This window comes from Crinia signifera, chromosome 1 (genome assembly GCF_055691185.1).
Source record: "Crinia signifera chromosome 1, ASM5569118v1, whole genome shotgun sequence".
Classification (NCBI taxonomy): domain Eukaryota; kingdom Metazoa; phylum Chordata; class Amphibia; order Anura; family Myobatrachidae; genus Crinia; species Crinia signifera.
The window spans coordinates 347,122,350-347,266,528 of NC_139217.1; the positions used below are offsets into that span (position 1 = coordinate 347,122,350).

Here is a 144,179-nt window from a genome sequence, read left to right on the forward strand (position 1 = left end):
CCGTGATCTTGAGAATCCAAGTCCGTTCTCAGAAAAATTAGCCTGACTGCTTTTAAAGTCAGGTCCGTTCTGCTGAGATGCCTCTTTAATGCTGTCAGGAAAGACAGCACTGAATAAGTGCCCGCCGCTATTTCCCCATCATCGGAAATAGTGGCGTGGGATTAAATACCCTCCATAGTCTCATTTAGGGCCAAATTCAGACCCATTTGGCCCAGTTCCGATGGTGGGGGTCTGTGCATGTTTAGAGAAGTCATTCGATGGTTGGTGACCATCGAATGATTTTAGTCCCCTTAGGCCATATGCGAGGGGATATGTTTTTGGAAACATCCCCTTGCATGTTACAGAGGGAATGCAGGCAGCACTGACTATGGAGGGGGCATTCGGGCGGGGTGGTGGGCGGCATTGACCTATTTGAACGCAGCATAGAGAACAGGTCTGAATTAGGCCCTAAATACTTTACAATGCCGCTGCCCTCTCTCTCTCACCTCCTTGCAGTGTGTTTATTTCTATGTGTGCATGTAGGGGTCACAAGCACAGAGCATCACATTCTAGCCACAACTTACTCTAGATAAACACAAACAGGTTTCAGGTGTCACTATGACTCCATAGATAAGCAGTGAGGAATAGATGACTCAATGGATAAGGAATAGACTAGGATTCAGGTATAAAGACGTAATGGCACAGCAGATCAGAGGATGGCATGCAACCAAACAGAAATACACTAAATGACAATACACCTTAATGCAGAATCGCAATTAGCTGAACAGTAAGTAAACAGCTCAATAAAGAGACAGAAATCCAGTTCATATAAAGTGAAAGTTTTCAATTGGAACAGTAGATAATAGTGGTATATTGTGGCAGATAATAGTGGTATATTGTCGTAGGCAGTCGTGTATCCCCCCACCACTGATGTCCCCCTCATTGTAGATAACACAGCGTCCATGTAATCACCCACACTCACCCTGCTGGGTATTACATTGCAGCATGGGGACAGCACTGGCAACATTGGAAATTTGAGGCCTTCCGCTAACCAGTTACAGTTTGCAGATCGACAGCCAACCAGGAGTAGCCAGAGTGGCAGCTCCTGATTGGCTGCCAGGCAGAGAGGCACAGGTGCTACTTTTGAAATAATGTCAGTGATGAGAGAGCTGACAGGCACACATTTGGGGGGAGAGGAGAGAGTGAGACACAATCAGCACATGGTTTGTTAATTTTGAGATCAAACTTGTCCTGCGATCAAGTCTGAATTAGGCCATTAGTGTATGGGAATTGTCTTTGCTAATTACACCTTTGTTATTGCTGTGATGTGAAGAGCTGTGTGACATATGGCATATCCCACTACTTGTTTTTATCATGATTTATTATATTTTGAAAATTATTGAAATTTGTACAGTGTTATACAGACATTCTAATGTGAACAGATAATTTGATATATTGCACAGAAAAAAAATAAACTGATGTGTAAACCACTGTAAATTTTTGTTTTAATATTGTATTGGCAAACAAACAGTAATTCAATATTAGTGGGGCAATTAAGAAGGAGAAAGGACAGAGGGGGGAAACAAAAGAAAGAAACAGAGAGGGGAGGAGGGGGAGGTCCCACAATCATGCGGGTAAAATATTTATCTTTTCTAAAGAGTTAATAACAGAGCAATGAGCAAGAACCAGTGATCACACTCTACCAGGGAGTTGCCTTTGAAAATGTACGTACCAGGGAGTCCAAATTGACACAAATTTCCCTACCGAGTCATGTAACATATAGGGCCTTATTTTGGTTCATTCTTTCTGACAAAATCCTTCTTAGATGGACAAAACCATGTGCACTGCAGGGGGGGCAGATGTAACATGTGCAGAGAGAATTAGATTTGGGTGAGTAATTTTGTTTCTGTGCAGGGAAAATACTGACTGCTTTATTTTTACACTGCAATATAGATCTCACTTTGAAGTAAAACCCCACCCAAATCTAGTTCTCTCTGCACATGTTACATCTGCCCCACCTGCAGTGCACATGGTTTTGCCCATCTAAGAAGGATTTTGTCAGAAAGAATGAACCAAAATAAGGCCCATAGTCCTTGGATGCTGCAAACCAGACTGTGTTGATTACAGACTGAATGGAAGGGGCAGCAGTTTGTTTCCAGTTTTTTGCAATCGACAGTCTGGCGGAGTTAAGTATATCACCACATAGTTTGCTTTTGGGGTTTATGGTCCCTTCCACTGGTCTGCAAAGTAGAGCCGTCAGGGGGCATTTGGGGGTCGGGGAGTCAAATATCTTTCCCAAGAGAGAGAAAATGTCATCCCAGTAGGAGCTAACTTGGGAGCAATCCCAACATGTATGTATGAATGTACCCCGTGATCCACAATTCCGCCAGCTCTGATTAGAGCTAGAAGCAATATAGATGTACCAGCGCAGGCTGTAAAAAAACTAGGTAGAACGGTATCTTTTACAATATATTTATTAATAATAAAGATAAAAATAGCTGTATTTTAAATTCATGGAATTCCATATAAATAAAAACACAAGTTAAAAATGGATGGACATTCATTAACTCAATTTGTGGACATCACTTACATAGATATATATTATATAGGCATATTACCAATTGGACATCAATGCAATGGTCTCCCAATATAGCAGCAGATTCTCAGGTGGCCAATAAGTCCCAACACAGAGTCCATAGATTGAATTAGGATTCCTCTGACAGGGTGATGGTAAACCTGGATGACTGGTATGAGTCCTTAGCTGCATAGTTTTGGGGGGAAAATTCCCCTGATATATGTGAAAGTCGAGTAATAACTGCCGTAATCCATGGTGGTGAGTATGGAAAACTATTTAAATTTTGTTGGCTTGTCTGTGTTCTGCACATTGATCTAGACAAGGAGGAATTTTCCTGTGCTCCTCCACAAATCTGTCCTCCACAATGGGTGGCCCAAACCATGTGACAGAAGATGTCCTCTCTTGCCTCATTTTTTAGATAACTGTTGATGCGTAATAACATCTTGAAGCTCTGGTACATTATCCTGTGTAATTTAATATTTGCCATTTAAATGTGTATTCACAAAGGGAAACTTGAAACATATATATACAAGTAGTAGACGTAGGGAGCCCCTGCATTGAAAACACCAGGGACTCCTTCCACAGGTGGGTTTTTCTAGTAGTCTTAGCAACCTGGATCCATAGCATGCATGCCATAGCATTGTATGCAATCTATGGTCAGCTGTGCTAATCAGCGTGCACTCATATATATGTAGGGTTTATAAATTACTATCTGAGCAACACCAGTAAGCTGGTATTAACTATTGCAAGTCTAATATAACTCTTGGCCTATAGAACTGTTCAAATACACCATGTACTATAAACTATTGCTCTGCTTCGCTCTCCATGGTTTTCTCTCAAAATCAGTCTCTTCTCTCTCTCTCCCTGAAGCTCAGCCCTCTATACACATTTCTGCCTCCATTATCCACACCCCTCTTATTAACACTCATGAGATTTTTACATATCTCTCTACATTGACAATAACATCCACAAACTGTCGCCAGAAACAACATTCACAAACCACCTGACGCTACACCTATCTCTCTCTACTGCTTCTATTAGCTGGTGACATTTCACTTAATCCAGGCCCCAGCTGCTTGCCCTGCTCGCAGGCACCTAACTCTCAGGAACATAGTAATCCAGCTAACCTCATAAACATCAAATGCCTCCCTTCATCCCCCAAATCACTAAAATGTGCATTATGGAATGCACGCTCTGTTGGCAACAAATTAACATCCATCAACGACCTCTTCATTTCAAACAACTTCAACCTGCTGGCTATAACAGAAACATGGCTCTCACAATCAGACACAGCCTCCCCTGCAGCCCTGTCACACGGTGCTCTCCACTTCACACACACACCCAGGCCTGGTGACAGCAGAGGAGGTGGGGTTGGAATATTACTATCCCAGTCCTTCACATACACAGTTATACCACAGGTTCCATCACTCACATTCACATCATTTGAAGTACATTCCATCAGAACTTACACTCCTTTCTCGCTGCGTGTTGCAGCTATCTATCGCCCACCTGGGCAGCCAACACGATTTCTGGAAGATTTTTCTGCCTGGCTCCCTCACTTCCTTTCTGCTGACATCTCAACCATCATTATGGGTGACTTCAACATTGCTATTGATAGCCCAAAATCTGCTGCTCATGCCTCCAAACTACTCTCTCTAACCTCCTCTCTCGGCCTCTCCCAATGGACTGACTCCTCTACTCATCGGGATGGCCACTGTCTTGATCTGATATTCACTAAGCTGTGCTCAGTGTCGGAATTCACCAATTCTCCTTTCCCTCTCTCAGATCACAACCTTATCACCTGCATGCTGTCCTCTAGTACTTCTAACTCAAAAACACAGAAATCCTTTAATCCACCTCAAGCCCGCAGAAATATTAATGATATTAATTTTCAAGTACTCTCCTCCTCACTGCAACAACAGCTTGCTCCTATTTCTGCATTCACTACTCCTGAGATGGCGGTATCACACCTAAACCTAACCCTCAAAACAGCCCTGGATGAAGTGGCTCCAGTTACCCACCACACTCCACGTAGGCCTAGACGCCAACCGTGGCACTCTAAATTAACGAGACACCTACAAAATATCTCACGCAAAGCTGAGCGTAAATGGCGTAAATCTCACAGTCCAATGGATTTCTTTACATATAAGAATATCTACCAGTACTATAGTTATGCCCTGGAAACTGCCAAACAAACATATTTCCAAACTCTCATTTCTGCTCAAGCTTCTAACCCAAAACGACTTTTTAATACATTTAAATCCCTTCTCAACCCTCCCTCACCCAAGCCACCAACCACTATCCATGCACAAGATCTTGCTTCCTACTTCAGGGATAAGATTGACAAGATCAGAGATGAATTGGTATGCTCCAACTCGGTTGGTGATATGCTCAATTCCATACCTGAGCCCTCTGAAGCATTTGCTTCATTTGATCCCACAAATGAAGATGAAGTATCTGCACTTTTCTCTGCCTCCCACTCTACTACCTCTCCTCTTGACCCTATACCCTCGCAAATAAGTAAATCTCTGTCTCCTGTGCTCATTCTAATCTTAACTAAAATCTGTAACCTCTTTTTCTCTACTGGTGTCTTTCCTTCATTGTTCAAACAAGCAGTTATTACTCCGATTCTGAAAAAACAGAATTCTGATCCAAGCTCTCTCTCAAACTACCGTCCCATTTCTTAACTTCCATGCACCTTCAAACTACTTGAAAGACTTGCTTATACTCGCCTCACACACTTTCTTAACTCGCACAACTTAATGGACCCGCATCAGTCAGGCTTTCGTGCCCAACACTCCACAGAGACAGCACTGACTAAAGTTGTGAATGATCTGGTCACTGCTAAGTCTAAAGGCCACTACTCACTACTAATTCTTCTAGATCTCTCTGCTGCTTTTGACACTGTTGACCACACACTTCTCATACAAACACTACAATCCATAGGTCTTAAAGACACAGCCCTCTCTTGGTTCTCATCCTACCTCTCTAACCGCTCCTTTAGTGTTCGTTTCTCTGATTCTACCTCCTCTTCGCTACCTCTTTCAGTTGTACCTCAGGGTTCAGTTTTAGGTCCCCTGCTTTTCTCAATCTATACCTCATCTCTTGGCAAACTAATCAGCTCCTTTGGATTTCAGTATCATCTGTATGCGGATGATACTCAGCTCTACCTATCCTCCCCGGACCTGTCCCCATCTGTATTGAGCCGTGTCTCTGAATGCCTTTCTGCTGTTTCATCCTGGATGTCATCTCGCCACCTCAAACTTAATATCTCAAAAACAGAATTAATTATATTTCCGCCAATAAATAGTAGTTACCAACCTGATATCTCTATCGCTGTTGAGAAGATGACAATCACTCCTACCTCTCAAGCTCGCTGCCTAGGTGTTATCCTTGACTCAGAACTTTCCTTTGTACCCCACATTCAATCTGTCTCAAAATCATGCCACATGCACCTAAAAAACATATTTAAAATTCGCCCTTACCTTACACAAGACACTGCAAAAACTCTAATCCATGCTCTCATCATCTCACGCATTGATTATTGCAATAGTCTCCTTATTGGCCTTCCCCAATACAGACTCTCACCACTACAGTCCATTATGAATGCAGCTGCAAGGCTAATCTTCCTAGCCAGACGTTCATCGTCTGCAAAGCTACTCTGTCAGTCACTTCATTGGTTACCTGTATTCTACCGTATTCAATACAAAATTCTTTTACTTACACACAAAGCCATAAACCAAACTACACCAACATACATATCCTCTCTTATCTCAAAATATCATCCAACACGACCTCTACGCTCCTCCCAAGATCTGCGTCTCTCATCCACACTCATTACCCGCTCCCATTCCCGACTGCAGGACTTTCTTCGGGCTGCACCCACTCTGTGGAATGCCCTCCCAAGCACAATAAGACTCTCCTCCAGTCTCCAAACCTATAAGCGTTCCCTGAAGACTCATCTCTTCAGGCAAGCTTATCAAATTCCAGAACCAGTCATAGAACCTTGCGTTCTGGTGGAATCGATGCAATAAAGAATACAGTATCTATCCTTATATATCAATGCCTATTTCCCTATAGATTGTAAGCTTGCGAGCAGGGCCCTCCTACATTTTGACTGTCTGTAAATACCCTGTTTTGTTTCACTGTCTGCTATTGTAAAGCGCAACGGAATATGCTGCGCTATATAAGAAACTGTTAATAAATAAATAAATCTAATCATGGTAGAGTATAATGCTACCCATTAGGAAACAGAGTGTCATTTTGTCCAGTTTCTTGCCAAACTGACCCCACGTCTGTACACCTCCCTCATCAAACTCATCCATTCATGCTTATGTTCTTTCTGTGGCTGTCTATTCTTCCCCTCTCCACTCTCACCCTTTATCCTCTCCCTCTCCTTGCCCACTTCAAATAACACAACACTTGGAAGATAAAAGATAAAACTGAAGACAAACAACAATGACACCCAGAAAGCAATCGCATACAAAAAATAAGACAAAAACATAATTTAAAAAAGACAAAAAACAACAATAGAAACAAAGAACAAATAGAAAAAACTATCACTCTTAGTAAACGCAAATGTATGTTTTGCCAAAACAACTCAAGCATGCTCTTTAATGAAGAAGCGAGTGGCCTTTTATGGGGCTTCTGTGACTGTCACAGCTATGGAATGATGGGCTTTTTCAGAGTCAGTTTTGGTCAGAATTCCAGTAGTTTAAGAGTTTAGATATCACACAGCATCAGAAATGTTTTATTCTCTCTCCAAAGAGCTAAATATACTTTGTAAATCAGATCAATGCTCATTTTATTGCCAATCATATTAGAGTGAATGTGTGGTCATTTTGTGGCACTGATTCCTAAACATTGGATTTGCAAGATTGACTATAAAAACACAATAGTCAAAGCAAATTGCTCAGCTGTCAACTGACATTGGCTGATCATTTATCTCAACCTCGGTCCTCACGACCCCCCAACAGTTCATGTTTTCCAGGTCACCCATCAGGTGCACTCATTATTCCCTAACAAATTTTAAAAGATCCACAGGTGGGGCTAATTACATCTCTTGTGATTCTGTGTGGAGACCTGGAAAACATGAACTGTTGGCGGGTCCTGAGGACCGAGGTTGGGAACCGCTGCTCTACATTGATCATCGAGTGAACATTGAAAATAGTAGTGTGTCTCATCTTTCAGAATGTTATTGAAGATTCTCATATGCATGAATTATGGCTACGTTTACTTTTATTTGAGAGCAACCATTATCTCAAGAAGTAGTGCCAATCTGAACAAACTTCGGTACTTATGTATTATATGGGCTCCCATGTTAAATGCACCCCATTTTTTCATACCCCTACTATCCAACTACGCATGAAGTTGATTTTATATAGTGTGGCGAGCGCAGCGAGCCACCGTGCCCGAAGCGTGGCGAGGGGACGCGGTCTCATAAGAAAAACGGGAGCCCAGATATTACATAAGTACCCAAACTTCTTCTATTTTTGAACACAGAAACCTCAAAATACACTAAATTTGTTCAAATATCACAATTGCGTTGGACTGTGTAATCTGGTGAATATCAGGTCTAAGCTGATGGCAATGTCTACCCAAACATTGTCTACCCAAACATTGTAGTTTCTACTCACATGAAATGCACTAAAGTGTGACCAGAATTGAGCCACATGATAAAGTGTCTGTTAAATGTTAGCTAATAAGCAGTTGACATATACAGTATTGCAGTCCTTGTAGTAACAACTGCAGTTATACGTTACAATGGATGCAAGTCAAGATAAATTAAATGTTCTAAATGGAAATTTGTAAAGATGAGTAATTACAAATATCCCTGCATACACAACAAGAAGCTGCATTACACACAATATATTACTGTGATGGACTAACATTAGGGATTTATAGGTTTTGTTTCCTGTAAACATAAAAACATATAGCAAAAAGCTTCCATTTAAAAGCCTAGTTGATTTATACAGGTGATAATCAATTCCTTGTCAGACAGTATGAGTTAGTGTATTTAGCCCCACTTGGAACCAGTGTTATATGTGCTATCAGCATTGTTTTCTGTCTTCACATTTTGTTCAGTACAATGATTGATAGCGATGTTAGATGTTGACACTAATCTACTTCGGTAATAAAGTTTCAGTTCCCCACATATTTTTGAATGACACAAGAAAATCACAGCGCATTTGAAAAATTCTTGAGCGAAAACTGTTATTTCTGATATACTGTATAGTATATTATTAGTATTTTATATATATATATATATATATATATATAAAATTATAAAGAGGCGGTTGCGCCTTGAAACGTCGGAGCATGTAGTATTAATTGTTTTGCATGTAAAGAGAATTATTTAGGACCTTGGAGTGCCACTAATTTTGTCAGGACATATATATATATATATAAGGTTCAATAAATATGAAAACAAGATTTCTCTGTATGTAAATTTATTGAACTCATTCATATATGTGTAATCAATAGTATGGTCTTGGTACAGATTAATTTTCAACAGAGACCCCATTATTGTTCCAACTGCACACCATAGTATCTATCTCGGCATAGAGAATCAGTGTCAAGGATATGATGGTTTGCTGAAACACCGTTGGTTGCGTAGAGATGGAAGTCATTCGTTACCAGGTCAGGGCTGTAGGGAGGATTGCCCAGTACCTCCCAGTGGTAGTGCTTTAGCAACTTACATGTGCAATTGGCTGAGTATTGCCTAGAATTATCAATATGAAACATGATGCCTGTTTGCAATAACCTGGGTAATTTTTTACAAATTGCCTTTATAACCTGCTCAGTTTGTAACAATAGAAATCTGTATTCACAGTATCTTTCTTGGTGAGGAAATCAACAAGAGGCACACCTTTGTGGTAAAAAAAACCCAGTCACCATGACTTTCTTTGCTGATAGAGTAGTTTTGAATTCCTGTGTAGGAAGGAATGAGGTGTGTTTCCATGTCATGGATGCTTGCCTGGTCTCCATTGTCACATGATGCATACACATTTCATTGCCTGATACCATATGCTGCAGAAACTGCACTCCCTCCTTATGGCACTATGGGCTGGATTCAGCTAATTTACAGCCCTGGTGATTATCATGGTCCACAGTGTACATGCATGATTCCTCCATGCAGCCACAGCCAGCGAAGACCTGTGATTACAGCTGGATGGCATTTATGGGTGGCATCCCATAGCTTTCTGGGAGTGGCACACAAAAACACAAGTGGGCCTGTCCATTGGGAGCGCCATTGCAGTGCCAAGTATTGACTTCCATGGTGCTAAACACTGGGGGGGGGGAGTTTATGGGGGGAATTCATTCAATGGTGAGTGTATTTCCCCCACTTCGCACAACTGAAAATGTTCCACAGAAAATTCAAAATATTTGGTGTAGCCAATCATCAACCACGCCCCAAATGGGTAGGCAGCGTGTCCAATCAATGAACATGAATTTCTATTAAATCAAATTTTAGTGTTTAGTAGAGGTCGAACAAGTATGTTCATGTGCTTTGCGAATTATATGTATACTAAGTATATATAGTCATCTAGTCGCTGCTCTCAAATGAAGAGATGAACTGGTGAAATCTCTAGCAATGTCTGTATCACTTTTCACACTATGTGCAAGTTATAGAGCTCACCACTCCATTCAACCTTGACGTTGAACATTATTCACTTGTCTACCACCGCACCACAATGCCTAATACCCCAGCCAGTGCAATGGGTTTTCTCCAGCAGGTCATCTGATTAATAAGTGCTGGGGATGACATTGATCAACTTGAGGCAGAGGTAAACCTGAATATTAAGGAAACGCTGGAAAAGAGAAATGCTCTCCTGCAGCACCAATAATGGCTTTGAGTATTACCCCTTTCCACCAAAAACTGAAGCCTTCTCTTTCTGAAATGACACCGTCCAGCTGCATCATTCTCATGGTAAACTGCAAAACAATTCTGTTAACCAGGAGCCCCAGGCTACTCAGTAGTAACTCATCGGCCATGTTTACAACAATGCAGTGCCCACCCAACAGCACCCAATTTTTATGAACTCATATTTGTGACCCAAAAAAAGGATAAACAACATACAGGTAGGTCCTGGGCAGCCACAATAGTGCAACTCACAGTCCAGAAAGTTTGGCATTTAGACCACACAATATGTGGGGGGGGGGGGTTTATCCAATTAGATGATATCCATTTTCAACTGACAAAAAAACCTTGATATCATGTCTTACCTGGGATCAGCAGCTGCTGCTGCTACACAGGAAACAGGCTTACAGCGCTCAGGATGTCGTCAATAAGCCCTCCCCCCAAATTCTTTGAAACGGGAGTGGGGCAGGCTTATTGATGATAGATTGGTTGAGTGCTGAAATCCTATGTCCTGTGCTACAGTGGCAGCTGCTGATCCCATGTATTTTAAAAACTTTACATGTATGTTGATATGTGCTGGCTGGCTGCCCCCCTGCAGTCTTTGGTCGGTGCTGCAGCTCAGGGGCAGCAATTGCTGCTGGATCCAGGATAAACTCCCGTTCCTATGTGTCACCGCGACTCCAATGACTGCTTATTGTGGATTATGCTTCAGTGCCTGATAAGTGCCAGCATCGAGTAGAAAAGCAGAGGAGCTATTAGCAGTGGTGTGAGTGACAAAGAGTGAACAATGCTCCTGCCAGAAAGAGAAGCTTAAAGGTGAGATATTTATCACTACAAAAAAAAAAAAAACATTAAGACACTGGTAACAGGCAGCACGGATGGTGTAACGGTTAGCATTACTGACTCACAGCTCTGAGGTCATGGGTTCGACACCCACCATAGCTCTAACTGTGTGGACTTTGTATATTCTCCCCGAACTTGTGTGGGTTTCCTCCAGGTACTCCGGCTAATTGGCTCTCAAGAAATTAACCCTAGAATGTGTGTGTGCGTGTGCGTGTACATTTGGTAGGGAATTTAGAATGTAAGCTCCACTGGGGCAGGTACTGATGTGAATGTTCAAATATTCTCTGTAAAGCGTTGCGGAATATGTGTGCGCTGTAAGATTGCCTATAGGAGCAGGGCCCGCCTACATTTTGACTGTCTGTAAATACCCTGTTTGTTGTATCACTGTCTCCTTTGTAAAGCGCAACGGAATATGAAACTGTTAATAAATAAATAGGTACTTGTGTAATATCTGGGCGCCCGATGGTTTTATCGGAAAAATCGGTCGCATGGCATGCGACCAAATTGCATGCGATGCTATGCGATGCGACCGACCCAATTTTTACATTGGACCCAATGTTAAATGGCCCCTCAGACCCGATTTTACATTGGGTCCAATGTTAAATGCCCCCCAGACCCCATTTTTTATTGTATACCCACCCTGATGTTAAATTATTATGTCAAATCCCCCCCCCATTGTTAACACCACGCCACGATCAATGCCAACCCAAAGCGTGGCGAGCGCAGTGAGCCCGCGAGGGGCGGCGGTACGCGTCCTCCAACCTTTTAATACCCCTACTATCCACGTCGGTGTGGAGTTGATTTTATATAGTGTGGCGAGCGTAGCGAGCCACCGAGCCCAAAGCGTGGTGAGCGCAGCGAGCCCCGCGCTGGGACGCGGAATACGAGCCCAAAGCATGGCGAGCGCAGCGGATTACATAACATGTATTCCGTGTCCGCTCGCCACGCTTTGGGTTCGTATTCCGCGCTGCGCTCGCCACACTATATAAAATCAACTCCATGCCGACGTGGATAGCGGGGGTATGAAAAGGTCGGAGGACGCGTACCGCCACGCTTCGGGTTGGCGTTGATCGTGGCATGTCGTTAACAATGGGGGGGCATTTCACATAGTAATTCCCCATCAGGGTGGGTACACAATTAAAAATGGGGTCTGGGGGGCATTTAACATTGGGTCCAATGTAAAATCGGGTCTCAGGGACCAATTAACATTGGATCCAATGTAAAAATCGGGTCGGTCGCATCACATCGCATGCAATTTGGTCGCATGCGATGCGATGCAACCGATTTTTCCGACCCGATGAAAAAAATCGGGTGCCCAGTTATTACACAAGTACCAATAAATAAATAAATAAACTGTTAATAAAAATAACAGCATTATCAGTATGGATATTAGAAAGCTATCATTTCTACAGTGCCTTACTGTATGTATATCGGTTTATGCCAGTTTAGATGGAATTCAACAACTGAGGCCATTGTTTGTTTTATTGTATCCTCATTTTTATTGTTTATATATATATATATATATATATATATATATTAAACAAATCGATTGATTGATGACCACTGTGTTAGCAGAGGGGTCCGAACAGACAGAGGGGTACATTAAATAAAGCTTAAAAAGTCAAAAGAGGGACCGTTGTCCTAGTCCCCACTCAGATTCTATCATTTCTTTATTGTATCACAGAAAATGATAGACAGAATTTGATTGGTTGCTATGGGCAACATCACTTCATTTTTTTCTAAGTCTCTTTTCTCGGTCTCTCCTAAGGGTCTAGGCGAGATCAAAATGCTTATCCAGGCCTGAGAATAAAGCCAAAAAAGAAACGTTTGTCTGATATTTGCTTTTGACTTTTATTATGTTTTGTAGTATTTGTGTTGACCTCGTAAAGTTAATTTTATAGCATTTATTTTCCTATCCAAGTTTTTCCTCTACATCTGTTCCTTGATTCTTATACAAGGATTGCAGCACAAACAGCTTATCCTCTGTATTATTTACCTTCATCTAAATTGCTCCAATCAAAGTAATACCTGATGATTTTAAAAGATGGTTAACCAGCAGTGCGTAGAAGTACATCTGAAGTTAAAGAGCTTGCAACAGTCTGGCCTTAATGCAAGTTATTTTTGGTTTAACAAGTAACAATTGCTTCCTATACCTGAGTGCTGAACAGGAAACCAAGGTCACACTGCTTTTCCATTCAAAACAATCTGGATTGCATCTCCATAAAACCGTTGCCACAGTCTGACAGCTGTTGGGAAAGTACTTCATTACGGAGTTATGCAATCAACAGCCATGTGATTTGAGTCAGTAAAAAAGTTGTATATAGTATATAGCACATTGTACAATAATTAGCTACATGGCTGGACTCAGCGTATGCCACACTGCAATGCCTTGAACACTTGTACACATCTATATTTCAGCTGCCAGTATGTTTATCTTAATATCACATGACTTAAGGCATTTGTGTGTTCTTCAATTGTTTGTGTTCCAGTAAATAAAGCATGAGAAACACGGCTGTCTGGGGGATTTGGGGTAGCGTAGGTGAAATTCCATCTTGTTGCTCCTCAACAGAAAACAAATAATAATCATTTTACATAAACACTAAAACAAACAAGTGCATATATATCTAAATAAAATCAGCACAGCAGCAAATACTTTCATGTTCTGGTGAAGCCGCGGAAGGCCATGAGATCAGTCACTCACAGGTTCTATAAGGTGTCCCTGTATGGTTATTATTAGTATTAGTAGGAGGCATACTCATCCATAATGGCCCTGCAGGGAAGCATGGCAAGGGGGTTAAAACACAGACAGACGGGTTCCCAACGGCCACCGGCTATTCTCCCTCGTGGGAGTCCATGACCCCCATAGAGAGAGAATAGAATAGGTGGCGAGCGTAGCGAGCACCGTGCCCGCAGCGTGGCGAGCACAGTGAGCCCGCAAGGGGCTTTGTTGCGCTCGTCATGCTGTCTGAGACCGGCCAGTCGGGATCCCGACGTCGGGCTAATGACTGTCCGGATCCCGACTGTCTGAACCCTATACCACACCCTGGCAAGGTGAGTATGTATGTTTTTGTGTGTGAATGTGTATGCATGAATAATATTAAAGTTTTACTGTTCTGGGTGTGTGTGTATTTATTTTAACATTGGTGTTAGGATTACAAGGTTCTCCAAGTCCCTGCATGCAGGGGAGGCTGTTCGACAGCACAAGCCACTGTTATTTTTTTATTATTATTATTGTTATATGTACACAAAAATATCAGCCCGGAACCCACAGCCCAGCCCTGGATGGGTGAAGCCTTGGGGGACCACTTTATTGGGTGGTCCCCACTACCCCTGGGACCCTGTCCAGGGCTGACCAGCCACGGTGATAATTTTTCAGCTGTAGGACCTTGTATAAAAAGTGTCCCCTGGCTGTGGCATTACACCACCAGCTGTTGGAGCTCGGTGCTGGTTCCAAAATATGGGGGAAACTTAGTCTTTTTGTCCCTTGTATTATTGGAACCAGGTCCAGCCCAAGAGCCCGGTGCTGGTTTCTTAAATACGAGGGAAACCAACTATTTTTTCCGCATATTTGGGAAAGCAGCCCAGGGAAAAGACCCCACGCCATATTTTTTAAAAAAATTTACCCCAAAAAATGCATGCTCCATTCCTAAAAATTGTCAGAAATTGCAAGTGATTGTCTAAAAATTTGCACTCTATTACATGTGTGATTTTTGGCTGAAAATCGCACGTGACATGTGTGATATGGTGCGATTTTTTTATGTTACTAAAAAATGAGCACCCTAATTACACTTCACCCTAAATGCTAATTTTAATACACAGTATTCCTGCACTTGTTTAAAGTGGTTGCCATCAGATCACTGGTATAATTTGTACTCATTGATTTTTCTCATATTAGAGGCCAGATGCAATGACTCCCATGTTGACCGGAGGTGCGGGTTCCCGACCGAAATCGGATTTTTTTTAAAGTAGCAATCATTTACATGGCAAAACCATGCATTGTAAATATTTGCCCCTGAGTCTGAGTTCGGCCGGGAACCCACACCTCCGTCCAAATTAAGAATCATTACATCCAGCCCTATATTATGAAAGTTTTCCAAACATTAAGCATTCTATTTGGCAATAAATAATTAAATAAAGCAAATTCAGTCCTTCAGTGGGGGAGATATATCAGTAGTGAAAATAATGGAAAAGTGGACCAGTTGAGAATTTGCCCATAGCTCTACATACATCTACCAAGTCTGTCAGCTTCTTACTACAGGTGATAGTATTGAGTTGAGTATTGGAGTTTTTATAATAGCCTGTGACTTGCAAGCGTTGGTGAGTTCTTGACAAGTCTGGCTAATGTTTTAAATCATAGGTCTTCAACCTGTGGCCCTCCAGATGTTGTGGAACTACATGTCCCAGCATGCCCTGACAGTTTTGGCATGGCCTTATAGGAAAAAATGTGGCAATGCATGTTGGAACATGTAGTTTCACAACATCTGGAGGGCCACAGGTTGAAGACCCATGTAAATGGTAATCATTTAAAAGGAGAAACCAAGTTTAATTATAAGAATAGGTACTTGTGTAGTATCACGGCGCCCATCGCATCGCAGACCATAAGGCATGCGATGGTATGCGATGCGATATCGCGCGATGTTCCCCAATGTCATACAATTTTAACATTGTATGGCATTGTATATGGCATACAATGCCATACAATGCGATGGGATACGATTATAACTTGTATAAGCACCCTAATGTGTGCTTACAATGTTAAATGCACCCCCATGCCACCCCCCAGTATAAACGTGAACCCGAAGCGTGGCGAGTGCAGCGAGCCCGCGTGGGGCTGCGGTACACATCCTACGACCTTTTGAGACCCCAATATCCACGTCAGCGTGGAGTTGATTTTATAAAGTGTGGGAGCGCAGCGAGCCACCGAGCCCGAAGCGTGGCGAGCGGACGCGCATAACTTCACAGGTATACGCATCCGCTCGCAACGCTTTGGGCTCGGTGGCTCGCTGCGCTCGCCACACTTTATAAAATCAACTCCACGCCGACGTGGATAGTGGGGGTATGAAAAGGTCGGAGGACGCGTACCGCCGCCCCTCACAGGCTCGCTGCGCTACCCACGCTTCGGGTTCACATTTATACTGGGGGGTGGCGTGGGGGTGCATTTAACATTGTAAGCACCCATTAGGGTGCTTATACAATTTATCATGGCATAGGGGGCTAAAATCGCATCGCATCGCAGTGCATCGGGTGTATGGCATGCGATGCGATGAAAAATCGTGCGATCACATATCGGGGGCGCCAAGATAATACACAAGTACCTAAGAATATATACAGTATAATAGTACTGGCTTTTGTGCCCAGTATCAACTGGGGAATGGTTTGCTGGGAGAAACATTTTACCCCCTTTTACCCCCTTTTACCCCCTTAAGAGTAAATGGGGGCAGATGTATTAAGCCCTAAAAAGAGATAAACAAGAAGGTGATAAAAGTCCAGCCAATCAGCTCATAACTGACACTTTTCAAACACAACCTATAACATGGCAGTTAGGATCTGATTGGCTAGATGGTTAGCACTCTTTATCACCCTTGTGTTTATCTCGTCATTAAGCATAATACATCTGCCCCAATACCCCATAATACCACTGCTTAGTGGGTGGCTGCACATAACTGTACAGGGAAAGTTCACCAGCTGTCACATTTTGAAAGAGCATGATGGTGATGCATTATGATTAGCTGTGGGTTGTTCTGCCACATAACTCTAAAGGGCCCCATACACTGGACTGATTGTGGACGTTTCCGACGGATTGGGCCATGAAATCGGCCTAAATCAGATGCATGTGATATGCCGTCAGGTGCGATGCGCGGTCCCGCGTGCATTGGACCCGGAACCTGTGGTCGCACCGACAGGACATAAGATGTCTCGCAATTGGGCACATCAATGGCACATTGCGGGTGCTTTTTAGCACCCGCAATGTGTCTGGTCTCATCCGTAGGAGTGTGCCAGCAGTGAAGCAGTGCTGGCACACACCTGTGTGCAGCAGCAGGATCCAGGCAGCGGGGTCAGAGCAGTGGCTGGGGACTGGTAGCGGCTGCTGCAGCAGCTCCCTGGGAGACGTGTCATGCAATAAATCGCATGTGATTTATTGCATGTAAAAATGGCATATCAAGTGCCAAATCGTAAGCGAGCCTCCGGGGAGTTGCCGGTGCAGTCTCAAGGACAAATTGACCTAGGGGGACTTAAGCATCTCTGACCCATGATGTGTATATGATGTGCCCTGCTCAGGCAAAAGCATCCAAGTAATAAATAACTCAAAAAAATTGCCCTTACGCCATTATTTATTATTTATTTACAGTATTTACAGTTTCTTATATAGCGCAGCAAATCCCATTGAGCTTTACAACAGGAAACAGTGATAACAAAAACTGGGTAGTAACAAACCAACACAGAGGTAGGAGTGCCCTGCTCGCAAAATATATAGATGTAAAAATATCTATAATATAGCAATTAAAGTTTATTAAATACAGCATCAGCAGTAATGGATATTTGTGTCTACAGATAGGGACATAGGTGGAAAGAATAGTAATCCAACAGTAGTGAAATAAGAAAAAGATAGAATTGCCCAAAGGAGAGTTTTCATCAGGAATGAAAATCAGTAAATATATTCAAGGATGCTTGTGCTACTAGAAAACATCAATTCATTCATGTACAGGTCGCTAGATGATAGTACAACTTACTGCCGTTCTGGAAAATAGAATAAATATTTTTTTGATATATCTAAAATAGTTTTTAGTGAGTTTCTGTTTCTTCAGATAAACAGAGCGGAGAAATGGGGAAGGTTATTGTAATTTTCCAGCACATATTGTTTACACACATTCCTTGTTTAATCTATTAATAAACGATGAATTATTGAATCAGTCTCATCTGGTGGTTTAAACCAGTAACAAACCATGAACCCTATCACTCGGATTATAGCGCAGTTCATCATAACACCAAAATGAAGTGTTTCTATCATTCCACTTTGACTACAGCGTTCCATTATTTAATCTTGATGATGGGATTAACAACAGCTCCATGTCTTGCCAGATCGACTTTAGGGCAAAGGGAATAACTGAACTGTAGCCATCTCGCTGAGTAGTTGGTTATGAGTGTACTGACATGTAAAATGTTAATCGCTCCCTTGAGTGTGGTGAAAGAAAGATTTACTGTGCAAGACTGGACGCCTGCTTGCTAAGAGCTGCTGCAGTTTGTGCTGTTGCTATGGGAAGAAAAATAAAGGGCCTGTTAGTTACCACACCCCCATAACATACTGAGCACAGAGGTCTGCTGAGCTTAGTAGTATTTCTTGTAGGAATCCTGAGTTTCCAAGCTCTGTCCAACAGTTAAAACATTAGTAACGATAACATTAAATTGCTATTATGGCCATGACTGAAACAGATAGTGTGTAACTAAATATTATTAAGCTGAATTTTTTTTTAACATGTTAGGGGAAATTTACTAAGATTGTGTATTCTACTTCACATGTGACATTGCTATGGGTAACCAATCAGAATCTACTTCTTATTTATTTAGCACCCTCTAGAAGATATCTGATTGGTTTCCCATAGCAACATCACATGTGAAGTAGAATTCACATGTTAGTAAATTTCCCCCCTTATATCTTATGCTGTGCACACACAGACAGATAAAATGCCTGCCAGATCAACAAGCATTGTATCTGTCACTGCAGATATCACTGGCATACAGTGTGAGATTTCTCACTGTCTATGGTCTGTGATAATTGAGCTCCACCCCTGGAAGGAGACCTTTTCCTGTACCCAGGGGTGCCAAGAGGGGGGGGAGCAGGTATAGTTTACCCGGGCCTGTCAGGGGGCCCTGGTCTGGACACACAGTTTTTTTTTTCTTTTTATTTGGTGGTGAGTGCTCCGGGTCTGAGTGCTGTTCAGCAGCGGCATCGGGAGTGCGGATGTGGGCGGACGTGGGCCGGCGTGGGGGGAGCAGCATCACAGAGGTCCTTCTGAGTGTCGTTCCACTCTCCGACTCCAGGGCGTAACTTGGGAGTTTACTGTGGCTCAGCGACAGGAGGATACTTAGGGTAGGTAGTTCCTTGGTGCCGTGAGGAACTGGGTCAGAGAGAGGCCACCTCCCATGGGAGTACCACCCACTCCGCAGAATCCAGCCCGCCCCGCTCCCCACATTCCGGACAAGCTACGTCCGTGGGGGCCCCAGGAAGTTGTTGTACCGGGGCCCAGGATTTCTCTTGGCAGCCGTGCCTGTACCTTCCCAGGTGAAGGAACTCTGAAAATGTCCGCCGATCCACAGTGGCAAGGCATACACTGCCCGATGTGACCAGTATTATAATTATAATTAATCGGACAGACGTGCTAGATACACATTGCAGTTATCTCGCTTGTCTACCAATATCAGCCAGATAATTGTAGCTTGCATGTCCAGTAATAGATAGATAGATAGATAGATAGATAGATAGATAGATAGATAGATAGATAGATAGATAGATAGATAGATAGAAAGATAGATAGATAGATAGATAGATAGATCAACGGACACAATGGTCATATGGAGAGGATTAGAGATACACCAGTTTTTATAGGATAACATTTTTATTTTTTTATACAGCGCATGTACAGAAATGGACTGAAATCAGATGTGTGCAAGATGCAGCTATTCCAATTTGGAAATGTTTTACCCTTATGTTAAGGGGGGCAAAGGGGAGCGGTATTCTAACGCAGTAAAAGCATGATCACACTACTGCATAATGTACTGTACTTGCCTACACTCCCAGAATGGCTGTTAGGCTCCCCAAAATTCAGATGCTTCCTGTCACCCATAAAAGTTGGCAAGCCTCCCAAGCTGGCCACCATACCTAACCCCCCCCCCTACAGCTACCCACTTAAAGTGAGCAATCTGATCAGTAGATGATGTGATTTATGTTGTTTTTTTATAATTGTGCCCCTACGCTTCACAATGCTTATAATAATGGCATTGTGTAGGTGGGATGGTGGCAATGATGACAAAACTTTCCAGAGATGCGCTCCTCCTTAGCCGACATGATGGGACAGCCAGGAGTCGATAAGTATGTAGTACTATGATCATTTCCTGCCCCCTTACTCCATTAAGGTTACTTGACCAATGGTGTTACTACTTGTGAGTAGAGATATGCGGGGTCCGTTTTTAACCCAGAAATACTAGGATCTCAAAGCAGGATCTCATTGGCTATCCAAAACATGTGACAGCTGATAGCCAATTGGAAATATAAGAACTTGCCATAATTTGGTGAAAAGAACTCAGTAAATCCGAACCTGCACATCTCTACTTGTGAGGACATGATAATCAATGGTTATAGTTTCTCACTTTTGTTATAATGGCTACTTGCCATGTACATGAAGTATATTGCTAATACCTAACCTACCTTTCTGCTACCACCACAGGGCACTTTTCTCATGGCTGTTGGTTATTTAAACAAACTAAGAAGCCGTTTCTTTGTTCATTCATTTGTTCTTCACAAAATTGTGTTGTTTGCACATTATTAGTGTATACTATGCGTCTATCCGTAGGTACTTTCGCATGGTGTTTTTGTCCTGTATGTGTACAATTGTCTATGAGGCTGCTGTCATCTAGATACTCTGGCCTGATGGCAGAATCATTGTTTTCCTCCTTTTCATTCTAATCCACTGATTTGCGTGAGTTTTCCCATAGAGATGACATGCCTATTTTGTGCCCTATACTTGTGTGCCATATTTATCAAAGAATATGGCTGAAGAAGCGCTCATTTAGCATGCAGATTTTTTACTCAAATCCTGCATTCGCTTACCTGCACGTCTCTGAATCACAGTCCCAAGAGCATAAATTGTGAATTGAACGATTCAAAACTGATTCATCTCTTTAGAATTCTATTTGGGGATAACTCTCTATTTTATTATCCTTTTCTTCACAGGGGGCGCTTTTCCTCAAGTCGCTGAATGTTGTTTTACATGAAAGAATGTTTGAGCTTTTATTTAACTTGAAAGTATAGCACATTCTTGGCCATGTGTTGTAAACTCCTGAGAGAAGTATGTAATGGCAATTACAGAGGTTCACTGATCACTGATGAATTGGATCAGAAGTTGTATATTTTTAGTAGAACCATCAACAAAACGTTTCACATGAATATTTCTCCAAAATTGAAAGCTGGTGGGGATTGTACACTGAAACACGAGATCAGGATGAAAAAGGGGAAATGAAAGACAATTTCTATTTATTTGAGTAGCTAAGTAAGCCTGCATATTGCACAGCTTTTTAGGAACATGATTATTTAATTAGTACACAAGTGTTACTTGAGACCTCACAAGTCTTTCTGTTCATCATGACTTATCCAGACAATTATTTAGATCTACTTCCCACTCCCATATACCGAGAACTGAAAAGAAATCGCAGGTGGACCACTTGTGCAATTCATTAGCGCACTCTGGATACCTACGGTGGTGTACATTACATTTGTGTCGTGTGCCAATAAAGGAAGACTACATGGGAAAATAAACAAGCTCTTGCAAATATTGCAGAATTACCCACAGGACCTGCTGTATTTGATGTAGCTTAGTGTTGCCTAACATCTTTGGTGGGCCCGATGATGTAAACACAGAGATTCATGTTTCCCATGTGTGTCTGAATGTAACGTGCCTCCAGCTAGGTTAGGGCTATAGGCAATAATTTCAGTATGACTAAATGCTTGCAAATGGATTTGGGGGATATTTCAACCTCTTGTACTAACATAGGTGAAAATGATGGAACCTGGAGTTAAATGCTATAAAATAGTTATACACTATATATATTTTATAAGCATGTGAATAAGATATCCTGATTTCTACCAAAATTACAAACAGCTGTTCATTTTGACAAAACCTGATCCTATAGGATCCGTAACTAGATCATAAACATATCTCATTTGCCAAGGGCCAGATGTATCAAGCTTCAAAAAGTGGGAGTGATAAACAAGTCAATCAGCTCCTATCTGTCATTTTTCCCATGTCTGTGACATGGCAGCTAGGAGCTGATTGGCTGGCTGTTTATCACTCTCAATTTCATTAATTTTTGAACTTGGTACATCTGGCCCTGGCACTTTCAGAGTGAAAAGATATATGGGGTAGATGTACTTGGTTGTGAGAAGAATAAGGTGTGGGAGTTTGTCCAAGGAAGAGGCTTCTCGCACCTTATTAAATTTACCCATTGAGTTGTATATAAATTCATTTCATTGTAAAGATGTGTAGTGCAGTCCAATGGCTTGATCATTTTTGTGTAATGTCTATGCAAGTTGTTCACAAACTTTTTTTTAACGACACCCACAGGCCAAATGTTTTTAATTGTGAAATTCAGAAAAGCATATTAAATTACGTAGCTTGTGTTTATGTCATCCTGAGATTAGTTATTTATTTGGGAACAGGACTTGCTTATTTGTTCCCCATATTTTATGATGGGAAGCCACAAGCACTTGTGCTGTTGTCTTTTACACTGACTATAAATAATATGAATTGACCAAGGACCACCAACCCAGGACACCACTGCAAGTGCCCTGAGGCAGTGGCGTTCCTGCCTTTGGTGGAACCTGGTTTGGGTGTAGAACTTTTGATGTGCGCCATTGACAAGGGAAGTGGCATCACTTGTTGGGAGAGTGGCCATTTGGGTGGGGGGGGGCTTATGGCCCAAACCCACATTTTCTTAACCTTGATAAAGCTGGCGCTGAGTCCAGTGAAATGCGTTGGTCCTTCTCTCAGAGCCAGTACTGTTAGACCCCCTATTGTTATTGGACTTACCTGCGGATTTCGCTGACCACCTGGTCCCCCAAAGTTTGGACGTCTTTGGCTGAATCAAACCTGGTACTATTTGGATACAACTTGCTCAGAGGTCGTAGTCCCATTCAAGTCATCTAATTGGGACTCCCTCATACAGCTCCCAGGATAAAACGCTGTGTGGACTCCATCATAAAGTGGGACTGCTGCTATTGTGGACAATGCAGGTCATATACCTACCCCATTTTGGGTCACTATACCAATTCTAACAGTCTGGTACAAACTGATGCTGTTTTTTTTTACTTTTATTCATTGGGCTATATAATATGCTTTATTAAAATAGTTTTATAATATAATTGATTCACCCGTTTTTAATCATTTAAGCACTGCTTCCTGTTTTGTGTTCCACATTTTCTTAATGCTGGTGGAATGCCCTTGGGGGCCACTATGTGTGCAGTGCTGGCTCCTATATTGCGATTGAAGCAGGTGTTGCCTGTAATATTACAGTGTTGTATGTGCTATATGTCCATAACTAGCTATGGGTTTGGCATGTAAATTTAGGCAGCTTGCTAAATCTCAGCATTCCTCTGCATTGTCCAATCAGGTGTGGAAAAAGTGATTGGAATTCCTCTCCGAACAGGATGGCCGCAAATTGACTTCCATCTATGCCTTTAGTAGCTCCCCCTCTGCATACTGATTTCTTGAGCAAACAGGATATCTCTCCAAGTAAATAAAGGATTAAGGAGCAGTGACCACAGCAACTGAACTGGTGATGCTCCACTTACAATCAAATCACTGCCCTCTGACAGCTGCCTGTCCATCCAACTGTTCCCTATTCAGGTGCTCATTTTACCACCCAAATGCTTCCTTTTATGTTTGCAGCCTCCTGTGATGCTGTGTAACAAAGACCATTGCAATCCCTAAGATGATCATGTTTATAGAATTACTTTACTGACACTTTCCAACTCTTTCTAAAAGAAACTTATGATATTTGACATGTAACAATGGTGGTTAGCATGTACTATAATGTATCTCTATTAGGAGAAATTGAGCAGATTAGAAAGTGTGTTAATTCCCTGTTAATCAGCTATTAATATTTTTAATACCTGCCACCCAACAAACCAATATTGTTATAGGGTGACAGAGGTGATTGACCAAATACTACTGGAATATCAGAAGTTCCTTATTTGCCCTGAAAATATTGAGAAGTTGATGAACCTGCTGTCATGTTTCTCTATTGCCCCTCGTATATCCTGTCATGGTAACTGAGCAATACAGAACAATACTTCAATCAGCATGCACGTTCGCTGCCAATTACCTCTATACCTGTTTATATATCACTCTTTCCTTTAAATAGAAATAATTCAAACTAATGTATTTTATTACTATTACATTTTCCTTACTCTCACTATGGGCCTAGTTCACCTGGTCGAAGGGCAAATTTGTTCTCAAAATGGGCATAATGTATATTGCAGATGTTACATGTGCAGAGAGAGATAAGTGGCATATACATGGGGTGACTGAAACCAAAGCGATGTAGACAATCCATGTTTAACTTCTAAGCTATTAAGATCACGTAGAATTAGCCTTGGATTCACTTAGCAATAGCGCTGCACGTGTAGGAGGCTTGCTGGGTTTCACAGCACAACCTGATGTTCATTTTGTATTCTAATTTTTACCATGAAATAATCGGCCCAGCACCCACCACCCAGGGGTTCCGGGGACAGCCCCAGGTTTTGGGGGTTCCCCATAGTCCCAGGTACCCTGTCCAGGGCTGACCAGCCAAAGTGCTCATGTTTCAGCCAGGGGACCTTGCATAAAAAAAAGTGTTTCTTAAATACAGGAGATCCCCATTCTTCCCAATTACTAACTCCAATTATTATCAGTCAATTATACATTTTTTTAACCATTTTTATATTTTTCATTTCCCTTTCTTTTTGTGTATTGGCTTGTACATATTATATTGATTCATCAATTTGTTGATACTCTCTTTGTATTTTTGTTTTTATGTATGTATTTAATTGTCTGTTTTTATTTATTAAATGTATTGGTATTAATTATTCTTGATTGGTTTATAATTGTGTCATTCCCAGCGCTGTCCTCACTGTGTTTTATCTAACTGCAACTGGCCACTCACATGTCGGATTATTATTATATGGCTACATAATAGTAATAGCGGTAGTATTAGGGGCAGTGATGGGGTCAGTGCTGAGGGCAGTGATAGCAGCATTGATGGGGCACTCATAGAAGCAGTCATAGGGGACAATAATGGTAGGTGATAAGTGTAGTGATGTAGCAGTGATGGTAGCAGTTATAGGTGTAGGATAAGGACAGTGAGAATAAATGTGATTATGCACATTTATTTATATTACCATAATGCTGCTATGCTGATCCATTTAGAAAATGTAAAAAAAAATGTGTTTTATTTGAAACAAGAAATCAGAAAGAGGGAGATCAAGACTTTGATCAGAGTTGCCGTGCTGGGCTGGTGGCCCAGCAGTGCACTTACAGAGATGGAAGTGCTATGGAGGTGATGCCACTTCTTCTGCAGATTCCGTCAGTGTAGCTGCACTTGAAGTGGCGGCGCTGGTGCATCACTTCCCTCCATATAAGTGCACTTGCAGGCCCTGAACCCCAGCACTGATTACAAATAAAAAAAATTAAGAAAATATTGTGGGATTGGCTTGGGCCCCCCAAGCCGCCAGGCCCCATAGCAGCTGCACCCCCTGCACCCTCTAAAGTTACACCACTGTCCTCTTCAGTATTGGTAATTATGTACTGTGTGCGCTAGGTTGTATGTCTGTATGAGTATGTGCGAGTCTGTGAGAGGGAATGTGTGCATGAGTGTGTGTGTGTGACCCACCCTGTCTGTGACCCCCTGCCAACTATCTAGTCTACCCTACCCCTCCATCTGTTCCCATCAATTCCTACTTATCCTATTGTTTTTCGTTTGTCCACCCACCTCCTTTTAGTCTGTTAACTCTTATGAGTAGGGCCCTCCTTCCTCACGTACTCACCCTACCTCTTTACCTCACCTGTGCTCTTGTCCTGTACTTCCTTTCCTCTACTTCATCTTCAGTCTCCTCGACAATTTCGACACCTACTTCAGAACTGATGCTGATTTAAGTTCTACCAGTTATACCCCTATTTATACAGTATTTTATCAACACAACCTGTACATTACCTTCTCATTTGTTTTTTGTTTGCTATGTACGGCGCTGCGGACACTTTGTGGCAACTTATAAATAAACAAAGTACTACTACTACTACTACTAGTATCATATCCCCCCTGGAGCCAGCCACTGGGAGTCGTACATCTCCCAGCCTCCCCTGTGCTTCCCAGCAGCCTCCTCCCAAGTGGCAAGATGGAGGGGAGACCACTCATGAAGCAGGTTTTCAGCATTGAATCCTGCTTAAACTTTTTTTTTAACTGGACACCTCAAGTATCGGGAGCGCGCACAGTAATCCAAAGTTTGGTAACCAAGGTTTTTTTTTCCTCATTAACCTTGTGCTCAATTGAATTCCATCTTAATGTATGTCTGGAAAGTAGAAGGAAAACCTTCAAAAAGTTGAGTGACTGAAGCCATGAAAGTTAAGATGATATGGAGGAGAGGAAGTTACTAGGGTCCAAAACTGCTAAAAAGTCTTATCGTATTAATGCTTGGTATATGTTGCAGTTGGATTTAGGAGTGAAGAAGTCATTCATTTATTGTAGTTTGGGCAGTTTCAGTGGAGTGTGTTAGAATGCAGATTGCATGGGGCAATCAGAAAGAAAATTAGTGAGATGGGTCTGGGGAGATTTTCTTTAGAGTTTGGGTGATTACAACATGTTTGAGGAAGGAATGAAATATTTATAGAACATATTTTATATATCTTACAAATATATTGGAACACTATGCTCATTTTATGGAAAATGCATTTTTCCATAACATTCAATTAAAGATGGTTTTCAGTCACAAACAAGCAAGAATTTTCTTCAGCTAAACAATATAGTGCATACTATTGATTGTATTACACATAAACAAGAATTCCTTTGTAATTGAATGCAATGGATGTAAATGTGCTGGAAAAATAAACTAAATACTGCACAAATACAAAGGCATTCCTTTAAATAGTATGTTTATTTTGTATTTAGTTTTTGAGTCCTTGCAACAGTCTTCTATTTATCCCATCTCATGAATTTGTATTTGTATATCTTTGTTGTGGGAGTGCTTACAGCATATGCTCGTCATCAGTCTACCATCCTTTCTGTTAAAACATGTTTCCTTCTGTTACCTTTCTCCATGAACTGTAAAATTCAGATTTTTTTTCCAGCAGACATTTTGATAATACTTACTTGCTTAATTGTATTACTTTTGATATTCCATTATGTATACTATCAAGGGGTCTTGTTTTACCTCTAAACTCTACATGATAAATAGCAACTAAACACCCAAATGTCCAATTCCAAAAACAGGAAGGTGAAATTGTTCAGTGTGACCCTGACATTCTACTGCAGCTCTATTCCACAGTGAAGTAATACCATATATTGCATTGTGGACAACTGAAGACCACCTGATTGGTCCTGCAATCACATCGCTGTATTTCCAGGAAGAGGCATTTGTGGGGAGGGATGGAGGTGGAGGCAGAGGTGTTCAGGAAAACAGGAGTGTCAAGCCCCTTTTTCTGGGCATGGTGAGGCCAAGTACTGTGTCTGCAATGCAGTTTTACTTGGCCTCATATAACTACCTGTAACTACAAGCCGGAGTAAGTTCAGACTTACTCAGGCAGCAGTTGGCAGATAAACATTGCAACTGATGGTCGTGAAGTTCATCCAAAACTGCGATCTCATCTCAGTTTTATCAATTGCAAGTGCAGGAAGAAGGTGGTATGCATCTCCTCCTGCATTTTCTTTGCTAATGATCGCATATGCTAAGCTCCTGTGAGCAGCTAAGCATATACGATACAACCTGTTTTAGTTTTGGATAGATTAAAAATTGATTTAACAATAATCAATGATAAAAATCACTAAAACATTGTGCAATTTTTACCATCTAAATCACCTAAATACGTACTAAAGTCCAAATTCTGAACAGCAGGCAGCACCGAACTCAGACTCGGTTCACTTGGATCACTTCAGGAGATCCTGACCAGGTTTTGTTTGGTCTGGATCAACACAATTTGGGTTATCAATTTGTAGGAAGGTGTGTTCACTTGAATACTGAAGGAGACTTAGGGAAGAGCCTTTCGGAACTTCTACTGAAAGTGAGAGTGGAAGATATACCACTGTGTCAGACACTACATTTATGCTTGGAAAAAGTTAAGCCATGAAAATAAAGATGTATATTATGGAGAGGTTACTAGGGTCCAACAAAAAGTTATAGGTATTAACGTTTAGTGTATTTTGCAATTGCTTTGCAAGGAGTGTAGGAAATGAAATTAGTGAGATGGTTCATGAAAGATTTTCTTTAGAATGAGGGACCCACCAGATGAGTTCACCTGGTCACTGTTGGCGGGCCCATATTTTTGCCCAAAATTATGCCAAGCCAGTGGCGGCACAAGCTGGGTGCAGGACACACACCTCTGAGGGGGTGACAATAAAAGTGCCAGCTCTATTGCAGTGACAGGAGCCAGGTCCTGCCGTGTGATAATATTCTGCAGAACTCAGCTGCTGTCACAGAGGGAAGAGCTGGTACTTCAGACAGTATCTGTACGCTGGTCATGCCAGTGATGGAACTTGTTGGTGTGAGCCCAGGTGCAAAATATCCTTTGGGTTCCCACTCCAACCCAAGTTTACAATATGCAACAAGGCAGTGGATGACAGGGAGAGGCATAGGGTGACAGGGAAAAACAGTGGGTGACAGGAAGAGGGTGACAGGAGCAGCAATGGTAGCTCCACCTCTGGGTCACGCCCACAGAGTGACAGAACTGAGATCCCGTGAAGCAACAGCCTAGTGTCACATCTGTGTTCAGTTTTACTTTATATTATATTATATTATATTGAAGAGTTTATTATAACTATTTTGATTTAAAGAGTCTAGCACTTGGAGAGTATAGCTGCAAAAATATAATAAGTCTCTTTAAGCAAATTTCTAACTTGAAAATATAAGACGATTAATAAATCATTATTTTGTATTATTTTTACATAAAGCTCCAAAAATTACAAATGAGAACATTGAGATAAGTAAGGTTACACCCACATTGCCCAAATGACTCTGCATATCGTCCATGCCAGACCTCGTCTCAGCATGACCAAATACATATTTCTGCAGATCACCCCTATTTTAACTACAAAAATATAAGAAAACCAGGATATGCTTACAATATAATAGATATGCTTACAATGTAATACAGTAGAATGCTTCTTTTTGTAAACAATTAAGATTACTGGTACTTTGGATTAATTAGTAACAACAGTTATTTATACACCAACATGGCACCAAATATGTCAATTCGATGTCCTGACTTTTTATGCTCTGAAAAAATAAACAGCCGGAGTATATTTTTAATTGATCCAACCTATGGATATGGTGTTTATATTTATTTTGACTAGAAAAACCCTATACTATTTATCTGAATTAGTCAATACATAGTGCATTAAACAAAATCACTTTCAGAATTTTCCTCCTTGTCCGTCATCATACATGAAGTCAAATTGGTCAAAAACATATGACTCACAATAATCTGAGCACATAGTCACATAGTGTAATGTGTGTTAGGCTACTCCTCAATAAATCATTATTTAAGCACCAGTCTGTCAAAACCTAACATCCACAAGGGAATGTATAAATGAATGAAGCTGGAAAATTCCAGATCCAAGAAAAATGTAAGTCCAATTCACATATTCAGATTTTGGAAAAATACAAACACTGTTTTTCCCAGGATAAAATTAATGACATAAAGTCATACTATAATATTCAGAGTAATGTAAAATATGTATTAGATTAATAACAGATAAAGTGAGTTTATTTCTTTTTAGTACACAGATACCAGTTGAATAAAATGTGATTTGACTAAAAAAAAAAATATTTTCTTATTCAGTATAAACATCCTTATGCAGAGTAAAAAAATGTTTACACCAGTATGCTTAATACATCATTTACTGGGTCTCTGGTTATTGTATCACCATATTGTCTTATCCCCTCTGTGCATCTCAAGCCCCATCCTTCATTGTTTTTTACAGCCTCAAGCCCCCTGAGTCTTTCCAACTTCATGCACCATCTGTGTCTCCAGGTTCATATCCAATCTGTGTCTCTCCAGCCTCATGCCCTATCTGTGTCTCTCCAGCCTCATGCCTCCCCCTTTGTCTCCCCAGCCTCACGCCACCTCTGTGCAACTCCTCAGACTCACACCAACACTGTATCTCAACAGTTTCATGACACTAACTGTGTCTCTCCAGCCTCATGTTCCCTCCTGTGTCTCATCAGCCTAAGGTTCCACCCATGTCTCTCCAGCTATATTTCCCAACTGCATTTATTTAATTTCAAACCTTGTTTCATGCACAAATAAAACATATTTTTTGTGTATTTCATGTGTTTGATGTGTTTGTACAAAATAAATGCAAGATACCTCAAAATACATTATTGAAATATAAGAATATTTTGAAATACGGAATAAACCGTTATCCAAAATCCCTCTGGTCCCGAGTATTTTGGATAAGGGATACTCAACCTGTATGATAGATATGGGAAATGTACCTAACTTTACTATATAAATTACAAGAACGTTAACAGTCACCAAGTCTTTTCAGGACTATGTAAAGGCATCAGACAACAGCTCAACTACAGGTACTTGTATACAGGTCACTGAAAGTCAAGGTAACTTTGAATATAATAATTGACAATAGGGTGGGTACAATTAAATAGATCTTTAGAGTTTATACACATTACTGTGTATGTTTAATATGAGATTGCTATTTTAACACATAGCATACGAACAGTATACCTAATTAATGATTTATTTACCTATTTGATGTTTTTACTCAATAAATGCATTCTAACCCTAACCACGCCCTTTTAAAGACTCCGCCTTCATTATAACCACAGAAACATTTAGTAGATGCTCTGATTCTCACATTGTAGCAATGTTTAAAACCATATAGTGCCTGCAGTAAGATTTGCTAGGGCCCAATTCAGACCCAATTGCTGCTGTGCAAATTCACACAGCGGATGACTATTGATACCCTGCGCATGTATACAGTCTGTTTTACACATGCGCGACACCTGCTAGCAAAGAAATCCTGCTACCTGCAGTAGCTGCTCACAAAGTGATTGACAGGAAGTAGGCGCTGGGAGCGGTAACCAGCCATTTTGTGGGAGTGCTAAGAAAAACAATGGCATGGCAGAAAAATTGCTAGGCCTGGCTAGGAAAACGCAGGTGTGCCCAAACATTTTAGGGGAGGGTGTGTGACTTCAGCTCCAAGTCGCATATGCCTGTATTCATCGCAGCTGCCCAGCAAGTCTCTGGCTTTTCCTAGCTTAGAATTTTGGACATTTTTACTCGACTGCAAATTCTACACTAGGCGTACACATCCAATCGCACCGCGTGCACATCAATTCACAAGGCGGGATTTCACTCTATCGGCGCGGCGTCACAGCAACTAAATCTAAGGGGGTAATTCAGCTGAGTGAATTAGCAGCCTCCAGCGATCTGGTTTGAATTACCCCCTTGGACTAATTAGTTGCTGCGTTTATCTCTGCTACCCCATCTCTGGGCCACTGCATTACAAGTAAAAATGAAATATTGAATTAATCCATTTTAATAATTAATCGTTTACAACTACATTTTAACAACCTAAAAATGTTTTATGCATAATATAGATAAGCATGGATTAATGCATTACCGTTATTTAAGCGTTATGTTATGCCTTTTGACTGAGAGGCGTAACATTCTGGTAGTGGCTAATGAGGGTGAGAAAAAAATGGATGAATATTGTGGAAAGAAAGCATGCAAAAGGTCAAAGCAGATTTTTGAATGGGAACCCTAATGGTTAAGCCTGTTCCTGCTGAGCATTCTTTGCCCACCCAGCTTCTCCCATCTCAAAAGATGCTATCATTTAAACATATGCATTGTGTGTGCAAAGCCCACATCTGCCTGCGAGACTCACTAACAGCTGACTCACATTCTTATCTATATAGAAAAGAATTATCTTACACTGTAATAAAATAAAGTGTCACGCTTCAGTTTGGGGGAAACTGTTTACAAACACTGATACATTTTCAATTGTTGTTAAATTACATTTTCAGTCTGGTTATTTCAAAGCACAGTACATCAATCCAACTGAAAATAAGTATTTAGAAAAATGATGGACTGAAATGTCTGTTTAACGATACGTTGTGGTTAAATTAACACTTTTTCACCGAGTTAGGTTCAAGTTTTCCATAAAGTTTTTTTTTTTTCTTTGCATAAGCATGAAATCAGAAATGTCATTGAAGCTGGGCATTATCAGTCAAAGAGAAGCTTTAGGAGGCCATCGGGGAAGCCAGTGGGAAACTGTATTGCATTTGATACGCATTAGCCAATCAAAAACAAACAGCCTTTAAGTGCTGAAAGACTGAGGCAGCCACTATTATGTTCTGTGTAATAGGCCCTCTGTGGTCTCACTGGGAACATTCCATGCCTGCTATACTCGACCCTGCCTAAGTCTCCTGGCCAGGTCCTAATTCCATAAATCACAGAAAAAGGATACTTCTTAACACCTCAAATTGAGATAAAATACCTTAATTATCTGGTCTATCACTACTTGTCCTGTCCTCAGGCCATATATTATTTGTAAAGGGACTAGACCTAAGTATAGGCATGCTTTATTGCTCGATGACAGTGAACCACATGAGAGAAATCGTCCTAAAAAAAATCTTAAGAAAGGTGACTTTCACTAAGCTGTCAATCAGATTGTTTGTGTAAAGAGAATGTTAACTGCAGGCCTGCTAAGGTCACAAATCAAGAATGAGGAGTTCTCCTCCCCTCCTGCCTTGGCCCAGTGCTTAAGACATACTGATTAGGCCAATTATCATTACTTAATGACTTTTCAAATACCCTCCTTTTCAAGCTGAGAACAAAAAGGCTATGATTTACCACAATGACACCAGCAGCAACTGGTATTCACTCAATTTCCATTAAACTAAGGGAAGCTAACACTGAGATCTTGATTGAACTTTGCATGCATTGGTCACAAAGAAGCCACATAGGCATTTGAATGTTGTTAAATAAGATACTGTATGGATACATTTTTCCCTGGCATGTGCTTCTCACTGCTACTGTATCTGCTCATTTGAAAAGGTTAAAATTTTAGTTTCTGACATTTTATCAATTAGGACTTTTATATTGGTTTTGGTGAACAGTTGACTCTTGTGAGTAGAGACAGAAGGTGGTAGGAAGGGTCCTCACACTAATCCACAAATTTAATCCTGTGTATAATCCTTTTGGCGGCACCCCTGCTGTCTGAGCTGCACCACAACACCTGAGCCTACTCATCCACCAAGATTCATGACCTTTGGCTCTTTATAGGTATTCTAACAAATGAACAAGTCTTTTAGAATGGTGAACTTGTAACCAGGATAAGAACTCACCACCGCATAATAACTAAGCATAATGATTTTTACTATAACAGGTTGATTTAAATGTATTTTTGTGATCCAGTAATGATTACAAAAATATATATACATATAAAAAAAATTTTTTTTAGAATTTTTGCTCAATTATGTTTTTGCTCATTTAAGTTGTTGTTAGGTGCTGTGGAACCCTTGTGGCGCCATATAAACTATTATATATATATATATATATATATATATATATATATATATATATATATATATATATATATATAGGTCGTTGAGGAAGGCACTCCAATAGCAGAAGTATGGTACTTGCCGGGGTGCTTCAGCCTTGATAACGGAATAAACTCCGAAACGTCGGCATTGTACTTTGTGTACTGAGTCTATCTTTGAAAGTCCGAGAGAGTGCCACGATTCCACTGCCTATATATATATATATATATATATATATATATATATATATATATATATATATATATAGTGACAAGTACCACAAACACGGGGACTCAGATAAAGACTTTTGATGTTTATTTTTGTACAGCAAGACACAGCATAGCAAGTTCACTCCATATGCAATTGTAATTACAGGCAGTAGCATACAGGTACTCTCAGCATAGCAGACTCTTGAAAGCCCTCCACCCCTTTCCAAAGGTTGCCCACCTTTACCAAAGAGTTGCTTGGAGGATCAGGACCTACAAACCTCCTGGAAAGGGCATCGGCATTGAGGTGCTGTTTACCTGGACTATGCCTCACCTCAAACTTAAATGGCTGCAAGGCGAAAAACCAACGGGTCACACGAGCATTCACTTCTTTGTTTGTATGCATCCACTGTAAGGGTGCATGGACTGTGACCAACAAAAATGCTAATACATTAATGACTCAACTGCCCACTTAATGGTCAAGCACTTCTGCTCTACAGTTGAGTACTTGCGCTTTCTGGGCAATAAATTACGGCTAAGGTAGAGGATGGGCTTCTCCTCTCCATCTAACTCTTGGAAAATTACTGCTCCTAATCCTGTCCCAGAAGCAGCTGCCTGTAACACAAATTGTTTCTTAAAATCAGGAGCTTGCAAGACCGGCTCGGTACACAAAGCTCATTTTAAATCCTGCCAAGCAGTTTTTTTTACACTGGTTTAGACCATGTTATCTTGTCTGGGGACTGTTTTTAAGACACTAGGTTAGGTTAGGTTAGCCGCCCTAGCAGCGAAATCTAGAATGAACCTGCGATAATTTCCGACCAGATCGAGAAATGTCCTAAGTTGTGTATTACATTTAGGTTTAGACCAGGTGAGTACTGCTTCTACCTTACTAGGCTGAGGTTTAACCTGTATCCCAAATACTTGGCCTCAATCATGAGAATGGCACATTTCTCAGGGTTGGCGGTAAACCCGTGTGCCCGCAGAGACTGTAAAACTGTTTCTACCCTTGGTAGGTGTGCCTCCCAGTCAGAGCTGAAAATAACAATGTCATCTTAATATGCAGCTGCATATTCCCTGTGGGGCCGCAGCAACTTATTCATAGCTCTCCGGAAGGTTGCTGGGGCACCATGTAAACCAAATGGGAGCACTTTATACTGGAATAAGCCTTCTGGGGTAGAGAAGGCTGTTTTTGTCTTAGCAGCTTCTGTTAATGGAATCTGCAAAAAAAACCTTTGTCAAACAAGTGTAGTGAGATACTGACTATTGGCAAAATTTTCTACCAACTTATCAACCAGGGACATAGGGTAAGAATCGCACCAACACTTGATTTAGTTTATGGAAGTCATTGCAGAACCTTAAAGCACTTGAAGGCTTAGGTACTAAGACAATTGGATTATTCCACTCACTGGTGGATTCCTGTATAACCCCTATGCATAACATCTCTTCCACCTCCTGCTTTAACGCTGCCTGCTTTGCTTCGGGTATGCAATATGGCCTTTGTTTAGTGACCTCATCATGTTGGACGATCTGTGTCTTTCCCGGAATGGCAGAAAACACATCTTGGCAGCACTTCACCAAGTTCACCACCATTTCTGTTCAGGAGTAAGCGTGACTTTATGGGCACCTGGAATTCTGGAACCTTTTTAGCTACCAAAGAGACTGTCAGTCTCCTTCCAGGGTTTTAACAGGTTTACATTGTAGATTAGTACCTCCCTCCTTCTACCCTCCTGTTGGACCTTGTAATTCACCAGTCCTACCGCCTCTATGATCTAATTAGGCCGCCGTCATTGTGTATGCATCTTATTTCTGTGGTGGGTACCAGCACTAACACTCTGGACCAATGTTCCCTCTAATTTTACGAAGGCTGTGTGCGGCAAAAGATTTTGGCTGTGCAACTTTGGAAGGAAATTAAAATTTTTGTGCGTCACTTATATATAACTGGAAAATGACGTTCAGCATTTGTGTTAACTTTACTTCAAAATTATATTAAACATTTAAACATTCAAAACACAGCAGACAATGTACTTAATGGGTGAAACATACATTAATTGAGTCCACAACTGCAAAAAAGGGACCACTGCTGCTTTGTGCGCTCTGTTGTAATGTCTGTGCGCACGCTCCTTGAGTTGTGTGCGCGCGCACGTGCGCACAGCTTAGAGGGAACAGTGCTCTGGACCTTATTCAGGTCCATACACTCACATGCAAATTTGATGTTTTGCGTACACATGTTACTTCTGGTTAGACAGTGCCACACATATTTTTTAGTTTTACACACTTCTATACTCCTTCCTAGAGTGTGTAAAGGTTTGGGGAGACTTAGGCCATGGTTCAGCACATTATATTTCAGTACACAGTGCTTATATTCGGTTTATATTCAGTGTTTAAGGAAGCTGCACGCGATTGGCTTGCAAGTACCCCATGTAACCCACAGCCCTATATATACCTGGTCCTGAGGCCATTTAAGCTATGGTGCTTGGTGTGGAGGGATCATCTGCCATCTAGCTACTGTTTTGACAAAGATCCACATGAGGATCGAAACGTTAAGCATGTAAAATATCTTGAATTAATTCTTTCTTCGTTTCTTCAAATTAATTGGTGCCCCCGGCTTTATATATATATATATATATATATATATATATATATATATATATAGTCCCAGGGTAGCCAGGCACTTCCTCCTAAATCAGCTGCTATCTGGGTGCTCGCACCAAAGTAATGCATGTACAGTCCCAGCGGAATATATATATATTCAGACTGATGGGACACACTATACCTTTTTACTGAATGTTAATTTGGTGAAGATATCAGTTGGACATTTCTGTTTATCTCGCTAAGCTGAGGATACCCAGAGAGTCAACACCCCTTCTAGGGTGCTGACCCTTTTTGGTCCATCTACCATTTAGGATCGAACACACTTTTGATCGATACCTTGTTACCCCTGAAGAAGTCCCTCCGGGACGAAACGCATAGGTTCTTTCAGGAAAAACACTTGTCAAAAGTGGTATCAAACTTCGGATTAGATGTGATGCGATTATTTATGTGAATACCAATTATTTTTATATTATTGTACAAAATTAATTTTTATATATTGTTCTATCAATGTGTACATAATTTGGGTGAAACCTATACCAGCGCACCTCTATACTTCTTCTTTCCCTATATATATATATATATATTTATATATATATATATATATATATATATATAGAGATAGAGAGAGAGATAGATAGATAGATAGATAGATAGATAGATAGATAGATAGATAGATAGATAGATAGATAGAGATATAAAATTATATACACACAAATTACTTAAATACATGTACCAAAATCCCCCATGAACATCCAGGGTGACATGTAATAGGATGAGAGATTCAGAAAGTGAGAGATTTGGTAAGAAATCTCCAGTTTTTTAAAGCGCCAATTATTTACACTTCAAAATCAAACTGGTTTTTGCAGTGTAAACCTTTGTCGCTTTAAAAAAAACTGGAGATTTCTTACCAAATCTCTCACATTTCACCCCCAGTGTTTGCCCCGATACTACATAATGGGCCTTATTCTAGTTCACTCTTTCTGACAAAATCCTTCTTAGATGGACAAAACCATGTGCACAGCAGGGGGGCAGATGTAAAATGTGCAGAGAGAATTAGATTTGGGTCAGTTACTTTGTTTCTGTGCAGGGTAAATACTGACTGCTTTATTTTTACACTGCAATATAGATCTCACTTTGAAGTAAAACCCCCACCCAAATCTAATTCTCTCTGCACAAGTAACATCTGCCCCACCTGCAGTGCACATGGTTTTGTCCATCTAAGAAGGATTTTATCAGAAAGAGTGAACTAGAATAACCCCCAATGTAAGCCTCGCCCTTCTTAATCAAAAATTCCCCATCCCCCTAATGGTTTACTAAATCTCAATGGCAGAGTCCCCACTCCCAGTGTCAATGAGGCCTGTCTTCATTGGCACATAAGGGGTTAAATAAGCTGTCTTACTTTATTTAAGAATGCCTCATATACATTGCTGAAAATGAATTGTAATAAAATGTATCATTGACTAATGATTGCAGTATAATAATAATAATAGTAAAACTAAGCTGGCAATTTTGTTGACCAAACCTTTTATCAGCACCAGACATTAATTAAAGGTTGTAGTGTTTCCCGCTCTATTTTCCCAGTCTGTTCTTTTCAGACAGATAATAATAGTAAAGTAGGGGATCACAGCAGTGTACACTTTCACTGAATAAATGTAGAGCTTACATTTGTTAGTATAAATTCAATAGCACAATGTTATAAGAAAATGATTTTTGCTGGGTAAGGTTCCTATTTTATCACATTTATTGGTAAATACTTGATAAAAAAAACAAATCATAAAACATTGATAAACTGCTTAGACTTTCTGAAACCTAACGGGGCCTGCACACGTAGAGATTTGCTGATCGATGCCAGATCAAGGAAGATAGCTCAGCACACAGCGATGTGTCAGCGATGTGTGCTGAGAGATCTGTCAGAACACTAGCCTTGACCGATTAATATCCAGCCTTGATCGGATATTAATCGCCAGTTGATAGCGACGCTTAAGTCCATGTATCACTGTCGCTATGGCCCCTACACACAGAGCAATGTGAATACATGTGTAGGTATGTAGGCCCCATAAGATAAAGAAAAGAGTAAAATAACTAGGTTATCTGAATAGAGTGCCTTCTTCCGAGCTGGTTTGCCAAGCAGCAAACAAAAAAGAAATGGACGTCACTCCCTTAGTATCACAAATAAACACAGAGGGGATACAGTCACTAGGTCGACAAGCATTAGGTCGACACCACTAGGTCGACATGACTGAAGTTCGACATGACTGAATGTCGACAGGGTCATTAAGCCGACACAAGATTTAGGCAGACATGGGGAAGGTAGAAGTGAGTTTTTCACTTTTTTCTGAGCTGACGTGCCGAAAGGCAGTATTTCATGCCCTACCATCCACTTGGGAGTCGTGGGATAAGAAAATAGTGTGCCGAGCGTAGCAAGGCACCGGGCCTGAAGCATGGTGAGCGGACGCGTTACTACAATTCAGTGTCCATGTCGAATGTGTCGACATTCGGGTCAAAAAAAGTGAAAAACCCCATGTCAACCTTTTGACTGTCAACTTTCCCCATGTATACCTAATGCTTATGTCGACCTAATGGCCCTGTCGACCTAACCCATGTCAACCTTCCTGCATGTCAACCTTCAGTCATGTTGACCTTCATGTATGTCGACCTAAAACTTGTTGACCTAGTTGGTGTCTATTCAATGATCCATACCCACACAGAGGGTAGGTTGCGCTACTAAAGTTTAGGTGTGCAAACAATATTAAAAGAGCATTAATTAAAGTCATAAAAAAGTTATAGCTAAAATAATAGCAAAGATTTAAAATATAGCATAAAGATGGTGCTGTGTATATTCCAATTTTAGCAACAGTCACCCATACAGTCAGGTGACTGTTACTCTTCCAGTGTCCTTATCATATATAGCCCAATGAGGAAGGTATCCAAGGAAGGAAAGGCAGATGATGTACAGTAATCCTGGCTGAATTAGAAACGTGGCGTTAACCGTGGTCAAATAAGGAAACCTGATGGATACCTAGGGCAATTTCAGGCCCAAAGGTGTTCCAAGCAAGGGCTGGTAGGGTCACTAGGAAGAAAGTTGCTTTTGTGGTCAGCTTGAAAAAGCTGAAGGAGCAGTGACATGAAATGGTTTCTGGCACCTGGAGAGCTGATGCTGTGACATCATTCACCCACAAAAGCAACTTTCTTCCTAGTGACCCTACATTTCAGTGCGCCATGTGCGCAGCACATATAGGTCCCTAAGTCCCAGGGGTGCCCAAACTACACACACTGCACCCCACAATGAAGGTCACAGTGCTACTGGAATCGCCAATAAATGGCAGCGGTGGCCATTTCTTTAGAGTTTTGCACATGCGCGGTAAAGTCTGAGCCCTGTAGTGCTCAGACTGTACTGCGCTGTGCACTAGAGCATAGGGATGGCCATCGGTGCAGTTGCCAATTGCCTAAAACCATGGATGATTTCAAACCATCGATGGTCAATGGATATCCCTACTAGAGCAGCACCAACCAGGAGAGGAGGGGGCCCGAACAGAGGCTTCCTCCCAGGGGAGTAACTAGAAGTTTGTGGGCCCCATAGCAAGGTTTAAAAAGGTCCCCCACCAACATTATCACTAATATGCACCTTAGGGGGGCAGAAGAATGAATGATAAGATTTAGAGACAAAGGCACAAATGTATTAAAATAGAAATGCAGTAAAAATTTCAGGGACGAAGAGAGAGAGTGTCATGGAGAGAAAAGAGGAGACCGTGGGAGATAGAGAATGAGAGAAAGTGGTGTCAGGGAGAAAAGGGGGTGTCAGTGAAAGAGAGACAGGTTGCCAGGTAGAGAAAGGGGAAAAGACAGAATAGGGGGTGCCGGAGAAAGAGAGAGAAAGGGTATCATGGAGAAAAAGGGGGAAAGACCAGAAGAGAGGGGTATCAGGGAGAGAGAGGGGGGAATAACCCCGTTAAGCAGGGTTTTTACTGCATTTATGTATGAAGCAACCCCCTCAGCAGTGTCAACCCTGTGGAGGGAATCGCCAGCAAAATGGCGATTTCCTGCAGAAGCCTGCAGCACTGTGTAAGGGATCCATCACGGATCCCTCCCAGCATGCCCTGCGGATGGCTCCAGCGCTCCTTACATGCGCAGACGGACTCCTGGGTCTCAGACCCAGAAGTCCAGCACCGGAGCCGCATCGCAAGGGATAGCTCTCCCTTGCGTTAATAATCACATGTTAGAGCAAATGCGATCATTAACAATGCGGTAGCCGGGGGAGGGGCGGCAATATTTCTTAGAGCATCCCGCCCATAGTATGAATAACTGTTATATATTCACTAACAAAAGTGCAGGCATATTTTTCAATGAATGGGTTGAATACTAACTGCTTTCATTGATCTATGTACTTGTAATACAGGGGTGTATATATATACAGTGTGTGTATATATATATATATATATATATATATATATATATATACATATATATATATATATTATTGACTTAACATTATCCTTCTCCCTTAAGGTTTTTATTATTTGTAATTGTAGCCATGATAAAATATTTAAACACATCAAGGCAGCTCCAGTCTCTCAGGTGAACCTACTGCTTTTTCAAGTAAGTGGTGCAGCTGAAGCAGGAAAGCTGATAATAGCATATCAGGTTTAAAAGTCAAGAGCACATAAGGGAAATACATTATTCACAAATATTTACTTTTTATCTGTTGATTTCTACATACTACTGCTGGGGTAGCCAACCCTACTCCTCGAGAGCTACCAACAGTGCATGTTTTGCAGGTCTCCTCACAGAATCACAAGTGAGCTAATTAGCTCCATCTGTGTATCTTTTAAAATGTGTCAGTGATTAATGAGTGCAGCTGTGCGGCAGCTAGGTTGTCTGGAAAATGTGAACTGTTGGTAGCTCTCGAGGGCTAGGGTTGGCTACCACTGTGGAGGGGGTTATTCTGGTTGATACGCTCCCATGCGAATTTGCACGTAAGGCAGAATTTAGCTCATTGTGCATGCTCAATGGGCACATTGCGCATTCCCAACTTTGATCATCCGTGCTGACTCGCAGCCTTCCGAACAAAAATACACTTATGAGCGAGGCCCAAAATGAAGGTGTGGGTATATCTCTGGGTGCAGCCTCACAAGAGGGCAAAAATGGGAATAAACCAGGGCATATACAAGTGGAGTTGACCACAACTGCTGAGTGTTGGCTTCGCAACACTGCACGTACACTCGCAGTGGTGGGAATGAAAATCATTTGCAAGACTAATGCTGTGTACACACGGGGGCGATAGGGGCTGAAATCGCTGGAAATATGGTCGCAGGCGACCATATTGCCAGTGATTGGAGTGTGCACCAGCGATAAATCACCGGGTGTGCGCTCCCGTTATTAGCCCCCTTATGATCGCTGGTCGCAGGAGCTTGCTCCTGCGACCAGCTGATTACCTCTGCTGCTCCCCCGGCAGAGGTTCTCTTTCATCAGCGACCATCTCTGGTCGCTGATGAAAAGGAGAAACTGAGCAATATATTTATATGGCTGAGCAATATATCTCCCCCGTGTGTACGGGGCTTTAGTGACTCTCAGGTCTCACAGGGCTCCAGCTTCACAGATCATAGTTCCCAACACTAATCACCACACTTAATAGCTAAAATGTAAAAAAGAGAGATTAGGTGGGGTTCCTGTTGCGCAATTTAGCAGCAGGTAATGGTAAGGGCTTGGAGGAGACACCACACCTCCACTGGGAAGCAAGAGAAAAGGGTAAAGATGCCCTCCACCAGAAAGTAGCGCTAAATATGGAAAGATATAACTCCCTTGTTTATGGGCTTATGTCTGAGTCGCCATCTGTTGTGGATCTGGTAGTTGAATATGGTAGTCAGTAATGAGTGCACCTGTGTACCTGTGAGGGAGTCTTGGCTTCATTTCCCAGAAAAGAACATCTGATACGCTTCTTTCAAGCCAAAAGAGAGTGAGTAACCTGAAAGGGGGAATCCCCGATTCTATCGAACATCGGTACTTATGTAGTAACTGGGCTGCCGATTTAAAAATCAGGTCCATCGCATGCGACCAAAATCGCATGCGATGCGATCGATGCGATGGACCCGATTTTTCGATAGGATTCAATGTTAAAATGGACTGAGTCCATTTTAACAAGGAATTCAATGGGAAAAAGGGGTCCTTTTCATACCCCTACTATCCAAGTGGGCATGGAGTAGGATATAAACCTGTGGCGAGTGTAGCGAGCCACCGTGCCCGAAGCGTGGCGAGCGGACACAGAATACCATCCCCTCGCGGGGCTCGATTCAATCGCCACGCTTGGGGTTCGGTGGCTCGCTACGCTCGCCACAGGTTTGTATCCAGCTCCATGCCCACTTGGATAGTAGGGGTATGAAAAGGACCCCTTTTTCCCATTGAATTCCATGTTAAAATGGACTCAGTCCATTTTAACATTGAATCCTATGGAAAAATCGGGTCCATCGCATCGCATGCGATTTTGGTCGCATGCGATGGACCCGATTTCAAAATCGGCAGCCCAGATACTACATAAGTACCCGAACATCTATACAGTAAGAGGGTCGCAAGATCTTCCAGTGATATGCTGCATTAACATCTCAACAGTGTGAGTGCTTTGAAAGGGGGAACCCCCCGACCATATCATATATCTCATATGAATTATTGAGTATCTGTTGACGTATATAGCGGCTGTAAAAATGACAGTATTACACGAGGGCGAAGCTCTCTGTTTTTTTCTTGTCTTTCATATTCAACTACCAGATCCACAACAGATGGCGACTCAGACATAAGCCCATAAACAAGGGAGTTATATCTTTCCATATTTAGCGCTACTTTCTGGTGGAGGGCATCTTTACTCTTTTTAATAGCTAAAATACATGCACATGCACACACTACTCACTCGTGCACCATACAAGTATTTCTCATTAACCAATTAACTCACCACATTTACTGAATGCAGGGCCACGGTAAGGACATTTTAGTAGCTCACATATTTATCCCTTTCATGCTCTATACTGTATCTAATACATGGTTGCCTACCTGACCCTCTCCTTCAGGGAGACAATGCTCTGCTCCTGGACTTCCCTGGTAATGTACGATTACCATCACCTGTGGGGAGCTAGGTAAAGGTGTTTCACCACAGATGATGGCGATCATACATTACCAGGGACAGAGCAAATTTGCTTCACAAATAGTTGTTGTGTGCATGTAGACACTTTCATGTGGAAATCAATTGCATATTATACTAAATTGACATAGCACATAAATTCATTATCAAGGGCATGCATGATTTAAGGGTTTATATTTAATTTAGCAACATTGAAAATGCATAACCATTAAAACATGTGACTATACATTAAAAAGCACACTTATTTACATATATATTCACACATTTAATATAATAAAGGCACTGATATGTTTTTGACATTTGTAGGATACATATATTTAAATGTAGTGGAAGTAATACATAAAAAAACACATCCATCTACTAAACACTTCCTTGCTAATTGATAATGGCCACTCATTTAGAAAATGACCTGCTATAAACACAATGAAGTGAGTGAATTGATGTAATTAACTATAGTGTTGAAGATGCTTTGGCTGTGTGTGTATGGTCCAAGTTGCAAATGGAAAAACCACAAAGAGTGTTCGCACGCACGCACAGTGCATGATCCTGCGCTGACACGAATGTTCTTACAAGCATTCAGGTGTGCGGGTAGTTGGAGTGCTCTCCCCTTTGTGTACCATTGCGAACACAGCCATTCACATGCGGTATAGGTGTTGCTTCGAATTACTGCGTGCGTGTGACTGCAATTCGCACGGGTGCATGCGAATGTGCGAATCAATCAGAATAGGGCCCTGAATATGCATCTGAGATGTCCAGTTTTCCCTGCTATAACGCTTTTTTTTAGGTCGATTCAGTTTTCTACAAATGTTTCATTATAGGTATGTACATACTGATAAAGAGTTGGAAGAAACATGTTGCTTTCAAATTACAGGTACTGTATGGAAAATGATGTGCTTGAGGCTTGTGGCGCCCTGAAAAACTCCAATGGTGGGTCTTCTATTTCATCTCTATAAACCCTTTTGTCTTGCATGGAAGGGGGAAGTATAGAACAAACCTGTAATGTTATAGTTAAAATCTGTGATAGGTGTCTGACCCCTGGATTGGCAGTGCTGTGTTTCACAGCTGTAGCTGCACTCAAGGCACAGCACTTAGCTTAGCTTCTGGCGATTCTATCGCTAGCCCCCAGCTGGATGAGCTGCACTACAACTGTACATGTATTCAGTGAACATTTTGGGTGACATTTATTAGAGATCGATGTTTGGTTTTTGGCGATTTATATCGCAAAAGCAGCCGTTTTTTCATTTTTTTTCCCAAATCGACTACTTAATGGGTGGCGATTTGCGGCATAAATCGCACTTTTTGCCGCGAAATCGCACTTTCTGAAAGTGCGATTTTTTTTAACTCCGGAATTCACATCCAGATGTTTTCCCCATTGAAAAATATACAATTCGCATTTTTAATGAGATGCGAATTTGGAAATCACAAAAAAAAAATGGTCTAAAGTTCAAAAAAAAAATAGACCTGATCCTGACTGGCGATTTTGTCAGAAACATGGCGATTTTGTCAGAACCATGCACAGATCATTGTGATCTGTGTATGGTTCTTTGGTAAAATATGTTTAAAAGTAAAAAAAAAAAAAAAAAAATGGCGTGAGGTCCCCCCTCCTGGACATAACCAGCCCCGGGCTCATTGAGCCGGACCTGGTTCCAAAAAATACGGGGGACAAAAAATCTGGGGGTCCCCCATGTTTTGAAGCCAGCACCGGGCTCCAACAGCCCGCAGTGTCATGCCACAGCCGGGGGACACTTTTTACACAAGGTCCCCCGGCCGTACCATGAGCACCGTGGCTGGTCAGCCTTGGACGGGGTACCTGGAGGAGTGGGGACCCCCCCAATAAAGGGGTCCCCCCCCAGGCTTCAACCGTCCAGGGCTGAAGCCCGGGGCTGTCACCGGCGTCCCTGGCTATTGGACGCCGGCCTGATATGGTTAAATTCACATTCCTAACATTGCTTAATACAGGAGAACTACAAGTGCCAGCAGACCTCCCCCGCATGCTGGGACTTGGAGAACCACAAGTCCCAGCATGCGGGGCATTAATGGGCCCGCTGGGACTTGTAGTCCACCTGTAAAAAGAATGTTAAAATAATACACACACAGAAAAGTAAAACTTTATTACATACACACATCCACACACCTCACTTTTACACCGCTATACATACCGATCCAGGATCCAGCGCTGGTCTCTCTGCAGCAGAGCCGGACAGCCCGCACTGACAGCGGGCTGACCGGCTTCCTCCGATGCAGCTAACAGCTTCTGTCGCGCTGTCCCAGGAGCGTGATTGGGCGATGCGTCTCCATGGAGACGCATAGCTCAGCCCTGATTGGCTGAGCTATGCGTCTCCATGGAGACACATAAGCCGGAGACGCTCTCAGCCAGTGTCGCGCTGGGACAGCGCGTCAGAAGCTGTTAGCTGCATCGGAGAATGCCGGTCAGCCCGCTGTCAGTGCGGGCTGTCCGGCTCTGCTGCAGAGAGACCAGCGCTGGATCCTGGATCGGTATGTATAGCGGTGTAAAAGTGAGGTGTGTGGATGTGTGTATGTAGTAAAGTTTTACTTTTCTGTGTGTGTGTTTTATTTTAACATTCTTTTTACAGGTGGACTACAAGTCCCAGCGGGCCCATTAATGCCCCGCATGCTGGGACTTGTGGTTCTCCAAGTCCCAGCATGCGGGGGAGGTCTGCTGGCACTTGTAGTTCTCCTGTATTAAGCAATGTTAGGAATGTGAATTTAACCATATCAGGCCGGCGTCCAATGGCCAGGGACGCCGGTGACAGCCCCAGGCTTCAGCCCTGGATGGGTGAAGCCTGGGGGGGGGACACCCCTTTATTGGGGGGGTCCCCACTCCTCCAGGTACCCCGTCCAAGGCTGACCAGCCACGGTGCTCATGGTACGGCCGGGGGACCTTGTGTAAAAAGTGTCCCCCTGTTGTGGCATGACACTGCTGGCTGTTGGAGCCCGGTGCTGGTTTAAAAATACGGGGGACCCCCAGATTTTTTGTCCCCCGTATTTTTGGAACCTCGACCGGTCCAAGAGTCCGGGGCTGGTTTCAGAAATACGGGGGACCCCTACTCTTTTTGTCCCCCGTATTTTTGGAACCAGGTCCGGCTCAATGAGCCCGGGGCTGGTTATGTACAGGAGGGGGGACCTCACGCCAATTATTATTTATTTTTTTTAATCACAAAATCGCACATTTTAAAAAAATCGCACCTTTTCGTGACTAAAAAATCGCACTTTTCATCCCGAAAATCGCCCTACATCGCACTTTCTCGCACTTTTCATGCCGGAATACACACCTCATTAAATATTTGATTTCTGGGAAAAAATGCGATTTAAAAAAACGGGGATACAGGGCGATTTGAGCAAAAATCGCATTTTCGGAAAAACGGTCAACACAATAAATCTCGCCCTTTGTCTGTCCTGGAATGGGTCATGTTGGGAGATATGCTATTCCTCTTGCAGGTCAATAGTGGTAGCCAGGGCCAGATTTACAATGGGCCAGATGGAGCTTCAGCTCCAGGCCTCCCATTAAAATAGGCCCACAGAATTGCAGTGTTGCAGGCAGGAATTTTTTTTCCTGCTACAGGATGCATCCTGCGGGTGGCCGTCCTGTCCATATACCTTCCCCCTCCTGACCAGGATTTATTTCCCTCCCACACTCACAGCTGCTGCCTGTAGCTAGGAAACAGGCTGGTCCTGCTCATGTAGCTGCTGCTGAGCTGCCGGAGCTAACAAAAATGGCTGCCCCATGTAGGCGACAAAAAGATGGCCGCCGTCCACCAATCAAGTGCCAAAGTATCCTTTCATAGAAGCACTAGAGTAGAGAGAGGAAAAGGGGGCGGGGCTTAATAGAGGAGTGTGCTCTGTGCTGGGAAGAGAAGCTGAATAAAATTGCACCCACAGGGAGGAGACACAGAGAGGACAGGGGATAGTCCAGATAGCAGAAGACCCTGCTTCATGCCTACTCCACCTTTTTATTAATCAGGTTAATCAAACTCCCATCTTAGTAAATTTCCACAATATAAACTTTGTGGGTGTGGGGGTCATTTTGCTTAGAATATGTGTAGATGTATGGGCGGAATTCAGGATACATACAGATGACCGGCGGTTGGGATGCCGGCAGTCAGAATACCGATGCCAGCATCTCAAACGAGGAAATCCTGACAGGGGTCCGGTAAGTATATTACTCTCCTCATGCCCCCCCCCTAACCCCCCCCAACAGGTCATTATAAACTCACTTGGCACTCAAAGGATTAAGCAGCCGAATGTGGGATTGGTTACAGATCGTAAAGTGACAGCTGAAAGCAATGCAATGTGCGGTTACGCTGGGTACTGTGTTGTTGAGAAATAATGTCATGTGACTTAATGTATCCAATCATGTGACAGAATTTTCTGTCATTTATGTATATAAAACTTTAATGAATACAATTGCAAGGTGTTGCAAAGGGAGAGAAAATTAAGTTGTATGTTGTGGTAGCTATGTCCCTCATGGTGCTAGCCAAATCCCATGGCACAGACCACACCCACTGTGCAAACCAAATCCTCATCATGCTGACCACACCCCCTGTGGCAGCACATAATAGGTCCTTCATAAATTTCAGCTCCAGGCCCATGTGGACCTTAATCTGGCACTGGTGGTAGCAGAAGACTTATGCTGTAAAATGGGTAGGAAAAAAACTGAGAACAGGTACAGGGTAGCAGGATAGCATGTAAAGGTGCCCATACACTAGTAAGATTTATCTTCAGATCTGGCTGGTTGGAACAAAAACATGGTTATGGATGAGTGACAGTTTGTCAGTTTTCCAGCATTTCCAAGCAAATGGTCAACTGTCATTTGCTCTCATCCATAACCATGTTTTTGTTCCAACCAGCCAGATCTGAAGATAAATCTGTGTGTGTATGGCCACCTTAACTGTAATAGCCCTAGCGTTAGTAGCAGACCCAATGGTGAGCCACTTCAAAAATAAGAACATTAATATCGTTCAACATTTAAATCAGACTGTTTGAATTGCAGAAAAAAAATTGGATTGAAAAGGGTAAAGAGATCTTGGAGCAGATTGTGGGGTCTATGTACTTAAGCCCCATATACATTAGAGGACTATATGCACCATCAATATAGCAAAATATATTGGCGGTGTTGCTAGTCAAACAATATTGTACACACTGAATGATATTGGTAAACTATATTATTCAGTGACGTCTCACCGGGACCCGCTGAATATGTGAGTCCTTGCCTATATAGCCAAAGTTGACCTGAATGTTTACTAGATGGGGGTCATTAACATTGCATAGCAGCCCAAATATCATTAAAGATAGTGCATTGTGTTTGTCTGCTTGCCTCTGTCCTATTATCTCTTCCAGATGCTCTCCTATCAATATTATTGTATGTTGCACCCAAGGGCGGATCTAGGGATGGCGATCAGGGCGATCCCCCCCTCCCCTCACCCCCCATAGCATTGTGTGGCTGGGATCACTTTCACCTTTTGTATGTATTCCCTGTATGGCATCTTTACCAGGTTCAAATACCTTACATTGATTGTGCTGTCTGCTACAGTCTAGATTCATTGAGTGCCTTGGTGCTGACGAACCTGTGTGCTCTGAGACCCCTGGGCAGTGGCTGCTGGTCTGTGAGTCAGGGTTAATTGTTTGCCCACCCCCACAACCTAAAAGAAAAGTATAGATCTGACCCTGGTTGTACCAGTCATGGAATGGGTATGATAACACCATGAAAGGTGGTGCAGCTTTATTTGGGGCATGTGAAAGCAAGCAGGCATGCACTGAATATCATATAGTCAGGGCCGCTGCCACCACTAGGCAGCTTTAGGCATTTGCTTGGGGTGCCGGTCACTGGAGGGTGGCACTTTGTAGCCTGGAAGCGGTGGCCGTGGCAGCCTGCACCCCCCGTGGAGCCAGGTGAGCATTGCCCGCACCCCCATCTCCCCCCCTCCAGACCTCGTCAGAGGCGACCGCCCCCTAACCATGGGGATGCACTTAGATGTTTGTGCTGCAGGGAGGAGGGGGGGATGTTGGGAGTAGCTGCTCAGTGGCAACACCCCGACACCCCCCCCCCCATGCCATGGAGCAGGTTGGCGGCGGCCGCATCCAAACCCCGATTGGGTCAGAGCGGAGGGGAGCGGGTCGTCTGACAGGGCTTGCTCCAGACCTGCATATAGTAACATTATATCTAGCATATGTATATCCCTGCACAAAGAAATGTTTAGCACTGAAAATGTTTGCATTTACAGTGTAAACAAAAACATTTTCCTTTTAAACATCTGCATATTTTTATTTATGAAAATTATTTAAACGTCTGGCCAATTAATATGGCAAGCAATAAATGTATATTAAACTCATGTGTTAATCAGTTTTCATTTTGAATCTTTTCAGCGATTCAGTTCCAGAGCAGCCTAGGATTCCTGCACATGTGTTATCTTGGGATTTGGCACTGTAGCTGATTCTGTGCTTGTCTTCAATAGCTCAAGCTGCACAGGACAAGCCACAACATATTTACGGCCTTAAAAAGAAGAAGTTTATGCCTTTAGGCAAATCCAGACTTAAATGTGATATTGAACATCTTGAGTACTAGAGCAGAATACATATTGGAGTGGTATGTATAAAGGTTGTTACATATGAAAACGCTATTTTACAGACAGCATGGAGTGAAAGTGCTTGCGTGGGTTTCCTCCGGGTACTCCGGTTTCCTCCCACAATCCAAAAATATACTGGTAGATTAATTGGCTCCTAACAAAAATTAACCCTAGAATGTCTGCGTGTACATGTGGTAGGGAATATAGATTGTAAGCTCCTCTGGGGCAGGGACTAATGTGAATATTCGAATATTCTCTGTGCAGAGCTGCGGGAATATGTGTGCTCTATATAAGAAACTGTTAATTAATTAATTAATAAGTAAATGAAAGCCAACTTGCACCTAATGAATTGACCCCCTTGATAATGCTAGTTACTGGTCTTAAGGTGCATACACGCTGGCCTTTTTTGCCCATGATGAAATATGTGATGAAAATCGCTGGCCGATAAATCTCACTGCATAAACACTGGGTAGTTTTCACCTGGCCCTAATGTGTATTGGCCTTTAGGGGTAAATGTACGGTACTCTTTACCTAGAAGGGCGCCCGTCGCGGGCATCGCGGGTACATTTATGTATGGCCGCGACGCGACCGACGCGATGCCCGCGATTTCCCATTGCAACCAATGTTAAACATGGAAATCGTGTCGGTCGCGTCGCGGCCGGCCATAAATGTACCCGCGATGCCCGCGACGCGATGCTCACGATTTCCCATAGGAATCAATGTTAAAAGGCGCGATGGACCCGATTTTACTGTTAAATGGGTCAATCCACCCGATTTGGCCATAGGAATCAATGTTAAATGGGCCACAGAGCCCATTAACCCTTAAATGTGCCCCCAAATTTTTTACGCCACCCCACGATCCACGCCAACCCGAAGCGTGGCGAGCGCAGCGAGCCCGCGAGGGGCGGCGGTACGCGTCCTCCGACCTTTTCATGCCCTACTATCCACTAGGGCGTGGTGTGAGAATATAATAGTGTGGCGAGAGCAGCGAGCCACCGAGCCCGAAGCGTGGCGAGCGCAGCGAGCCCCGCGAGGGGACGCGGATACCTTCACAGTTATGCGCGTCCCCTCGCGGGCTTCACAGGTGTCCGTGGCGACGCGGACACCTGTGAAGCCCGCGAGGGGACGCGTCTACCTGTGAAGGTATCCGCGTCCGCTCGCCACGCTTCGGGCTCGGTGGCTCGCTGCGCTCGCCACACTATTATATTCTCACACCACGCCCTAGTGGATAGTAGGGCATGAAAAGGTAGGAGGACGCGTACCGCCGCCCCTCGCGGGCTTGCTGCGCTCGCCACGCTTCGGGTTGGCGTGGATCGTGGGGTGGCGTTAAAAATGTGGGGGGACATTTAAGGGTTAATTTGGCCTATTTGGCCCCAAATCGGGTCCATTGAGGCATTTAACAGTAAAATCGCGGTCAATCTGCCGTTTTAACATTGTTCCCTATGGGAAAATCGCGGTGATCGCGGTCATCGCGGGCATCGCGGCCATCCCGATTTACCCGCGATGCCCGCGATGACCGCGATCACCGCGATTTTTACCCCCGATCACCGCGATTTCAATCGCTGGCGCCCTTCTAGGTAAAGAGTACCAAATGTACAAGAGATTTTAGAAGTGTGAGACTTTGCCCTAATCAGATTCACTTATCTAGAACATTCTAGAGCAGGGCAGGCCAAACCGGTCCTCAAGATCTACCAACGGTCCACGTTTTCCAGGTTAACTAGCTGGTGAACAGCTGTAGTCATTACTAACTGTCACATTGTCAAACATGCTGCATTCATTCCTACTACAGATCCACAGGTTGTCTGAAAAACACAAACTGTTGGTTGATCTTGAGGACAGGTTTGGCCACCCCTGTTCTAGAGGATAATCACTAGAAACTGATCGGTCGCTATTGGCAACATCTCAAATTTCTAAAAGCTCTCACCTCAGTAAATTTACCCCTTAGAATGATTTACCAAGATACTACTATAAAATATAATCTACTGTATTATTATAATAATAATAATAATAATAATAAAGCTTCAACAAATAAACATAGCACAAATGGCCGCTGACTGTCATGGATCTTTCGTTACCTAATAGAGGTTTCAAGAAGTACTTTCAGATAAACAAAATAATAAAGATATTTAAGTGATAGACCACATGTGATAGTGGGCAGGACTGCAAATAAAGGTTTTTGTTTTAGCAAAACCTGCAAAATCCAACAGTAAATAAATGAAATGAGTCAGAGGTGGTGTAACAGAGGAGGGGGCCCATGCAGAGACTTTGCGCGCTCTGCATTAAAACCCCACACCACCCACCATGCCGGAAACACATCTATACAAAAAGAGGGCATAGTCTAATTTTCTTCACTGCATGGGTGAGTCCGGCATCCCCAAAGTTGCTGGCTGCCTCCTGGACCTAGCTGCCTGCCAGCTCTTTATCTGTGACAGAATTACACTGCAGCATCCGGCTTCTGTCACTGTAGAAGAGCCAGCTCTTTGGTGTCACCACTTTTGAAGGTAACACCCAGATACAAGCCTGCCCCCTCACACCCAGCTAGTGATGCCACTGTGCCGATGTGCAGACACCAGTAATGCCAGAGGCGGATTAAGCATGGGGCGACAGGGGCGGTCTCCCCGGCAACCCCACACAAAAGGGGCCCCCACACCGGCTGTGGGGCTCCTGTCACCCTGTGCTTGGGCAGCGGGGTCGGGCGGCGCACCGCAGGTGGTCCCTGCAGCGGGCTGGGCAGTCAGTGCCGGGGTCCCTGCCGCAGATGGGAACTCAGCGATGGGGTCCCTGTGGCGTATGGGAACTTGTAGCCAATACCTCTACTAATTCCCATCTGCTGAAGGGACCCCGCTGCTTACTTCTCATGCACTGCAGGGACCCCAGCGCTGACTGCCGAGACTGCTGCAGGGACCCCCTGCGCTGCCCAGGTACCAGTCTCCCCAGGGAGGGGGGCGGCTGTCTGGGGGGGGGGTCTGTGGGGGCCCCACAAGTTTGTTGTCCACAGGCCTTAATCCGCCCCTGATTAGGGCCCTCTTCTGTCTACGAGGCAGTAGACTCTCAAAATCTTCAAGTGTGTATGGCCAGGCAATCAGCGGTGAGAGGTAATGGGTGCTCCTGAATCATCACTGGATGCCACCAGCCATTGGCATGTCCTACCGGCTGTATTAACCATTTTCCACAGTCTCCTACTGTGGAAAGTGGTTCACCCCCCATGAAAATCACTGGACCTGGTGAAAATCATTCAGTGTGTATGCACACTGTGTGTAGCTCCAACTAGGGACTCTGGAATGGCAAGTCATTAAACATGGATGCAGTGTATGCAATGTAGGTCCCCTGGTTCCAGGGATCCATGTGCAGCACACACGCTGCACAGATTTTAGATATGCCATTGCGCAGAAAGCCTGGGTCATGATGGCTTCATAAATGGAAATTGTAATCTTTAGCTTATTTTCTTTAAAACACTGCTTAAACCTATATTCATATTTTCCTGATAGTTTTCCTTGATGAACAGGTTTTTAATGTAATTCAAGGCTCCTTTAAATTATGTCACCAAGGAGATAACAGACAATGAAACAAACATTGAGAAACACTAGTATATAAACACAAGACAAGTGTCTTCAACCAGGAAACTAAGAACTTTTCTTGGCAAATGAAGAATAATGATTAAACAGACCTCCAGCGTGATTCTTCTAACTGTTTGCATCTACTTTTAGTCCAACCAAATTGATAACGTGTGCACTTTTCTAACGTTTCCAAATTTCTATATTTTTCTTAACTTCAGTTTACAGACAAATTCTTTTTGGATTGAGTAAGCATTATTTTGTCTTATTAAAGAAAAAAAAAAACACTCCTGGAAAAATAAACCCATGAAGTGTACTGCTTTAACCTTTCCCAGAAAGGCATGTTTTCACTGGCTCTGAATGAAACTTTAGATTCGTCTGAGTTTCTATAGACAATCAATTGATCCCAAGTAATTTCTGCAAGCAAATAATGCACATGTTTCTTGCAGACTGAGAAACATTCAAGAGCTCGTCAAGCAGTTGCTATGTTTTCTATACTCTTTAAAAAGCTTTAGACAGTTTGCTCATTTTCTATAAGTCAGCCAGTAATATAAACATCTAGATCCATCTGGAGCAAATGCTCCAGACTTTCCCACATAATTTACTGTTGCAGTCTACTGTAATATGTAAATTCATTTATATGAAAGGTCTTTTTTTAAAAACATGACTTAATAGTTTCAGCCCGGCAACTGCAACATCTAGGCAGATAAGAAGAAGTTCCCTTTGTCACGTTGGGAGGAGTCATGTTGGATGAGCTTAATATATAAATATATATTTCACCTTTTCCTTACAGCAGATGCAACTTCCCTCTACAGGCAAATTACTGTAAGTAGGTTTAGATTAAGTAGATTTAGGAAAAGACATACCGTCAAGCAAAGTATTCACATTGTTCCACAAGTACCTTAGAACTTCGGGAAAATAACATTGTTTGTTTAAAACAGACTACTTAATATCAGCATCGGGCAGCAGCATATCACATCCCTGGGCTACCACCATTCTGAGATGGCGGTAGCCCATTGTAGCATATGGGCTACACACTACACTGCTGCCGGGGCAATGCGGTCAGCGTGATCGCCGGGGGGGTCAGCTCTAACCACTCATGCGCAAACCTCTCGGTGCCCCGGCACAGCATATTGCAGGGATGGGCTCCTTTCAAAGCCCTGTCCCTGCATGTCAGTGATGATAAATGCTGCCATCCTGGGCAGTAGAATTCCGCCCAGATCGCATTGTAAATGCGATCCATGATAATGGCCCCTAAGTCTAGATGAAACTCTTAGGAGTCTATATACTAAGTCCTGGAAAGTGATAAAGTAGATGGAGACAAAGTACAGTCCAATCTGATCTCAACTGTCACATTATAGGTGGTGTTTGAAAAATGACAGTTATGAGCTGTTTGGTTATCTCTCTAATGCTCAGTACATAGGTTCTCAAACTCGTTTTTCTGAACCTCAATCTTTTCCGCATTAATCTCATACCCGAGAGAGCTCCATATTCTTCAATTTCCCAAAAGAGGTGCGGAGGATTGTGGGCCTTGTCTGATATCGTGAGGAGCACGTCATCTGCATATAGGGCAATTTTGTGTTTGGAGGAGCCAATTGTAACACCTTTATTATTCGAATTGGAGTGAATACGCGCTGCGAGAGGTTGTCACCCATGGATTTTTATATATAGCAGTTGGTGATACACAGTGCCGGGGGACCTGGAAAACATGAACTGTGAGGATTCCTGAGGACTGAATTTGGGGCATACTGCCATTTATAGAAATACAAGAGTTAACATTGTAGAGTTTAGTTTGACAGTGTGGAATTTGAAATGTTGAATTATTTGGCCTATTAGAGGCTGCCATGAGGATGGTCTTAGGTGTTTATATAGAGCAATGTCATTTTCAAATCTTGATCATTCTTTTTTTCCAGAAGATCCATCCACTTGTGATGTCATTCAACATTTTGGTTGAATGTTGTGTTGCATTTTTGTTTGCAGTTGATGCCCACGGAGATAGAAAGAATTGCCTCTCAGAGGCCTAGCAAGGTGCAAGTGTTAACTGGCGCTTAAGTAGCTAAGGTTGTGTCTTAGGTATGAGTAAGCTTCACTTGTTAAGGGGCCCATACATCTATTCCCTATTCTCCAGATGCCTTGGTTTGGCGATAAATGAAATATAACATGAATCGGTGTCGATTTGCTGATTCTAACCAAAAAGTAAGCGGAACAGGTGTCAGGGATTTTTAACATGCTGGACTTTATTGATGTCCACTGGTCTGTGTTTGTGTGTTTGTGTGTTTTTTCCTAACCAATTTAAATATGAATTATTTTAAATAAACTTTCTTACCCTTTAACTCCATTTACTGTGTCTGAGTTGGTATATTATTGGTAAGCTGCTCAACATATAAGCAGATTGCCTTCAATATATACAGTTAAAGGTAGGAGTGTGAATGGAAACGTCTACAGCATCTAGGTTGACACCAAAAGGTCAGCAGGCACTAGGCCAACACTGACAAATGGTCGACATGCACTAGGGCAACATGGCCAAAAGGTCCACATGCACTTGCTAGATATTAACAAAATCAACACAAACAAAAGGTTTACGTGTAAAAGGTCGACACATGAAAAGGCCGATCTGAGTTTCTCATGGGTATTTGTGTTAATGATGACATCTGTCGACATGGGCTCCCATATAGTGTAGTGCACACATTTGCATGGTGAGCGATCATGATGGCTCTCTCCGCTACTGCTGTGCTTGGCACTCTACCATTCCCATTTGTAGCCCACATGGATTGTAAAGCATGAAAAAGCCCATAACAATACTATAGATTTATAATCCTGGACCAAAAAGGAAGTTAGAACAAGCTGAAAAGAGAAAAGAGAAAGTGATCGCTTTTATTATCTTCATCAAATACAGACTCGCCATAGCCCTCCCGCTAGTGCGTAACCCTATCTCCTACCCCTGTACTTACCTCCCGGATGTGTCAGGATTTGTGCTGTTTGAATCCCACTGTTAGTTTTCTGATTGATGGTATTTTGACCACATCTCTGCAAAAGCATCGATACATGCAACTGGATGGAAATTCAGAACTATATTTATATGTTGTATAGTTACTTGTTTCTAATCTAAACTCATGACCATGTAGCGGTACTTACACCATCGGCACCCAAACTGTGTGCTGTGACTCCCTAGGGTGCCTTGTAGCACTTGCAGGGGTGCCCTGGGTTAGTGGTCCAGGACCAATTCCAATTATTTATGGTCAATATAAAGGGCAATACCAGTGCTTGTGGCTTCCAATTATGAAATATGTGGATAGACAGTAAGTAAAACACATTCCTCATCCATAACTGGACCTAAGATTGACATATAACAACAACTTACTTAAATTAATATATCTAAAAGACAGCCTGCCGATACCCTGGGCAATGTATGAACAGTCAGCCTTGCTGACCATTCTTTGGGGCTCATACCACCTTGTTTGACATCTGCCTGGATAGCCTGCTACCCTCAAAGGATGGCCGTCTTCCCTCTGCTTCAGCCCTACATCGCTGACAGGTCCCCACCTGCTTACGTTTGGAAGCCGCGAATGGAGAACCTGCAATACCACCACAGGTTAGTGCGGGTCACTCCCTGCTGAATCATCATTGGCGGCTAGCCGGCTGCAGCCGACCACCGTGCGGGTTGAAGTTAGAGCCGCACTGGGAACATCCTCCTTTGGCTACCGCAGGTTTTGTAGTCTGGAAAGACTAGAGGTATTGCCGCAATTTACATTTCAGGGTCGGAATATATCCACCTAATGACTGTGGAAAGTTTAAATATTGGATGAACAGTGGCCTCTGACATTTGTTTTCCCATGACTATGAGACCACAAAGAACTGATTCAATCTAATTATTCTATGCCACTATCCTAAAGACATTCTGTCATATAAATTAACCCACAGGCACTTCATCTTTCCAGATTTGGTTCAGCTCAAAATTAATAATGACCTTCTTTTTAATGTTTATGAGGAGCTAAGTATGTTGTATTGTTATAAATGATATTTTTATGCTTATTGATTTTTAAATAATTTAATTAAATAATTTATTAATCAAATTCCTCCAGGTGTGTGACGCTCTCTTTTCATTCACACATATATATATATATATATATATATATATATATATATATATATATATATTTGTAATAAACTGATACTGGTTTTAAATATAAAAAGTTTCTTTGCTGACCATACTGACTACTGCAGCTATCGATTTTGACAGATGCAGGGACAGCACTGGTGCAGCGTAAATAGTATATTGGACATACCTCCAATCCTACCTGATTTTCGCAGTACATTCGAGTTTTTGTGGGCCTGTCCCACTGTCTCATCAATGGGCTGCAGTATTCCACAGTATAAGGTTGAAGTTACGAGGACCCAGTCACTTACTGCAGAGCAACAATGAATAGATGCTGTGCGCATTTGCACAGCATCTATTCACGAAATAGAGGAACAGAAGGCACACTGGACATCCAAAAATCTTGAGAAGCACAAAACTTATTATTATTTTTTTAAATTTAAATGCACCATAGTTCAAAAGGAAAATTATGTGAATCTTCTCATCTTATGTCAATGAAATTGTGAGGGATTCCCAGATCTTTCCCCTCCAGAAGGTGGGAATATTTCTGCTCTATAAAAAACACAATCCCACCCTTCTCTCCTCGTTCTCTCTCTCTCTTTTTATAAATCTGGAATGCTTCCAGACGGGGCTCTGAGTTTGTGAAGAAAAAAAAAACTACTGTGTAAATTTGTCCTTTGTGTTGGGAAACCTTTGTTTAAACATCATTGTAAGTTTGCTGTGAAAGGAAAAAGGGGGGAGGGAGGAGACATAGCAGGAATTTGAAAAGCCTTGACCTCGGATGAATAAAATCAACCACATTAACACATTCTTCAATAAATTCAAAATTTCAGATAAGGTGGAAGTCCATGTGGTTGGACTTTTCATTAACCCCCTGCTGACTAACCCAAACATATTGGAGTGTTTAGTTATTTCATGAGGACAAGCAGAGGCCTTCCCACATTGGAAAACAGGCTTTCACACAGAAAAATAATGTCAGCAAGAGACCGGGTCCTAAATAGAAATTCCTGCCTTATTTAATGTTTCATGTTCTAGAAATTAGATGCACCACAGGGGTCATTTTCATGGAATTATAGCGTCCTTGACAATCTTCTTAGTAAAAAGTTACACAGACCATTCAGAAACCAGTTTAGTAGATTTACGTATAATTAAAATAAAAACAATCGTAAACTAATCTGTGCACTTAATTTTCAAAAACATTAAGCACTAATTAATGTTTACCAATGTGACTTCATAGAGTATATCAAATGTATTTCTTGGAAATTGTTACTCATTTTATTTCTCTTTGCTAAGCATATCTTGATCTATATGTTAATCAACTGTCATGTGATTGTTCCTTAACTTTGTGTCAGTAATTACAGTAATTATACAGTTAAATGTGACTTGCAGTCCTTTTTACCTACCATTAGCATATGAATAATACCTCTAGGTAATGGAAATGAAGTTTTGATGGTATTGTGCTATGCTAATTTTTAAATGTAATTATCAAACTTTTAATAATGAAACATTACTACATCATTGTACTGATTATTGAACAAAACAAAAGAAAACTCTTCTATAGTGTGCAAGTGTACTACTTTTTAGATCCTCTATTTTAATATAATGTTAATACAGTAACTTGTTTAAGGTTATCTTCATTTAATAACATGGGGCATATTAACCATTAAACAGGGTTTGGTCCTGATATTTATAATGTCATACTGTAGTAGTTTGCAACAATAAGAAATGACCAATTATCAGAATGTACCAGTAATCACATGCAGAGACAAAGGGTGACATTTAATAGGATGAGAGTTTCAGAAAGTGAGAGATTTGGAAAGAAATCTCCAAAATCAAACTGGTATTGCAGTGTAAATGATTGCCGCTTTAAAAAAACTGGAGATTTCTTCCCAAATCTCTCACTTTCTGAAACTCTCATCCTAATAAATGTCCTACAGGGGATTTTGATGTGTAAGAATTAGTGATAGTAACCACATTATTCTCCTGGTTTATATCCTAATACAGATACTATAGAGAGATCCAAGAATGGAGAAGTGCCCTGTAATTTAGCAAGATAAAACCATAGTGTTATCTCTCGGGTCGAGGACTTGCACATTTAGCAGCCCCCAAGGAAGCCGATATACAGTAGGCTGCCTTCGCGAATGAAAATAATATATGCTGTGGTCCCCCAATGTGCACACGTACAAGGGTTTGATCATGAGTGGGGCACAGCAGCGAAGTCAGATGCAGTGGGGATCTGTGCATGTTCCTATTATGCACATATGCAGCCCCCCTTTGCGAATGGCTTTGGCGACTTGCATAGGCGGCGAGCTATTCGCAAGCATCGGGCGGGCCAGAGGCGGATTGGGGCAGGCGAATGGGGACAGAATTTCCTGGGTGTACCCACAAAAACTGTGGGTATGACCATTAAAACGCTGGGCATTCCCATGTGAACACAGGTGTGCTGATGCCTGCCGGGGGCGGCCATCTTCATCCAAGGGCACGCAAATAAAAGTCAGTTTTGACTGACTTCTATTTGCGAAGGCAGGAGAAATCATTCGATGGTCAGCAAACAATGATTTCTCCTGCAGCAGAGACATGGATATTAAACCTTTTGGCACCATGGCAGAGGTAAGGGAGAACCCAGGAGAACCAATGGCAGAGGTGTTCTGGTTATACATCCCTTTGCATGTTCCCGAGGGGAATCGATGGTGGCAGGGGGTGGTCATTTGGGCGGGCAGTGTCCCAGGTGCTCGGTAAGCTGCAATGTACCGAGCCAACCTGCATTGGGCTTTATGTCCCTTCGGTGCTTGTGTACTTTCACGGCGCCAGCATGGCGCCGTGCATCTGTGTCCCCTTGCGGGGCTCGCTGCGCTCGGCCACACTATAGGCTCGCCACGCTGGCGCCGTAAAACTACAAAAGTACCGTCCCTTCAAACGACTTTTGCTTATAAACATGGTTTTGATTAGCTTCAATTTTATAATCTGAAGTGTTATCAAGTATCTTCCAAGGTTGTGTGCATGGTAGTTTACTTTTATATCTATACAGTACTTTTGGGGGTTAGTTATCAAACCTGCACATTGGATGGACCTGCTGCACCACAAGTAATCCCACCATTGAATAGATGTAAATGCCCCTCAGGACAATACATGATTATATCACCGTTGCAGTATAATGTCACAGTGGTTTTAAAACTAGCCATCTGTGACTGGGTTCTCCCTCACCTCTGTCATGAAGCCAAAGGTTTAATATCCAGTGTCTGAAAAGGTTAAATCCAGACACTGGGGGAGATTCTCTAAGCTAAAAATGAGGTAAAACCCCCGTTATCGGGTTTTTACCACATTTTGGGATGCTGTAAGCATCCCCCGCCGGGTTACCTTGGCGGGGGGCATCGCCGTAAAAATCTGGCGATGCCCCATAGAAGCCTATGGGCTTCTACCGCAACCCTCCGCCGCCCCGCACCGACCCACTGCCGCCCCGCATCGCCCCCCTCACCTGTGTCTGGGCAGCACATAGGTGTGCTGCCCAGACCTGTGACCTCCTCCTCCCTGCACTGATCCTCTTCCGGGTGCAGGGAGGAGGAGAGCCCGGCGCAGCAGCAGCAGCGCCGGTTAAGAGAGGGAGGGGAGAACCGCCGGGTCCCCATGGGGCCCTCTGACTCTCACCACAAAGGACAGCTCTTAACGCAAGAAAAACAGCAGAGGCCAGCACACCCTATAATAACATTGATCCATTTATTGAATATGTACAGTATCCATACTTATCAATTTAGCAGCATCTAGGCAGCAAGGACTGAGTATAACAGCTCAAGGAAAAATTCCATCGATAAGCCCTGACGGCCGTTTCAGTACCTCAGTACCTTTCTCAAAGGGCATGCACATATTCAATAAATGGATCAATGTATATTATAGGGTGTGCTGGTCTATATATATATATATATATATATATATATATAAAGATAGTGAGGTTCTCAAGGTGGGGAAAAAGTAGACTTTCAGTAGGAGTTCCTTGTCCTATGTAGTTGGATCTGACATCATACATTTTTTTGTAGGGGAAATCTCTAAAGAGGACTCCAAACAGATGTCCAATGGATGGCAGCGCAAAACCATTCAAAATATTTTGTTGTGGAACCATCTTTTTTATGGATAAGGAGGCTAATTCATAAGTGATCCAGTCCATATTGTGCCCAATATTTGTATTCTGTGCGTGTGCAGGACCGATTCTTTGCATGCAAAGATGAGTCCTGTGATCACAGTGCAGAACAGCAAATACATCTGTCTGATAGAAAATGAAGAGACATTCGCAGGGAGGGCCAGGGGCAACCGGTATATTCAGGGGTGTGTCGTTTTCCTTTTCCGGGAGTGGCCAGGACAGTTCCTGCGTTATGATGCACATTTTCCTTAGCCTTGCAAGCCAGACTGACACAGGCAGAATGAATGAAGGGTAGACTGAATGAATGAAGGGTAGACTTCCTCAAGTAGCAGAGGGACACTGTGACAGATGATTGTAATGTTCCGTTAAACTGCGATCGAATTGCAATTAGATGCGATCTCAAATGCAGGCAGCGGGTGGAATATACCTCCTTCTGTGTTTGCAGTGTTTAAGAATTCCATATGGTAAACTGCATTGAGCAGCTTATTATCATATGCGAGCCAAGCTGGATCAGGCCCAAGGTTAACTCCCAACTGATGGTGCTTAAATAGGGATTAACATCAGCAAGAACCAATAAAAACAATGAGGGTTTTTCTGGTTGATTCACAAGGCTGCGAATTTGCAGCCTTGTAAGTCCATCAAACCCCACCCAGAATGCTGGGCCAACCGCCCCCTTGTAGCCTGTGTTTCCAAGCACAGGCCGCAAATTGATGTTTAATATAAACATCCATTCCCATGCTGCGGGGAACACCCACATGTTTCGATGGTCGTCGACCATCGAAAGATGTGGAAAGTGCATGCATATAAAAGTGACTTTCAAATCACTTACATATGTCAGCTGCCCGTCCCCCGCCACTGCGTCACAGCTGCATTACCATGAGAACGCCCAGCGTTCTCATGGGAAAACCCATGAAACACTGGGCATTCCCATATGGTAATGGGGCAGCCTGCCACCTCATGCCCCTCTCCATCCCACGCCCACTATATTGGATGTGTGCACTTGGTGAACAGATCGTTTGCGGACCAGAATAAGGGCCAATATGTGTGCTAATTAAACGGCTGAATCCCCCTGAAGACTAAATAGTCAATTTTACAGGGGATGTGTCTGTGCATGGTTTTTTTTGGGGGGGAGGGGGGGGATATTTTTAAGATTTTGTATTTTAAGCATTTAGTATTTTTAATGATTATTCTTTTTGAATATAACGCCAACATATCTCATGCACTATGCAGACACAAAAACACCATTAACATCATATTTATTGTTATTTAGTTGTTTGGTAAAACATATACAGATATATACAATATGCATGAATACAGAAGACTGCACTTTACAGATTTTCTTTAAAAAAAAAAAAAGAAAAAGAAAAATAACACTCTGGTTTTATGAGCTATTGTCACAGTCTTCCAAACAAGCATTTAAAAATGAATTTAACAATAGTCAATAAAAGATTACAGATTGCTTAACACACAGCAGAGTAACATTTCCATATTTTACATGTGCAATAACATTTTAAGAAGACTTTGCTATGCAGTACTGATTACCAGTGTTTTTTTCTCTATTCCATTAACCAAATCCTATGAAAGATGAATTGCTCTGACATACGTTTTAAAGCTGTACTTATTTGAGGAGCAGAACTTACTTGCACTAAGACTATTACAATGAATGGTCCTGTTCTGGTCTAATAAAATGAATTGTCAAAGAGTTCCCAAATTATTCATTATATCAAAAATAACAATCCAAATATTTGCACCGTAAAAATATGTTTCATGAAAAGTTGAGATGCAGTTACTAAAAGAGGAAAACAACAGCTGTTGCTCTTGGGGAATTATGACAACCTGCACCCTTGTTTTTTACATTTAAAACAACATTTTTTCATCAAATAATAATTTTAGGTTGAGTATGTTGTATAATAAAGTATTTAATGTATTTCTGTGACTTTTAATGCCTGGTGTGGATCAACGGTGTTCCAGTAACTTATCAAAACCAAAGTTATTTGCAATGAGGTTATGATGGTGGTACTGTATGTATGGTATGTATAGTGTTCTCTGCACTGTAGGGTCCTTGTCCAGTGTCCTAATTAAAGGGCACTGCACGTGTGGGAATTCTCAAGTTAAATATAGGTATGGGACCTTTTACACATATTTGTGAACTTTATTACCAAATTTTCTGGATGAGCTGTATTTTAGGCGTTGTGGTTCCTATCATAAAGCAAATGTCACAGCATGCACATACATTTGGAATATACCAAAAATATGTTTACCATTATACTTCCCCAAAAATGTGTCTTCAGACTGCCAAGTAGTTGAGGCAATAACCACACTTTAAATGATTGTAACTTTACTTTCAGTTCTTAGAAATATCTCTCCATCTGAGACAATGGGGAGTATTCAATCTTGGCCGAGTTTTTTAATCAGGTGAAAACAACGGCAAAGATACGCTCTTTTACCTGTTTTTGAGTACATTTTCGCCTATGCCATTTCACATTTTTTTGGGGGGACGAATTGGTATAGGTGAAAATGGCCGTAAAAATGGGAGAAAACGGCCACGAATTTAACAAAACCACATGAATTTGTAGCAATTTCGCCAATACATGTGGTTTTCGCCGAGGTTGGCTTTTTCTCCCAGGTGAAAAATCAGCACTGGGATTGAATAGGATGAATCGAATTTTCCCAAAACGGGTGAAAACTGACATTTTTTCAGCTGGCGAACATTTTGGCCGAGATTGAATATGAGCCAATGTCTGCAATATATTTGTTTTTGATTCTAAGTGCATCATAACTGTAATGTTACCCAACGTTACAGTGGAACAAAAGCCTGCGTAATACAAACTCCAATGCTAAACAGATTAGTTTAAATATGTAGTAACGAAAATCAGTGTTTGCTGCACAGAACAACTTTTATTCTAAATAAAATGATGTGTATAATAATATATGGGAAGATAGCCCAAATGCATGTAATACTATGTTAGCTGTAAAATATATCAGTTCATACTTATACCAAACATTGTTCTACAGTATCAGTTTTGTGAGAGCTATTACAGTATATTAATGTGGGTGGTAGTATGCTGTATATGTTACAATGGTAATGATTATTTTGATTGTCTATTTTGTTGTTTTAACATTAGATGTTAAGGACCAAAATAGAAAAAAACTATACCAATTATTATTATTAGTATTTATTTGCTATTCATGTTAGTGACTTGGAATGTGGGATGGAGCTTTACAGAATATGGCAGTGTGCAAAAAAAAATGTTCTTGCTTTAATTGACATGTAAACTAACAATCCACCACAACTAATTAAAAAAATTAGTTCCACCGTAGGCTTCTGTTAAATGGCAAGTTATTTATTAAATAAACTAATTTAAACATAATTAACTGTACTCTCAAAAACTTGTTTTTGCCAATGACAAGAAATGTATATTTCTATTTGTATACTGTATTTCCTATCCATTTCAAAACTGCTACATAACTGAAACAGATTGTAGGGACCATTGATATTGGTAATGATGACTACGAAACCTTTGTAAATCCATGATAAAGAATATAATCGAAACTTTGGTGTGCCTTATATATATTTTCTAACTTGAAGATTTATTTTCATGTGCAAAGATCATAATAGACATTTTGGAAAACCCAAGCCGGCAAAAAGAAAAAATATATAAATTTGTTTTGGTAACATCATTAATGACTTCTGTATGGATTACGCTCTATCATCTTAAGCATACAAGTAATATAGATTCTGTTTTGTGCTTGTTACCTTTCATAACTGGGGCCTCATTTTTAAAACATTTCTGATATGTGATGATGTGGATAATAGTAATAACGGTAATAATGACAATTTTGCAGTACTTGCAATTCCTTATAGTAAATGCAAGTAATGACTGATTGCTTTAAATCTTCGTAATATTCAGTAAATGCTGGTAAATGAAAAGACACCTTTAATGTAAACATTGTTATTCATGTAAACTGCTAAGGAGATAAATAGCAGGTAACAAGATATTTCCAGACATACAGAGATTATCACTCTTATTTTTCTTAGCTTGTCTGTAGAAAAAATACACTTTATATAGAAATAGAACATGATTTTGTGATTAACTACTGATACTTTTATTCTTCATTATTTGGTTTTAATAGCGTGTTTATAGCAATGTTTGCACTTATATAACCATTACAGGGATTTTTGTTCACTAAACAATGAATGTAGGTCAAATACTTTGCAAGCAAAATGAAGTACTGAAAAAAAGTTTTAAATATGGGATTAGATGGGTATAGCTGCAGAGACTAATTGATAATTAAATGACCTATTATTTCCGGTGATGACATGTATTGCATTGTAAACCTGGGCAAAGCACTGATCCATCATACACTAATGAGGCCACAAACAGAACTATTGTATCTCTTTGCACATAAAAGGAGATCGATCTGTTTTTCTAATGCACAACAGGCCAGGATTGTAGTTTGATCCTTCTTCTGAAAAAAAAATTATAATTTCTATTGATATTCCTATTTCTAAAGGGAGCATTGATCACCATTAATACAAAAGAAAAGTTTCAACAAAGCAAATGAGTGGATTCCACTGGACTACAGATGCACAGAAAAGCTACAAATTATGTATGAGTCCTAATACTTTATGCTTTTGCTGCTTTTAGTTTTGATCTAAATCGTAATTATTATACATGAATTATTGGCTCTATATTTTCAAAAGATCTCTATTACACCTTTCACACTACACCTCAAAGCCGGGTTGGTGATGTGTTGACCCAGGTCAATGTACAGTTTGAAAGCAGGGAAATTTCTAACCTAGGTTGACCAACCCGGCAATGCAACTCGGATTAGAAACCCTCTGTATAATGAGCGACCCGGGTTTAATGTATGGAGTACGGATGGTTGAATGGTTAGCATTACTGCTTACTTACGGATCGAGATCCCGAGTTAGACCGGCCTTTGCGATGTAAAAGAGGTATACGAAGAAGGATAAGACTATAACATAAGTACAGAAAATATATCCATTAAAATTAAAAATCTAAAATTCCACCTGTTTGCTCAATGGTAGAAAACAGAATATAGGGTTTCTGCTGTAATCTAGTGCTAATTAAGGAACTTGTGTGAAGAATATCAATGCAAGTTAAGCTACTGATAGTGGATGCTGTCTTTAAAATATCATAGTAAACCGTGAACCTTGAAGAAAAGCAAGATTTCACATTCTTCACTCATTCTTTTAAAATAATTTTATTAACTAATTTATTTTCTTTAATGTGACCACACACACATGGATATAGGGAGTGTGGACCAATAATAACATGTACGCGTCTTTAAAATGATCGGGAGTCCAAAAATGATGTGTAGAAAATCTCTTTTGGATATTTCCAAAATTCTCATTGGCAGATGTCCATTTGTAGCTCGTCCCTGGTTATCAACCTACAGCACTAACAGACCCTAGTTGGACACAGCGGCAAAGCGTAGTGGAGTTTAACCAATCAGAATCATTTATATGTGAACAAATAAATGCTGATTGTGTCACTTAATCCAAGTCGTCCATCAGCATAATCCATTTATTTACGTTACTCAGGTCATAACTTGAGGTCAGTAAAATAATGTTTTAATGAGCCTATTTATATATAGACATAATAAAATCATTATTTAACATTTGAAATGTGTTTTTTTTTTTTTTATTTAAGGTAATTCAGGTTTCTGAGACTACAAAATATGTGGATAGTGTGTCTTTTTCTAACATTAATTGGCTGTGTTCCCTAAACTTGGAAATAAATCCTGGGACAGAAAATATTTTGTTTATAATGTTAAAAAAAAAAAATGTACATATGGTATTGTCATTATCATATTTCTTCACAAATCATGCAAACAGTATCTTTATATTCAGTTTACTTTCTTTTATCTAGACACATCCATTTCACTAATGCAGCAAGAATTGTATAGGATACCAATTAATGGAAATTATCTAAGAAATTATCATTAAATAATTGGCAGGATGTAATAATGTCTGAGATTTCCGGATGAGCAATATGCTGTGCGAACGCGGGCGTTTTTAAAGTGGCAATCATTTACACGGCAAAACCATGCATTGTAAATGATAAGTGCCTTTAAAAAAAACATCCGAGTTCAGCCAGGGTTACTCTGTTATCATTAAGATTCAGTAACAACTTCATGTCTTAATAAAATGGAGAGTCTTGCAGAATGATCAAAAAATTCCACTGTGTGACCAAATAAATCACTGGTGTAGACTGATGTCATCTCTGTCATTGCCAGATGTCAAACACTGTACAGTTCTGCACAATATGTTCCAAGTAGAAGTAAATTATATAAAGTGAAATGTTTGTGCAAAAAAAAATATATATTCATGGCTTGATTAATTCAGGCCTATAATATAAAGCTCACCAAATAAGTACCTTTGTCCTGACCAGTCAGGAGTTAGAGACCACCTAGAATACCAATGAGAACAATCGAAAAATATGTTTGGTGATTTGGATTTTTATGTATGGGATGCAGGAAATGTTGCATTTACATCAACGTATGCAGAAAATATCATTTATATTGCAACCAGCACCCAGCAATATAAGGCTGTATACACCTTGACATATAAAGGTATGTGCAAAATAGCTGTGGACATCCATTTAGAGCTTGAGTCATAGTCCCAGGAGAAACAAAATGGCCACTTGACATTTTCTATAGGTTGCTGTAGATCACAGAATCATGAAGCAGGATTCTTTTCAACATCATTGTTTACTTTCTGATGGATCGGCCATGGTCAAATAACATATAAAATATTAATTAGAAATGTCAACTTTTTTTGTCTTACAAAAGAAACAATATTTTTATGTAGCACTAAAAAAGCATAAAAGAAAATACATATACCATTTTGACATACAAAAGCCCTTCTCTAGCCCAGATAAACCGTATGTCAGGTTTATAGAGCAATAGGGAACTTACTTAAATGAAAGTTTAAAAAAAATGCATAAAATGTGCTTGATGAAGAAGAATTAACACTGGTATCATACTGTGGCAAAAAAAAAGATTAAAAAATATGAGGTTTATTTCAAACTAACCCTTCCAAGTCCGAAAGCCACTAAACAGGTACCAACCTAGAAAAATTAGTCCACCTATAATTAGTGGCCTCTTAGGAAAGTGAAAAAAAAATATGGGTTCTCTTTCAATTTTCAAGTTAGGGCAGCAACAAAAGTCCCAAATCTGTTGGAGATATCAGAATGAAGTGACCTCCACGTAGGAACAGGAGTTCTACCCTTTGACTCCCCAATATCATCTGTGCAGTGGACTGATAGGCACTGCAAATGGCTTCCATTCTGTGCCGCTGCTGAGGTCTTGTTCTGGGGAAGATCGTGGCCTGCAAGAAAACAGTGAAATAGATATTAAGAACTCATTCATATACATACTGGAAGGTGACTTAGCTTTTGACAAAAAATACCCTTATTTGTTTGTGTTGTAGGAAATTTAGCCTCTTAGCTCCATTGGGTCAGAGACTATTGTGAATAACCCAAGATGGTTGCCACAACTTCAGTGATAATGTAAAAATACTATTGTGAGAAAACCATACTATATTATTATTATTTTTATTATTATTACTTTATTATTATTATTATTATTATTATTATTACAACTACTACTATTATTATTATTATTATTATTAAGAATAAGAATAATAATAATATCAAAACACCTCTGTAACTATGTAGCTCTTTAAAAACAAATCTGCAATAAAACAAATATTACATCCATTTTATTTTTGTTGTGAATCAAGTAAGTATAGTCTCTGGCCACAAACACATTGCATTTGATATATTAAACAAAATTACCTAGATTGTGCACCATAATATGCAATCATTTTTGTCACAGAATTTGATTAAAACTATTTAAAAATTTGCACTGCATATTTGAATCATCCTTAAACAAATTTATTCTCACTTATTTTTTTCACATACATAAATGTATACCTTAAGCAGAAAAATATGAATTTATATATCAGGAACAGCAATAATAACATTAAGATGAGACCTTATGTGTATTTTTCCTTTGCATGGTGACCAGATTCTTATAGAAACTTTAGCTGGTCATTGTGAAAATATTAAGGTGCATACACACAGTGTCATTTGAGCTTCTGATTTTGACTACAAAGTCAAAATCAGAAGAAAAGTTAGCAAAAAATTGCACAGTGTGTATACAGCTTGCAATGCCGGTGTGCGACCCCTTGGGATCGGCATAGCAAGAAAAACCAGACTGTGCAGACAAGCTAATTTTGTCTATATAGTATAGTGTTTTAGTATAGTCAAAATCTCAAGTAAATACAATTAACATCTCAAGTAAATATAGCCACAATCTCAACATATGTATGCAGATTTACCCTCATTGTCAGTAGTTCATTAGGCATAGTCTACATTAGTGTATGTGGTCAAACACTGTATATATTGAAAACAGTAAATTACTGTAACAACCATAGCCGAGTACATATATTCCACAAAGTGATCAAATTATTACTTTTTAGTTCTAAAAATACTGCTTGGTTCAGCCTTATGCTTGGCTTATATTAATCATGTGATTGACAGGGACTTCTACACGCTACTGTACTTGTGTCAGTTTAGTGTTTTACATTTTCATTTCATTATTTCAAGTGCACCAAGAATTATACCTGAATGGTAAAAATTGAATCCCATTAAAAGTACAAGGGGGTCTATTCATGCGGGAAAAGCTCTGTATCACTCTCTCCCAGTGATAACAGGGCTTTCCAAAGCTTTGACTACTTCCGAGAAGGAGATACCAGCGGGGAATTTTCCTGGGGTGTCCCTGATTAGTATAAAGAAAGGAAATCTCAGCTTTTCATTTCACTTCTCAAACAAAATTTGCCATCCGTGTATGGTAAAAACAGTGGAAAGTTGGGAGAAGAGCAGGGAATATTAATATCTTCATGCCTCCTCACTTTCCAGGTCTTTTGCTTCATCCCCTTTGCAGTAAACAGCATATAATTTCCAGGGGCCTAGCTGGACCAGGCCCAGGCATTTTTCAGGGACATGGACTAATTACGGGAGTCATGGTCAAGCCCCTCAGGAAAGAAATATATGTAGTGGAGGGAGATAAGCTGCTGCTATGGACATGTAAAGAGGGGGGGGGGGTTGGTGGCAAACCTGGGCTTCTACAATGTGGGCCTGGGTAGCCAGTACTTGCTCCCCCTCTCTCTGTGGTCATGTGGGGGAATTGTGAGAGGGGCCCATGCAACCTTTCCGCAAGCCCCCTCCTCTCTCTGTGGTGGAAATGTAAGTAGACGTTGGGTCTACTGCACATACACAGATCTACAGATACATGGAGACCCACAACATATTAACAATGATTTGTGTACTGCATCTATGTGCAGCTTAGTATGACTTTCAGTGTGTGCACCCAACAGTCTTAGACGCATGCTTACTAGTTGTTTTTTTTTTACAAACCCAAAAGCTTTTCTTCGCAGACATTGGAGTTTCACCATGGGGACGGTTATGTCATCTCACAGTAGGATGACAATACATGAATGACTCCTAATGCTAACTTTTTTCTGAATCTATACACCCTAAATATAATGAAAACTATTTCAAGTTTCTACATAAATAGACCCCAGGATGAGGACAGAATTACTCCTCTTCTGAGCCGGTAAAAAAAAATTGGTCCTTTAGGGCTTAATCCCGACATTGGCGGAATTGGCTGTACTATGCTTATGGTAAGACCCCTCAAATTGTGCATAGGCAACCTCTCAGCAGCTGTTTTTGCAACACAAATGGCATTTATTTGCTGCTGCACACAGACTGTCCCTTGATGAGGATATGTGGGAATGGGGTGTAGGTGGTGGGAGGAGCTCTACTGCTGCACACCCAAAACCAAACTGTCAAACCAAATACAGGAGGCAAGGAATGTATGCTTTAATGGGAAGAAACATACGATTTCCACAACCATAACATAACCTGAAAACTCATCCCTCTTCCACCCCCAAAAAACCTTATTTACATAACCCCATCTCAGGAAACAAAATCTCAGTTTTCGATCTGGTACAACACCCACTAAATAAAAACAGATACATTGAAATAGATACAGGCCAAGATGCAAGTGTGTAAATCAGACTAGTTAATTGTTGGGATCCCAAAATGGTAACACAGCTTCAGCCAAATGCAGTCTTAACCCATCCTTATTTCTGTCTCCCACACATTGTTAGCCACAACTGTCTAATGCTACATAATAATACTAACCTGAAAAAGCAAGACAATGCACTGAGTGTATAAACAGTTAATGCATATGTGGGTTTAAAACATTTGTTATCTCGGAGGCAGCAGTGATAAATTCATTTTACCGCATCTTTTAAATATGCATGGCATGTAATGTAGCATGGAACTGCAAAGGGGAAGGGGGGCCTGAGATAACAGGTTTACAGTGAGAGATAGCATAAGTACTTCTGCTTTTCTGCTCCGATGAACTCAGTGAAATAAGGTTTCCAGAGAAACCTTGGGAAGTGTTCTTCAGTCATATTTTCTTTAACAAGATGAACTTATATGATTATGGCGTAACATAAAAATAGTGTGGCTAAGAAAAAAGTCTCAGTCAAGTTTCCGAGGCATAAAAAAATGTAAATATATTTTCTTACAGACACAGCAAACGTAGCTTAAGATGAATGAAACTGAGGTAAGAAGCTTAATAAAAAAAATGCACTTTAATAACGGGGGTTAAAATTTATAATGATAATTAAAGGTTTACCTAGTACCTTAACAGAACACCAAATACAGAATTATTGGGTTATTTCTAAAGGTAATAAAATATAAATACACTACACTAAATGAATGTTTACGCTGCAGTTCTGGTACCACATTATACCTAAGTCACCACATAAAATGCATCTAATACAGCACAGCTTCATAATAATGATGGAAGCATAATGACAGTTCCAGCAACAGCTTACAGTATTTTGCAGGGACACTTATCTGCTGAGCAGTGCATCAGGGCCAGTTAAATGTGGCTGTCCCAATGAGCCTTGAAGCGCTAAAATCCCCAATCATCTTTATATATGTCTAGTGTATAAATGTGTGTCTTCGAAACACTACCATCTGTTGGCAGTGAGTGAAACTACATATTTTTCTCTCACACACATGCACAAATACAGAGGCAATCACAAGGTAGCAGACTAGCTATCGAAGCATTTGCTTCAAGTGGGCTTACTCGTTTGTAATATGTTCTGATTATTTGATGTCGTATGTTTGCTCATATTAAATACTCCTTTTAGTAATAATTTACTAATAAAGCCCCCAAAAATAAGAAAAGATGGTTAGAACTTCATCTAACATGAAGAAAAAAATCTGTATTATTCTGTTAGTGCATAATGAAAATACAAAGGGACATTTTCAGGGACAAAATCCTCCAGGGACAAATCATAAAAACTAAGGACAGTTTATGAAAATGTGAAAACACTGCCATAGGCAAATATGTATCGATCTGTATTAAGTTCCACAAAAGCTATGGCTGTACCCTGAAAGGCAAAAGGCTACACAAACCTTCTTCAGTGAAATCCACCATTGTAACAAAACAAAACAGGATATTTGAATTTATTATATTGTAACAAAAGTAAAAAATATATATATTCTCTTGAATCCAGAAAAAATGGGTAAAATTGCCCCAAGTATGAAGTGGATAATCCTGTTGTCACCCTAGTGAGGTGCATCAATCTCACTGAAGCCCAGACTGGTACGTTGCAAAACAACAGCTAGAACCACAACAAGTAATGTGGCTTCAATAAATTTGCTTTCCATCTTAAACTAGATATTCATATCCCAATATAGGTGAACTGGACAGATGTACACATTTGCCTGACACATACTGAAAATAATGATGTAGGTTACTCTGCTGAAGAACCTAACAATACGTCTAATATCGATACTTAGTACAAGAAACGGGATCTAGAATACTTCTACCTACAGTACGTCCTATAGACATCTGCCTCTGATACTTTCCCCGGGTACCTTTCTATTGTTCCAATATACTCTATTGTTCTTAACGAACCCAGAACATTTATTACTGGCCTAGTTATCACCTTAATAGAACACAAAATACAGAAGTATTACTTTATTTCTAAAGAAAATAAAATATTAATACTTGGCATTAAATACTTGGTTACGTTGCAGTTTGCCACAGCATAAAATATTAAACAGTCGTTGGTCCTACATTCAGGATGGAATATTTCAAGCTAACAAATAACCCATGTGACACCTAAACAAGATACACCGAGAAGAAATTCCTGGCTTGTAATGCTCCAGATTCTGCATTTGTACCTACTGTACACTTATTTCTAATGATGCATTAACTCAGTAAGGCCACGGAAAAATATAAACAGAATAAATATGTATTATGCTATGAAAATACTATTTCTAGCATTAGTGACTGCTAATGTCATTACATCTAATTTGGGTAAAGACATCACACAACTATTTATTAGGAAAGACAATACGATAGAGAATGACTCATGACCTCTTGTACGATATAAGGTTATGAGCAATCATCAGACTCCAGTGCCCTGTGTAACAGTGCTCAGCCTGTGGCCCCTTACTTTTACATTGTCACACACAACTCCTAATACCCATAGAATTTATACAGGAAAGGGCATTCCATTTTCCTGCTGCGGTGCAAAGACGCTCACAATATACTGTGTGTGTGCATATATATATATATGGGCGTGGCCTACGACGCTCCAGCTGCCCTGGTCACCGGTGTCCCCGACGTGCCTTGAACTTCTGCGCTTCCCTGCAATCCAGCTCTGCGGCGTTTGAATACAAGCAAGGTCCTGGTCCTGGTACAGTGTGAGCAGCCTATGCCATTGGTTTTAAAACCCATGCCTTGTGGTACCCAGTCCACAGTGTTTTTATTTGTGGTACGAGTCTTATCTTGCCTACATCCGGGAAAAAAATTTTTTATTAAATTTCATACTTTGAAATATTACACCATGAAGCGCCTTCTTTCTGCCCATTTCTAGATATCTTTTGGCTCTGTGGATTCCAGAGCATTGTGCTTCCAGAGAAAGAAGAGCTTGCAGGTCCTTAGAACACTGGACTTTGGTGTACCCCATCCCTTCGTGATATATAAGGGACTTTCTACACTGGCACCTCGAGGGAAACAGCTAAGCGCAGTCTTTCAATCATCTATATATATATATATGTTAGATAGATAGATAGATAGATAGATAGATAGATTACATATTTTAAAAACAAAGCTGTGAAAATTCTTCAGGGTATATGGAATGCTGCAATAGTCACATTTTCGTTAGCCTTTGTGCACTGTTTTTGTCAGAGGAAATCAGACTCAAAAGAGAGGACTTTGGAAAAGAGTGGAACATTGTAAAGGTCTGAAGAAGAATCAGCTCCCTTCTTTCAGCTTGCTCGCAAGATTAAAGTGACAAACAGGAGGTGAGGATCCCTAGAAAGGCTACTTGCCTCGGGGCTCATCCCTTACACTGCTTCAAAGGCTCTGACACACCATCAGCTACTGCTCCTTGGCTGCCCATACCCTGACACAGCGTGAGACCAGTATGCTACACTCATCCCCCAACAGGCAGGCAACCGTGAACCAGTCTGCTAGCGATCTCGTTAAGGCAATAACAGTTCATTTGGATCATATAACTAGAAGAGTTTATCAGGAACCACGCTTGTCTCAAATAGCAATAAGTATAGTTACAGTCCCCGTCTCCATTTACTTCATTTGTTTCTAATTTTACCGGGAATTAATCAAAGGACAATGGTGAAAGCAATTTCACTGCCTTAGGACAGGTTGTAGTTGTGTATCTGTATTTGACAAATCTACAACATGACAGTATGACATATTGGGTTTGGCAGAAAAGTCTGCACACATCAAGGCGAGAGATTTTTCAAGAGGACTGATTTTAAGGAAACATTTTAAGAGAGAATGTGTGTGTGTGTGTGTGTGTGTGTGTGTGTGTGTGTATGTGTGTGTGTGTGTGTGTGTATGCGTGTTCGTGTGGCTAAGGTCATTGTCCAAAAGACAATAGTGATACTGACTGAAATGTATACAGTTCGATATATGCTCACATTTTTGTAGATGTCTCATCTTGTTCTCAAAAAGAACAGAAGTATTTTCCATAACATAACAGGCAATCATTAAGTGTAACAACAGGTTTCTACCAGATTTGGCTATTATGAATGGCGGTGAACCCCAATAAATCCAGACATACCATGTGCCAGGATCCACCACTTTTAATACACTGCATAATGTGAATGCTGCAGAATAAGTACAGGTTGAGTATCCCTTATACAAAATGCACTGGACCAGAAGAATTTCGGATAACGTATTATTCCGTATTTCTGAATATTTTTATATTTCAATGAGTTATCTTTGAGGTATCTTGAATTTATGTTGACACATCAAACACATGAAATGGACACAAATATATTTTATTTGTGCTTAAAACAAGGTTTCAAAGCATGAAACAAAGTGGTACTTATATGTTAGTTGGGCGCCCACTATAGTTAGTACGCTCATACCCCCACTATCCATGTTGGCATGGAGTTGATTTTATATAGTGTGGTGAGTGCAGCGAGCCATGGAGCAAGAAGCATGGCGAGCGGACGCGGAAAACTAAGCAAATAGCTTAGTGTCCGCCCAACTAACATATAAGTACCGACAAAGTTTGTGTACAATCTCAGGCACTGAATTTGAATGCAAAGCATTATCAATCATTATCTTGCACATATTTAGTGCCAGTTATATATCATTTCCCCAGTAGTGCCAGTCACAGATGTTCCAGTTGTACTTTTAGCAACAACAAAAAAAAAAGTACATTCTGGAAACTATAGTTTTCGGAATAATTTGGATAATGAATATTGGGATAAGGGATACTCAACCTGTACTGATTATGATGTTATATTGCTCAGCGGAACAACTATATGAAATATAGACTCGCATTTATTATCATTATCTCCTGGGCAGCGCGGCATTATGCAGCGTGACGACGTCAGATGTCACGCTGCGCAGGCCGCACAGGCTGCCTCCGTCCTGTTCCCGAACACCGGCCCACCAACAAACCAGACCACCCACCCGCCCAGCAGCGGACCAGGCTGACCAGCGGACCAGCTCGCTCACCTGCCCACCAGTGGACCAGCCCGCTCACCCACCAGCGGCACCATCAACCCAGCTCGTCCTCCCACCCGGCTAACGGCCGCACCACGCATCTGTAAGTGTAAATATGCGTGGCGGCCGAGGCGGGTTTTTTATATTAGGGAAGCCAATCCCGGGATCCTGGGAATGGGCATTTTTCAATCCCGAATTCCGGGATTGAAAAAATGCTTGAGGCCTTATACACTTGAGGCCTTATCCCCCATAAATGTTGCCTATCGGGGCTAATTGGATCACCCCCAGGGGATTTCCACTTAATTTAGCACGTAAATTATGCCACTTAAATTATCCACATAACACTTTTGTTTGTTCTTAGGACAGTTAATTATAGAAAGCCATTTAGAAAAAAAAAAACTTAGATGTCTTTCCTTAAACATGACATGTCTGTGATACCCAACGGAAGTTGCAGAACAATGACAGGTTCAGGTGTACTAATATTGACATCTTATACCTGTTTACGTTAGGTTACCTTGAAATATCTCTCATTCCTCTTTAGGGCATCCTTGTAATTTCTATTCCCAGAAGTAGCAAACTCCAGCTAGCAGCTACATAGAACCCTAGCAAATGTTCTTCCCTAAAATCAAAAGGATTTCAATCAATTTTACCAGTCAGCAAAGAAGGAAAAAACATATAACTGTACTCACACTAGAAGCTTATATTCCGACAACAAATTCAGATTTTCCTGATGCAGACACTATATTTGGATCTGTTCAAGGGAACTGTAGCTATTCTGATAAACTTACATTTTTCTTTAAAGCAATTGAATATTTTAGGGCTATCTCAAGGTAGATGTGTGCAATTTGTAAGATCAGAAAACATCTATTTGAAATGATGGCATTTATACTAAGTATCATTTTATATCACAGTTACTAGATGCTTATTCTAACCATCTGCCAAATCTACCCTACCTGGCCAATGTACACTCTTTTACAACATCTAGGGGTAAATTGACTAAGATTGGAGTTCTATTGAAGATGGGATCTTGCTCATAGCAACCAATCAGATTCTACTTCTTATTTATTAGCAACTCCTAGAATGTAATAGATAGAATGTGATTGGTCACTGTGGGCAGTATCCAATATTCAATAGAACTCCCATCTTAGTAAATGTACCCCTAGATGTTTTAAAAGAGTGTCCTGAGTGTGCTGAGTGTGCTGATCAGGTACCGTAGCTGTAGCAATATATCACATCTAAAATAAGGTCCATAAAATACATTATTCCCTTCTCAGTGATCAGCACCCTGCACCAGGAGTGAACAGCAACACGGTTGATATTTTGGATCTGCTAAATAATATGTATGTAATATGTATATATTCTGATTATAAAAATGAAGAACGTTATACTTTCAGGTCTGTGCACTAGTTGTCATGATGATGTGAAATGAAATAGGTGTCACCCACCCAGTGCTAGACCAAGGGGTCAGTCTGCCTTGGGCACATACTGTAGGTGCCTGATTGCACAGGGTACATCTATGCAAGCATCTTGACAAGCAGATTCAGTCAGCTCAGGGGCAAGATTATTCATGGGCAGTTGCTGTCTCCTGTTTCTAAGTGGACGTCTTTCCTTTAGAAACAGCAAGTTAGAAATAATGGTTGTGGCAGCAATGGTTGTGTATATGCGGGCATACCCATATATATATATATATATATATATATATATGTGTGTGTGTGTGTGTGTGTGTGTCTACATACAGCACTGTGGGCAGAGTGTGATAACTAAATATAAATCAACCCCATAGCTTCTAAGTCTAGTCAAGTGTTCTTCCACTGTTTCAATTAACAATAATAATAATTAAGCCCTGTACACATGCATCGATTTTTCCAGATTTTCAATTCGATTTTGCTTATAGAAGCAAAATTGAATCGCATCCTAAACGAAATCAAATGGTTTTTGTGTCACTTTCGATCTACATTCGATTCGATGCGCGCTCCCGTCTTCACAAAATCGAACAGAAAAATCTACTGTGCAGCCAAGGCAATATTGAATTCGATCTAGTAAATCGAAGGTGTACAATGTATCATGAATGTATATTGAATTCGATATCAAATTAGATATCTAATGCAAAAGTACAGATCTAATGCTAAATCGAATGGAAAAATCTAACATCGAGTCAAAAGCAAATCGATGTGTGTGTACAGGGCTTTGGTCTTACCAAACTATCCCATTAAACTGGGACATTGAGGAATTACACGAGCTCTATGACTGGCTGACTTCAAGCCTGCATCCCACCTGGTTTTAATCAGCCACAGAACCTGTGTAATTCATGAGCGTCCTGGTTTAAAGGGATAGTGCGGTAAGCCTAATAATAATAACAACAGCTACAGTTCTTAAAGTCTAAAAGCCGTGACTTATTTGATAGAAGCATCAGATGACAATTACAGAATCACAGGAGAAGTTCTGCAATGTCTCAGGCTAAATCTCATACACAAACATCAGAATACGACTGTATCCAATAACATATCTGAATGATTCATGTCAGGCATTAAAGAATTACTCCTCAGATAGACATTTTACACCGTGTCCACCTAGGTGTGTATGTAACTTCACCCACTTCACATATATTACATTATAATCCAAGCAGTGTCAACATGAGGAGTTAACACACATGTGTTATTGTGCTCATAATGGGCCTAAACTCCCTGGTTAATGATCTGTGTCAAATGTAAGAAGAGATTTTCTTCTATCTGAGCCAGCTGCAAAAACAGTTTTCTGTGCGACAATGGAAAGACCCTATAATCTGATGTCTCCTAATGTAATATATAAAAGTGAATGACTTAAAAACAGCATATGTGCTCTAGTGATAACAACAATCGACACAGCAGGATCGTACAATTAGAAGGATGTCTTGTCCCACTAACATGGACTTCTTCCTAGATAAATACCATTTCTTTGCATTCATTTGCAGAACGCTCTAAATAAGAGGTGTTGTACAACACTCCATCCCAGTAATGCACCACTGGCATTCATCTTGGATTTATGGATAGAGCACCACTTCTGCACTACTAGGTTTTGGATAAAGGAGGAGCTGGGGTACAATTAGATGCCACCTGTAGTGCAGGAAAGGACTAATGATAGTTATCATGGAAAGTGCATAATGTGTGACTTGCTTGTCAGTTTTCCAAACTCAGGTTGTCTTGTACATGCTTCCATGCAACTTTTACTAAGTACTTTGCTTTAGACTTCTCTATACTATAGGGTGTATTCAATTCAGCCAGCGAGGGTTTTTTTATGGCGAGGATAGCTAGTTTTCAGCAAGGATTGCTGAAAACAAGCCATCCTCGCTATTTCACCCCCTCAACCTATCTATGTTCTGGGGGAATCCTCGGTGTCAGAGGTTCGCGGCTAATGCAGAGAGACCACTGCAAATATGAGCCTCGCCGTTTTGATGGCCCGCACACGCCTTTTCCATCTCACTTTTAGCAATAGTGAGGTGGAAACGGCGAGTGCAGGGGGTCAGTTGAATACTGAGGGCGGGCAATGACGGAGAGCAATAGCCACCCCATTGTGTGGTTTTCACCCATCCTATACCATAAAAAGGATGCAGTCAATTTACCGACAGTCAAAATACCGAAGATTAAAATATCGACAGCCGTTGGCAGACAGCCAAAATACAGACACGTTAAAAATACCAACATTCATTATGTCGACATGGTCAAAATGCAGACACTGCCAAAATGCTGACATTTAAAATGTTTTTGAAATCGGTTTGTTGTTACTTCATGATCCAAGTGGGCATAGACTTAGAGCATAATAGCGTCCCAAGCCCAATGAGGCACCGTGCATGAAGCATGCCAAGCATAGCGGGCCATGTGAGGGGACAAGGTGTCCTTGTCGACCTATGTGGACATTGACACAAAAAAAATAAACATGTTGACTTTTAGATTTGGGTGAGTTATTTTGTTTCTGTGCAGGGAAAATACTGACTGCTTTATTTTTACACTGCAATATAGATCTCACTTTGAAGAAAAACCCCACCCAAATCTAATTCTCTCTGCACATGGTTGCCCCACCTGCAGTGCACATGGTTTTGCCCATCTAAGAAGGAATTTGTCAGAAAGAGTGAACCAAAATAACCCCCTTTGTTACTACCCAGTTTGTTTTATCACTCTTTCCGTTTGTAAAGCGCAACGGAATTTGCTGCGCTATATAAGAAACTGTAAATAAATAAATAAATAATAGCGATTTTTGCTGATCAGCGATCCATGCTAATTTAGCCCCACTGTCGTATTGAAAAGGGAATATATGCCAAACCTAAACATATCCAACATCATAGTAAAAATGTATTGATAAAAGTAGGAATATAGGGTAATGATCGATGACTGGTGCAATATATACAGTAACATATAAGCCAACTATACAAGCTCAGATAATTGGGGGACAGAAGTAGTATCCCCATTTATTAAATAATAAGATTTCATTGAATAATATATTTGCACCCGAGCATTTGGATGAAACAATAGAAAAATGCTATATATATATATATATATATATATATATATATATATATATATATATATATATATACACACACATATATAGAAATTGCCACCACAATATACCTGTCACTAACCTCAGTCCCACAGAGTGACGATTTAGCAGCACATTTTTCTAGTAATTATTTGCTAACATCTTAGAAACATTATCATGTTCTCAGTGGTTTCTTACAGATACAATCTCATCAACACACATTACTGTGGAATACTGTCTGGATTATTCATCCAATTTAGGGTATTCACAAGTGTCCTAACAGTGAAGAATGCTCCTAGTATCACTTAGTATCTATTCTTGGAAGATGATCTGTTTAGCTATTCAGAACATAACTGCAAGGAGGTCACAGGCATTTGGTTTTATCGCATTCATTTTATTACTTTTGAATATTAATAACAGCTTGAAAGAACCATAATGTGATATTATATTTGTTGTTAAAAGGAAAATGGCTTAAGCTTGTAAAACCAACGGGTAATAATATGCAGAAAGAGAATCCATCAGGACATTTAACTTTGCATATTATATCCAGCTTGTGCGGCAGATGCCTAGGCGTCCGGAGCTGGGGAACCAGCTGGGGAGGAAAGAGTTAAGCTGCAGAACACGTTTCAGGTTTCTCACACTGGGGTAGTAGCTGCCTATGACCTGATACTCCGCCTTCTGCCTGACCCCTGACATTTCCACTCTGCTTGTCTCCAGCAGACATACACACACTGCTCACAGACAAGAGAGACAGGGAGAACAAAACCATTGCTCTTACTAGTTCCAACAGATCATTTTATAAAATGCTGTGGTCAGGACACCAGCACCTTTGGGCTGGAGGGGATGCTAAGTATCACAGCCTGGTTATAGGAAAGCTGTGAAAATAGATACTTTCCTTTTGTTGTTCTTGATACACTTATTAAACTGCGTACATGGTGGCGGAGTTTTGATATATTTGCGGCATTTCAGGAATGCCAAATACTGGAAAGTAAAAACCCCTGAAGGGAATACAAAAAAACAAACCACGAAGTAAAGAATAAAACATAATGTAAACATAAACTCTTGAAGTAAATAATAAGCTCACCTTTTAAAAAAGAATTCCAACATAAAACCAGTCAGGTATCCTAAATGAATTCAATTTAATTGTCTTGTTTGTCTTGTCGGTTAATTTTATTATTATTATTTTTTTTAGTGATTGAACTTATTTTTTCCACTAAAGATGCAGCGATTGTCAATGAACATTCTAATTTCCATATAATGTCAGTGGCGAAGTAGATTGCAAGAGCAGATTACAGTATAAAAGATAAGTAGAACATAAATGAGAATGTTAAGTCAAAAAGGGCCAGATGTACTAAGCTTGAAAAGTGATAAAATGGAAAGTGATAAACCACCAGCCAATCAGCTCTGAACTTCCATGTTGCAGGCTGTGTTTGAAAAATGACAGGTAGGAGCTGATTGGCTGGTTGTGGTCACTCTATCACTTTTTGCAGTTTAATACATCTCACCCATTTATTGGTCCACACACAGTTCACTGTATGTTATCCAATGAACTAGTAGCTGAAGGAAATACAGATACAAAAGTATATTAATAGTTGTGGTCATTATGTTATACTTAGATGAAAACATGTTTTATTATTAGGAATTATTGTTTTGTAAATCAAGAATGAGAAAAACGAATATTTATTTTCCATTGAGAACCCAACCCAGGCTTGGTCCCAGATTATCCTGTCTCTTAGTCCTCGTGCCTCTCCAGTTCCTTTACAACTACAAGTTCCAGCATTCTACAACTGCTCCTCGAATAGCAGCTGGAGAGCTAACGATTGCTCGTGTTCATCTCTAGACACTTCACATACTAGAGTCAGTGTGGAGTTAATACTGTCATAAAGAATGGATATTGCAGTATACAATATGTGGTTTTCTGGTCCTATCATTATCAGACCCACAGCAAGCAAATATCTTTCCATTTCCCAGTTTCCAGTGAGACAAAGACATGTTATGCATATGTATGAATGCAAATATCCTGGGTAGGCATGTTGTCTGCTACTACACTATCCTATGCTAAGCTGCATGTTTAGGGATCAACCTGTCTGTGTGTAAGGACACTTGGTCTACAACCTGTGTACTTACAAAAAAAAAGTGTAGTAAAATAATGCATTAGGTGTTTTTCATGGTTTCTCTGCTGCTGCTTGCTTCAAATCGCAAAGAGCAGTACAGAAAAAGCAGGGAAACATGACGTGTCTGAGAGAAAAGATGCAATCGCTTTAAAAACACTCAGAATATGAATGGAAAAAACAGCCGCGTATCCATTCACCAGTCTTGCCAAATTAGACACATCACAATTACCATAAAGCTCTCCTTTGTAAAAGAAACAACAGCGCCACCAACCCAAAATGCCATCAACAACTAAAACCTATTCACATAAAGAATGATGAGCTGCACTACCTTTTATAGAAGAGGACTGTGGGAAATGTAGATCTTTTACTTTAGCGTGCCTAGTGGTATCGCAGAAGAGTTAAGTGTGTTATCTGAAGTGCACTAAATCTCTTGTGATAACAGTGTTCATAATGTGTTGTATAAACCAGGCAGGAGATGTAACATGTAGATTGTGCCTATAATGTATAACACTTTGCAAGCAATTCAGCACTGAAACAGGTCAAGTGTACAATAAGAACACAATGACTAAAGAGCAAGGAGCACTTCTAACAACCATGTCATGATTGGAGAGAAAATATGCCCTATTGTAAGTATGGGCTTTTAACATTGAACTATTTTATTTTTACTTCGAACGCTCTTCTAGAAAACATATAACACTGTTACAATATAGTGATTACTTGCTCCTTGCTTTCATGATTGTGTATTGCTCAATAAACCGGAAGACGACACAGCAAATATCACTATCCTCCCTAGTTTGCTGCATGAAGTTCTGCACGGTTCAGGGGGGGAGAGACAATGAGTGTTTCTTTGTATCCAAAGGGCTGTCTAATGCCGTGTTCTCACTGCGAGTGAGAAATACACGGATTTTCCCCGGCATGCCGCGCTGGACCCCCGTTCTCACTGCAAGGCAAATTCCCGGGTGAAGAAGTTCTACCCGGGAATTTGCCTTTTAACACGGGTTTTTCGGCAGTGTGAATGGGTCGACCCGTGTCTGCATACCCGGATCTCAGACACGGGTAAAAAGAAGGGTTTTACCCGTGTCTGAGATCCGGGTATGTGACCCGTTCACACTGCCAAAAATCCTGTGTTAAAAGGAAAATTCACGGGTCTACATGCTAGACCCGTGAATTTGGCTGCAGTGAGAATGGGGTACAAACAAATCTATTTTATATTTAGGGTGTAGTGTTCCCATTATTTGTTCCAGGAGTGGAGTCCATAAGTGGGAAACGATGCAAGATAGCATTGTATTTACAAATTGTCAGTGCATTATCAACTTCCCTTACAAATAAAGCTCCCACAATTGTAAAAAAAAAAAAACTCACACACTCATGTGTGCTGATATGTGGGGGGAAAAACCCTACATGCTGTGATTGGCGTGCAGTACTGATGGAGTGCATCAGTAGTGTGAATTCTGGGAAAATAAGTACAGGTTGAGTATCCCGTATCCAAAATGCTCGGGACCAGGAGAATTTTGGATAACGGATTATTCCGTATTTCGGAATATTTTAATATTTCAATGATGTATTTTGAAGTATCTTGCATTTATGCTGTATAAACACATAATATACACACAAATATATTTTATTACCACATAAAATACACACAAATATATTTTAATTGTTCAAAAAACAAGGTTTCAAAACGTGAAACTAAATTTGTGTACTATCTCAGCACTGAATTTGAATGCCAAGCAATCATTGTCTTGCACATATATAGTGCCAGTTACATATCATGTCCCCAGTGATGCTGTTACAAATGTCGCCAGTGAGTTTTTAGCAAAAAAAAAAAAAATTTCACTTTCTGGAAAGTCCGTATTTCGGAATAATTTGGATAACGGATATTCGGATACGGGATACTCGACCTGTATGGTGAATTAAAGATGTAATGAAAACTATAGACACAGCTGAGAAAGAGAGGCCACATGGGAGTCCTACTCAGTAATGGATTACCACTCCTTTATTGCTATGTTTGTAAACATTATAAACTGTACAGCTTATTGAATTCAAATTAAATAAAAACACGTGTGTCACAACGACCTATCAGCTGTCATCATTGTGACCATTGGTTCTTATAAACTGCCACACAGATTTTTTTTGTGTGTGCAATTTCTGAATGTAGGAAAGTAACTTAAATCAAAATAATCCATATAGTTTTGCTTGTAATATTAAAATGCAAATTCAACTAAGAAGCTGCTGTTTGTAGCGGGGAGAAAGTGCAGATGACGCCTCTGGGCCACTGTAGACTCACACCTGTAGCTCACTGATTAGCTGCTTTTTGCCTAACAGTGGCCATGTCTCATTAGCTCTTTGGCTAAAATCCATAGGCAAAAAGCTCTGAAAAGGTCACGGATAAAGATGCCTTGGCTATTTTTGTAGAATGTAGTCATGGTACTGACTTGATCTTATCTGAGAGGTGAATGTTCCCTTGGCTAAGACGTGTGCGAGAATATTAAATAAGAAAGAAACATTCAGTTTGTATTTTTTAAGGCAAATGTTTAGAATTAAAGTTTTAACTCTGCAGCTGAAGAACATAGAATAAATGACCAACCACCCATGATCATTGGAGTTTAACTGACTAAGGACCCATCATTATAAATAATAGAACCCAATTAGAAGAGAAGAGTATCCCCATTCTCATTGACAACCAGAATTAAAAGTCACCTAGAGACTTCTGGGTAGTTATATGCAAATTTTTCTTTCTGCAAGATAATGCTGGTGGTTAGAAAATTATAGGACTGGGGATATTTTTGGTTGTAGGAAGAATCCTGCTGCATTATTTATGAACACATTGTGACCTTGTCTTTAAAATAAGCATGTCCATATAATAATAATAATAATAATAATAATAATAATAATAATAATAATAAGAGTGCCTGCTATTCTGAATTGCTAAAATATGTGCAACAAAACATGGAAACTTTATTATGTTAAGATACAAAACCAAGGTGAATTTGGGGAATGTTGCCCTAAGGTTCTTGGGCACTACTAATATACTAATAAGATATAGTTCCATACCTCCCAACATCTGGGGCTAGAGAAGAGGGACACCACTTGTGGCCTATGGAAAGGTGGCGCAGCATCGCGGGATGATGCTTCCTAAGGCCACGCCCCTCTGCAGTGCTGAATAGATGGCACACAGCATCTATTCCCAAGCTGTGGGGCAGTGGCAAAGGCAGGATTTTCAGAAGGGGGTTTCCAGAGGGGCGGAGCAAAGCATGGAGATGGACACTTAGGTGACCCAGTATATGCCGGGTCAGTTAAGGTATTATAGATAGACCAAATGTATATAAATAATAATAATAATAATAATAATAATAAAAAATAGATAAATACATACATACATACATACATATACATACATACAGGTGGCGTCAACAGCAGTGTAGACCCCTGGGCATAGCAATGTATTGGGGCCCCTACCGATCCTCCAGCGGTAGGGGTGGGTTAAGCATTGATGTCCCGCGGGTGGTAGGGGGTATTATATCAACCGCTCAGCATGTAGGGCCTGGATCAGTAATTTCCACTAATTACCCCTTTACTGCACAGATGGTGGGAAATGGGGTGGGAGAAGGGGGCATTGGGCTGAACGAAGGGGCCCTGATACATAACTTCCAGGGTGGTAGAGGATGTTTAATGTGCAGAGGAGGGGTGTATATTGGGCTTATTATTCATAATTTTCTGGTGGGAGGACAGCTTGCTTGACTGCAGATATCTCCAGTTCCCGGATATAGATTTCTTAGATTTTAATGGAATTAAAAACTAGAGAATCCCACCTACCAAATGGTATTTGGGACTAGGGGATCAGAGTTCAGGAGGCAGAGCAATCTGCCAATGAGAATATAACACTACATACCAGGTGTGTGGAGCTGGAGCAGTAACCAGCTGCTGGAAGGCTGATATCTCTGGTTCTGGGAATAGTAGAGACAAGCTACTAGTGTCCTTCAAAGGGGGAGAGTCCCAGCTTTTGGAATATACCCTCAGCAAAACTCCAAGTCAGACAAAACCTGAAATATCTGACTGGGAAGAGCAATTAACAGGCTTGGATGGGGACCACTGCTTTGAAGTCAGATATCTCTGGTTCCCAAGGGCCGATTTTTACAATTCTTGTACCCATGGAAAGAGGGGAGCCTCAGCTTTCAGCCTAGGGCCCATAGACTCCTGGGGGGGTTTCTGGGTACTCAGAAACCCCCCCTGCATGCGCTACTGTGGGGGACTCCCAACTGCCCCCCCCCCCCCCCCCAGGACACTGGCAGCCTCGGGTGGGACGCGGGAACGTCTCGAAAAACCGGGATGCTCCCGCAGAAAGAGGGACAGTTGGGAGGTATGTAGTTTACCAAGCAAAAACTGTCCCCAATTGGTTACCATATGTTAAACAATATACAACATGTTAGCTGGCATTTCTGCAAAGCTATATATGAAAAAGGCACAAGACGCACACATTACCTTCCAGTAGTGTATTTCCTACAAATATTTTTACTTGGAGCTACATGAATGTAATTTTAACATGCACCTTTAACAAAATATCATGTGTTTTGATTTTTTTTTTTAACATTGTTGCCATCGGTAACATGAACACTGAATGTCAGATCCTAAACAAAATCTCACTGTAGCAAATCAAAGCCTCAGGGTTATCTATCACATTCAGCCTACATCATGCAATAAGTGGCGCCAACGTCACTTTTTCCATAAACATTCACAATGCCAGTCAATCATGTATAAAGACTACGGGGTAGATTTACTAATGCTTTAAAAAAAAAACAAGCGGTTGTGTTTCCCATAGCAACCAATCAGATTCCGTCTATCATTTTCTAAAATACATTAGAGAAATAATAGCTAGGATCTGATTGGTTGCAAGAAAGTTTTCTAGAAGCTATAGTAAAATATATTTTCCCATTGGAAACACCATGGTGCACAGGGTTATTAGAACCCTCTTCTTCCACTTCTGGTGGTGTACTGTAATATCGGAAAGGGTACAATTTAAAAAATGTGTAAACTGAATAAGATTTAGAAGGGGGAATGTCCTAGCACAACTCTCAATTGCAATGTACAAAGAAAGCTTCAATAAAGCTGTGCACTACAAAGTAGCCAGTATTTTCCCCTCATGCAACACTTTGGACAGACTTAATTAACAGTTGAGTTGTGCAGTCTTTTCTCTTGGGTAAATTGCCCAGTTACAGACCTACCGCCAACCCATGATCTGGAAGTGTGAGCAGAAATAAACATTACCAGCTGCCTAGGTGCCGCTCATGGGTATTATCCAATTAGATTTTCACTCATGTAACTCCACAGATGCATAGATCATGTAACTGTACAGACGCATAGATTATGTCAGAGGTGTAGTATTTTCTGTGCCATTATAACAACTTCTGTTAGCCTTATTGTTTTTAGGCAAAACTCATGTCTCAGTGGAATGAGATGTACTAAGTCTTGTAAAGAGATAAAGTGGAGAAAGTATCAATCAATCAGTTCCTATTTCCCATATTATATGCTGTGTTTAAAAAAAAATGCAGGTGCTGAATAATTGGTAATTGATCTCTCTCCTCATTTTCACTCTCCAAGGCTTGTAGCAAGTGTTTGGACAGTGTTTGGACTTGTGAGGCAGAGAAGTAAGGTGACCAGATGACAGGAGTCACCTTACTTCTTTGCCTCACAAGTTAGTTCAGGAAGAGAGCCATTATTTATTTCTACATACAAGGATGTGTAACCGGCCATTCCGACAGATGCTGGGACCCTGCATCACTTGCATGATATAAGGGAGAAAGGTGTGACCTAACATGCCCCTGTAGCAGGGTTGGCCAGAAGATTTTGCCTACGAGAATGGGAGCATACCAAATGGAGTGAGTACCCATCCTGACATACCTGCCGACTTTTGTTTTCTCAGAGAGGAGACCCGTTAGTAGTATGTCAGGTGGCGGGGCAAAGCAGACGTCATCAAGCCCCGCCTCCATGGCAGGCAAACACGGCAATTCACGGGTTGGGGGAGGGGCTAACATGAAGCAAAATACAGCGATTCCCATCATTTTAGCCCCGCCCCTTGCTGCGGACCCATGGAAACCGGTTTTAGTGCAGCGCGGAAGAGGGTGCAGGGGTTACGTGGCCAATGCGGGAGGATTGCCCACCTTTTCTGTGGGGGCGGGAGGGGTGCACGATTTTTAGGAGCCTCCCGGCAATTCTGGGAGGGTAGGCAAGCCTGTCCTAAAAGCACTGTATAAAAACACAGTGATTCCAGCAAAATCTGAAGCATCTTAATATATATACCCTATAATTCAAGGTGCCACTATATAAAGGTTGGTATATACCAGGGGTCATCAAACTCAGTCCTCAGGACCCTCACACAGTTCACGTTTTCCAGGTCAAACGGTAGGTGCACAGGTGCACTTATTACTAACTGACACTTTTAAAGGATTCACAGGTGGAGCTAATTATTTCACTTGTGATTCTGTGAGGAGACCTGCAAAACATGCACTGTGTGGGGTCACGAGGACCGAGTTTGAGAACCTGTGGTATATTCTGAAACTGCAGAATCCATATTACAGGAGGGAAATTTTCTTCAAAGGAAAAGAAGTAATAAAACACGAGGACATGCACTGAAACTGGAGGGAGGTAGGTTCAGGGGAAATGTTAGAAAAATTACTTCACAGAAAGGGTAGTGAATAAGTGGAATAGCCTCCCATCAGAGGTGGCAGAGGCTAAGACAGTAGAACAATTTAAACATGCTTGGGATAGGCATATGAATATCCTTACAAAGAAATAAGGATTAAAAAGGGTTGAGATTACCTGAAGGATAAAAAAGGGGCAGACTAGATGGGCCAAATGGTTCTTATCTGCCGTCAAATTCTACGTTTCTATGTAGCTGAGTGGAACAGTGACATCAGGATATACAGAAGAATATTTATAGGAGAAGTGACTAGACTATCTGACATCATGTGATAACAGTAAGCGACCAGTTCCAAAGTGAGGGCACGGTCTTCTAGGATTACAAATGTCAAAGAACAGGAAGTCTATCTTACGCTTGTTGTAAATAATATTGCCTAAAAGTCTGTGTAATTCTTCTATATAGCAAAGGCTTACCAAAGGTAACAGAATTATTAGCAAGTTCCACCAGTATAAAGAATGAAAGATATGTTTAATATAAAACTCCATTCTAAACTCCTTTCCATTATCTCTTTATCAGTACAGATTAATATGTGTTTAAATATAACTGGACACATATTGGATTTATTTAATAGCATGGTTGACATCTAGGGGTAAATTTACTAAAGCTTCATAAAATGAAAAAGATGTGCTGTTGCCCAGAAAATGACAGAATCTGATTGGTTGCTATGGGTAACATCACCATCATTTTTAGAAGCTTTAGTAAATTTACCTGCTAGAGGGCCAGATGCACTAAGCACTAAGCTTCAAAAGTGATAACATGGAGAGTGATAAACAACCAACCAATCAGCTCCTGTCTGACATTTTTCAAACACAGCCTGTGACATGGCAGGTAGGAGCTGATTGGCTGCCTGTTTATCACTCCCCATTTTATCACTTTTGAAGCTTAGTGCATCTGGCCCCAGAATCTGATTACTATGATCTATGTAAATTATGGGGTTTATTCAGACCTAATCGCACAGCTGCCAACTTGCAGCGTACGGACTGTAGTACATTTGGAAGAGGTAAAATCCTGCGATAAAATTCTGCACATTTTTTTATCTCTGGCCGTAGGTAATGTGATTGCCAGGAAGCTGTAGTTTGGGGGTGATAACTGCCCATTTTCTGGGAGTGTGAGGGAAAACACACGCATGCTCAGGTGTTTTATAGAAAGTCGTCTGACGCTTAAATGATCACTGGGACATACATGGCAGCTTACAATACAGCCCTATGGATTACTTGATATTTGTGCAGGAGCGACTTGCATGTGTTTTATTACTGTAGAAATTATATGGATGTGGGACATACAGTATACAGCCTCCCTACTATATTTTCTCCCTAAATTTGGTCTTGATATAAGAACAGTACAACTGTAGCTAGAGCCAACTATTATTTTCCGGCATCTGGAATTGATCACATCATAAGGTCAATTATCACAATGGACATTGGGGCAGATGTATTAAGCCTGGAGAAGAGATAAAGTGGGGATATAGTGGAGATAAGGTAAAAGGAGATAAAGCACCAGCCAATCAACTCCCAACTGTCATTTTAAAACACAGTTCATTGGCTGGTGCTTTATCTCCTTGTACTTTATCTCCACTTTATCTCTTCCCCAGGCTTAATACATCTGCCCCATTTATAGATATTGATAACCATCTTTGTTATGCAGGATGAGCAGGTGCAGGGGTTTCTTAACTCCAATCCTCAAGTATTATACCATCAACAGATCATGTTGTCAGGATTTCTTTAAACATGCACTGGAGAATTTATCTCCAGGTTTTATCCCACCTGGTTGCACAGACAGAAATCCTGTTGACGGTAGTGTAGGATTAGAGCTGAGATCCAACGCTCTAGGGTAAATAATACAACATTCTAATTGTGAAAATACTTAATAAGAGGGATAATGTGTACGCTGAACACCAGCTCCTTAACAGAAAAAAATCTGACCTGAGCTATATACATTTCTAGACAAGTGTGTATCTGCCATATACGACCCATGGTTCTTTAGCCACGTAATAAAAACATCCTTTCATTGTTATGCTAATCAGTTTTGAGGTTTATCGCAATGTCTATTCTCAGAGTTTAAAAAAAAAAAACTTGGGCCAGGAAACACCAGTTCTGTAGAGATAGAAAGGAGCAGGATTCACACCGCATAGTACAGTAGGATAGCAGTTACTAAACGATATATAAACCATGAACACTACATAAGAACTATAATGGAAAACATGAAAATACATTTGAAAGTATTGTAAAATTAACACTGACACAGATGCTATCCTTCATGAAAGGTATTCAGACCTGCAAACTAAAACTCCACCCCCAAGCATACTAGATCTAATCTGATTGGGCCTGATGAGAAATGCGCTTACAATGACCAGAATAGGAGCCAGCACATTTAGCTGGCCATCTATGTTCGTGGCCAAACTGCGCACTGATCCTCTTGTTTGGCATATGCACCAAGTGGTCATATACACTTGAAATAAGGAAATACATGTGGTTTTTGTACTGTTTTAATACCCAATTTTTGGGACAGACTGTTAACAGTGTATGAAGCAACCTGGAACATGTGAACTGTTTGAGGTCCTGAGGGCAGTACTTAAGAACCACTGGTCTAGGGACCTTATTCTGATTCATCGCTCAGATGCAAATTCGCACCCTTTGTGAGTGAACCAGATCCCGCCTTGCGAATGGTGGTACTCCGGCCCACCATTCGCAATGCGCGTATGTTCACACTGGTGGCCGACCATCGAATGATGTGAAACGTGCACGCAAATCTAAGGTTGCTCAGAGAAGCCTTAGATCTGCATGCACATTCGGAGGGATGTGGACGGGCAGCTGACATCCGGTGATGTCAGTTGCCCATCGATGACCCGAGTCATTGGTCCATTACCACGGTAAATCTGTGGGAGCTACTTTTGCAGATGAATATGAAGAGACCATAGCAGATACTGGAATTTTTGCTGTGATCCCTTTCTAGTACATCTTGGGGATATTAAACATTTGCTGGTACCCCAAAAAACGTCAGTTTTCAGGGAATAAGGCTATCGTGTAAATATTGTATGCACCAGAGACTCTTATTTTGTATACCAATATATATCAAAACAATAAAAAAGATGACTTACTAAACTGATTTAAAAAGAGAAAAGTCCATAAATGAACAAATAGTATCTATATAAGCAAACAATACTAGAGGTATTTCCTTCTTTTGTAATAGTCACAAACTCCTGCTACAGCAGTGATGAAACTATGTGATCCCACACCTATTAACGTCATAGGCTGCTGGGTGTGTAATTCAATGTTTATCAGTCCTCAAAGTTCATTATTTAATCCTTCCTGAGACTTTACTGTGTGACTCCTGTCATGCAAAACTATAACATCATAGGGAGAGACCAGAATATACATAATATGATACAATACCTTCAAGACAAAGTATCAATTATGATGAGATAGCTAGAGAATATACAAACTCCACACAGTTAGGGCCATGGTGGGAATAGAACCTATGACCTCAGCACTGTGAGGCAGTAATGTACACCATCCATGCTGCCCTTATTATGCATATGACCAATCTTGTTTCAATAAACTATGCATTATCTGAATAAATATTATCTATAGAAACACATGACCATCTTAATTTCAGCAGGACTGCCCTCTTTGGGCCTCAGTGTCCCCCGGTGGAGAAGAGGTGAAGGGGCCACTTTTTCACTGCTGTTATACACTGAGGCGGGGGGGGGGGTGCAGTGTAAGCCTTCAGCATGCTGAAGAACGATGGTACGACATGCGGTCTCGCCTTAAATATCATACACCAGGGGGTGTGGCCTCACATGCACAAGGCCACACCCCATATGGCATGCTAGGAATCCTGAGACAGGATTGAAAAATGTTGGGCAGTATACTACAAATGCCTAAAGAAGTGACATGGCAGAATAATACAGTAGGTTAACACTGTGACATATTCAAGATGCATTTCTAGACAAACAAAATGCACCTGCCCATATCTTTGTACAATATATGCCACATACAGATCACACTACCTGGTGCCACATATATATATTTTTTGTTGCATATCGGTGTCGCTCAGTGGAGGCAATTCACACAGAATGACTGTAATTAATACATTAATTATAATAAAAATGTTTTTCGTTATAATGAATACTTGTTAACAGCCTTGTGCAGGTATAGAGAATGGGATCATTTACTAACTGGATATAACTTTTTTTTTTTTTTATTAACTAACACAATTAAATTCCACACATGGGTGCCGAATGTCATCATGGCTTTGGGCAAACAGTCATAGAGGCAACATTTGCTAAAATGGGAGTTCTATTGAAGATGATATGTTGCCAATAGCAACCAATTAGATTCTATCTATTGTCTCTTAGATGGCGAGATGTACTAAGCCTTGAAAAGTGATAAAATAGAGAGTGATAAACCACCAACCAATCAGCTCCTGACATTATTTAAACACAGCCTGTTACATGGCAGTTAGGAGCTGATTGGCCGGTGCATTATCACTTTTTATTTTATCACTTTTCAAGATTAGTACTTCTGGCCCACTAGGTGCTAATAATAATTAGAATCTGGTTGCTATGGGCAACATCGAATCTTCAATAGAACTCCCATTTTAGTAAATTTACCGCAGTAATGTATTCCCGCTTTTTTAGAACTATGAGTGCAGCCTGAAGATTACACAAGCAATCCAATAACGGTCATCTTCCAGCCACATTTGGTTGATTTTGACTGATCCAAAATGCTTTATATTGAGTTATTGCCTGATAGTGATGCTAGTATTGTGGTATATTCCACGTACAGGCTGATTCTTCTTCATTGTCTACATTATCCAACAGGAGCAAGTCAAGTCGATTGTATTACAGGGTGTATTTGTTCAGTCTTATACACTGGCACTGCCATAATAGATGGGTTTCTCAATACCAGCTACAATTTTGTAGCATCTGTAGCCAGCAGTAGTATTTAGACATTTTGTCACAATATGAACTGATTTTTTTTTTCTTTTTTACAATTGACACTTGATTAAATATAACTTAAAGTGTGAATGTTTATCCTAAGGCCTATTAAGTGTAAAAAGTACTCTGAACGCCATCTTGTCACATTGCATGTTAAACATTTAGGTTTGAAATGTGTAATTTCTCTATTTACCAAAACAGAGTGCATAAGAAATATATAAAGGTGATAAAACCCCATCAAGTTATATATTCTCACATTATTCATTAAGGTGCGAGTTGAAAATGTGTCAACAATTTCAACTCTTAGCGAGACGTTAATAATTGTATATGTTCTGAATATATTAGCAATGTTTATTTGCATAAATTAGTTGCAAAATTTTGCATAAATAACATAAATAATTGTCATTTGAGCATATCTCCACACAATCTTATCAAATAGTACAGATGGTAAACATGAAGTAGTTTGCATTTGCTTATATTAACATTTTCTTATATCTTATAAACTTATCCACTGAATTGGCATGCTTGTGCATTACATTTAAATGCGCTACAAAGAATTCAGGTGCTACATCAAAAACACAAATTAAGAATTAATGCTGTATGATTTATTTTATGTTATATAGTATATGACTAAAGGGACCTACTCACAGGGAGATTTGCTGAGCGTTCTGAGTGATGCTAGATTGCTCAGCACTCAGCGATGTGTCAGCCAGGGGCGGATTGGCCATTATATCGACCGGGAACCTTCCCGGGAGGCCGACGGTAGTGAGGCCAAAAGATGTGCATGCAGCGCAAACAAATAAACAAGACAAATGTACAGCGAGCTCAGCTCACCTCCGGCCGGGCTGACTGCTCAGCGCGGTAGGCAGCGTCACTTGCAGGCTCAGCCTCAGCCCAGTCCCCGTGTGGCCCCGCCTCCTCCGACTGTCACTGGTGGCTGCAGTCGGAGTGGAGATTCTTCCCAGAGTGGTCCCGCCTCCTCCCGCCCACTGTTCTCCTCTCAGGCTCTCTCCGTGCGGCGCTGCTGTCTACTGCCCCACCTCCTCCTCGAGTCCTCTATGGTTGTTCCATTGATCGGTGCCCTGCTACTGTATGCGGGACTCGGAGAACAGCGGGCGGGAGGAGGCGGGGCCGCAGGGGGCACTGGGTCGGCGACGGCGACTCGAGGAGGCAGGGCTTGGAGGAGAACAGCGGGCGGGAGGAGGTGTGCTTGGCCGGGACTGGACGCAGGGTCGCAGGTTCCTGTGTGCAGGTGCAGGTGCCACTGCCGCTCCCTGCAGCGAGACCACCAACGTGCCAGCGGGACTATGGAGCCGGGAGCAGGATTGGGAGCAGTGCCAGTGCCCCATCGGAAGAAGCGGCAAACTGAGGCCCGCCCCGGAGTAGTGGCTGATTGAAGTCACCATTCCTGGTAAGGCGGTGTCTGTGTGACTGTGAATGTTGGATGGGGGATTAATATAAATGGGGGGGGGTTTGCTGGGTCGAAGTATATATGATTAGATGGATATAAGAGAGGCAGTGTAAATTTGCATATATATGGATGAGAGTGGAGGTAGGTGCATGTATGTATATATGAGACCATCAGTGTATGTATGAGAGCAGCAGTGTATGTATGTATAAAAGTGGTGGTATGAGCGGCAGGGTGTATGTATGTATGAGAGCGGCAGGGTGTATGTATGTACATTATGTATGAGAGCGGCAGGGTGTATGTATGTATGTATGAGATCAGCAGGGACCATGTATGTATGAGAGCAGCAGGGACCATGTATGTATGAGAGCGGCAGGATGTATGTATGAGAGCGGCAGGGTGTATGTATAAGGGCGTCAGGGACCATGTATGTATGAGAGCGGCAGGGACCGGGTGTATGTATGTATGTATGTATGAGAGCGGATGGGACCGGGTGTATGTATGTATGAGAGCGGCAGGGTGTATGTATGTATGTATGTATGAGAGTGGCAGGGACCGGGTGTATGTATGTATGAGAGCGGCAGGGTGTATGTATGTATGTATGTATGAGAGCAGCAGGATGTATGTATGAGGGCGTCAGGGACCTTGTATGTATGAGAGCGGCAGGGACCGGGTGTATGTATGTATGTATGAGAGCGTCAGGGACCAGGTGTATGTATGAGAGTGGCAGGGTGTATGTATGTATGTATGAGAGCGGCAGGGACCATGTATGTATGTATGAGAGCGGCAGTGTGTATGTATGAGAGCGGCAGGGACGGTGTATGTATGTATGTATGAGAGCGGCAGGGTGTATGTATGTATGTATGAGAGCAGCAGGAACCAGGTGTATGTATGTATGAGAGCGGCAGGTACCAGGTGTATGTATGTATGAGAGCGACAGGGTGTATGTATGTATGTATGAGAGCTCTAGGGTGTATGTATGTATGAGAGCCCCAGGGTGTATGTATGTATGAGAGCGGCATTGACCAGGTATATGTATGAGAGCGGCAGGGTGTATGTATGGATGGATGAGAACGGCAGGGTGTATGTATGTATGAGAGCGGCAGGGTGTATGTATGTATGAGAGCGGCAGGGTGTATGTATGTATGTATGAGAGCGGCAGGGTGTATGTATGTATGTATGAAAGCGACAGGGTGTATGTATGTATGAAAGCGACAGGGTGTATGTATGTATGAGAGCGGCAGGGTGTATGGGTGTATGTATGTATGAGAGCGGCAGGGTGTATGTATGTATGTATGAAAGCGACAGGGTGTATGTATGTATGAAAGCGACAGGGTGTATGTATGTATGAGAGCGGCAGGGTGTATGTATGAGAACGGCAGGGTGTATGTATGTATGTATGAGAGCGGCAGGGTGTATGTATGAGAGCGGCAGGGTGTATGTATGTATGAGAGCGGCAGGGTGTATGTATGTATGTATGAGAGTGGCAGGGTGTATGTATGTATGAGAGCGGCAGGGTGTATGTATGTATGTATGAGAGCGGCAGGGTATATGTATGTATTAGAGCGGCAGGGTGTATGTATGTATGTATGAGAGCGGCAGGGTGTATGTATGTATGAGAGCGGCAGGGTGTATGTATGTATGAGAGCGGCAGGATGTATGTATGTATGAGAGCGGCAGGGTGTATGTATGTATGTATGTATGCATGAGAGCGGCAGGGTATATGTATGTATGAGAGCGGCAGGGTGTATGTATGTATGTATGAGAGCGGCAGGGTGTATGTATGTATGTATGAGAGCGGCAGGGTGTATGTATGTATGTATGTATGTATGTATGAGAGCGGCATGGACCAGGTGTATGTATGTATGTATGTATGTATGAGAGTGGCAGGGACCGGGTGTATGTATGTATGAGAGTGGCAGGGTGTATGTATGTATGAGAGCGGCAGGGTGTATGTATGTATGTATGTATGAGAGCGGCAGGGTGTATGTATGTATGAGAGCGGCAGGGTGTATGTATGTATGAGAGCGGCAGGGTGTATGTATGTATGTATGAGAGCGGCAGGGTCAGAGCCGGATTTGGGGGTCAGGCCGCCCCTAGGCACCACACTTTAGTCCCCGTCCACCCCCTCAGCGCCTCCACTTGGCCGGTCAGCCTCTGCTGTAGCCGCCGCAGCCTGTGCTGTGTGACCGCTGTCACTCCCCCTGTCATTCCCCCGCCAGCAGCAGTAGCGGTACACGTACCCAGCTGCACCCCCTGACAGGACGAGGCTGCCGGCCACACACAATCCTGTGCCTGCCCGAGGGGCAGCGGGGGAGGCCACTGGGACGCTGGATGAATGCCTGGGACCACCGGCGAAGCTCCTCTGCCCGTCCTCCTGACATGGGGCGCCTGTTGCTAAGCAGGGCTACCAATGCCGGTGAGGAGGGAGGAGAGAAGGTAGAAGAAGGCAGAAGCAGGGAGCAATGTATAAAAGTACGCTCTGCCCCGCGATAAGCAACTCCCACAGGAGTGACAGCGCTCTGTGACGAGTGTGAGTGGGCTTCACGTGTGCGGTGTGCGGTGCCCGGCGCTGGGGTGGCACAATCTCGGGCAGGGACGGGCAGGATGCCGGTGTTGGACACATGCTATAACCCGGTGGCTGTAAGGGGAGGCAGGAGCTGGGGGACGGGTCCTGGCTGCCTGCCGCCCTTAATTTGTGCCGCCCCTAGGCCCGTGCCTCACGGGCCTAGTGGCAAATCCGGCCCTGGGCAGGGTGTATGTATGTATGAGAGCGGCAGGGTGTATGTATGTATGAGAGCGGCAGGGTGTATGTATGTATGTATGTATGTATGAGAGCGGCAGGGTGTATGTATGTATGTATGAGAGCGGCAGGGTGTATGTATGTATGTATGTATGAGAGCGGCATGGACCAGGTGTATGTATGTATGAGAGTGGCAGGGACCGGGTGTATGTATGTATGAGAGCGGCAGGGTGTATGTATGTATGAGAGTGGCAGGGACCGGGTGTATGAATGTATGAGAGCGGCAGGGTGTATGTATGAGAGCGTGAGGGTGTATGTATGTATGAGAGCGGCAGGGTGTATGTATGTATGTATGTATGAGAGCGGCAGGGTGTATGTATGTATGAGAGCGGCAGGGTGTATGTACTTATGAGAGCGGCAGGGTGTATGTATGTATGAGAGCGGCAGGGTGTATTTATGTATGAGAGCAGCAGCGTGTATGTATGTATGAGAGCGGCAGGGTGTATGTATGTATGAGAGCGGCAGGGTGTATGTATGTATGAGAGCGGCAGGGTGTATGTACTTATGAGAGCGGCAGGGTGTATGTATGTATGAGAGCAGCAGGGTGTATTTATGTATGAGAGCAGCAGGGTGTATGTATGTATGAGAGCGGCAGGGTGTATGTATGTATGAGAGCGGCAGGGTGTATGTATGTATGAGAGCGGCAGGGTGTATGTATGTATGAGAGCGGCAGGGTGTATGTATGTATGAGAGCGGCAGGGTGTATGTATGTATGAGAGCGGCAGGGTGTATGTATGTATGTATGAGAGCGGCAGGGTGTACGTATGTATGTATGAGAGCGGCATGGACCAGGTGTATGTATGTATGTGTGTATGAGAGTGGCAGGGACCAGGTGTATGTATGTATGAGAGCGGCAGGGTGTATGTATGTATGTGTGTATGAGAGTGGCAGGGACCAGGTGTATGTATGTATGAGAGCGGCAGGGTGTATGTATGTATGAGAGCGGCAGGAACCGGGTGCATGTATTTATGAGAGCGGCCATTATTGATTTGTAGCCGCCCACATGAGGCCACTGCCAGAAATTTTCCAGGGCCACTTTTAGTCCCCAATCCGTACCTGGTGTCAGCGCTGTGTGCTGAGCGATCTGTCAGGGTCAGTGATCTCCGGTGAAAACACTGCACCAGGTGTATGTATGTATGTATGTATGTATGTATGTATCTGGCGATATTACTAGATTTATCCAGCATGCTGGATATTAATTACTGAGCTATGCCTCTACATGGAGCGATATGGGGAAATTTTCGGTACTTGTGTCTATTTAGTGGTATGCGATGCGATGGGCGCCGTGATAATACACAAGTACCAAATTTTCTAAGTGTTCTAGTTAGATCGCTAAAATGCCCTGAAATAGCCCTGTGTGTATGCCCCACAACTTTCAGCTAGCCTTGAACTATAGTATGAGATAGCCATTTCTATATGTACATATTGGTTCTTTAAAAATTGACCGCACAGCACTAATAAAAATAAATCATTCATTCACTTTGATAGGGAAATACTTTTCCATCTTGGTAACAGGAAAATCAACTGTGCTTGCCAGCCAGTCTACAGATCCAGCATAGAGTTATCAGGACTGATACGGATATCCCGGTAGTCACCATTCCAGAAGTCAGAATTCTGACAGCAGCATACAAACGGTCACCATCCCCACCATCCCAAATATTTTAACCTTTGCCCTAATCCTAACCCACCTCTTCTACAGCCTAACCCCTCGTACAGCTTAAAACTAATCCCCTCTTACCCCACCACAAACACACGCACACGGCCGGAGCTAACAATATAGGCAAGCACCCCCCCCCTCAGGATTGACAGTCCCGCAGGTTACCTGCACCGGTCTATTGGGGAACTTTATATCCTACCATGATCTACCGTATTTTGTGCTTGATTCAGACCTGATTGCTATTGTGCAAAGGTGCAGATGACTGTGAGTAGATGCCGCCTCCCAGACAAAAAGAAAACCCGCTCGTGTAAATGTGCGCAAGAATTACGAATCTTTTACAGATCGCTTTACACTTGCAAATCCATATGCAACTCCCGAACCATTGAATGGTTTTTCCGGTCTGTGCAAATGTGAGAAGCTCTGAACCTTCCACAACTGCGACTGAGACAGACTGATTGGGGCCGGCACTGACGTCACACATCCTCCCTTAAAATACTTGGGTATGCTTGCATTTTTTTTTTTACACTCCCAGAAAACGGCAGCTGTCTTCCAGCAAATGCTTGCTTCCTGTCTGTCAACCTCTGGTCACATTGTGTTTTTTAACCATACCAATTTTCTGACGCTATCTGGCCTTGCACATGCACAGTCATTTAATAATCGCTGCGAATAAACCCATAGCAGCTGGAGGCCAATAGGTTACCTCCCTCAATCTGTCATAGATCTATAAACCATATCCTTTCCACCAACAATTCCATGGCCGGCCTCTCAAGGAAATCCCCTTTTTGATCCAAGGGCAGGCTCTCATCATGAATGCGAAACACACAGTAATACCCAAAACAGCAGGTATAGTGAAGAAAGAGGCTAGCATCAGGCATAATAGGATATCCCCGGCCGAATCTATTAGCAGTGCTAGACCACTGCTGCTAATAGGATATTTCCCTTTATTGTTTACAAAAATTGTTTTTTGTTAAGTGTTGGGAACAAAAACAATGTATTGCATATCTCCCAAGTGTCCTGATTTTTAGGTGGGTGCAGGGCTGGACCATTTGGCTCTTCTGGCCTGATGGGCCAGTCCAGTCATAGAGAGAGACCGGGGATGGCCAAGCACTCTGTTCAGATGCCCGACTCACGTACAGATGTGTCCCTATGCAGTGTTGCTGCCTATAGCGGCATTGTGTATTGGTCCTACTATGCGTACATATCATAGCATGCAGCGATAATTTGTTCCTGCCAGCAGTCCTATTAAAGTGGATTCATAGAACAAGCCGCTATGTCGCGATTCACCAAAGTTAAGAGGCATATTACCGTAAAAAGTTAAGCAACATGAAATAGAGTAGTCCTTTCATTGTGTAGAAGTCTGGTATAGCTCTAAATTACAAGGCTCTAACCCAGAATCCAGCTAACTTTTTGCCTATTGGGAGACATACCCTTTTTTGCATAAATGAACTGCCAGCTAACTTCTTGGTCTGGAAATGATTGCAATAGGCTAGCTACTCCTTTAATTGAAACATATATATATATATATATATATATATATATATTATTATTTTTTCTTCTTCAAGAACCACTGTAAAATAGGAATTTTTAGGAACCCCCCCCTTGCTGATTCCCACTTATAACCCCCACTGAACGCTGACAAAATCCCAGGCGTTTTTGTTTTTTTCACGCTGAAGGGGCAGTTCGCAGTACATTAACTATAATTTAAGATGCATTAGTGTTTGTCATTTGTTGCAAGAAATCTTAGAACCTTCAACAATGTCACTTTTGTTCTTGACACACAGCTGCTATTTCTGCCTTGTGTTTAGATGTGAAGATGGTGTTTCTATACCTGCATTGAAGCATGTGACAGTTTTTTATGTAATTTTAATAGCGCTATTGCTGTCTTTTACCTTTACACAGAGATTGAAATTCACTCAACACCAATATGACAATCTTTCTACGCCAAGAATACATTTAAAAAATGTCATCTTATAGGTAAAGCTATTTGTATTGGTTGATTCTTTTCGCCATATAGGTTTGCCGCCACCATCAGAGTGTCACACACATATATTTTATATGTAGTACATAGTAAATATAACTGCCACACTATACTATAATACGTATTTATGACAACACTGAAACACTGGGACTTCAACGTTCAGATGTTCAGTCTCTGTTGTTGCACTTTTAGCATGCTTTACTGCTAGGATTGTCACTGCATCAATGTGTAAGCACTTTTAAATAAGACAGAAACTACCTATACACTTTATCAGCTCTCCTGAGCTACAAAACCTGAGAATTAAATACATTTTTAGGGATCCATAATTTATACTGCTTCTGAGTTATGTTAAAATGATCATTTATACCCCTTTCAGACAGAAAAGTCAGAAAATCCCGGCAAATACACGGCATTTCAAATGCTGTGTCATTTTGCCGGGTGCAGCCTGACCACCCTTCACACAGAAGAACAAATTACCGGATTGAAAATTTCTACCTGGTAATTTGCTGAATAACACGGGTATTTCTTCTGTGTGAAAGGGTCAACACGGGTCATAAATCCCGTGTCCTCGACCATAGTCAATTCCAGGGTTGGAGACACGGGATTTCCGACACGGGTGTGCCCTTTCACACAGAAAAAGGACCCGTATATTTAATGAAATTCCCGGGTGGAACTGCTTCATCCGGGTATTTCATTTTCTGTGTGAAAGGGGTATAAATAATCAGTTACAGTATATAGGCATTGTTATGTGAATAACCAACACTGTTGCAAATACGGTTATCAACAGTAATGCACAATTTAACAATGTGGTAAACTATACAGTATGTGAGTCTACTATATGTGGTTAGTAATCCACATGGAATCCATGTAGAATAGAGGTACCAGGATTAGGCTGGTATTCAATTAGCTGTGATTTAATTACTGCAGCTAATATCTGTGTGCGGGGCTATCCTATTAGCCCCTGGGTGCTGGCACTTATTGGGGGGGTTTGGTTTGACCAAACCCCCAATAAAGCCACAGACCTCTGTGGGGGGAAAAGCACACTAAAAATGGTCTATAATTGGATAGCCCATCGTGGTATATGTAAATTACTACTGGTAATAGGATACCGCTTGGTGGGGGAATATTATTCTGGTTATATAGAGTAATTGATGACAACAGCAAATTACATCATTCACAATATATTCGCAGTATTGGAGTGGTGCTGCTCACACAGGGGTAGATGTACCAATCCTTGGAGAGAGATGAAGATGAGGTGTTTCCAAACCAACCAATCAGCTTCTGCCTTTCATTTTGCACAGCTTTTGAATTGACAGTTTGCAGATGATTGGTTGCTTTGAGCATCCTATACACGTTCTCACTCTCCAAGGCTTAATACATCTCCCCCTGCATCAGTTCTAAGATATTAGATGTCACCGTTAAGTAGATATGTCCTAGGCAGATGTGTCAGCAACATCTGTCTTGTGACAATTTGATGCAATATAAGACAATGCATTGTGATTTATTTCAGCTTTGCTATGAAGACCTTCAACAGTAGTTGCAGAAAATTGTGACTATATGTTAGAGACATACAAGATATTTGAGTACATGGAGGTCTAAAATAGCAAATGTGACTCTCTCATTATGTGAGCAGTATCCCACACAGCACTCTAGTCATGCTGATATCCTCGCAATACAATATCTTTTCTAATGAAAGGTATGACAGTCTGCAAATGAAAATTATTTTAGTCCAGTTAACATGTCCAATTTTACAGCCTCACATAGAAAAACATCACAGGGCTCATAACAAGTTGGGAATATGCCTGTTTGTCTAGAGTAAAGTCCATACATTTGTATTGCTCAAGCCCACACACACACAAAAAGGGCAATCCTACTTGTGCATGCAGATTTTATACAATTTTTGGCATCTTCCTATGCTTTGAGAGGCAAGACATGGAAGGGGCATGTTGGTGTAATTGCAAACTGCGGAGAAATCATAAGGGAGATGCAGATATACCTGTCAATAGCTAAAGGGCTAGCGCATTAATAATGATGCTGATGACAGTCACCTGCACTAGCTAGTCCCTTCTGATGCGGATTCACCTTTCAATCTGATTGGTACTTTTTTCATTGGTCGTCTCTTTGATAATATGGGCATGTATAACAATTTTTTTTTTTTTGCTACTTTCATTTTGTACATATGATGATACTACTGTATTAAATGTCTATTTTTATTGTTTCATTTAAATCTATGAATAAATGTTGAAATATGTTCTTGTGTTTGGGATCTGTTTGGGTATACTGTGAGTACAAATGGGTGTAAGTGCACCTGACATAAGCCATGTGCAAGATTGGATGGCTCAGTATACTGATGTATATACACAATTTTTTCATACAATTTTTTATATTTGATTTTCAGGATACTTTGGGGAACATTTACTAAGATGGTAGATTCTGATTGGTTGCCCATAGCAATATCCCACATGAAATAGAACGCCCATCTTAGCCTTTATGTTTCTGTAAAAAAAAAAGTGCAGCAATGCCACAGTGCTTCGACTTTCTAACACTTCTATAGCACAGACCTTTTTAGCAGTGCTTGAAGTGTAGGTGAGAATTTACTTGTGTACACAGTAATTATAATTTCTAATGATCAAACCGATGAACTCATTTGAAATAGAGCTGAACGATTATTACTAAAGTCAAACTCCCAAAGCCGTGACTTTTTATTTCAGTTTTTAAAGGTATTATTACAGTATGTAAAGCAAAAACTAGGTTAAAAACACAAACTATAATATGTTGTCCTAAGCATAAGAGATAAATAACAGCAATCACATGAAAAAATATGCACTCAACATTCGTACATTTTTGTCAAAACATAACATAATATTGGAGACTAATTACCTTTTCAAACAAACACTCTTTAAGGCTATTTACACTATTGATTGGAATAGAGTGGATAATGGTTGCCTGACCGTGCATTTTAGCCATTCTTATAACAAAGAAAAGCAATATAGGATATTGGAAGAGTGGGAAATTGATGATACAAAAAATAAATGGTACTCACACACAATATGAAGGTCAGATTCTTTTTATCCCTAGTCTGTCATACCTCACCCCTCTGCTGAATTTATTATAAGGGAATAACAAGGAACATGAATCTGGGCTATAAGTGTGTATAATAACTGCTTCTTGTGTTGTAGCACAATAATGTGTAGATTTATCAGCAAATTGTTGATATATTTAAAAAAAAAAAAAAATTCTTTCTCCATTCACCATTGCATCAAAGTGACACAAAAGCTCCGTATACTGCATAAAGCAAACTTTTTATATTTTATTTTTCTATGTCTTCCATTTCGTGTCATGCTGCTACTTCATCTGAGTGTAACATTCCCTGTTCTTATTACACACACGCACCACACACACAGCATTACAAAATCCGCTAAAATATAATCCCTTGGAAAGTTTTTTTTTGTGCAATGCCCTTAGCGCTTCTTTACATTTTGAATGGTATAGTAGCAGCACAGCAGAACACCTAATAATCACATTACTACTGCTACCGACAATTGTTTTATACAGTGACTGTCAAGTAATTCATATATAGTTGTTTACATGAAGTTTTTTCATTCACGTTCATTGTTGATGTATTTGGAAAATAAAGTAGCAATTACAAGCCTTACATGATGGGACCTGGTGGAATATATTGTTCATAGGAAGATATTCTATGTAGAATATAGCTTATTCACTAAACACTGTTTCTTGCCATGGTGTGAAATATGCTCTTTTGTTGGTAAAGGAATTATGCTTTACTTATTCACTGTATTATACATTTGTTTGGTCAGTATGTTTCTTTATACTGTATTATGACATAATGACGTTACATTTACATCTGGACGCTTTTAAAAACTGCAACCATATCATGGAACATTTTTCAACTGCCCTCAACTCCTCGTCATATAACATGCAAGAATTAGAATATTGAATCTAGACCCCCTGCTTTTAATGACGTAAGTAGGAGGAGATATGTGTGAAGGAACAACATCTATTCCTTTGACTATTATTTGAACTCCTAGAAAATATTATATTCCACCCTGGAACTTTTGTCATTATTATTAGAATTTATTTTTTATTTAATTCTTAGTACTGTTTAATTATGCATCCTTTTCAATATTGAGTTTTTGCTTTTAAATAACCTTCAAAAATTACCATTATATTCAGTCTACCATATTTACTTGAAATATAATATAGTGCATCAAAAGTGCACAATGAATTTCATTTTGCATATATATATGCATATATATATATATATATATATATATAAAACATCTATGTATGTATGTATATACTGTATACTGTACATATATAGTTGCCCTTTCAAAACTTGTATAATGTCATATTGGTGTACTAGTACAAGTTAATAAGATCACACGGGAAAAAATCATGCAGTTTTTTTATATGGTGGAAAAAAAATTCCACTTTTGAATCTGTAAAAAAAAAAGAAATGCAATTATCCATTTATTTCAAACTCCTCACTAAAAGTACCAGCCTTAATGGTCACTAAAAGATAGTTTACCTGGTCGTACTGTTAAATTTTATACTCACATCAATAAAAAGAAGTTACCTTTATCAGATCATTAAAAAGCAAAGGCATTTTAAATCAAGCTGCCGAAGATATTAAGGACCGAGCATTTACTGACTTAATAGCAATGTAGGAGTTTTTACAATATTGGAAATACATTAAATGAGATAAAACACTAATCGTGCCTATTTGGGTACTTTCTTAGTGACTGTGGTTATTATTTGGACATCTGCAACACAAGGCCATGTATCATTATGGATGTATATCTTGGTGTTTTTATAAATACATAACTACAGCTTAACTGTTACATATATAGTGTATCTAATAAATTGCCCAATTCTGCCTATTTTAACAGGCTAATAAGTGCTGTAATACTATTTACGATTCATTTTCCAAAAAAAAAAGATAAAGATAGTTGTTTCCACCATTTCTTATTATCCAACATAAAAAACAATAATATTTATGCACACTGCGTATCATAAAATCACATTATATGACTACAGAATGCATAAAAATATAAAATGGAACAATTTATATCCTATAAAAAACATAAATAAAAACTTTATATAATCCTTAAATGACAGACAGAATTCTTTCTCTCTTTTTCTATAGTTTCATAAGAAACAATATGCAAAAATATTCAGCTTCTCTACTTTTGAAAGTCAATAAATAAAAAGCAATTTAAATTACATTTAACAGCATTTTGGCTAATGACTATAATTTGTCACAGGGTATGCCCTGCCGCTATTGAAATTTAGACATACTTTAATTGCCCATGGGGTAAGATGGCTAATTATATAAAAAAAAAAAGTTTAGCAAGCACCATACAATGTAACAGAAAAAGAACAGCATAGCGCTCACCGGTAGAATTGTCTGTCTGTCTTTATCACTGCAATCAGCTCATCCAGAATCATTTATTAAAAAAACACAAAAAGTCTATTGCATACAAATCCTTCATAGATGACTATTTTACATTTAAAAGAAGTACAGGTCCTGCTATTAACTAGGTAATCAAAAGAACAATGTTCTAGTCTGTAAAAAAAATTGCACATATTGTTCTATACTCCATAAAACTTAAGATTTATAAAAAATAAATATAGCTTCAGGGGCCTAATGAAGCAGAACTGACAAGTATGTAATAGGTGGTGCTTAATTACACTTTTCTTGAATTTTTAAAAATTTAGGAGGTCACACAACAACAAAAAATAAATAAATAAAATAAAACAAGATATTTTGAATATTACAAATACATGTGATAATACTCATTCAGGGTAACTTGTATCCATTTACATCTAGCTTGATTAACACCTGTGTGGTTTTAAGTTACATGTTCCTGCAGAGCAAATGTCAAATGAAGGCATTTGCAGAGACCTTAGGAATTTTAGGGAAAAAAAAAAACATAATGGATTTAACCATTACACTGCTAAAACACTCCCTTTCTCCAAGATATAAATACAAGCAAGTCATTGTGAGCCAGAAACATTTCCACTACATGAAACTACATAGTCTGCAGGTATATATATATATATATATATATATATATATATATATATATTCACCTATCTATCTGTCATATATATACATACATATATATATATATATATATATATATGTGTATAGTTAGATAGATAAATAAAGTATGTCAATATATATGCACTGTGATCATTAATCTGCCTGTCTGTACATGTCCAATGACCATAACATTTACGTAAAATGATTCCTCAAAGAAAAAAATATTATACTTCACATTTTCATCCTTTTTTCTCCCCATTTGTCGGAAACAAAGTTATTTTGCTTTAAATTAAAATGTGTCACCGAAGTACAAAGGTTATGCAGTAAGGTTAAATGCTTGTGGCCATTTATAATAAACAGAAATGGCTTTGATAAAGAACAGGGGGCAATTGTTGTACATTGATTCAGTTAATATATTGTATAGAAAAAGTAGATACAAAAGTTGATTGCTACTAAAAAAGGGTTTTATATATTGAACTACTAAATAAGATACTGTTAACGTCACACAACAAATACTCTATAGTTTTATATTACAGAATATACCATATTAATTATGTCTTCACTTCTCCTTAAAGACTTTTGATCAGTTTGTTCCAGTGCCTGGAAACACAATTTGCCCAATGGGTTGATTAAATATTTATAAACATTTAGTTCAAATTAATAGATGAACGATACTGAGGGGAAATAATACAATATGACTTCTTATGTGCAGCTGAAAGAATTTTACAACACATTATATATATATATATATATATATATATATATACACACACACACACACAGTATATAGACAGTTGCTAATACATGTACTCTGTATATGCATATAGCTAAAACAGTACACATGTACAAACACACATACACACACATATATATATATAAATATATATGTGTGCGTGTGTACTGACACAAATACCTATATACATACATACATACATACATACAACTCAATATATATATATATATATATATATATATATATATATATATATATATATGAGGTATGTGGTTAAAAAGGCACAGGATGTATAACAATAAAATTACACTGTGCTTAGAAAACTATATAATTTTCCAATTATATATAGAAAAATGAAAAAATAACATGTGCCGTTAAACAATATAACTAAACTCTGATGGGTATTGTATTTAAATCACACTAAATAATATTGCATGAAAACAATTTCCAATTCCCAATGCTATTGATTTGTTTGAGAAGACACCCAAATGATCAGTTTCCATTACAAAACAATAAACAAGAGAGCATGGATATGTGTGTTACTTAATGCTTTTTGTGTATATGAATCATATGAAACCTTATAATGGACAATGTTTGAAAGAAAGAAGTGATATATATATATATATATATCACACATACACATATTAAACATCAGTGGAATTGGACGCTGATATAGGTAGACCCATTTAAAATTCAAGATGAAGGGCCCCAAACACACCAATTTATGCTCTTGCTTGAGAAAGGCATAGGGAATGCTGATGTGTTCTGGAGTCTGCTGTGCATGCTAAAGATTCATTCCTCAAATAGTGGCCCTCCTGAGCTGAGCATTAAACAGGGACAAAGAGGCAAACAGCGGGGGCTTCTATTCAAGCTTCAAAACCCAAAGCTGTAAAGCCAACCAAAACCATGGCCATTAAATGGTGCACTTTTAAACCATCCAAACTCTCTTTTTATTTCCCTTTAACCTATTCCCTAATATCTTAAGTCTTTTGATACTCTAATGGTCTTCTTCAGTAAATGCTAGACTAAAGCACATCAGTAGCAAAAATCAGCTATTTAGAAACCAAACTGTGATTCCCATAGTATTACAATATTGAATGAAGTGTTGCCTATTTAAAAAAAAGATTGGATTAAACGTAATGCTTTTCTTTCACCTTACGTTTGTAGCTGTGAATCAATCTAAAATTAGCAAGCACCAGTCCACACACAGCACTGTCAGTTGTTACACTACCTACATTTTCACAGTGTGAAAAAAAGCAAAGACAATAAACCGGGCATTTGTGAAAATAAAGTTATATTAGTTTGAATTTCAAGAACATACAAAATATATTGATGCAAGAAATAAATACATTACATAAAGTTTTATTTGTTTTATGAAACCTTGAAGGATTTTAGAGCAACAATGCTATTCAACATGAATAAAATATTCTGTAACACTTCTCATAGAATCCAGCAATATACTATTGTATGTGTGTACACATATGTACATAAATATATGTGCATGCACACATACACACATATGTAAGCACACATACAATTTAAATAAAACTGTACAATTTACATTTATCTTAACAGAGAGGGAAATACGCCATGCAGCATCTTAGGTGAATAGTATAAAATTAATTCTGGTCCATAATACAACCTTAGATAATGAATACTTTACATATATAGGAGCATAGAGGGTGCAGCACTAACACATATTACAAGCAGTATTATGTTATAGTACACTTGTGAAGAATGGTTACCCGTAATGAAGGGCGATATATCTCTTCTAGGGTGTGTAAATTGAACTGTAAACATTGATTACCCTCTGTCCTTGCCCTGCAGCCAGCTCCTATTAATTAACTGATAGCATTTTATCAGGAGTATAATGTGAAAGAACTGTTCCTCTTTTCTCTGGGTATAAAATGTGGGCTGTTGGATAGATCCACATTCACACTCTGTATTTTATCATCCACATGGAGTAATCTTAATGAAATGTGCAACTACCTAGAGCGTGGTACAGTCCCTTCTTTGTGCTTAGATGCATCTGATTACGTCTTAAACCTATATCAATTTGTTTAATGAACTATGTAATGTCTATTCCCGTTTGCATGTTTTACTACAAAAAATAAGATGTTATCAAAGGTAAAGGAACCTATATATATATATTTTTTTTTTTATTTACTGGTCAATGAGTACTGAAATCAAGCTAACTGGTAAGATTATTGTTTGATAATAATCACAGCCATTAGTTTATCACAGAATACATTCTTAACATGGCAATACTGTAAAAGCTATTTTAACAGATTTAAAAAGTGTTAAAATTAAGTATATTCAAAGTATATAATTAAATGTATATACCTTCTTTGTTGGTTTGTTGGCTCTTTGATTTTTCCCAAGGTGTGATAGATTTGTCATTTTCTTCCCCCTCCATCAACGATTTCTCATTAGGCATGTACCAGGTAGAATTATGCTCTGCCATGAGAGAGTCAAGGTCTATCGTACTCATAGAATTTTTGACATTGTCAGAGCAACAACTGTTCAATTCACTGTCCACATTTTGAGCAGTACAGTCAGTTTTTTTATTCTTCATCCCTAAGGGCTGGTCTTCAGAAATGCTGAACTGCTGTCTCTGAAGCTGTATCTGTGCTTGCAGTATCTCTAGAGGGTGAATCTCATCCTGGGTTGATGTGCTAGTTGGAGTGCGGACCTGTTCCATCCCAGGAGTGCCAGGATGGCCAGCCCCAGTACTACTCAACCCATAACTGTCCGGCAGAGAGGTAGTGTTATTTAGCAAATTTAGACCCATTGTTTTTTGTCCATTAAGAAGTCCGTGTTCACTCCTCTGAATTTTTGGAGACCCTGTTACCAAAGGACAGCTATTGGGTTTAGATATGTTGTTATCGGAACTAGAAGAAACTTCTTCTTCATTACCATAAGTAGTGTTGACATCTTCTGGGAAGTCAACATGAGGTGAGCTGCTATCTGATTTAGCCACACTTTGAATCCCACTGTCCAAAGATGACATGTGGTCAGGTTGGTCGCTAAGAAGTAACTCACTACCTTTACCCCAAGATGGAGACGTTAAAGGTTTGTCATGAGAAGTCACACCTGGTTCAACTGAGTTTACAGATTGGCCCTGTTGGCCTGGGCTCACAACAGCACCCCCGCTATCGGCAGAAAACTTATCAAAGTAGTTTCCCGGGCTTACATGTCCACTATCTCTTTTTCTCCTGCCCCTTCCTCGTCCACCACCAGTCACTGGTTTGCCATCGTTTCCAGGAGTAACTTCAATATTGTAGTTTGGAGAAAGACTAGTTTCTCCCTGTGTGGCTTGAGTTGCCCCACTTTGCCCTGTAGACTTAGTGTTGTTACTGGAAGCATTAGGACCCTGACTGCTTTGGGAGGTGCCTCCAGGGAAATAATCAGAACCGTTGTTATTCCCGCTGTTGTTATTTAGTTCAGTTTCTGTTTGGCTCAGTTTTCTTTTTCCCTCTGCTTGGCTTTTTTTATTAAATGTTACGTTAAGGTTTGGGGCACCTAAACTAGCAATCATGTTCTGACAGGCTGTGGAAAGGGCAGCTAAGCAGCTTTGTCCAAACATATTTTCTTTTGCACTAGACTTGTTGAATGAACCAAGGGAGAGTGCCCCTAATTTGCTGGCTGTTGAGCGCTGACTAGCTTGGAAATCTGACTGTGGTGGGTAGGAACTTGGAGATGAATTCACACCTGGTGGATTGTGTGGAGTTGACTGCCTATTTGTCCCAACAAATGGAAATCCTGACTGTTGACCTATGGCTGGTGCTGTGAAATCTGGAGCGCCCCTTCTGTCTGTTGGGGTACTGTTCATGCCCACCCCACCACCTGGTGATTGCATTTGTGAAAGGTTAGCCATGTTGTTTCCAAACTGAGAGTGCATCCCTGGAGAATGTAAGGCCTGAACATGTCCTTCTCCTGGCATCCCCAAAGGCTCCTGAATACCCATCCTATTAACTCCTGGCCTAAAAAGCATATTTGACCCATTCTGTTGTAAACTAATGTCATGGGATGTGGGATCTGTGGACAGGTTTGACCCACCCATCCGTCTCTGCAGAATATCTCCAGGTGGGTGAGGTCCAGGAAACCAAGCACTTTCCTGACTCACATGTGTATTCTGGGGGTCAAAATTACCAATCCTCCCTCCTTCACGATCAAAGCTGGGCTGTGGCATAGTACCCACTTGAGCTCCATGGACAATGCCACTTTGATTTACATCTCCATGATGGCCCAATTGCTGTAAGTTAGCTTGCCTCATTCTCTGTTGTTGGTTCCTGGAAGCCATCTGTTTAATCATCATTGCTGCGTTTTGTCTCTGTTGAATGGACTGGTGATCTGAGCCAGGGTGCTGCAGTGATGGACCAGTGGGAAAACTTTCTGGCACTTGAGGGGTATATTCACCTGGAAGACCAGGGTATGTGGAGGGGGAAAGGTGACTGTCAATGGCAGCATTGTGAATACTGTTATTATTCCATGCAGCACAGTTATCAACACCATGGTTATTAGGAAAGTCAAATCTAGGCCTTTTAGTGACATTCATATAAGGAGCATCAAAGTGTTGCAATCTTTGATTTGGAGGCTGCTGTGGAGGTGCCTGCTGTATATTGAACATTGACTCAGAATACGGATGCATATTTCTATTCTCTAGTCTCTGAATAGGGTATTCAAACTGTGAATGCTGGTTCTGCATCACTGGTGCATTGTCCTGCAAGTTTGGATTTGAGGTATTGCCTTCTGTTTGCTGTTGCCTGGTAATTGCTGGTGGGCATGAGTTTTGTCTGGCAAGTAAACTTGTCTGCTGCTGTTGTAAGAGTGGGTGTCTGGCATTTACAGCAGGCTCCATGCCCACTGGCATCTTTCGTGCACCTCCAAACCTCTCAAAGAATACCCCATGTTGTTGTTGTTGTTGTGGATGAACTTTAGTCATTCCCACTATGCCTTGAGGTCTCGGCAAAACTGAGGCCCCGGGGAAGGACCCAGTGGTAACCTGTCTCCCAGCACCATAATGGCCCTCAGAGTCAGAAGGAGAAAAAACAGGTACCTCAAAGTGTCCTGATGGACCATCGCTGGGATAATTGTATTCCAGTGGATCAACACTTCCTTGATTGTGGATTCGCCTTTGTTCCAAGTTGTGAGAATCAGAAGAGGTGGATGAAGGAAGCCCATGAAAAGAGGCAGCACGATTTGGAGACTGGTCCAGGGGAAGGCAAGGAGCAGGGACAGCGTGGTTAGAGGCAGTAGAGTTAGGGTGCTGAAATTCAGATAGATTACCTGATCTCTGCTGTCCAAAGCCTTCTCCTGACTGGTTCTCTGCAATCGGTTCATAGCCTTCACCAAAGGCTTGCTGATTTCCAAGATTATTGTTATAACCCAAAAGTCGACCACCATGCAGACAGGACGCTGTGGCATCAGGCCCTCCAAAGTTGCCACTGAAGTGCGGATGATGCTGGTGAGGATGGGTGCTCGGGTGACCGTGGTGATGCTGCTGCTGGTTGTTGAAGAAGCCATGGACAGGCTGCGGCTGCATGCCACTGGCATGGATGTCGGAGTGCCCCCTGGCATGGTACCCGTAAGGCTCTCCGTTTAGATTGAGGTTCATGCCTAACATGGAAGGTTCAGTCAAAGCCCCGATGGAAGGGTCCACGGCAGCCGGCGTCCCCCCGGAGTGGAATGCGGGGGATTTGAAGTGAGAGCTCATACTCATCCCGGGCTGGGAGAAGTTCCTCTCCCCCTGGCCAGCGCTTCTGCTATTGATCTGTGGCTCAAACTGCTCCAGCCCAAACATAATTCCAGAGCGGTCAGTAAGGCATGGCAGTGCCCTGCCCCGAGATCGCTGTCACCCTCAGTCCTGCTGCTGCAGCTGCTGCCGGGGAAGCGGAGAGGCTGTGCGGCAGGGAGCAGCCCGGAGAGCCGTCATGCAGAGCTCTGTGTGAGTGTGAGAGAGAGGAGTGTGAGCGATGTTCTGCGGAGCCCTCACTGATGAGCTCACATGGTGTAACCTGATAGGGCCTGTGCTGCTGTGAGATCACACTCTCTGCCTGCCTCTCATGCAGGGCTCTGGAGCAGCCACCACGTCCCGCACCATCCAGCTGCTCTGTCTCTAGTGATGGCTCTGCAGCTCCTGCAAGCACCTCCGTCCCCACACTCCGTGCCGCTGGGACTGTGTCACCGCACACCGGCAGCCCGCACCGGGGATCCCCTGCAGCTTCTTGTCTCTGGAGTCAGTGTAACTTTCTGCTGCATGGCCAGTGCCGAGCTGCCATCTGATGCCTCGCTGTCAGCCAGGTGCAGTCACTTGTGCTCCCCCAGATCGGTGGCTGCAGGCGCCTGAGCGCTGGGCTATTGTCCCCGGGTCAGCGGTGCTATTGTTGTGCGCTGAATGCAGAGCTGCCGCAGATGCGTCCCCCGTGCTGCTGGCGCAGATGCGTCCTCCGTCGGTCCGGCGATGTGAGTGAGCTCCGTGCGTCTCCCGATCAGCCAGCCCAGGAGAACAGCAACAAGTTTTGCATTTCAGCAATCCATTGCTCACAGTCGCTCCCAGCCAATGTGAGCGCACGGAGGGGGCGCGGCGATCTGTTAAGGTGGTCCTGCCACATTACAGCAGTCACACACCTAGACAGATCTGCTGCCATTTATCTCCAGCCTGTAACAATGTCCTAGCAGGCTCCGGCTGCCTGTGCCCAGAGCAGCCTGTCCCGATGCTGGCAGCTGGGAGAGCGGCGCTACCTGGTCAGCGGGACGCTGTATCCTTTTGTTGCCGGCTCCCTCCTGGCTGGCACCGCAGGCAGAGCGCTGGCACAGAGGGCAATGTGCTGGGTTAGAGAAGGGGGGGTGGTAGTAGTGTAATGATCTAGCTGACATCGTGCATGGGGATTAATGTCCTTAATGCACTGCTGCCCTAATGCACTTGCTGAAGTTTTGGAGCAGATGAATCAGCCTGGTTCCTATGGGCTCATCATCTGATGCCAAGCATGTGTCATTTATATCTGTGCAATGCAGTAGTCCCAATATTGGGGAATGATCCCTTCTTCTCCTTTGTGTGCATTCATTAAAGCTCCCACGAGTCTGTCAGAATAATGAGCTACTTACCTGGATGTGCTACAGTGTATTTACTTATGTACTATGCCCTGATATGCTGCTATTTCCAGATGTGTATAGGTACATACTGCCATTGCCCCGCTGAGCTGTGTGTGCACTGGGTGGGTATCAGTCACTGGGCTACTATGGTTGGACTGGCACATGCCATGCTGGCGCTGGCTATTCAGCCACAGCATATAGTACGTCTGCAGCTAGGATATATCATGCAAATGCTTCTTTTAAGATACTAATTTGGTTTATAAAGAACAAAAGGCTTCTTAAAGATCAATTAGTGCGCTGCCATTATAATGTGCAATTGGTTTGATTAAAAAAAAATCAATCGATCATTGTAACTTAATATCTCAGTGTGATCCGTATGAAATACCTAGCTAACGCCATTATCAGGGGGCTAACTGCATTATGCTGTAGGGTGACATTTACTAACAGAACATCACTGTTTGGTAACTTTATTAACAAAGTTAAATAGAATGTCTCAGCTTCCAACAAACAAATGAAATCACATCTATACCAGTACATTACTCGGTATAAGGGACGTGAACTTCAACTCAACTATTTATTATCGTATTGGTACATTTTATATTAGGCATACGAGTCATGTAATATTAACATTAATTTATAATAGGCATAAAAGGAAATAACACTGTCACACAGTTTAGACATTCAGTGTGTGTGTGTGTGTGTGTGTGTGTGTGTGTGTGTGTGTATATATTTATACGCATTCATACATACATATATATATATATGCACAAAATTACTGTTATATTATGTGTGTGTATGTATATATATATATATACACACACATACATAAAAGAATATATATATATATATATATATATATATATATATATATATATATATATACTACACACACACACACACACACACACACACACAGCAGAGTATTTTGGGAGCAATTCCTCCAAGGCTATAAGGTACACTGATAGACCTGTAATCAATTAAGCGCTGCTGAACACAATATTACAAAATAATAAATAAAAATAATCTAAGCCTTGACATGTGTAAATTAAAGGAGGTGGAAGCCAATTTGTATATTGCAGCAGATTTTAAAAGGATTTTTTTTTTCCTGCAAGATCTGGATGCTGTGCTGTGATTAAATATTGATTTTGTGTAATTAGTTTTCATGTGAACTATCCTCCTTGCTGATGGTTTAGAGATTTCAGAAGTAGAAAAGAAATGGATTTGGACATGGAAATTATTACTTTGCAAAGTGACGGGAGAAGGGGACTTGGGAGCCGTCTGCTTGGCACAGTTTATAGGCGATACAAAAGGAGACAGCATCCAGGCACAGTCCAGTGCGATCACTGAATCGGTATACTGTGTAATAATAATATATCCATCAGATAAACACACAATCATGCTGCAGATAGATTTGAGTAAGAAAACAATCGCACTAATTATCACATTAATAGAGGGACACTTTCTAGAACTCCTTTATTGAAATGACAAGTTTGTAAATGGAACCAGTAGTGTGATGCAGGAATGGAGTCTTCTTTTGTTGTGTCTATATAATGCATTTTAATGTTGGTAAATGGCATCTTTATAACTTGTTTTTCTTCAACATAAAAAGGCAGATCTAAGACTAATTATCAGTAGCCCAAGTCCAAAAGGGTTCTATCTCATTATATGTAACAATGATTTTTTTTTTAGTTCAAAGTCAGTTCAAGAGGAGCTGATTCTTCTTAGAAGAGTGTGCGAATGAGCAACTGAGCTAGTCGCAGGACATTCTTCCACACAGCCACACTGCCCCCTAGTGCACGGAAAAATCACTGCGGCCTAAGGAGAAACATTCAGCAGCATCTGATTTGTATCACTCATTTTAAAGTAACTTTTCTTTAATGCCTTATTTTAATATCATAAAGTCATCTGTGCTGCTCAACAGATTAATTACATTTATGATGATTCCAGGAAGCCTGTACAGAGTATGGTATTTACAACAACAAGAAATCTATTTTCTACTGAAAGTACCACTGAGAATTCTCCTGGGAAACGCAATCCTTATGAATATTCCAGCAGCATTTAGACCTTGTGGCCTGGTAGCTAGGAATTACATACGCTATCACATCTAATAGCATTTCCATAATATTACAGCCATTTGCATAGGTGTAAAGTAACCAGATAGCCAGCAATATATTATACACTCTGCTGCTATATCCACATTGCATCCCAGTTTCTTTAGCAGTTTTGTTTTGTATTAGTGGATTTATTCCAAAATGCTAAATATTGTATCGATTTTTATTGGATTTAGATAGAAATCCCACATTGAAAGTTAACATGTATAATATCCCAGAGAATATATTGGAAATAAACTGGATTAAAAAATGTTTCAGTTGTATTTTATAGAATATACTGTATTATTCATACAGTCTATTAAAAAAAAATATTTCAAACTATAGTATGCATATAATTTTATGAGCAAGCTTTATTTTATCAATTTGTTAAAATAATATATTGTTTCACGATAGATAGATAGATAGATAGATAGATAGATAGATTCCTTTGGGAAATGTTATGTATTTTATTCCTCATATAGGTTGCAGTTTTCAACATAAGAAAAACACGCACATATATTATAGTCTTTGCACTAAGAATTTTATTTCATACTCCCACTGTACATCTCTCTTAAGCCCCTTTCACAATGCAGTTTTAACATGGCATATTGCCGATTTTTAACTGCTTTAAAACGGTGCCAGCTGCAATATGAAAGCTCCACAATCAATTTACCGGTTACAAAATACCGGTATTTTGAATTGTGTTAAAAGCAGGATCCTACACGTTTCTGAGCCGTTTTCCCTGCAGTCTGAACAGCTCAGGAATGGCATTTGCTACAAATGATAACCACACTTGATCCCCGCCCACAAGCAGGAAAAAAAAAAAACATTTCAAATGACATTGTATGGCTTTCTATGGGTGAAATGGGTTGAATCTGAAGGTACAAAAACAGTATTGAAACTGCAATATACCTTTACAACATGCAATATGAAAGGGGTTTAACTGGCTTTTGACCCGTTTTAAGACCCGTTTGCAAAAACAGGTTTAAAGCAGGTTTTTGCAATGTGAAACCAGCTTAAGAGGGAATTGAAGTGTGAGAAATAAAGCACCAACCAATCAGCTTCTTTCATTTTCCAAACACAGCCTGTAAAATGTAAGGCAAAAGCTGAATGGCTAATACTCACTCTCTCTCTCATGATTTCATCTTCTCCGAACTTTAAAAAAAAAAAAAAAAACCTTTTGTGAAAATATTTATTATTAAAAACACTGTAAGTACATACATTTCTCTGTAGCCTGAGGCCAGACAATCAATACATATTTTTTGTGGAATTTTAAATAAACCATAAATCCATTAGAGTCACAATTCACAGATATAGTATCATGTTTTCTTTTTTTTTATTTGGAATCACAATGAACTTACTAGAAAATATGGTGTTGTAGTCACAATCATTCTGTTACCTATAGCAACTAGTCATACATTTCCTTTAATCTTCCAGACTACTTTAGACATAAGAATTATTTTGCTGCTTTTGGTTGCAGATTATTTATGCACAATGTAGCATATTGATAAATAAGCGTCACTGAACCCTTCCAATGTGTCCCACAAAATCCTTTCACAGCTGGTGAATCGTATCTGGGGCCATCTCTATTTAATCAAAGGAACCTGGCACAGGCTACATAGAATATAGACAATACAAGCAGTACATTAGTGATATTGCAGCTACCTATCGTTTGCAGCACGCTGGAAAGTGACAGCCATTCGTTCTAATAGAAGGAAATTACAGAATTAACAACTGCAGGCAGCTGTATCCTATGTAAAAATGTGTAAATTATCATTCACATAGGTCCTATGATTTATGTTGGTATGGATGTATTACATATACAGATGTTAAATAATTTTTATTATGTTCTTGCATTCAATTCTTCTTTTTTTTTTGCTTCAAGCCGTTTTACATTGACTGTAAAGAGCCAGGATAATATGGCAGCCTCTCATCTACTGTTATTGCTGGTGACTTACTATCACACTTGATGCCATTAGCGTAACTTGGGTCTAATTCAGACCTGGTCATTAATCTGTAAGTAGATGGCCGTGGCCCAGACAGAAAGAAAACCTGCCCTGTGTAAATGTGCAAGTGAATTGCAGATAGATCACTATCCGACATCGACTCACAAATCCACACGCAATTCCCAAACTATGAAAGGTTTTTGCAAATGTGAGTAGCTCTGACCATTCAGCTACAACGCGACTGAGACAGGCTGATTGAGACTTGCACTGACATCATGGATCCTCCTTTAAAATGCTTGGGCACATCTGCCTTTCTTCTGACACCCCTAGCAAACTGCCAGGGCACTCACCACATCATAGTTGCAACAATTATTATTTAATCCTTATATCAACTGCATGATCCAACATTTCGGTCCTGATGACGACCTTAGCCATGGACTAGTTCACAATACACCTTCCAAACAGTGAATGATCAAACCACATACCAGATCAACATATATACATACATATACATACAAATGGTATGTTGATCTGGTACGTGGTTTGGCCATTCACTGTTTGGAAGGTGTATTGTGAACTGGTCCATGGCTAAGGTCGTCATCAGTGTGTGTTGGACCTATTGGCCCTGATAAGGCACCCCAGCAGGATATTATTCAAACTGGTGTTCAGGAGGGCCCCCTCTCATGTGCTTTCCTTAGGATCTATCTCTCTATGGGCCTTATTTTGGTTCATTCTTTCTGACAAAATCCTTCTTAGATGGACAAAACCATGTGCACTGCAGGGGGGGGCAGATGTAACATGTGCAGAGAGAATTAGATTTGGGTGAGTAATTTTGTTTCTGTGCAGGGAAAATACTGACTGCTTTATTTTTACACTGCAATATAGATCTCACTTTGAAGTAAAACCCCACCCAAATCTAATTCTCTCTGCACAAGTAACACCTGCCCCACCTGCAGTGCACATGGTTTTGCCCATCTAAGAAGGATTTTGTCAGAAAGAATGAACCAAAATAAGGCCCTATATATGCAGGGCCGGTGCCACCACTAGGCAGCTTTAGGCATTTGCCTAGGGCGCCGGCCACTGGAGGGCGGTAATGAGCTGCAGGAGCCAGGAGGAGCAGCAGCAGGAACAGGAAGTGTCCGGCCGGCACCAAGGTAAAGCACCTGGGACCAGGTGAGAGAGTCTACTCCCGCCCCTGGAGCCCGCATCTCCCTCCAAACCCCCCCCCCCACTTAGTGGCGGCAGCCGCACTGACCTCCTGGAGCCCTGCCGGAGCTGCAGCCATCGCCGGATCTCCAACCCCCATCCTGTGGAGCATGACGCTGTGGCCGCATCACCCCCCACCCCGGAGCATCCCGCCGCATCAGCCCCCCCCCCCTGGAGCGGGTGAGCCTGGAGCACTCCGGGCCTTGCACCGGCCCTGTATATATATATATATATATATATATATATATATATATATATATATATAGCTATGCCACCCTTATAGTTGCTTTTTTTTTCTCCCTAATAGTTGCTTTAGTGGGTAGTGTAGTTTCACGGCGCCAGCATGGTGTTGTGCGTCTGAGTCCCCTTGCGGGGCTCGCTTAGCTCGCCCACGCTGCGGGCTCGGTGGCTCGCCACGCTATCTAAAATCAACTCCATGCCAACATGGATAGTGAGGGTATGAACTATCCATGTTGGCATGGAGTTAAATTACTTTATTTTAGATAGTTTGTGGCGAGCGTAGAACCCGGAAGTAGCACGGCGCCGTGAAACTACACAAGTTCCCTTAAGTGTCATCTCCTCTGATGCAACTATATTAATTTACCACGTACTTGTCCTAAATGGCCCTGTTCTACAATTCGTTATTTTCTTGTGTATGCATTTATGTATTGCTAGGTGCTGCGGAACCCTAGTGGTGCCATATAAATTAACAATAATAATATGAGATGACTAGATACATAAATACTAGCTAGCTTATATAACAGCTAGATATATATATGAGATTAGTAGATACATAAATACATAATAAATGGATAGATTAAAATAAAAATAATATAGTCCTCAAATTAATTAATCTAAGTGCATTTTCCAAAAGTAACATTTTTATTCAGAAATAACAATATATTTCTATAAATATACTTAATCAGTTAAAGCTTTTTGCATTCACAAGTAGCTTGTATTTTTATACGGCTTAAATGTGTTTGTTATTCAAAGTAAGCCCAGGAGCCCTATAAGAAGCATCATGGCTCAGTGCTGTGCAAAATACATGTTTATTTCTATAATCATACTGGAGATTTCCAAGCAAAGCTGGCAGACTGAACAATGCTGAGGGGTAAGTCAATTTCCATCCTTTTAAAATCGATCTAAATCGGTTTGGTGTTTCAGGAACTAAAACATACAATTTACTAATTTGTGTGAATTAGCTTCTCAAACACATTGGGCAATGAACAAACATTTATAGTGTTACGTTTGGAGTTATGTGTGCTTTAGCCCTGGAAACATAACCGATTTATATTGATATTCATTGGGTTTTAATTAATAAATAAATTGAAAAATCAACCTTTAGTAAATATACCCCTGACAGTGCAGCATCTAAATGAATTTGTAAGCCGAATATACTTCTGTTATAAAAATAATGCCTTTTAATAGACAAAACTGAAAAACAGCGGTTAATAATCCCACCCCCAGAATAAATACGGAGTGTAAAGGCCTTTAATAGCAGGAGCAGCTGCTGTCCTACTTGGATGTCTGTAATATATTAGTAATTATTGATTTGGAGATATGTGAATAGTCGTACATTTGGAGAGCAGTCCTAGTTAGGTGACATTTTCATGGTAGAGTTGGTGATATTCATTTATCTGTCACCCTCTCTAGGACGCATATAGGGCAGGATGAACTAAAGGGAAGATGCAGTCAAAACCCCATTTCCAGCCTATAATCCCCTACTTTACGTTTGTTAGTGTCTGTCTGTAACTATGGTCCTTATGCTGACTTACCACCTTAGTTCCAGCTCTCAGGCATTAAGGAAGCTTTGTTTTATTATATGTTATGAATTCTACTTTGTTTAATGACAAAAGAGTCTTTTGTCCATGATTACAGGCATTTATTGTTTTTATATTCTCACTATTTATATTTAATAGAGTAAAGGTGTTACTTATTTCTATGATGCTGTTGCCTGAGCAAGGCATGTCATATGAAATCTCTTGGTCTATAGATGAGCAGAATTGAATTGAATTGGAATTGGTTGCTTCATTTAGGAGTTATGTGGCACAATGTCTGCCAGCCAATCATAATGCATTACCATTGACAGTTGGTCAACTCTGCTTATGCACCTGCCGGGTGGTCTGGAAACTGCAGGGTTAGTATGGGACAGGGGTGGCCAAATCCGTCCTCAAGATCTACCAACAGCTCATGTTTTCCAGGCCACCTGTGGATATGTAGAACATCTCTGTGTTAAGCAGCCCATGAGGTGCTCCCGCGGCACCTCATCGCACAGTACAAAAAGTATGTGCTTGCACATACTTTTTGTACTTTGTTTTCATCACATTGCATCGCATTGCATGCACAATGCATGCACAGGCAATGCAATGTGATCCATGCTAGTTAAGCACGGAACACACGCCCGTATCGGGACGTGTATGGGCGGCATTAGGAATGAATGCAGCACATAATGTGAGTTAGCAATGACTACAACTGTGCACCAACTGGGTGGTGTGGAAAATATGGACTGTTTATAGATTTCTAGGACTGGTTTGGCTAGCTCTGGTATGGGGCATAAACTCCTAAGGGGGTTAATAGGGGCAATATGTGTCGTCGTCCGCCCCCCCTTCCCAGAAAACCCTTTGTCTGGATCAAACTGGACAAAACAGCTAGTTTGTAATAAAAAAAATATTTGGAGCTTGGTACAGCCAATTTAAAACAGGGCAGTCCCATTGAAGACTTTGGTGTCAAAGTGAAAAGTAACTGTAATGGCACATGCTCAGAGGGTGTCACAAGAAGAATTGCATCCTGGGAATAAGCATGAAGATGTTTTGAAACCTCTCTTTATATATTTTTTTAATTAGCTATCCAATGTTACTGGCATGATCACAGTAAGGTCTCAAGATACTTGCATTTTCATAGTCATCTGTACTACAGTCCTGGAAATAGTGAGCCTGAATTAGTAGTGCCATCAAACCATCAGCAATCTTAAAACCTACACCACAGTTGCACACGGCCCAATTGTTTCATGGGTCGATGGTATGGCCGTGAAAATGTTCCCGGATGCAGAAACTACAGTGCTTTCAGTTCTTTTCACTCATTTTAAATCAGCCTTCTGATTTCTGCTTTCCACGACTTTGCCTGAAACATCTAGCAGTATGATTCTCATGGCTTAACCCACACACACACATTGCGATGTGCTAGGCAATTTTGACTAGTTAAAAATGCCTAAAAAGTTATCCAGAATCACACCGTGTGTACACTACAGGCAATAGCGGCGTGCAGCCCCTGAGAGTACTATCACCTGGCAAAATAGACTGCGCAGGCAAGACAATTTTGACTATACCGCACAGTGTAGTCCTGGGTCATTCCATGTAACTATGGAAATTTGTGTGGATTTTTTTTTTCACAGCAACACTTTTATTTTTTACAATTATTATAGTACAACAATGTGAGTTTTCCCTTCAAAAGTTTTTTTTTTTTTTTAGCTAGTAGCATTATTGTTGCTATGGCAACCATCTTGCTTTAGGCTTGCTTCAGATGGAGGTGAGACTTTGAAATTACCAGAATTCAAAGTAAATTTTCTACTGTTACTAATACTCAAAATAACATACAGGTCACTTACTTTGTAGATCACAATATGGAAATAATTTTTAGTAAACAATACTATCCATATTCAAAATACTTTAAGAGTACTGGCATTCTTAATGAGCATAACCTCAACTGTGTAACATGAGTTACCTAAAAGTTTATCTTTTCGTTTAATCTTGCCAGATTGTTGGGGAAAAAAATAATGATTTCATATTTTCCTAACATTAGACCATACTTAGCTCAACACCACAAAACATTTATTCAATGCAGTAGCATTACCAAATAAATGAAGAAAACATATGTGTAACGTGAGTTACCATCATGGTAACTCACGTTACAGTGTGTTGATGTCAATAGATTTAATGGTGTATGTTTTATATTCTCTGGACTCTGTAATTTATGTTAATGTTGTCATGTGGGGTTCCATCTGTCTTTGTTTTGTAGCATCTTTACTTCCAAATTATAATATCAAGTGAACCTTTTCCCAGTAGCAGCTTGGCATTCTGGAGAATTGCATTCATCTGTAATAGTATCAGATTACCTTGTCCTTACCAAAGAAACTGTAGTTCCATACATGTACACCTTGTTGCAAGCATTTCCTTCAACAGTTACAAATGCAAATATCTGGTGAGACCGTCCGAGCTCTCAGTTTAAAATCAGATATATAGCGGAAGCTATGAAACATTTAGAAAAAGACAAGTGTGGGCAAATGTGAAAAATAAAACAAGAAGAGATTGCTGACATCAACAACCAAATTGATTTTGAATCCATTACTACAAATGCCAAACCATTAGAGGGAATAAAGACAATGAAATTACTGGCTTTCTAACAACTGAAAAAGCTGAAAGTTTCCTTCAGCCCTATGCCCCTGCCTTCATAGAAACTGATGAATTTGCACCAAGGACCTTATTCAGGTCTGTTCGTACAGACCCCTTCATTTGCAAGGGGTCCGATGTTTTGTGTCTGCACATGCGCAGGGTCATTTCTGCGCGTGTGCAGATGCAGGGTGCATGCGCCCACAGCAAACAAACTGCTAGGTGCACGCTCCCATCCTTGTGGACAGGGGGTGACGGGCAGACCATTAGCATATGGAAATGCCCAGCATTTCATAGGCATTCCCATGAGAACGCTGGGCCTTCTCATGCTAATGGACCAATGGCGCGGGGGCGTTGATGTCAGCTGCCCAGCCACTTCCTTTAGAGTGCACAAGCACATCTAAGGTTGCTCTGAGCAACCTTAGATGTGCGTGTGCCTTCCACATCATTTGATGGTCGGTGACCATCGAATGATGTGGGTGTTCCCCCGCAGGCTGCGAATGGATGTTTATGTAAAACATTCATTCACATGCCATGTGAGCGTACGCGCCGTGCGAATGGTGGGCCGGCATACTACCAGTCACATGGCGGGATGGGATTGACTCGCAAGGATGCGAGTTCGCATCGGATTGAATCAACCAGAATAACCCCCAAAGCTAGATGACTGGGTGGAAGTACTATATGATGGGAATTTATTTCCAGGAATTGTACAAATATAGGAAAAGGGGAATATTAACTTCATGACAAGAGATGGGAAATAATGGAAATGGCCATCAGTCAAAGATGAAATTTGTTACACAAAAAAAAAATGTGCTGAGAAAAATTTCAGCAACAACAATTGTTACAGCTGTGAAAAAAGTAGTTATAACTTGTAAAATATTTATATTTTGATTTGTTTAATAAATATATTTGTATGAATATAAGCAAAGTGTAACATGAGTTACCCTAATGTAACGTGAGTTACCATCATTTTTGTTTTGCTGTAGATTTGTTTTTATTTTTTGCTTATTTTTCATATTCCATGCCTTGGAACATCATCTGTCATATTTTTTATTCAGTTACAAAAAACATATGCTACAAAGGAGAGCAGAGATTTCATAATTGCTAATGTATGTTAAAAATCATGGACAAAACATGTAATGTGAGTTACCAGTAGAAAATCAGTAATTTCTTGAAAACTACTGGAAGGTTTAAAAATATTTTATGCTACATCCTTATAACTTTACACCCGGGTGACCTTAACATTGACTTCCAGAATGGCCATTTATATTAACAGACCATTGTCACCTCTTTTGATCACCATGATCACTCTGCCATGATAGTTTATTCAGCCACAACCATGATTATATTATGAGGCTGTCTGACACCCTCCTACCTACAACAATTTACGATGCAGCACAGCATCACAGTGATTCACAGTCATCCACCCTTCATATTCCAGTCTGTCACACCCTTGAAAAAGGCCAGACTCTGGCTGAAACGCGTTGTACACCCCACCCCACACATCAGCATCTCCCCATCCAAAGTCTCCTCCCAACAGGGGAGTCGAGCGCACACCGCTCCAGTGCAGCCACATTCTGGGAGATGTTGGTACTCACAACCCGGAAGTGCGCGCACACTGTTGTAGCGGTGTGGATCAGCTGCTCGCATTCTCTGCTTGGAGAGCAGGAAGCCAGCACGGAAAGAACTTCTAGTGACACACAGGGGGTTATTCTGATTCACTCGGAAAGACACAATCACTCTCTAATGGACAAAACCATATGCACTGCAGGTGGGGCTGATGTAACATGTGCAGAGAGAGTTAGATTTGGGTGTTTTATTGTTTCTGTGCAGGGTAAATACTGTTCGCTTTATTTTTACACTGCAATATAGATATCAGTTTGAAGTACACCCCTACCCAAATCTAACTCTCTCTGCACATGTTACATCAGCCCCACCTGCAGTGCATATAGTTTTGTCCATTAGAGAGTAATTGTGCCTTTCCGAATGAATCAAAATAACCCCCACAGTGTGGGACCACGGATTGATTCGGCACCTATGTATGTGTAGTTTGCCCCACTGGAGTGTTAAACTTCTCCATAACATTTCACGGGGTACTTGTTACTGGCACTAGCCAAATCAAGCACCCAAGAAGGTGAGCGCAGTACCACTATTTTCCTATTCATATTGCTTTCAGAGTCTGGACCACTCTGGTCCTGCAGCTCCTTCGGACAGAGGTAATTTTAGCACCAACCCACCCATCTCTTTATTACATCTGGAGTGTGCCTTAATGTTAATTATAATACAAAATAAAAATTAAATATTTAATTGTACTTTTTCTGTAACATCCAAATGAGCATACACTTCAGAGTCAATTTGTAACGCAAGTTACCATGGAATGACCCTCTTGTATTTAGGCTATGACCAAATACCAAATTAAAATCGTCAGTCAAAATCGCCTATGCCTCGCCCCATGTGTACATCCCTTAAGACAACAGAAGTTTTCAGGGGGTCAAAAAATCTCCAAAAAATACTATAGAAGTAGTTATTTTAGCTATTTGGATTACTTCGCTTCATAGCAGAAATTGACAGGTTTAGTGGATTTAATGATTTGTTATCCTAATTTATTTAATACAATGGGTAAGTACAAAATAAAAAAAAAATCAATGCAAATTCTGAAAGGCATCATGCAAAATAAACAGAAAAAAATACATCTTAGTTTTCGCAGCCTATTGACTGAATGTGATGTGAAGTGACATGTTACTCTCTTAAATCATAGAAAATAGTTGACGTTTTAACAAAGATCTTCTCAAGAAAAAAATCACTTTACCAAACAGCCCGATCTAATTAAAATAAGAGAGATTACATATACAAAATGCACAGAGACTTGACGTGGCAACATTTTAAACTGGAAATAACCTGATTCGTAAACTGGCAAGTGAGTTTCTAAAGTTTTGTTCAATAAACCCAGAGTGTTAGAAATTCCTGTTCTGCTGGAATCCATGGCCTCAGATTAGTCATGCTTAGAGAGTTCCAATGAAATAATGGTTTAGAAAAACACAAAAAGGTCATACTATGACCTCTGTTTTTAAAGGAGATATTCTTAATAGTTACCAATAGGCTTAGATCTGTACAACTTGGTGAATGGGGAATAATTTGCAGAATCTAACGTTACCCTGAAACATCAGGAAAAAGGTTATATCATGTATAAGTCAAGCTAAATTAGAAACATCCAAATAAAAGTCATGTGAAAATAAAATTCAATGATTCAAGGAGCTTGCAATAAACATTTATGTTTAAGAAGTGCAAAAAGATTTTGGCACTTAGTAAATATATATGTTTATGGCAAGCTCCTTAGTGCTGTTTTCTACTTGAAATGTTATATAGATTGTAAGCTTGCAGCAGGGCCCTCTTATCTCCAAGTCTGTCTGTTGTTACCCAGTTTGTTTTATCCGTTTACAATTGTAAAGCGCAACAGAATCTGCTGCGCTGTATAAGAAACTATTAATAAATATATATACATACATACACACACACACACACACACATACATACATACATACATACATATTTACATGCATATACATACACACCACACCAGCGGAGTAGCTACGTTTTGGGCGCCCCCCGCCGCCCATTCAAACCCCCCCCACCAATCCCCCGCAGCCTTACCTTTCACGCTGGTCCCGGGGGCTCCGTTCTTCTGCTGAGGACCACCACAAAATGGCCGCCCCCATGCAGCAGACAGTTTCAGAGAACAGTGTGCTATATGGGGGCGGACATTTTGTGGTAGTCCTCAGCAGAAGAACGGAGCCGCCGGGACCAGCGAAATAGGTAAGCCTGCGGGGGATTGGGGGGAGGTGTAACTATAGCACCGCAGCCCCCGGCGCCCCCATATGCACAGCGCCCCCCCCGCGGTGGTGGGGTCTGCGGTGCTATAGTTACGCCACTGCACCACACACACAAACACACAAGTGACAGAACCGGTACTCACTGGAGAAAACTGAAACGATTACCTTGCTCAGGTGACAACCTGGGATGGGAGGTGCCCACACTCAAATAGAATCAAGCAAATGCGGCACTCAGAGACAAAAAGGATGTGGCACCCCTGAATAGATGTAATCTGCCATTGGATTAATATACTATCAAATATTTAAATAGTTATTTGAAAACAAATAGTTATTTCTTGTATTGCTTTGTGGGAGGTAGAATACATTCAATGTTAAAGTATAACATTTAGATTAATATGTATAGTAATCTTTCTACATGAAAATGCATTTTTCCATAGTAAGCAATTATTTTCTAAATGCACTATAGTGTGATTATATCTCCCATATTGCCTGATTTCAGCGGCTCTTGTTGCCGAGTGTGAGGATAACAGACTTACACAGTTTTAACGTCCTTAAATCAGTTCAAAATTTACTGCATCATGACGGTTGCCAACAGATTTAATGCACACTGCAAGCAGGTTTAGTCTTACTGGCCAGTTACCAAGCAAAACAGAAAGCATAGTAAATACTATGTAATCTGTCACAACTAGTAAAACTGGCAGTTACATTCTGATTGGTTGCGATGGATTAGCACACCTACAGTACTGCACTTTCTGAATAATATTTTAAACTCAACTTTAATAAATAGATAAAACAATTCAATTTACTACCTAATTGATACTACAACTCCCAAAATATCACAAAGATTAAATTAAAATATAAGTGGAAGTCAGGTAAGTACTGTGAAAGGTACTGTATATATTCACAGTGTATATACAGTACTGCATATTCAACACTTTCCTATTTGCCAGAACTACTGTATAGTTGCTATAACTGACTAGTCTTTCCCTATCTCTGATATATAGCTAATAACTGTACCATTATGTGTTGCTTTCAATCTAAATTATTTGTAAAATTATTAAGTGCATTATACAGGAATTCTAGGAGGTGAAGGGCAGAAGATCTGGCAAAAACAGCCTACTTGCTGCAGCTCTCTCTCTCTGTCTGATGTTCTTTACAAGTCTATGCCTGAGCCATATTAAATGTGCTTACCTAAACACTGTTTATATCACAGCAATTGTGATTTATTGATTACAGGACATTCAACCAGCAGCTCCACTAGCCCTGCGTCTTGGCTGGTCACACTGATTTTACGTAGACAGTTTATTTAACGTGTTTGGATGATCAATATTATGCAAATAATCTGACATAATCTCACAATGTTGTCCATACTTGACCTTCTCTGAGTTATAGGAATACTAAAGCAGATCACCCTAGAGTAAACATTACTATATGAGATATATACACTAATGGGTTATACATTATTAAGACTCTTGCTAGAATGAACATTTTGGTCTCACAGATAAATTGTTTAGCATATATTGTTCTATTTTCACATTGCAAGATTTTGCTGCCTGCCATATACAATACTGAGATATATATGCTACAAAGAAACATAGTTTAAAATATAGGGATAAAGGCGTAAAATTTTTCTATGCAGTATTAGAAAAATCACAACATTTTCAAATGCAATGGTAAATATATTGATCGATTGTAATTACTTTTGTTATTAAAGGGGTTATTTATCAATGCTTGGAGATAATGGGGCAGATGTATTAAGCCTTAACAAGAGATAAATGCAAGGGTGATAAGGAGAGATAAACGTCCAGCCAATCACCTGCCAACTGCCATGTTACAGGCTGTGTTTGAAAAAAGTCAGTAAGGAGCTGATTGGCTGGATGTTTATCTCTCCTTATCACACTTGCATTTATCTCTTGTTAAGGCTTAATACATCTGCCCCAAAGTACCAAACCTATGAGTTCTTGTAATTTTTCAAACACAGCCTGTAACATGTAAAGCAGAAGCTGATTGGCTGGTACTTTATCGCTCACAATTTTATCTCACTTTGATAGTTAAAACCCCTAAGGGCAGTATTCAATGACAAAATTCGGCATGTGCAGTGAATCCTGTTTTGGATTCGCTGCACTGTCGCCGTGTTCTGGAGGGCTGGAGCCTTCGCTGCCAGCCCTCGCTGTCACACTATTCAATGCCGCAGGAGCTCGCTGCGACGGACGCCGCAGGGAGCCGGCAGCAGGAAGGGAGATGGAAGTCTTCCTGCCTTCCCCAGAATGTATGTGGGGGGGAGGACGGCTCCCCGGGACCCAGGCAGCACAAGCTGCCCCCGGGGAGAGCTAGCAGGGGACCGGTTAGGGAGCCGCTAGCATTGTGCATATGTAATGATCGGGAGCAGTGAATATATGAATATCTAATGAGCGGCTCTCGGCCCCCTGCTGGCTGTTATTTGTAAAAAAAATATATATATATTTTTAAATTAAATATATATTAATGTGCTGTAAGCACATGAATAAACATAGCATGCCCCTTCACATAATAAAATTAATGATTTTTTACACCAAATGAAAAAAAAACACCTTTATTTCAAAAGTTCACATTCTACTTCACCGTAAAAAGATGGCAATTGCTGCACGGCGAAAATCACTTAGAAAGCAATTCGCCATCTTCTCATTGAATACACTCACGGCGAATCACATTGAAAAACCACAGCAAATTGCGGAGACTATCAGACGGCGAATATTGCACGTTGAATAGGGTGATTCACTTTTTCAGTAAAAAGATTCACCTTAGAGCATGAAACTAGCACACATTCGCCATAGAACATGGCGAATCAGCCTCATTGAATACTGCCCTAAGAGTCGTTAATAATAACAACAATAATCATACTTTGTAATAACTCTTTAGAGGGTATTTATCAAATATTGAGGTGAGAAAAAATTGTGAGGGATTAGTATCAGCCAATCAGTTTCTGCCTTACAGGGGAGAAGCTGTGTTTGAAAAATGACAGGAGCTGATTGGTTGGTATTTTATCTATCAAAATGTTATCTTGCTTTGATCCAATTGTAAAGCACAACAGAATATGCTGCGCTATATAAGAAACTGTAAATAAATAACCTTCTAAGAGTTGTTACAATATATTATTATTCAGAAAAGATATGTACATAAAATAACTGAGATGATATATCTGGCTTACCGTAGATTTAATGGCAGAAAATAATAACATTGTAGTTTATTAAGGATATTATTGCAGGGAAAAAAACTGAAAAGTTTATATTTCTATTCCCATTGATACTTTTGTTTTTAAGATTGAAGAAATATTTGCTTCAGGAGTGTTATTTATATAAAGGATGTTCTATTGCCATCTTGTGGAGGACAGTGGAAGTGCATAAGTGGTCTTTTTAACTAGTCAGCATAGTGAAAAATAACACCCAAGCAAAGCAAAGTAACTAATCTTACTGTCATATAGTTACCCACCTACATACTAGTTAATTACATACTAGTTAATTACACTTATTTCATGTAACAGATTGTCCTTTTGGAAAATAAAGTTTTAGATCATATAAATTAAATACTGGCTGATGCAGGAAAAACAGCAACATGTAAGTGGGTGGAATCCCATTCCATATTATCCATGTGGTAGTATTCTGCTGTGAAGATCTAGTACAGGGATGAGGAACCTTCGGACCTCCAGTTGTTGTTGAACTACACATCCCAGCATGCATTGCAACAGTTGTAGCATGGCCACAGAGCAAAACTGTAACAAGGCATGCTGGTATGTGTAGTTCCACAACAGCTGGAGGGCCCAAAGGGTTCCACATCCCTGATCTAGTATGTCACACAAAAAAACACATCACAGGTTCTGTCCATTATCCCTCACACAGAAGTAACTAGATAGAAACAGGAAATATTAAAACCCTGGCAAAACCTAATGTACTAATCTTTCCCCTAGCTTTAATGCATTATTAAGTTTATTGTTCTTCTTTTAGTCAACCTGATCCTGGTGAAAAACTATGATAGCTCTCCTTAAATACCATCATTATTAAATTGAGTGTACAGATCCAAGGGCTATATATATATATATATATATATATATATATATATATATATATATATATATATGTATGTTGCTATGAAGTGCATAGGAAGTACGATTTGAAAGAATCTAGTTTTATTTCATATTTACACTCAGCGCAAATCTAGGCACACCATAGCATAGAGGCAACCACCACGCAGAACACTCTGCCCAACTGACTTTTAGGAGAATTAGGATAATATAGCACCTATGCGCTAACTTTTTAGTATAATTAGACTAGAGAGAGAAGATTGTCCAGGTGTCAATTTCACTTTTCACTAGATGCTGTTTTTCAAACAATAAATTCCGGGTTATCAAGGGGTTCCCCCTGTATACTTCTATCCACTTTCAGCTACATTTCATGATGCCTACTACCTGACTCGCTTGTATGATTAGTATTAAACATGGATGGAGAATCTTCGGCCCTCCAGCTGTGGTCGAACTACACATCCCAGCCTGCCCTGCTACAGATACACTATTTAGCCATGCTAAAACTGTTGCAGGGCATGCATTCTAGAGTCATTTAACAACAGCAGGCGCGCCAGAGGTTCTGCATCCCGGTTATAAAATATTGACTTACTAGCATTTGCACCTGTTCTTGGGAGCAATTCTGGCATCTGAGTTTTTCTACACTACCTGGTGCTTTTAAGGTCAATGCAGGGAGTGCCTGAAAATGATTGTAGTCAGTATAAAGTGTATTATTTATGAAGTGATCTCACACTTCAGAACACTTTCCAGCCCAGCGACTTTTCCCATCATTGCTGTGCAAAAACACCCAATGTGTATGCACCATAAGTCAGATATAGGGTTGGGAGAGAATGTGGGTACTAAGTGCATAACTAATTGCAATGTAGAAATAAAGCAGACTAGTATTTGTGTGCTACAAAAACCAGGCAGTATTTTTCTGTATACAATAGAAATTGCATTTGCACTGCTTAATAAAATGGTTTACCCTGGTGCAAACTTGTAACTTTAAAATGGATTTTCTGACTCTAAGACACTTCGGAGTATGGTTTCTCATGGGATTGACCTAAAAACTTATAACCGCACTAACATTCACCAATTTTGAGTTCCAATAGGCCAAAAAGCAGCTATTTCAATCTACTGCCTGATTGCTCTGATAGTAATTGTAAGTACAAAAAGACCACGTTGCTGGGATTAGACATATATAATGTAATTGTATTGTTTTGTTAATAAAAAAATATGCTGTATTTCATTCAACATCAATATTAACTTGAGATAAAGTTCAATGTTTGACTGCCATGTTTTTTTTTTTAATTCTTTTAAACTTCATCTCTTCAAAATGTGAATAGTTCACTCCTTTTGGCTGCCAAATGCTAATTCAGAATCATGCAAAGACCAGTACATTAGGAGTGTGAATCTGCCAATACATCCAGCAAATCTGGCTGGATGATTTAGTTACATCAGATGTCAATCATAACTTCTAGAACATCCGTCTGGCCTATGACAGCAAATTATTAGTTTGTGCAGTTACTGGCCACAAAGTCCTCAGATGTGTATGGCTTAACCGTTCTTTTCCTGTAAATGATATATTTTGAAATAAATTCATCTTCTGCTCCTTTTATTTTTTTCAGTCAGATGTGATCAGGTAATGGCAGTGCTACTTCCATAGCAGTGACAGATAACACTGCTGAGGCGAATACACATTAAGAAACCAGAAAGGCAGCAGACGGACATGAATGGTGGCAGTGGGATGCCTATGCGCAAGCTAGGATTCCTTCCCATAGGAAGAAGAGCCTGAAGAAAATGGCTTCCATTCTTGCAATCAGCGGTTTCAAAAAATTCAGTAGGAGTACCACACTCCGCATTGGGGGATGACAGGTAAGTAGTAAAATCCTAATTTTAAGGATAATGAATAAACCCCTTGTGGTAAAAATGACCCTAAGGAATATTCAGAGATATTCTTATATTTTCATAAATTTTTCACTGCATATATTAGTAAATTTAGTGATTCACATGAAATTCAGAGAATAAAAAAACATTAGATTTTGATTTGTGATTAGTTCAATTCTACTACTATCATCGGGATTGGTACTAAATCCCGGTGGCCGGAATCCCGACAAGGAGGGGATATGGATCCCCCCCCATTGTGGGCCCCCATGCGCTCGGCACACTAATTTATTCGGGTGTCGTGGACACCCATAGAGGGACAAAGGGCCGGGTTTTCGGCATGGGGATTCGGGCGTCGGGATTTTGCCCGCCAAGATTCCGACTGCCAGGATTTCAACTGCATCCCCTATCACATGACCAAAATTCAGATTCAATTATTCACAGTGTTTACAACACAGGAAAGGGCCTTTTGAAAAAATTAAGTTTGAGGGAATTTCTGAGCCCCAATAAAGCACATAAGGGTCTCTAGTCCCGGCAATAACATCTAAGTGATCCTACTATGGCCCACAAAGTGCATTCCCAGGAGCCAATTCAAACATAATGCATTCAAGCATGCATGCAGTGAAGGGCCTAATTCGGACCTGATCGAAAGACAATTTTTTTCTCAAAATAGGCAAAACCATGTTCACTGCAGGTGGGGTAGATGTAGAATAGTAGAAGCCCATCTTGTAGTCTATTTTAAAATGTTACCAGCTTCAAGCAAAATAACTAACAAAGTGACACAGATGCAAAAAAGTAAAGGGGAAATCTGACCCTAGGCAATACCCTGTGACACGCAAGTGTTTGGGAATTCTTTGGTTGTGTCATGTAAAGGATTGCCACTCTAATTATATGGGCATTCTCACTGGCATTCCTGCACACCCTGCATCTCACAGGCTATTACATGGGCCTCCAGGTTGTCACAGAAAGAGGTGATGCTAGATACTTATCTGACAAGCCTAGATCAGTGGTATGAATTTCAATGTACAATCACCAGGGCTACCTTGCCGTTAACATCAGTCACAACAACTTTAGCAAATCCACAGAGCAAGTGCCATGGCTCTATGTCCAACAGCAAGTACAATGCTAAAGAAAATAGTTGCACACACAGCTAGTGGGAAGCCACAGATTTTCCCAAGCATTACAAGGGTAAAAGCCTTCACCAGAAGCAAAAAAGGGAGGAGGTTCAGATGAGATAAATGGTGAAGGACAGCCATGGCGCCCACAGCTTACTTTCCGGACATTATCGCTCCTTATGACAACCGTACCTAGCACCAGTAGTTGCACAGAAATGCAATATCGGCTTTACTATTGGTAAAGCCGATATTGCATTTCTGTGCAACTACTGGTGCTAGGTACGGTTGTCATAAGGAGCGATAATGTCCGGAAAGTAATTGCAATGCTTCTGCCTTACAATAGCCACATATAATTACCCCTCCAACCGCTAACACTGTTATTCCACTACCTAATGTAGCAATTGTTCCACATACTTCTTAAGGGGCCACACATCTGGCATGTGGCTAGGTTGGGGGCTCAAGGAAATTAAACATGTTGGGAGATCAAATGTTTGGAGTCAGGCAATTTTTTTCTTAATGTAATTTCTTCCTGATTTCCAGTTGGATCGCCAGTCCACCTTCTCTTCGGATTCATTTTATGTGAGGTATTTTTATATGACCAGCCCCTAAGTGTAAAGTGCTGCATGTTACATGGTGCATTAGAAATCAGAGGAATTACATTTTCCAGCTAAAAATGCAGCATTCAAAACCTCCTGTACAACAACTTTTAGTGCAGGCAATGATTATATTATAATATATATATATATATATATATATATACAAAAGAAGGAGAGAGCGCACAGTGAGTATATCAAATTTACTCAAAATATAAGCTCACATACATCATAGTTTAAAATCATCAGCTTGCCAGCAATTCAGTATCACATCAGAAACAGCGTGGTAGATTGTAGAACCTCACAGGAATGCCGGGAAATCCACTACCCACACTGATGTCGGATGTCAGACGCTGGAGGATCACTGTGCGCTCTCTCCTTCTTCTTTTGCAAAATTATCGGTAACCCGTGGTGAGGGTTTGGAGTCTAAAGCTGCACGCATCTTGGGACGAATATTGGGATCCTGATTACACACAATCAGAGGACATTGCGCCTGGTATTTTTTTCTCTTGAGATATATATATATATATATATATATATATATATATTTATAATATCTTAACACTACACATTGCTAGGAGTGATGCTGGAAGGAAAATTCATGACGTTTTTGATAACTGCACCCTCTAGTGGACCCTAAAGTTAACTGCATAGATTCAGTAACAATACATAGATCCCGAACTCAGTTATTTTAAAGTAACACATTTATATTTTTACATAAGTTGCTGATGCACTATAAATGCCAAGGTACTGGAGGTGGATCTGTAATGCTAACAATATACAAATAAAAACAAAATTTGTTTTTACGATGTATGAAAATAAAAAAAATCAATAATTCACAAGATCCCTGTGGCTGCAGGTATTATGATCACCATCTCTAGTCTGTAACTCACTGGGTGTAGGCTTCAGAATACGTAAATGTGTCCCACGTTTTTCCATAGATCAGGTGAAGGCAATGTCTGGCATTCCAGCTGCTGTGGAACTACACATCTCAGCATGTCCTGGCAGTTTTAGCATGCTCTAACAACAACAATTTGGCAGCAGTTGGAATGCGTGTGGCACTTATCACATATCATCTGGGTAATCTGAATGGTAAGATGGGCTTTCAAACAATTATTTTCAGAACTTATATTTTAGATAAAGAGAACTCCCATAGCATAGAGCAGTGGTTCCCAAACTGTGTGCCTTGGCTCCTTGGGGTGCATTGGGACACTTACAGGGGTGCCATGGATTGGTGGTTCATGACCAATACAATTATTTATGGCCAGTTATTTATGGACAAAACCAGTGCTAGTGGCTGGCAATCAAGAAATATGTGTACAAACAGATGCAAATCCTGCCCTTAACCACATAACACATCTTAGGGGGGTATTCAGTCTGGAGGTCACGGCTGTCGAGCTTGCTGTTGACCGTTCTTGGTCTGCTTGACCGAGAACACACAGGCAGGATTTAATGTCCCGCCTGCAGTGGGATGAGAAGGGGGCGTGGCCACGATTTGCGCCAGGAAGAGGCGAGCTGCGGCCGAGAGCTCATCACTTCCCAGCCATTCTCAGCAGAAGAAGCCCAAGGGCTTGTAAAGTCGGGCTCGTTCTGCCGAGCTCCCCTGTTCAATGCTGTCTGGGAAGACAGCATTCAATAGGGCCCGGCGACCATCTCCCCCTCAGGAGATGGTCGCCGGTGATTGAATACCCCCCTGAGTATCATATAAACACAATCTACTTAAATTTTATATTTTTTCTAAAAAAAAAAAAATTTGGCCTAGGGTGCCATAAAAAAATTCTGATACTCTAGGGTGCCGTGATTTAAAATAGATTGGGAACCCCTGGCCTAGAATTGCCTAGAATCTGCCAAAATTCGAAATGTACTTAACAATTTCTTAATTCCACCACCCTTTTTTCCTTAAACCATAAAAAAAAAAAATGTACAAGCTAGCTCAGTCCAGGGAGTCTTGCAGCCGAGAAGCCTCAGTAGACTGGTTATGAAAGCTTCAACACTTTTTTTTTTTCCCTGGCCAAACATGCCTAATGACATCTAAACAAAAAAATCCCTCGGTTTCTTAAATATGGGTTCAAACAGCGATTTATTGTGCTATAAGTTTGTCCTCTACGACATATAGGATGGGGGAAGGTGTTATTCGATATATATGCTGTGGAAATAGATTGGTGTAGCAGTGTAATTATTCTGTATAGCTTTGGCTCCTGCTTGGTTCTCGTTGGTTTTTCTGTAGACGGTTTTGTATGGAGGCGGCCTGGTTTACTGTTAGATGTTCGGAGGGAAATGTTTTTCACTTTAATGGTGGAGAATTAAACACACCTTAATAGGATATCAGACACCCTGTAAATCTCTGTAACATCCGAGACCAGCAGAAACCCTACACGGTTACTATGGTTTGCCCATAGGGGAGACCTCTTATGGGACAACATCACTGGCTGAAATTAAACAAACATTTTTCAAATTGGATCCAAGTGTGATTTTAAAACACTTTATTTCTCTCTGTGGGCACATTGTGTGTATATGGGTAAAGAACAGATAAGACCAATATACCGTGCGCAAATAAAAGCTGCTTAGGGTGCACAGACAGTGAAGAACCACTCCACACACAAATACAATACCAAATGGGTGTCTGAGGTTCCCAGAGCGCTAATAATAGGGATTTTTCTCTCTCAGATTTAGGCGAATATGACCCAAAAATAAAGGAAAAAATACAATAGTGTAATATTGTTTACAATATATGATAACACATATAGGCGGTGGAAGATAAACTCGTACCAAAGGGATATGTCTACGTTTTTAAGGCAGACAATAGCGTTTGATTGAGGGGGAGTCTCCAACTCTACCACTGGATTCTTTTTCTCTGGTATATCCGATTGGATGGCAATACACTCCAAAGGATAAGAAACAAATTATGGTGCAATACGTTTTATTAAGATAGTCTAAAAACCAGGTAACATCAGGGGATAATAACAGAGGACTCTCACCATGACTTTTGGTCTACAGTTGGAAATGTAGACAATAGAGCATAATACAGATGTAACAACAGGCGTCCCCGGATGCTAATCGTCACAGCAGAGTTCCCTGAAGTCCTCCCTTTGTTCCTGTGTCACTGGCCGACCGGTTTCGATACTAAGTGTATCTTCTTCAAGGCGTGTGACTAAACCAGTGTTATGGCACTGGTATATATACCCCCTTCCGGGGAAACAAAAGAAAAGCCTATTTCCAGACATGGATTCACTGACCTCTAAACAACCTAACAAAATCCTCTAAAACATTCCCATTCATGTCCATATTTTGTAGCAAGCTTGGACGCCAGCTGATAGTCATAGTAATTAGTCTGTATAGCAGCGTTTACCATGTCTCCGGCTATCCACATAATACCGGAAGCGGATGTGACGCTTGCGGTTCATGTCTTTAGCTTGCGTTTCAGACGTTCCATGGCAATACGTAACTCCCCGCTTCCTGTCCACATGATACCGGAAGCGGCTGTGACGCCTGCGGTTCATATCTTTAGCTTGCGTCTCAGACGTGTCATGGCAATGCGTACCTCCCCGCTTCCTGTTTTTCGACTGAAACGGATATGACATTTGCGGTTCACATCCCGATCTCTGGCTTATATCCTGGAGACATCTAAGAATGCTTGCGTTCCAGCTATGTTCTCCACAGTTCTTTACTTTTATGTATCGCGTAACCAAAGAAATTGATGTGACATATTGCTGTTCGCATAATGGAATGCTTAAATTGACGAAATACCTCAAATAAAAAAGGGCAATTAGTATAAATAATGTGGAACATAGACTTTATAAAAACATAATGTAAAAATACAATATAAAATCTATAAAAACCATTTTGTTTCAAAGTCCTTGTTCAAACCATTGGGTATGAGGGTTTTATAATTAAAAATCAAGGACATCTCACTTTTAGCTAATTTTTTCATAAAATCCCCTCCTCTTATGTTTGGAATAACCTTCTGTAACACATAGAAGTTTTTGATACATTTAACATCACTTTGATGGCAAGTTTTAAAATGTGCTGATAGAGCATGTACTTCTAATCCCTTCCGGACATTCCTCAAATGTTCTCCAAGTCTGACCTTGAAGGGACGTGTGGTCCTGCCAATGTAGAATTTTGAACATGTGCATTCTACTGCATATATTACATTTGAGGAATGGCAGGTCACAAAATCCTTAATCTTGTACGGTTTGCCATTAATTATGATGTTTTCAATTTTCATCCCAAATGTATTAGGGATGTTTTTACATCCCATACACTCCCCACACCTGTAAAAACCTTTTGAGGATACCACTGCTTTTTTGGGGGAAGTGGGGCATAAGCTTTGTACCAATTTGTTTTTAAGGTTTGGGGCACGTCTAAAAATCAAACTGGGTTCTTTTGGGATTTTGTCTCCTATTACTGGATCCTTCTTAAGGAGACCCCAGTGTTTTTTAAAAATCTTTTTCACCTCTTGGTGTTGGGATGTGAAATCGGTCGTGAAAGACCATTTAAACTTATCCATTTGACCGTTTTTGGCTTGGTCTTTGTTTTTACTCATTAATAATTGATTCCTTTCCAACTTTTCGACCTCTACAATGGTTTGGTCTAACATTGTGCCATCATAGCCACTATTGATGAAACTTAATTTCATCTCCTCTGCTTGCTCCAGATAGACTTTGGAATCTGTGCAATTTCTTCGAAGTCTACGAAATTGATTCTTCGGAACAGTATTTAACCATTGTCGTTGGTGGCAACTTTTTTTGTTAATATAGGACCTGGAATCCGTTGGTTTAACGTAATTTCTTGTCCTAACTGTACCATCTTCAACATAAATTATTAAATCAAGGAAATTTACATTGCTAGCGCTGATATCGAAAGTAAGCTTAATGCCACGATCATTTGTGTTAAGATATTCACAGAATGAATCCAGGGAGGTTTTATCCCCCCTCCACAGGAAGAGGATGTCATCGATATAGCGCCGCCATGTCACCAGGTTCGCCCTATATGGGTGGTGGGACCAGATGTAATCGGTCTCCCACGCACCCATAAAGATGTTGGCATAACTAGGGGCGAACCTGGTGCCCATGGCGGTGCCCCTCTTCTGAAGGTAGAATTCCTCCTTGAACAGAAAGTAGTTATTGTAAAGTATAAACTCAATACCTTTACTCAAAAATTCTTGGAGATTGGTTTCCAAGTTTGATGTCGAGAGAGCTTTTTTGGCTGCCTCTATACCCTGCTGGTGATCAATTATTGTATACAGGGTTGACACGTCGGCTGTAACTAGTAGACAGTCTTCGTGCCAATCTACGGTCTCAAGAAAATTTAATACATCGGAGGTATCCTTTAGATGGGAAGGGTTATTCAATACCAAACTTTGTAAGTGATAATCAATAAATTGAGACAAATTCGATGTTGGGGAGTCCACCCCTGAAATTATGGGTCTACCCGGGGGATTGATAGGGTCTTTATGGGTTTTTGGTAACACATAAATAGTTGGAATGAGAGGCTCTTCTATGTACAGAAATTTTGACTCTGTTTCAGAGATGGTCCCCTTTTTTTGAAATTTATCAATAAGTTCTTTTAATGATTTATTGATTTTTTGGGTGGGGTTAATTCTAATGAGCTTGTATGTGTTTTTATCAGACAATTGCTTCAAAATTTCATCCTCATAATTCTTTTTGTTCATCAAAACAACCCCCCCCCCTTGTCTGAAGGTTTTATCACTAAATTCTTATCCTCCATTAAATTATTTAGGCCCTTTTTCTCTTTGATGGAGAGATTGTGAGTGATTTTTTTGGGGTTCAGCTTTTGTATGTCCTCCATTACAAGGGAGCTAAAAGATTCTAGGAAACAGCCTTTGAGGTGTGCGGGGAAAAAAGTAGATTTAGGCTTAAATGGTGAAATTAAAGCCATATCCTCTGATGT

General features: G+C 40.7%; 1 protein-coding gene across 2 annotated transcripts; it reads right to left on the minus strand.

Moving 5' to 3' along the window:
• Nucleotides 1-63,309: 63,309 nt before the first annotated feature.
• Nucleotides 63,310-116,642, minus strand: MN1 (MN1 proto-oncogene, transcriptional regulator). Of its 2 annotated transcripts, XR_014444423.1 has the most exons (3): nucleotides 112,433-116,642; nucleotides 77,696-77,800; nucleotides 69,291-69,427 (listed from the first exon to the last, which is right to left on the minus strand). XR_014444423.1 is itself a non-coding variant. In XM_083146715.1 (2 exons), exons 1-2 carry the CDS (start codon nucleotides 115,890-115,892, stop codon nucleotides 69,243-69,245), a joined length of 3,645 nt encoding a protein of 1,214 aa, XP_083002841.1. In that variant the 5' UTR covers nucleotides 115,893-116,641; the 3' UTR covers nucleotides 63,310-69,242. The 2 variants fall into 2 exon arrangements, 1 of the variants encoding a protein (XP_083002841.1); XM_083146715.1 differs by lacking the exon at nucleotides 77,696-77,800 and having other exon boundaries at nucleotides 63,310-69,427; nucleotides 112,433-116,641.
• Between the last annotated feature and the right edge of the window lie 27,537 nt (nucleotides 116,643-144,179).

What these genes read in the sequence shown, in the direction of transcription:
- MN1 (XM_083146715.1), bottom strand. Translation starts at nt 115,892, where the DNA reads ATGTTTGGGCTGGAGCAGTTTGAGCCACAGATCAATAGCAGAAGCGCT. An exon ending in CCAACAAACCAACAAAGAAG is followed by an intron (nt 69,428 to 112,432) that starts GTATATACATTT and finishes GTTTTCTTGCAG; the next exon opens with GCCACGATCTTCCCCAGAAC.